The sequence below is a fragment of the Carettochelys insculpta genome, chromosome 29 (genome assembly GCF_033958435.1).
Source record: "Carettochelys insculpta isolate YL-2023 chromosome 29, ASM3395843v1, whole genome shotgun sequence".
NCBI classification, from domain to species: Eukaryota; Metazoa; Chordata; order Testudines; family Carettochelyidae; genus Carettochelys; species Carettochelys insculpta.
This window is the reverse complement of record NC_134165.1, coordinates 15,801,483-15,940,677: the sequence shown is the minus strand read 5'-3', so window position 1 is coordinate 15,940,677 and position 139,195 is coordinate 15,801,483. Positions and strand designations below refer to the sequence as shown.

The 139,195-nt window shown below is 55.0% G+C and overlaps 4 protein-coding genes across 10 annotated transcripts; all 4 read left to right on the top strand.

The window, feature by feature from the left end:
- The first annotated feature begins 38,714 nt into the window (after positions 1-38,714).
- On the top strand, positions 38,715-41,777 carry ANKRD33 (ankyrin repeat domain 33). Its single transcript, XM_074980416.1, has 4 exons — positions 38,715-39,011; positions 39,391-39,520; positions 39,975-40,115; positions 40,996-41,777. The coding sequence occupies exons 1-4, from the start codon at positions 38,715-38,717 to the stop codon at positions 41,775-41,777; spliced, it is 1,350 nt and encodes a 449-aa protein (XP_074836517.1).
- A 9,764-nt stretch (positions 41,778-51,541) lies between these two features.
- ACVRL1 (activin A receptor like type 1) lies at positions 51,542-100,596 on the top strand. 5 transcript variants are annotated; one of them, XM_074980129.1, is made up of 10 exons: positions 51,542-51,873; positions 60,674-60,745; positions 65,081-65,302; positions 66,381-66,592; positions 67,408-67,507; positions 68,125-68,271; positions 68,361-68,636; positions 69,232-69,429; positions 73,145-73,275; positions 77,656-80,875. In XM_074980129.1, the coding sequence occupies exons 2-10, from the start codon at positions 60,679-60,681 to the stop codon at positions 77,788-77,790; spliced, it is 1,488 nt and encodes a 495-aa protein (XP_074836230.1). In that variant the 5' UTR covers positions 51,542-51,873; positions 60,674-60,678; the 3' UTR covers positions 77,791-80,875. The 5 variants fall into 5 exon arrangements, with proteins under 5 accessions (XP_074836230.1, XP_074836233.1, XP_074836231.1 ...); XM_074980130.1 differs by lacking the exons at positions 51,542-51,873; positions 77,656-80,875 and adding exons at positions 58,728-58,809; positions 100,461-100,596; XM_074980128.1 differs by lacking the exon at positions 51,542-51,873 and adding an exon at positions 58,728-58,809.
- Positions 73,176-111,455, top strand: ACVR1B (activin A receptor type 1B). Of its 3 annotated transcripts, none has more exons than XM_074980134.1 (9): positions 73,176-73,275; positions 100,461-100,700; positions 102,941-103,189; positions 105,192-105,422; positions 106,332-106,499; positions 107,149-107,305; positions 107,955-108,079; positions 108,724-108,854; positions 110,078-111,455. In XM_074980134.1, exons 2-9 carry the CDS (start codon positions 100,526-100,528, stop codon positions 110,201-110,203), a joined length of 1,362 nt encoding a protein of 453 aa, XP_074836235.1. In that variant the 5' UTR covers positions 73,176-73,275; positions 100,461-100,525; the 3' UTR covers positions 110,204-111,455. The 3 variants fall into 3 exon arrangements, with proteins under 3 accessions (XP_074836235.1, XP_074836234.1, XP_074836237.1); XM_074980133.1 differs by lacking the exon at positions 73,176-73,275 and adding an exon at positions 85,980-86,090; XM_074980136.1 differs by lacking the exon at positions 73,176-73,275 and adding an exon at positions 93,469-93,487.
- Positions 111,456-123,494: 12,039 nt separating this feature from the next.
- Positions 123,495-137,201, top strand: TAMALIN (trafficking regulator and scaffold protein tamalin). Its single transcript, XM_074979666.1, has 8 exons — positions 123,495-123,716; positions 131,292-131,341; positions 133,232-133,286; positions 134,060-134,162; positions 134,701-134,794; positions 135,308-135,374; positions 135,461-135,527; positions 135,683-137,201. The coding sequence occupies exons 1-8, from the start codon at positions 123,537-123,539 to the stop codon at positions 136,144-136,146; spliced, it is 1,080 nt and encodes a 359-aa protein (XP_074835767.1). The 5' UTR covers positions 123,495-123,536; the 3' UTR covers positions 136,147-137,201.
- Positions 137,202-139,195: the final 1,994 nt, after the last annotated feature.

The window sequence follows — 139,195 nt, the reverse complement described above, 5'->3', positions numbered from 1 at the left end:
AGAATGAAGGAAAACACTGTTTGGAGACCAAGAATGGACAGGGGCGGGGGAGGCTGTGGCCATACAACCCCCGCGCGGCCTCTGCGGAGAGCACAAAAGGGGTTTAACAGCTTCACCTCCCACATCTGGTTGTGCTTAAATTGTGTGGAGCTAACAGGGCTGCTGGGCGGGGAGGGGTTGTTTTCTAAGCTGAGTCCGTGGAGCAGGCAGAGCACTGAAGCTGGAGGCCCTGCAGCTGCAGCGCCGGGGAGGGGATCCCTGAGCCAGGGCCTGCACCTTGCTGGACACAGTTAAAGAGCTCTGAGCACCCATGCGCAATAAGAACTGGGACCTTCCCCCTCTGGCCCACAATGGAAGAGTGAGAAGGTGCCTCGGGGCCCTTCCTTCCTACCCACTCACTGCCCTAAAATGGGAAGAGACTAGCCTCCATTGGTGGGGGGATTAGCCATCCCCATATTGCAGAAGGGAAGCTGAGGCCCAGCATGAGTGCAAAGGCCACATTGAATATGGCTTTGTCTTAAAGCGGGAGCTCTCCATTGTTCTGGATTGGATAAATGGACTGTAAAGTGGATAGGAAGCTGGCTTGACGGACAGGTCCAAGGGGTGGCGATCAATGGCTCAATGTCTGGTTGGCAGCTGGTTTCAAGTGGTGTGCCTGAAGGATCAGTTTGAGTGCCGGTATTGTTCAATATCTTGAATTTGTGGATGGCACTAAGATGGGGGACAGGTAGATATATTGGAGGGGAGGGACAGGGTTCAGAGTGGCCTAGACAAATAGGAGGATTGCGCCAAAAGAAATTTGATGCAGTTCAACAAGGAGAAGTGCAGAGTCCTGCACTTGGAATGGAAGAATCCCAAGTGTTGTTACAGGCTGGGGACCGACTGGCTAAGTAGCAGTGCAGCAGGAAAGGACCTGGGGATTACAGTGGATGAGAGGCTGGATGTGAGTCAACAGCGTGCCCTTGTAGCCAAGAAGGCCAATGGCTTATTGGGGTGCATTGGGAGGAGCATTTCCAGCAACGCTAGAGAAGTTGTTATTCCCCTCTACTCGGCACTGGTGAGGCCACATCTGGAGTCTTGTGTCCAGTTCTGGGCCCCCCAGTGTAGAAAGGATGTGGCTGCATTGGAGAGGGTTCAGTGAAGGGCAACTAAAATTATTTTGGAGAGGCTGAGGGATTTGGGCTTATTTAGTTTGCAGAAGAGAAGACTGAGGAGCAATTTGATAGCAGCCTTCAACTTCCTGAAAGGAGGATCTAGAGAGGATGGAGAGAGACTGTTCCCAGTGGTGACAGATGGCAGAACAAGGAGCAATGGTCTGAAGTTACAGAGGGAGAGATGTAGGTTGGCTATTAGGAAAAACTACCTCACCAGGAGGGAGGTGAAGCATTGGAATGTGTTACTGAGAGCAGTGGTGGAATCTCCATCCCTAGAGGTTTTAAGTCCCAGCTTGACATGGTCCTAGCTGGGATGATTTCGTTAGGGGGGCTGGACTAGATGATGTCCTGAGGTCCCCTCCAACCCTAGAATTCTAGGAAAGTCTGTAAGTCAATGGGAGCTGGAGGGTTTTGCAGCCCTGCCCCATCACCGTCTTGCCACTGCCCAGAAATCAGAGCTGCGGCAGGATCAGAAACTGAACCCACATCCTCATTGCGCATCTTTGCCTTAAGGCAAGAATTGGTAGCAAGTTGCTCCTAACAGGGACGATGCAGCTGTGCTCCTTGTGATCACTGAGCTCATGAGGTTACCAGAACTGCAAGCTCAACTGTGGAAAGAGCAATCATAGAAACACAGGACTGGCAGAGACCTCAAGAAATTATCGAGTCCAGTCCCCTGCCCTCATGGTAGGACCCAGCACCATCTAGAGCATCCCTGACAGGTGTCTATCGAACCTGCTCTTAAACATCTTCAGCGATGGAGATTCCACAACCTCCCAGGGCAGTTTATTCTGGCAGTTAACCACCCTGACATGAAGCTCTTCCTGAGGTCCAACCTAATCCTCCCATGTGGCAAGTTAAGCCCATTACTCCTTGTCCCATCCTCAGGAGTTGAGAAGAATAATTTTTCTCCCTCCTCCTTGCAAGCACCTTTTAGATCCTTGGCAGCTGTGATCATGTCCCCTCTCAGTCTTTTCTTTTCCAAGCTAATCAAACCCCCTTCCTTCAATCTCCCCTCTTAGCTCATGTTCTCTAGACCGCTCCTCATTGTTGTTGCTCTTCTCTGGACCTTCTCCAATTTCTCCACATCTTTCGGGACATCTGGCTTCCAGAACTGGTCACAAGACTGTAGCTGAGAGCTAGTTAGCGCCGAGTACAGCAGAAGAATTCCTTCTCATGGCTTCTTTACAACACTCCTGGTCGTACATCCCAGAACAAAGTCCCGTTTTTTTGGCAACGGTGTGACACTGTCATCTCCTTTGAAAACTCCACCCCCTGCTGTGAAGTAGCTGCCCCCAGAGGGAGAGTAACACCAATGATGGGGGAACCCCTCTGTCACTGGGAGGTGCATCAACACTGAGGTGTGACAGCAGCATTGGAAGGATCGGAGAACACAACAGCGGCAGAGTGAGGGATTTAAATGTAGCCATATACAAAAAGGGCTGCGGATGTCTTTGGGTGTAGCCTTGGGTGAGTTACAAGGGCAGAACCGAGCCCTTCTGCATCATCACCCTGAACACTATTAGTCTATTTCTTATTTTAAAATCACTCCTGTTAATTAAAAAAAGTGTGTTGGGATTGCACAGAAAATGAGGGACAAATTAACCCCAATGAAAGCAATGGGGTCACAGCTGGACCAGTTCGTCGATGGGGGTAAATCTTGTGGGTTGGCAGATTGCAGTGGGGTTGTGCTGCTTCCTTGTACCTAAGGACAGAGCCCTTCGTGTTTAATCCCCTTGAATCTTGCCCAATTTAGCAGCAGTAGCAGCAGCGCTAAAGCAGCGTTCTTAACACACAAAGGAAAAGATTTATCTAGAGCGGCTAAATCCACTTAGCTTTAGGGGCCATAAATTGATTGCATGGGGCACACTGCCATGGGAACAGGAAACAGCTCCTCATTCGCGGAGCTCTGACTCCTGACTGGCGTAAACGGAGTAGGCTAGACATTCCAGTCTAGTGTGGGGGGATTTGCGTATAAAATCCAGATGAGAAATTAAACTATTCTTCAAGAGAGGATCTGAACTGGGCAGTGCCCCTCAGCCCCAGGCTCCTGCATCTTTCCAGCATCTTTGAGAACCCTGTCTCAGCTGCCCTTGTTACCTTCAGAGCATGCAAACAGAGGAGTCAGCCTGCAGATATAAAGTGCTCTTCCAGGCAGGTTGCAAGATAACACTAAATTATTTCTTACAATCCAGCATGTGAACCAAAACCAGAGAGAGACAAAGCAGGCTCATCCATAATGCAGAGAGGCCCAATGCACCCCCTTGTAGGCTGGTGCATCACGCTTTCCCACAGAGCCCCACGCGGCAAGCAGGACCAGAAAAACCTTCACAAACGAAGGTGCCAAAGTCTTTATTTCCAACACAGAGAATACGCTGAGGTGCACTCAGGGACCAGTTCTGCAGCTGCGCTGCTCTCAGGTCTCCCGTGTGGCTGCGCTAGGCTGTCCCCAAGAAACAGCGGGAGAACTGATGCTCAATTTGGGGGGTCTGTGCGCACTGAACAAACTCCAGCAGGTTTTACTAGGGGTCAAATGGCCTTAGGCAGGCCACACAGCTGACATCCCTGCTGGACCCTGAGGCACTTACCAAGCAGAGTCAGCACCCTGAAGAGGCTGGGACTGGCTAATTCCACCCTTACTGCTGGAGCTGCAACACTCTGAGCTGGGTGCTGACAACTCCAAGGTCAGAGGTAGTCAGACCAGGGCATTGGCTTGGCCTGTTACCCATGTTCCCTGTAAGCTGAGTGCTTGGGTGGTCTATGGATGGTGCACATCTGCATATGCCTTGCTCCACATAACCAAATTTATTCTGCCCATGGAACCAGGGCGCAAAGTAGCTCATGGGTTGTGCCCAGGGCTGGGCCAGCAGATCTGAGTTCTGCTTTTCTCCAGCTTCTTGGAGAAGCCTGCTGTGGAGCCAGCAAGCCACAAATGCTGTAATCAGGTGGTAATCGGAACAGAGGAGCTAACGGCTTATCAGTTCAAAGGGCAACCTGAAAGATCCACCCAAGATTAGGTTTCCTTAGAACCCAAACAGACTTTTCTCCTTTTCCTGCCAGAATGAAATGCTGAAAGGCCTCGGTTGGCTTATGCAGACATTGGGAATAGTTCTGACATGTCCCCCCACATTTTTTCTGGCTGAAACCTTTTGCCAAACTTGACCCAAAGTCGCAAGGTTTCGGTGCCTTGAAAATGAATTTGCCATTTGCCAGGAAAAACAATTCCCAGCCCTGGAATGACTAACAACCCAGAAGGATGAGGTGGTTTATGTTGTCCGTGTGCTTAAAGCACTTCTGCAGCCTCTAGATGCTGTAGCATAGTAACGTGGGCAAAGGAGGGTGAAACCCCACCTAAAATCTACTCCTAGGGAAAATTCTACACACACATGCATGTGTGCACCAGGCCCCAAACACTTCACTGCAAAATCTGGTGGCTCTCAGCATCTTCAGAGCACAGTACCGATGCTTTGCATCTTGCCAAGTGCTCCAGAGTCCAGAAGCTGCATAGTCAAGAGGTTTCAATTAAAGAAGTGTATCAAAATTTTGCAATTAAAGGCCAGCTTGCCCCTTGCATTTAACCCGAGCGGTTTCTAAACACTAACAGCCCCCGTCTCTGTATCAGGCCGAAACCCCAAAGGGAGCACAATGGAGTCTTGTTTCTGGTAACCTGAGAGGCCTTATTCCCAGCACTTTAATTTTAGACTCCAACACGCTTGCATTCCTCAGCCTTACAATGGCAGACATTTATCCTCTGGAATGCAGGACCCAGCGCTAATTTAACAGGGCTGGCTAACCCGAAGCCTCGCTCCAAGCTGGACTCCAGTGGATCAGGAGGAGCTGGAGGGGATTCCCTGGCTCTCTCGCTGCCCCAATAAAGACAAATCAATGCGCTCAATAACACGCTGGCTAGCTAACGGCCTGGATGGACGAACCAGCTGCTGGCAAGAACTGGCAGCAGAGCAAAGCTTCCTCCAGCAGGAGGCATGAGAGACCGAGATCCACAATGGGATTGGACGTTTCCAAGACTCTCCACGGTTATCACAGCCCCTCTGCGTGCTTCTTCCCGAAGGGCCATTGAACCTCCTGCTTCAAGGTTTCACTAACTCACTGAGACCAGGGAGAGGCCAGGTGTGAGGCCAGATTGTCTTGCATCCACTGCTGCAGGGCTCCCAAGCCCTTGGCCAAAATGCCTTACCTTGGTCCAGATGGATTTAGGTCTGACCCGATCTGGTAATGCCCATGCACCAGTTTTCCCTCTCATCAGTTCCATCCCTGTGCAGAATAATTTTTGTTACATGCATCAAGGCATGTGCGGATGTGCATTGCCAACAGGCTGCTGGCGGCAGACACTCTGCTAATCAGCTGAGCGGCACCTGACTCTCCTGGGCGACCGCCCGTGCACTCAGCTGACAGGAAACACTGCTCTGCGCCTCAGGTTAAAACAATGCTCCCACCCTGACATGAGACTTACGAGGTTCTCATAAACCGGGGGAAGCAGTGGTTTTTGTCTTCTGGTTTTTGGGCCTTTAAGGGGCTCCAGTTTTCAAACATCACCCAGGAAGGCTGGAACTGGCTTTATTGTAAAACAAAACTTCAGATTCTCATGTGGTCCCACAACTCCAGGAGCAGGGGCTGCAAGAAAAATACCAGATATTGAGAGTCTCCATGGGTCCATGAGAGTTGGCTCCCCTCTAGCAATGAACACAAGGGGCCTGTGTCTTCAGAGGCAGATGGAGAGACCTGCACTTACAGCACTGGCATCCAGACCAGGGCCGATAAATTTTACATGCACCGAGGCATGTGTGGATGTACACTACCAGTAGAAACACAGGCTGCTGGCTGTGGCACTCTGCTAATCAGCTCGTGCATATCTAAATCTTTCCTGGGTGGCTGCATAGGCACTCAGCTTACAGAAAGCACGGATCTCAACTCCGTATAGGTATACTCCCTTCTCTATATTTTCATTGCAAAAGCCCGGAGAGTGCTAGGTGCTGTATAAATCACATAGCCAAACTGCAAAACCAGGATTTTCTGAAAGCTTTTGTGCTTGCAGGCAAGAAGGGGTTTGTCTGTTTCTGCCAAGACATCAGAACAGGAGCTCTCTCTGGGACTGGCCCCATTTGAACAGGACAGGCTAGAGAAAGAGAGAGTTTGCTGTACACACATTGCTAGTTTCACCCAGCTTCTTTAGAAGATCTTGCTGGTCAAGTGATGAAATTCTCCAAGTGTTCAGATCCCTGTTCAGTCTCTAATCAACAGTACTGGTGCAGTGGCGGTGCTGTCCCAGGTGAGCTCAGCGCTTTCCCAAGGACTGCTCTTGCTAGACGGTCACAATTCTGATGAAACATGTCGGGCAGCTTTGGCCATCTCCTCTTGCTGGCTCTGAAAAGAATTTTATTTTCAGCCCACGCCCCTGGGGTAAGGAGCAGATCGGCTGTGTAGCTGGGTAAACTCCACAGATGCCCAATTTCCCTCCTCTGGGGCAGGAATGAAAATGGCAGATGTTGATGAAAAAATTTCAAACCAAAATGTTGTGGACCCTCCCCCACCCCTGGTTCTCTCCCACTGAACGTGACCGAATGAACCATACCGACACTATTCCCCTGCACACTTTCCTCTCGCCCCTTTGGACTCTGTCATTTTTCAAAACTTCTCCAACTTTGGAGGCATCTCAGAATGGGCAAAGTGGGCGCTGGGGCAACACCAGCACATGGTCCTCAATGGCCAACGGGGGGGCGGAGGTCAAACATGTGGACTCGTAACGCTGGCTCACTTCGGAGGACCATAGCCAGCATTCCAGTCGGACATAAAATGGCACTTGGGAGCTCAGTCAAGCTCCCTGTGCAGAAGAAACCTCACCAAACCCAACGCTCCTCAGCGGGAAAGCTTTCCTTTTGCTATGTCCCATTGCTCAGCAGTCCAAGTTCCCTCTCAGCCCTCCCAGTCCTGGCTGCTCATCACCCAGGGGATGAGCCAGGCCCAGCATGCATCAGGAGGAGCCTGTGGAAGACGCTCTGGGTTGGAAGTCTTGCCCTTGGGATGACTGGCTGGGTGCCCAATTCCCACCAACCTGCACCTGGAGCAGTTACTTAGCCGTGCATGCCATGCGGGGGTTGATGTCTCTTGGCTGGCACAGCTGTGAACAGCAGCACACACTTCAAAGCCCAGGTTGAATTTGTTGCTCAGGCAGTGTAAATCTGCACAGTTCCACTGATGCCTGCATCCATTTGGCCCAGTCTCTGGCTCTCCGTTCCCACATCAGTTGCCCTCCTTGTTTCTGGCCTTGGTGAGACTCATGAGGTTTTCCCCTCTGAGGTCGTGAAATGAACTTTGTGGCAATCCCCCGAAGTTCGGGTCAGCCTATTATAAAGAGGATTTTGCTGACTTTAACTTGGGTCTGGTTTAAGGTTTCAGGAGCCCTTCCCCACCCCAGGTCATAGAATATATGGACTCCTGGGTCGGGATAGACGTCTGAGCAAACCTCACTCTGAACTCAGCTAGGGAACAGGCCAAGCAGCGAGCGTCTGATGGCCCAGTACTCGTGCACACAGATGGCAAAGTGTGTCCTCGCTCCATCTAGCTCCCAGATGCTAGAAATTTGTTCCCTGCCGTGGCAGCGTAAGCCCAGAGGCATGGGCTGTCCTCGGAAGGACAGGCGGGGGGCTGACAGGGCAGGAGGAAGAATTCCTGCTCATTTTTCTAGGACAGATACTGTCACATCAGATTAGCTTCACTCCTGTTTGCTTCAGCCTTGTCCTGCTGCTCCAACCTGCCACAGCAAGACAAGCCTCGTGTTATCTCCTGGGTGAGGTGCACAGGCCGAAAGGAGAAGGTCAGAAATGGAGCAAGTGGAGGGTGCCAGTTCTAATCTAGCCCAGTTGTGTGGCGAGCTGTTATGTTCCCTGCCATACAAACAGGGCCAGCTGTAGCGTTTATGGAGCGCTATGCAATTCTGTTAAAATGGTGCCCCCGTGACTTACCGGGAGGGGGATGATATTTTTACAGATGTGATTTCATAATATTCATCAGAACACCAAGGCCATGTTTTTAAAACAAATTTTATGCTAAGGTCCTGTTAACGAACACGGTACATTCGGAAACCGACAGGGACGGGCAAATGCCTGTTAAATGGCTCCATTACCACCTGAATGACTTTCACCTGGTTCTGCTAACAGTTCCAGCAGCTTTTCACTTTAACATTAACTCGATCCTCTGGGGCGGAAGCAGTGCCCCAGGACAGGACAGGAAGAAGTGGATAGGTGGACATTAAAACCCAGCAGAGCCCCAAATTTCCTGGTCCCCTACACAGCTGCATTGTCTGCAGCTGGGTAGGGGAGGCTCTGCATACAAACAGACATGTTAGGTAAAGAAATTAGCTCTTCTTGCTAAAAAGTCATAATATAACAAGCTTTTATTTCTTAAAATTCAGAACCACTAGAACCCCAAAGAGTGCGAGAAATCAGGCTGCTCCCTGTGCCAGAACAGCCCAGCCCACCTTGCCTTGCTCGGCACTGGCTGCTCTCTGCGGGCTAGATGCTCTCCAGCTTCCCCGGAAAGTTCCCTGCCTGCAGGCAGACTTGGGAAAACCTGGCTGGGAGTGCAGTTTTAACACAGTTTTCAACATGCCGCATGAGCAAGTGTCACTAGCGTCTAATAGCAGCTCAGAGCCATAACAGGAGTGAGCTGGTCTTAGCGCTCGGTGGACACCTGTCTTATTCTCCTTCCCAGGAACCCCTCCCTCCCTTGGACTCTGCTCCCTAGTCCGACGTTAGACTTTATCTTTCGCTTCCCTTGCTCCTTCTAGCCTCTTCTCCCCATTACGGGCATCTCCCAACCATCTTGTCTCCTGCTTCCGGTGCAGGGACCTGCCATCAGCACACATTGTGCTGGGAATGAAAGCTAATTTGGCCACGTGACTCAGCAATGTGCTTGGGGTCCCTCCCCTCGCCCCCTTTGGCAGAGTTCAGACTAATCTAATTCTCCCCATATGCTTCCAAATGCCTTGGCTCTGACCTCGGCCCTAATCTCTAGTAATTGGGCTGCCTGGCTGCCAGACCCATCCAGAGATAATTGGATGTGCCGGGGTTTTGCATGGAAGATGCTATGGGCAGCCATTCCTAGGCGCTGAGATTCAGACAGTCACTCAGTGGGCTGAAACACAGGCAACACAGCTAGCTGTCAATTGTACCCGCAGAGGCAGTTTGGTGGATCTTGGCATACAGTGTCCTTTTGAACCAGCTAAAGCCAATGCCAAGGGTAGCACCCACCAACCCTGGCCATCAGGTCCTGCTGCACAAGCTGCTCCATGCAGCCCCTAACATGACACCTGCTCCCTCCCCTAGAGCAGGCATGGGGGCAGCACCATCTCCACCGGACCCTGACTGGCAGGGCAGGGCCTGGCTCCCAGCAAGGTGGCCTCAGGGAAGGCCTGCTGCTTGTGGGGACTGAGGCAGGCATGCGTCCTGCATAATGGGATCTAAGACCCTGGAGTGCCTGGTGATTGGCCAAAAGGCCTGCCCTGCTCCGCCTCTCAGTTTGCTCCTCTGTACAATGGGGAGAGTGATACTCAGGGGGATGCCAACACAGCAAGCGATATCACTGCCTGGACCCTGTCCGAGAACGAGGGCCTGTCCCTCACCCAGGGCCATCGCAGATTCTCACCACACCCAGTGCAACAGGGTCCACCGACGCTTCAGGGGATAGCGTGATAGAGTCACTAAGAAATTATCTCCTAGAGCCACATGACCCCCGGCCCACACCTCTGACCCCTCCGCCTGGTGGGTGGGGAGCAGCAGCCTGCAGCCGACAGCACCCGACTGAGCACTGCAGCACCAGGCGGCTCGTGCGAGCGACACCGTCCAGAGCATCAGTTATCTCCACGTCAGAGGCCTGATCACAGGTGCCGCTGTCCACTCCCCACGCGCACAGAAGAGGAAGCCGCGGACGCCTGCTAAGTGTCCCGGGCTTGCCAAGCCCAGGGGCCGGCCGCTGCCTGGGAGAGGAGCAGTGTTAGCAGATAAGGGAAAAGGTCAGAGCTGCCCAGCTAAATCCTTGACCTGTTATTTAAAGGGTCAGGCAGAGTTCAATAGACTACTCCAGGTCAATTCACGCCATTAAAATATTAAACGTTCACCCCAGGAGCAGCAAGATGGGGGCTACACCCCTCTCCCCCTGCCCAGGAGAGCGCTCCTGGCTTCGCCAGGGTTCCCTGGCAGGTGGGGATGCGGCTGGGCTCGGCTGCAGGGAACAGGGTGAGCGATGTGGGGAGGTGCAATTTGCTTTTTTTCAGATTGAGCTGTTTGAAAGCCAAGTTCCAGCAGTGGTTTCTTGCTGGCGCAAGGCTGGAAGGGAGAAGCCGGAGCCTGGGGCAGAGTTTGCAGTACTGATGGGAAGGGGAATCCTCTGGGGACTGCCAGCAATAAAGGGCCATCCTGCTTCGGCCCTGGGACAGACAGCTGCGGCCTGGGAGAAGGGGGCCTGTGTTCCCTTCTGTGGCCACTGGGCTGCGGGAAGTGGGCAGCGCAGGGACAGCCACCAAGTCTCCAGCACTGACTGTATGGAGACGTGCACGAGCCAATGAGAGCACTTCCCCTGACCTCAGAGCCCACAGGGTCTGACCCTGCAGGGGGCCCCTGCTCCGGGCTCTCTTAAGAACCCAGGAGCAGCCACACTGGGTCAGACCAATGGCCCAGCCAGCCTCGTGTCCTGTCTTCTGAGCGTGGCCAGTATCAGATGCTGCAGTGGGAACAAACAGCACAGGGCAATTATCGCATGACCGAGCCCATTGCCCAGTCCCAGCACGAGGGACATGAGGTTCATCCCTGGTCACGTTGACGGAGAGCCAGTGACGAATCTGTCCTCCAAGATGGTTCAACATTTCTGAGAGAGGCACGCATGCCACGCGCCCCAAGCAGCTCTGGGCACCAAATGGTTACATGAAAATCCTCCCAGACAGCATAGCCTGGTGGATAGTGCACAAGGCTGGGACTCTAAAGGCTCAGGCTGTTAGCAGCTCTGCTGCAGCTTTGTGATCAGCCGTGGTACATGAGGCAAGGCGTTATTTTACATGGCAATGGGCGCACATTCTAATTGGCACAGAGAGAAAATGTCGAGATAATGAGGAATACAGGAAAGTAACCACCAGGTGGGAGAGCCTGAAGCCGCCGAGGCATCAGAGGAGCTGGATTCACTGAAGCAGGGAAGTTTCATTTAAGAGCATCACTGCTGTGGCTCAGGTTATTACCACCACCCAGATGAAAAGAGCTCATTCCAGGGCACGCTCAGTAAAGCTGGCGATATTGTCTTGCATTTGACCTAGTCACATTTCATCTCTAACGGAGCAAGGCGGGGGGAGAGATGCTGAGCAGAGGCCTGTGCCTTCACGCTGGAGCTTTTTACTTCCCTCTGATAACTCTTTCGCTGCCTCCATCAAATGAAGGATTGTTCAGTCTCTGCAAATCACAGGGAAGGGCTTCTCAGACTTGCCCTTCAGCCATCTGCAGAACACCAGAGAAGGGAGTAGAGTCCATTCTCTCACTGACAGGAGCCCAGGAGTCACACATGGGCTCTGCATGTTCAGGGTGCACATAGAGAAGTGAGATAAAGCATGAAATGGTTTTGCTGGAAGGCTTGCCATGTAACAGGATTTATTTCTGAGACTGCAGAACCCTAATACACACAAGAACCAAAACCAGGGAGAGACAAAGCAGGCTGCTCTCTAAGGCATGGCTCACCCTACCTGGCTCTAAGTTGGTGCTGTGCAGACTGGAGGATGGAAAACCAGGTCACATGCTTCCCTATAGAGCCTTTTACTTTGCACGCAGGGCCAGTAAACCCCTTATTCTGACCAAGCTTGCCTGTAAAGTTAACACCGGTTCTCAACGTACCACAGACCCCTGCTGTATGTGGCCATGAAACTGCTCGCCCAGCGATTGAGCCACTTGCTCTTTGACCCACATGAACCAATGTAGGTTTCAGCTAGATTGGCATGAGGGCAAGACTGGCTGGTTAAGGCAAAAGACAGGGACTCAGAAACCTGGGTTTGATCCCTGTTCTTGCTGGGGGCCCCGCATTTATAGCTGTGTAGCCAGCAGAGAGAGGAACATGTGGAATGGGCAGCAGCTCAGTGCATGTAAATGGGTGCAGGAGCACCACTGACTTCAGCTAGGCTCCTACAGGGATTTATATTGGCAGGAGCACTGGGCTCGGACATCTACGGAGGAGCTCAGTTTGAAGGACTCCATTTCTCTTGGATTATGCTGCTCTCTGGACTTCTGGCCTTGGTGGATCCTTTAACGATAAGGCAGCCAACGCATCTGATTCCCTCACTGCACAGGCAGTCTGGTCTGGAGCCCAGGGCTTATACTCTGCTGAGCCCAGGCTAAGGAGCATTAAATAACTCATGCACCCACCCGTACCTCCACCGTTCGCACCCTGGCAGCGCCTCCACCTACAACAGGTCCAATTGGTTTCTGTCTTTGGGTAGTGCAAGGGAGAGGGGACATGGAAATGCAGAGGTGTCAGCAATGAATCAAGCTCAGCTCATGGGAAGAAGACCAGGATGGGGGGATTCTGCCATGAGGAAAAAAGATCTCAGCCCCAGCAGGCATGACGGAGCACCCCGGGCTGGCACCAGCATGACACCTTCACCCATCCGTCTGAGGGTCCCGGTAACCTACTAACACCTGAGAGGCGGAGCCCGGACGGACCTCAGAGCTCCAGGCAGCAGAGGCACCGGCCATCCAATCAGGAGCCTTCCCTGTTTGCCCCTCCCTGCTCCAAGACAGGTCAGCCTCCTGCTCACTGTGAGGTCTTGAGAAAAGCTCCCACCACTGGAGTCCTGTTGCTGAATTGCTCGTGGGACTGTCATGACAGTCTGCAGCTGCAGGCACAGCGGGAAAGCTCTGCTCGGCCTTCCAGGTGCGATCACGGCTCAACCAGGAGGTTTTACTCTGACAGCTGATCCCCAGCGCAGGTGCTCCACTGAGCTGGGTACAAGGGCAATAAATGCTCTGCATGCCAGCCTTCTGGAGTGCTGGGGCTAGAGGCACTGGGGTGGAGGTGGGGGGCAGCTGTCACACCCCCTGGCTTGCAGAGCCTTCTGTCACAGGCAGAGCAGGCAGCTGGGTCCAGTGGCTCTCAGCACCCCGCAGCGCAGTTTCTCCACCCTCCCTGCCAGGGCTCCGAGTCTTTCAGGTTCAGCATCAGCCTGTAGCAAGAGTTCTACAAGACACATTAGGCCTGTGGCTGCGCCTCTTCACCCCTGTTCTGTTACTGGTAAGCCCACGACGCCAATGGCTTCTCCTGGGGGGCGAAGGGGACAGAACTGTGGGCCCCTGGGCAAGGTGGGGGACAGGGCCTTGGGCAGACGGGGCAGGACTGGGGCAGCCAGCCCTGAGTGTCACCCAGGGCGCCCCATGTGGCACTCCAGCAGTGAGTTAGGGGCCCACAGCTCCAGCCACCACTGCTACTGCAGCAGCGGAGAGGGGAGCTGGAACCCTGTTGAGCTGCCAAGCTCCAGGCCAAGTGCCTGACCCACCCCCCATTGGCAGATCTGGCTTTGCACAAGTGTAGCTCAGCAGACCCCTCTGTCGCCAGTGCACTGGTAGGAAGGAGTCACTTTCAGAGCAGGGCAGCTCTGTGGCACCACCAGGGGTTACGTGCAGCCCAAAGGCACTTTGGTTAGCAGGTCCGATTCTGACACAGGCGGAGCAGAGAGCGACGGTGTTGGACAGCGCCATTTGCATGTTACTCTTCCGCCTGCTGCTTTCGGGGCTGGGGGCAGTTTTGTGAGGGACGCTTCTGCAGCAGGGTGGGGAACCTTTCTTCTGGCCAGGGCAGTGACCCACATCAGAATCAGCTGGGGGCCCACACACATGAGACACAAACCCACCAAAACTCACTGACCTGGCTACCAAGAAGCAGGGGAAACCCCAGAACCTCACTGATATGGCTCCCAACTGTACCACAAAAAGGAGAGAGAGAGAGAGACTCATGTTCACCTGGGGGGACCAGTCATGCAGCAGCCTGCAGTGGAGGTCAGGGCTGCCAAGGGCCTGGCACTCCCCCCCATGGCACAGAGACTTACCACAAGCTGAATCAAAGCAAGCCAGGGGCCAGTGCCAACCTGCAGGCAGTAGGTTCCCCACCCCTGTGCTACAGCCCTGCTTGAGCCTCACCTGAGGAACTGTGTAAACCACCTTTATTTGTGAGGTGGGGCCTTCCCCATCCCATTCAATACATAACAATGGGAGGGAAGACTCCATCCCCACAGGTATGAGCATCAGCCCCAATCACTGTCCTCCACTGCATGGCTGATGCACGCTAGCCCCTCCCCACTCACCCCAGGTTACTTACCTGAGTGGGTGGGGTCCAAGGAGCTGGGAAAGGCCATGGTGCTTTGAGAGCTCCGCTGAGGCAAGAGCAGGTTCAGCTGCAGGATAGGGAAGCCTCCAGGACAGCCTCCAAGCCAGACACCAGCTCTGTCTGACAGCCAGATGTCAGCTGAACACGGCCTGTCTGACCTCACCTGCCGTCCCCCTACGCAACATCCCAAACTCTCCCCTCCTGCTTTTCTTTGGGGCTTGCCGGGGCGGGGGCAGGTGCTGGGCATCCTGAGCCAACGGTGCGTGACTGTGTTCCCGCTCAGGGTGACTCCAGGCACGTTCGGTGTTGATCTCGTATCCCGAAATGTCCCAACGGGATGAAGAGATTTTCCTGCTCCCAAACCCCAAACTTCCCTGTACCTAAACCAACCATCTCCCCCAAATTGTCCCCCAGCTGAAATGCAAATGAGATCTGGGCCCTTCGGCCAATTCCCAGTGCCCTCCAGCAGAGGTCAGCCCAGAGCTCCTTCCCAAAAGGTGCCCCTGTCCCTCTGGGGGTCCCCAGCAGCCCTGGGTCCCGCTTCTCTCTGCTCACCAGCAGGTATCACTAGCGAGCGCCCTCCGCTCAAAGGCTTGCGTGTGTGCTGCTAGCACACTTTTTGTGCCAAGGTCCTGGCTCCAATTCAACCCCAGCTGGAAGCGACCAGACGTCATTACCAGGCAGTGGCTTCTCAGCAGCCCACAGGAGAGAATCTTTCATCCCAGGTCCTAGCAAACAAGCAACTGCCCCCCACAAACTGCCCCAGGAGATGTGCTAAACGTGGCCATCTCTGGCCAGCCCTGAGAGGGACCAAGTGGGCTATGGAGACAGATCTCCCATGTTCCCTCAAGAACAGGGGTCCCTCTAGTTCATGTCTGAGGTACAGAGGAGGCCGTGCCTTGGCCATGGGGCATAAACAAAGAACGCCCTTCTCCAAGTCTGTCGGTCACCTGCCCTCAGTTCACATTAGAAGAATATACAAAAGCTCTCAGCAAAATTAGCAACAGAGGGAATAGATAAACACTAAGCATATATTGACTTCTCTTGAGGTGAATGTCAAGATTTATTGACCTGGGGAGGTAAATATTGACCAAGGCAAAGCTAAGGTCAATAATTAACTCAAGGGACGATAAATCAACACACAACGAAACATGAACTCGGTTTCCGTATTGTTACGTGCATTTGGAATGTCTCCATTTGGGAAACACTCCACTGGGGGAAACGACGCTTACAATGTCTTTTTCAGTAACAGACACTTTTAAAATGCCCCACAGTTGCTTCTAACCCACTGTTCCCTGTACGCTGCTGCCCAGGAGAGAGTCAGGTGTGGCCCCACTGAATAGCAGAGTGCCCCCAGCCACCCCCAGCCGGCAGCCCATCCTTCTCCATGCACGTTACCAGATGGGAGGGAATGCTGCTCTAAGGCCACTTGTTCCATTAAGTATTAAATTATACAGCTTCTAAATCTGAGGGATCTGCATCTCAGGGTCACAAAATGATCCAGTTTTGGAAGAAGAACATGGGCCAGAGATTCTTTGCAGAGGTTTGAAAGTCCCTTGAAGTCAGTGGATTTACATCAGCAGAGAATTTTCACACAGAGTTCCTCTAGATTTGCACCCATGTCAATAAATCCAAATCTGTCTCTAACTCCAGTGGAGTCAGGGAGTTATTCCAGGACTGCACAGTCTGAGTAGCTGAGATCAAAACCTGTCCTGAACACCACTGAAATCAGGGAGTTACTCCAGATTTCCATTGGTTTAGTGCAAATCAAAATCCATCTCCCTCTGTCGCTAGTTTACCTCTTTGCAGTCCCCAGTAAAAAAGGCAGCTGCCCCCAGAGGACTGTTACCTGTTATGTCAGGTGTTGAGAGCTCCGGCCGCACAGCGCCAGACACCCCAGTACAGACCCCAGAAGAAGGTTTATGGGCTGATTTCCGTGAATGCCCTTCGCAAAGTGCAGCAGGAGGAGGTGGCAGGGCCTCGGTGAGGGCACCCAGACTCCAGGTCAGTCTGTGCACTTGACGGCTGAGCGCCATTAGTATCCCTGGTCTCAGCAAGTCTCACAAGGCTCATGTGTCCCACTACCGTGAAATCACATCAGAGCCAGGGGCCTGAAGCAAAATCCCCAAAATCTAACGAGGCCCAGATGGGGTTGTTGACTGGGATTATCCCATGAGCTCCAGAGCACTGGCCTCTACAACGTGAGTGTGGCCAGCCGGTTACTGTCCTCTGCTGAGACCCAGCCACTCTATGGGGGACAAAGGCCAGCCTGGCCAGGCCTGCAGGACTTGGTGTCCCAGCAGGTCCCTTCCAGCCCTAGGCCCTATCTTTCATGGGCTGTATGTTTCATGAAGCCACGAGAAAACAGATGCTCATGTGTAATGTCGTGTTTCCCCTCCAATTAATGGGGCAGGTAATCTGGGGCACTTACTGACAAAGTCACACAGCAAGCTGGGAACAGAACAGGGGAGCAAAGGCCAGGAGTCCTGCCTCTCAGCTCCTGCTCCCGCCGCGCCAGTACAAGCGCCGCCAGAAGGCCAGTCTACAAAGGTCTGTAAAAGAAATGAACTCCCACCACAACAGGCAAACAGGGGAATAATTAGAACCACCTGGATAAAGCCTTCAGCCTCCCAGCTTGCTCTTCGCAGCATTGATTATACAGAGTTCAGGCAACCAGATGCTCAGCTGCTGTGAGCCAAGTCTCTGCTCTTACACACCCAGAACAGGGGCACTGGTGATCCAGCACTGGAGTTATCAATAGCTGGCAATAGTGGACCCCATAGAGGGCCCTGCTTTGGCAAAAGCTTCTGTTATCAGCCACTGGCACCAGCAAAGCCTCCTGCCCCCAGGAAGGGAATGGAATTCTCCAGGCCCAACACAAGTGCCTATACTAGGCAGTTCCTGCAGGGTCATTGATAACAGAGGCAGAGCAGAATCTGCGGGGGGAGATGTATTCACTTGCTGCATGAACTGAACTTTACTGAGGGTGACAAAGTTCCGGCTGCGGCCAAGTGCCCGATTCAGGAGCCAGTTGGAGGCAGGAGACCCTGTTCCCGTGCCTTCCTGCTGGGCTGCTAGAGAAGTCCTGCCGCAGGTGCACAAGGGTGTCTCTACCCTGCCTTGGAGGCCAGGAGGTGGACCCGCTCTCTGGGCCTGGCTCTGCTAGGCAGAGCCTTGGTTCTGATGACAGTGGAAGGTATGCGCAAGTCACACAACACTGCTACCCCAGCTGGGGACCTCTGCTGCCAGTTTTTAATCAGTTCCTGTCTCCCCTGAGCAGCCTTTGCCCTGACGTGGCCCTGGGGCTGGGGGTGGCAGTGCCAGTTTTCAGGGTGATGTGCATCACGGAGGGCTGGTCACACTTGTTTCTGGAGATCTAGTGTCCCTTGTCCTAGTCTGTCTCCCGTGTAAACGGCTGGAGTCCTGCACTTGGACAAGCTCCTCTTTGCTTCCATTGCCAACAGACCGCCAGGCCAGGCCAGGCCAGGCCAGGCCAGGCCATGCAATGCATGCTGCCACCCCGCCCAGGGCCGGCTCTATGCCAACCTGGAGAGCTCATCACTGGCTGTGCTGTTAGGCTGACAGTCAGATCCTTCAGGCTGAGAGGTGCCAAAACACGCAATTAGTTATTCCTCTGGCTACTTCTGGAGCATCCACCACCATGGTATCGCTGCACCGGCTGTATGCTGAAAAGATGCATTGGGTCCTGCTGACGAGGGGCCACTTCCTCAGCTTCTCTTTGGGCAGGGAGGGGATTCTCTGAGCCAAGGGGGTGGCTGGGGAAGGGCACCACAAGCTGCTGTTGTCTCCGTGGAGGGAGGCCCTTGAGCTGAGCTCAGAGGCAGCAGGTACAAAGCTCCTGCAGTGATGGTGAGTCATGCAGTGGCTCCCCCAAGGTGCAGGGACAAGGCACGGTGAAGAGTTCACAGGCAGCTGTGAGCAGTCGAGAGTAGCCCCTATGGCAGTAGCCAGCTGCCAGGCCTGGTTCTGCCTTCACCTGCACAGTCTCTGCGGAGGCAGCTTGCTGCCCCCGGTCTGGCCTGCACAGGGCTGGGAGAGAAAGGGGTTCCCAGGCTGCAGTGTACAGAAGGATGTCTCTGAATAACTCTTCGGAGTGCTGACCAGGAGCTTGAGCCAGGTCTGTACACACCAGGGGCACCATTACTTCGGCTCTTGCAGCCTTTGATCTGCAGCTGTCACACCTCCAGGCTGGACATGAGAGCAGCCGGACACTGCCATGGAAGAGGGTGACAGTTTGTGCGCATCAACAGGAGAGGCCAGTGTGAGCAGGGGAGGGGCGAGAAACAGCACAGAGGAAGTGGGAGCTTAGGTTGGGGTCCATGGCTCCCAGGCAGAGCGGGAGACCCAACAGGATGGGGTACAAATGCCACGCAGGCAAGCAGCCGCACCAGGAGATTGCCAGCCAGGCGGCTGTGTGCGCTTACAGCGAATGGGCCTTGTCCTGCTGCTCCTGCACTGAGCAGTCAGGACATACAGCACTGGGTCTGCTCAGAGCTGCACCCAAAGGCACCCTTATGTCTCCCCATTCCTCCAGGGCTGCCAGAGGCCTAATCTGCAGTCCACAACAGACTCTGCACCAGTCCCCAGTTGAACGGACTTCCCGGTCAAACACTGGCCACCCGGCAGCCCTCAGGCCAGCACAGCCATTCAGGCCAGGGAGAATTACTGAGGCTGGCTGAGAGCTGAACCCCAGACTTCTGTGCAGCAGAGCTCAGACGCCCACCCCTGTCCTATGCCAGGCCCTTTGTCTCAGTTATGGGCCTGGAGCAGAACCCCAGAGTCACTCCACTGCCTCCAGGCTCCATGCAGGTGGCCAGTCCTGGTGGGGTGCACTCCTGGAGGTTCCCTCACCTGACATTTACAGATTCAGTTCCATGTCCTGAAGACTCCAGGACAGTGCTGGGGGCTCTGGCAACCTCAGTCAGACTGGCACTGGGACCAGCTGGCTTTCCCTGGGGCTCTCCAGCCAGGACCTGAGCATCCAAGCACCAGGAGCTGCCGTGGGGTTGGTGCAGACACTAGGAACAGGGCAAGAGGCAGTGCTGGGATCCAGAAGGAAATCAAGCTGAATCCAGTTCAAGTCTCAATGCTGCCAAAATCTCACCAGCTGGGCTTGCTGGATTCCACCCCTGCAGGGGCAGGAGCTGGTGAGACCAGCTAGTTTTGTGAACGTCCCACTGCAGCGCAGCTCTGCTCGCACAGGAAGGAGCGCTCCTGTGGGGCAGACGTCAGCACAGGCGGTGGGAGTCACAAAGCAGGGGCTGTTCTCTCGAAACTCTGGCCCCAGCTGGTCAGAAATCAGAGCCCGCACAGGCTGAGCCAGAGTTAAAATCTGCCCCAGGGTGGAGCTGGGAGGCGAGCCGGAGAACTGAGGTTGGCCTTGTTGGATCCCTGGGACAGCTGACTGGGGGGTGTTGGACACAGAAAGGGCCTGCTCTTCTCTCTGGCTCCCAGTCTGTGCTGGTTGGTGTCTCCCGACAGCCTGGTCTGCCCCATCACCAGTCGCCCTGCAGGTCTCAGCCGGGACACAGCTCCCTCTCAGAGGATGCACCTTCTCCCATTCCTGGTTTGCCCAGGAATCAAGCCACAAGAGCGGGGTGTCGCATCCTCCTGACAGCAGCTCAGCTCCGATGAGGCAGGGGAACGCCAGCAGCTCGAGAGGCTGGAGCTGATACGTGATGGAAAGCAGAACACACCTTCGGTTGTCAAGAGCTTTTCTCACTCCGGTTTCAGAGTGCTGCACCCTGCATGACCTCCGTGTGTTCCAAGGTAAATTAAGAAACCTGGTGCATGGGACGGAACCTGGGTGGGGTGAGGCCTGGCCAGCTGTGCTGGGCCAGGCACTCAGGCGAAAGCCAGTGGCACTCAGCAAATTGTGACAAATGAAGGCCAGATATGAGATGCCTGAATCCTCCCCTGTGCTGGGACGGTGAGAGAGGGCTGGGCTGGCGTGACCTGCTGTGCCAGCGCTTTGGTCAGCTGCAGCCACCTCTGCCACGTTTACCCTTTCACTTTAGGTGTTTTTTAAACAGAGATTTTAAACCAATAGTTGCATGAGATAAATAATTAAATGTCCCCCTTCCAAATGTGCCTCAAATGCCTGGCTCTCGAGTCTGCTGCCAGACAGCCTGAAATGGTGTGTCAGCTGCCAGTCATGTTTTAAAAAATAGATTGGATGTTAACTCTGGTCCCTACTGATGACATTTAGTTTCCAGCCCACATCAGTCATCCGCTCTTATGTGCACAAGCCACCAGTTTATCCAGGCCTGTGGATGGGATGTGTTGTTGTGGTCAGAGCATGAGCAGAGCTCCAGCATGTTCTGCTCATGCTACCCACTCAGGTGGCAGTGTGACAAAGGAGAGCAACCGACCCTGAACTCACCTCCACTGGGAGCAAAAGTGTCTGGGCTGCGGCTGATTAGCCCCTTGTCACAGGGGCTGTGCACACAATCCCCATGTGCATTGAGACCTCTGCAGATACAAGATTTGTACCCTGAGGGCGGATCTCTGCCAACGTCACCCTCGTACCTGCACACGCACCCTGGCAGAGCTGGTGTAACCCACACACTTACTGGGTCTGGTCACTGTCCCACATAGTGGCAGTTAGACCATGTCACAGAGAACAATTGTCTCCTCTCCAGCTCAAGCTGAGCAGCTGCTGGCTCTTAGCTCAGACTCTAGCAGTGCCTGCACTACGCTCCAGAGGTCCTGGGTTTGAGCCCCCCCACTCTGGGCAGTTACACTGGGCATTTGTGAGCTATCTGGGGCTGCCCAGGGCCAGCTGGGCCTTAAATTGCTCTCAGACAAAGGAGGCTCAGTGCTGAGTTTGTAACCCAAGCCCTTTGAGTTCAGAAATAGCCTGGAGCACCGAGAGCCCCCACCTAGCAGCAGTAAGCCCTTGCCCCCCCTTGGCTCCCAGCATTCAGGGATTGGGGCCTGGGGCTCAGTTCCAACATGTCTCTCTCACACCCGTTTTCAGAGCTCACATGCAAATCTTACCAGACTTCAGAGGGCGAAATGTCCCCTGAGTCCTGGTTTAGTGCTACGCAGGACTGTCCGGACCTGAGCTTCTGCCCTGCCATGCTCGCAGCCAGCCAGCTAAACCCGCCCCGCCTCTCCTACGGCCAGCTGCCCTGTGTGAGAGGCTCACCGGCTCCCTCCCCTCACCCCCAACTGCACACTGAAAGTTCCTCATTCCGCCCAGCCTGTGCGCTGAACACGCACAGCATTACCGTACCTCTTTCAGCCGACCCCTGGCTCTCTGCGGAGGGCCCAGGCATTGGAGAAGCGGGTCCCCCATGCTTTTCACAGAGCACGCAGCAGTGTCCCAGGAGAGCCGTGGGGAGCGGGGTTGGGGGGAAGGGGCTGAATCTGGCAGTAATTACCCAGGGAAAGTCAAAACCCTGCTGGGTAGCTTCAGCCATCAATGTGTCAAAACACAGCGCGAAGGCATTTCAAATCCCAAATTCAGATGTCATCAACAATAATGGGATAGACTTTCAAGGGGCCACAAGCCCCTGACGGCACTTTCTTCACCCCCACCTCCCTTCCCAGCCCTCATTTGGTTTCCATTAGTCCTAAAAATCCCACAAACAGAACTGCCTTCTGCTCTCCCAGCCCGGGCCTGCAGCCTCTTTACTCACATGAGTAGTCCCTCTGGCTTGTGCAAGTAAAGCACACACCCCCCTGGTGCTGGGCCCAGGTCAGTGCACAGCCAGTTCCTGGCCCAGAGAGGTCAAGCTAGGAAGGGATGGGAAACAAGAGGGGAAGGGGAGTTCTGCACAAGGTCATAGAACAGGACGGGGGATAGAACCCACAACAGCTCACTCCCAGGTCAGGACACTGGCCTTCGCCCTCCACCCCCAGCAGGGCATGGCGCCTGTGCAATGAGATGCAGTTCCAGGCGTGCACGCACACACACGCCTGTGCCCGCATGCAGACACATCAACTTACTACAGGGTGAACCTCTCTCGTCTGGCACCCTCGGGACCTGCCCAGTGCCGAGCGAGAGAAGTTGCTGGACCAAGGGAGACCAGTGTTGTCTAGCACATTAGCAATGCTCCCACTGCTTCCTGGGCTCTCAGAAGACATTGAGGGGTAAATTAGAGCTAAACACCAGCGTAGAACATGTAGCACCAGGGCTGGTGGCTGCGGGACACTTGACCTCAGGCGTGATAAGTGGTGGTCCAGCTAGCCAGCATCCTGCCGGGTTACGGATGTTGCCAGAACAGAGCGTGTGGGGCTGGAGAGGTTCAACCTGTACCAAGTTTAGGTGTCAAGTCTGGAGCCCACCTCTGCCAAGAGCGCCAGCATCCAGTTGTCATTAGAAGAGCAACCCCTGAGGACTGCAACGGCTGTAGGTGATCAGACGTGGGCCAGGATCCCCACCGCTGCCCCAGGTGAAGCAATGACAGGTCCTTGCTGCCACCTGCATGAGCCGGGGGCCCCGACACTACCGGCGAACAAATGAATGCTGAGGACATGCACACTGAAACACAACTGCCAGCACCGCAGAGTGGAGCGCCCGGGACATTGGCTGCTTGCGGGTATTGAACACAGCGTCTCTGTGGTGACGGCCCTGACAGTGAACATGGCCTGCAGCCAGGTTGCCCGTTTTGCTGCAGGGCCACGCGGGCGGTGGGCAAAGAGCAATGCCAGCCCCTTCTCCATGTAAAGGCTGCGCCGGAGCAGGTGCCTGCTGGGCTGTTTACACCAGAGGTGTTCCTGGGCCCGGGTCAGACAGCCTGCGCCCGCCCAGCCAGGGGAAGCCTCGTGCCTCGCCGCCCTGGGGTCACAGTGCTAGCAGCTCACAGGACCCCCCTCTCCCCCTGTCAGGGACACTGAGCAACGTGGAGGAGCCCAAGAGCTACGCCACAAAGATGTGCCCACAGCGTGGAGCCAGCGAGGGCAGCGGTCCCCCCAGCCCGGTGGCGGCAGGTACGGGGCCTTTTCAAGGACAGTGGCTGGCGGGTGAGCTGCCAATCGGTGGGAAGGCAGACTGCCCCCCCCACCCCCTGCCACTCTTCGGAGGCTGCCTTGCAAGAGAGCTAATCCCCCCGGTGGGGGCAGCAAGCGACACGCCCACCCCCCAGCACATTGGGGTTCTCAGGGCTGGCAGGTGGCACGCCTGACGCTGTGAAAGGGGAAGCCAAGGGTGCCCAGTTCTGCACTGGCTCTGCGGCCAACAAGGGTAAAGCCTGAATCAGGCTCGGCTCTGCCCCAGTGCCAGTGCTGCCACCCGCCTCCCCCTTGCTGGGCCACCAGGCCCCCTCAATACCAGCGAAAGACACGGGCTCAGGGCACGCACGGGAATCACCCCGCAGGGGCCAGCCCAGCTGGCTGCTAGGTGCTCTGTCCACAGGGTGGGCCCTGGTGCCGAAGGCCGTGGGCTTCCTTCCTTCTAAGCAGTGCTGTTTGCCTTCATGCCACCATGGCTTGTAACCACAGCCCACCGCTGGGCCGGAGAGCTGTGCCCACGGCAGTGAACACGGAGGAGCACCATTTGAAGTGGAACACAGGCTTGTGTTTCAGAGCTATGCACAATAAGACACCCACCCGCAGCAGAGGGGACCCTCGAGCAGGACGCAGCGCAGCTGAGGCAGGTTCTTCACCACACCCCACAAAGCAGTGACGTGACCCATTTAACGGATTTACGGACGGACTCTTCTGCTCCAGGGGTGCCCCGTTCCAGAGAACGTTGGTTTGGCTGGTAAAGCTCAGTAGCCCCTGCCAAACTCCCAGTCTCATAACCCGAACAGGACACAGAGATGATGCCTGCATTTCCCAGCTCCATAGTCTGCTCCAGAACCAGCCCTCGGTTTAGAGCTACCGTGAACTTCTTGGGAAGAATGTGAGGTTATCAGGAGAGAACCCCCAGCGAGCAGAGCCAGGGGGAACCAGTCGGACACAGTTCTGTCTTTAACAGCTCCGGTGGTACACATGCTGGGTTATTGGAAACACATGGAACATTTCTAGGTGACATCAAAGCAGGAAGGAGGCTCACACAACAACAGGCTGGATTAAACAGAAGGCATTTGCTCTCTCAGCAGCCGTGGGGCTCTCGTTAGTCACAGTGCCGCCAGGGCAGGCTGGCACAATTCATCCCCATCTCTGGAGGAAACACAGCAGCAAAAGAAAATGTAAACAAAACAAAACAAAGCCTAGGCCGCGTGCAACACCCCATGAGAGGCGGCTGCATTTCGGAGCTGGACGGGCTGTCCTGATTAAATGGCTGTACGCTACAAACCACACGCGCAGGCCAATGTTCCTCCCAGTCTTGGCAGCCAGGTGCAGGCTCCGTCCAACCATACGCGGAGCAAATTTTTCCACATGCACCGCGGCAGCTGCGAGTGCACACCACCACCAGGAACAAAATCTAGCCACAGGTGCTGTGCTAATCAGCTGGATGGCAAAGGGTTCTCCCCCGAGTGCTGCCCACGTGCCCGGCTCACAGGGACGCTGGTGCCCAGCAGGAAGGGGCTTCAGAAACACGCCCAGGCAGGGACAGGCCTGCTGGCCTCAGTGTTCACCTGTCCCAGCTCCTGCTGCCTTGTAATGGGCCTGATGGATATTGCCCCTAATGAAAGCGACGGAGCAGCTCCGGCGCCCTGTTCCAATCGCCTCCCTCTACGCCCCGTGATCCATCTTCTTTATAGCCAGTGTCCAGAGCTGGCCCCATCTGCGCCACCAGCAATGCAATTATCGCAGGGGAGCTGTCTTCCCAGCCTCTTGCTCAGAGGCCTTGCACGGCTTCCCGAAATTACTCCCCCCACACAGGGGACCTGCACCGGCCCCACTACTCATCACCTAGAACCATGGCTCAGGAATTAGCAAGTCTAATTACATGCCCCCCAAGAGAAATTGAAATTGATCTCTGCGCTTGGTTGCTGGCCATCTGTAATTTAATCAGAAAAGTCCCTCTCGGCGGCTCCCTCTTCTTCGAGCCCTGTACTGGGAAATGGAACAGGACAGTGGGGAGATGGACACGGTGGTGGTTAAAAAACACCCTCTGTGCCTGCCTTCCAGTTATTCACATCAGGGGAGAATTGACAGAAACCTCCCCAGCTCTGGGCCGGCTGCTAGTTTGGGGTTTGCGCAGCAGTGACAGGGGCCCAACAGGGAGCCAGACTGTCTACTGTGCAAACTGGCTGAGATGTTTGACTATCTGGCCCCCAGGTCCCAATCCTGCAAACCACTCACTGTGGGCAATCCCTGGGCTCAGTGGATTTCCATTGTCCTGCTGCCTTCTCCAGCTCCTATTTCTATTGGGCTAATCAAATAAAATGTAACAAAAACCAAAAAACACCACAAACCTGAAACCTGTTTGGGAAACCGTGGGGCCTTAGTGTGCCCTTACACTTGTGTGCAGCAGGAAACAGGCTCTGCTAGTGAACATGGTTGTTGGGATTTTAACGTGAGTGTCCAGACAAGGTGGCTGCATATATACTTGGAAGCTTATTCCACTTTCTGTTCCCACCCTGCCTTGCCCAACCCTTAATTGCACATGCAGGAGGATGCTGTCAGGAGTGCTCTCATGTGCTTTCCAGAAGGGGTCCTATTGTCATTGATGGGCCAGCGGGTAAAAGAAGAACAGCTGCGTGTTCTGTTCCCTATGCGGCCTGCAATGAAGAGACTCACGTAAAGAAATGAGCGCTTTGGCCAGTGCTTTTGACCAGGAAGACCCCTGGTCTGTCCTGACCCTCGCCCAGGAGTTCTGAGTGCACCGTGCAACAAGAACACCGTTCCTGCCCCAGCCGTGGCTGTGCCCCTGCAGAAACGTCAGTGGCTGCTCCTGGCATAAAGCCCCTTCCTAGCTACCCCTGCTTCTGCTCTGCTGCTGTGTTCTGGGTCTTCCTTCCCCCAGGCGGGCAGCTGCCCAGCCAATGGCGGCTGTAATCCCAACGCAAGGCTAACGGCCCCACCAGCCTTTGTCAAATCAGTATTGCTCCGTGGCACTTGTCACCACGTCACCCACGACCGTCACAGCCGCACAAACGCCGCTAAACCCGGACACCCCCACATTCGCCCCGTAACCTGAGGGAGGCTGGAATAACTCAGTCCCACGAGTGGCCAACTTATGAACCATTGTGCCGAAAAGTTCGTTTGTAAGTTGGCTGCTGGGAACTCGGAAGGCACGTTCCTGTAGAAACTGGCCCACAAAAGCCGTCTCGCCCATAAAGCAGCTGCAATGCTGTTTTTGCAATGCAGACGAGCAGAGACAGGTTTTTTATATTCATTTTATTAGAGGTGGAGGAGGAGGAGGTAGGTGGAGATTCTGAAGGGGACTTCTGGGCGCAGGCTCTATGTCAGCTCCTGTGGCCAGCCCCATCCATCTCTAGGGCCACTTCACTCTGGCAGGGAGACAGGACTGCCCCACGCTCACTGGAGGCAGAATGGAGCTGGCGGACAAGGGTGGGGCAGGGCAGGGCAGGGCAGGGGTGGGGTGGAACAGGGAGGGGCTTGGGGCAGAGCAGGGCTGCAAGGGGCATGTAGCCGGTGACCCCCCCCCAGAGCCTCTGTCACCTCTGGGGCCAAGTGACACAAGCACAGGCCAGAGGACTCCAGAGGTGCAGGGAATGGACGTGCCACTGGTGGCTGCAGGGAAGCGGTGGCCTCGCCTTCAAAGTGCTTCTTCTCTCCAGCTGCCGGCTGTGCAGCTGCCCCTGCTCCTCCAGAGACCCCGGCCACCACCTGTGCTCCGGAGGCGGCAGGTGAGCTGGCGTTTGTGAGTGTGGATGTTTGTGAGCTGGACGGTGGTAACTTGGGGAGCACCGGTAGCCAAGGGGGCAGATCTGCCAGGGAAGTATTACCCCGGAAATGCACTGAGCCCCAGGGACACGTGCCAGTGAACAGGCTGCTGGGTGGCACCTGGTGAGGTGGGTTCTGGTCCTGACTCTTCCATGCTGTGCCTCCGTTTCCACACCCACCTTCTGCCCAGCTGAGCTCCGGCATCAGGAGCTCTCCCTGTGTGGCTTTTCCAAGCCTGCCCTCATGGGCCCTGGTGGCGCACAGGCACGACGCTCCCACAAATAAACTTGCTGCAACACATCGTGGAGGAGTCCTGAGAGCAGCCGCTGGGGGCCTGTTCACAATGCCAGAGAAGAAAAGGTAACACGCAAGGTCCTCTGTGCTCCCAGCACCCCTTTAGTGCTCTGGGCTTCCCCCAGCCGTCAGCGCCAGCACAGAATCCCCTCCCGTCCCCAGATTCCCTCCCGAGGCCTCCCCCACCCCTGCCCCTGCCCCAGCCCTGAGCCTGCTGGGCAGAGCAGCGCTCTCTGTACCGGACATCTCAGGGCGGCCAAGCCAGGTTCGGAGGGAGGACGCACCCCCAAGGGGCCCCAGGGGGCCTGACACTACACAGCTAAGGGGGCTATTGTCCTGGGGGAAGGCAGTGTCCCCCCCCCAGCTCTTCAAGTCAGGAGGGTGACTCTGACTCCATTATCCTGCCTGCCTCTTGTCTTTTCCTCCACTCAACCCTTGTTCAGGGTCTGGGGAGCTCCTGTCCACCAGCTGGGAGAGGCCCCCAGTTCCATAGGGCTCGCAGGGAGAAGGAGCCATTCCCCCGTCAGCAATGGGCCCTGCAAACCACAGCTGCCGGCTCTGGCCAGCGAGCGGCTGCTAGCAGGGAGACACTTTCAAAGCCACGAGCAGGACCAGGAAGACACGAGGATTCATCTACACTGGTGTGTGCCCCAGTAGCCAGCCAGCCAGCCACTGCTGCAGACGTGCAAACAGCTAGTGCTGACAGGCGCAGCCTCAACGCACCACTCCGGCAGCTGGGCATCCTGCGTTCCTTGAAAGCAGGGCTGAGCTGCACCAGTGCAAATCACCATGCAGCCTGCTTGCACTAGGGGCTTGCACCAGCCACTACACCAGTGCAAATTATAGCTCAGTCTGACTGCACTAGTGCCTTGCACCAGTCACCATGCCAGTGCAAAGTACAGCTCAGTCTGCCTGCACTAGTGCCTTGCACCGGTCACCATGCCAGTGCAAAGTACAGCTCAGTCTGCCTGCACTAGGGCCTCGCACCAGTCACCACGCCGGTGCAAAGTACGGCTCAGTCTGTCTGCACTAGGGCCTTGCACCAGCCACCACGCCAGTGCAAAGTACGGCTCAGTCTGCCTGCACTAGTGCCTCGAACCAGCCACCACACCAGTACAAAGTACAGCTCAGTCTGCCTGCACTAGTGCCTCACACCAGCACCACACCAGTGCAAAGTACGGCTCAGTTTGAATGCACTAAGGCCTTGCACCAGCCACCATGCTAGTGCAAAGTACACCTAGGTCTGTCTACACTCAGACCTTGCACCAGCTGTCCTGGGCCCCTTGTGTCTGAAAGCCCCATGCAGGACCGGACTTGTCCTCATCTCCAGCGTGACATGCAAAGGTGCCGAGTGCTGCACCGCTGGCGTCTCTCTGTGTCGGGCTCTTGCAAGCACCAAAGCAGGAATTTCTTGTGGGCACAGCCTCTGGTGCTGCTGCTTTTGGGCTTGCACCGACAGGGAGGCTGGTCTCCTGCAGAGCAGTCTGGGGCCCAGGCCGCTCTCCCTCGCTGAATGGGGTGGAGAGGGAGTGCCCCCAGAACACCTCAGATGTGGCAGGCTGGTCCGGTCCGGTCCGGTCCTGGGGGTGTCTGCCCTCAGAGCCAGCGCATGGGCTGCCCAGGCAAAGGAGACGTTCCTGCAGCTCATTGTCCAAAGTGGGAGGAGGCCACATCTGGGCTGGTGGAGGGTTGCGACACCCGCTCAGCTCCTGGTCTCTCAGGCACTGGGGCCATTGCCGGGGACTGGTCCCTTCTCGGCTGGGTTCCCTACCCAAGTTCCGGGACAACCCCGGTCACACCAGCAGCTGGTGTCTGAGGCCTGTCGCCGGCGGGTGCAGCAGGTCGGGGCCCTGCAGGGGAGGGCCATGTGTGAGGGGTTCACTCAGCAGCCATGGGTGGGTAGCTGGTGCCCAGGCGGCCTGGCCTCGGTCGTGGGCTTGGTAGGACCTGCTGGGCTGCCCCTGACAAATGGGCTCCAGGCTTCTGCTGCCACTCGGTGCCCACAAAAGCTCATGCTCCAAAATATTGGTTAGTCTGTAAGGTGCCCCAGGACTTCCTGTTGGTTTTGAAGATACAGACTAGCTTGGTGAGCCCTCTGATGCTGGTCAATGAGGAGGACACCCAGTGGCTGCTGCAGCCCAGGTCTAACAGTCACCCCCCATGAGACCCGGCACAGGGGCGCCCACGATGAGCTGAGCCAGGGATGGACCCCAGCCACCTGGGCCTGGGCCTCCTTGCTCGTGCCCCTGGGGACAAGGGGGCAGAGGTGACCTGGGAGCTGCTCCACGCAGGGGGTTACAGGCCAGGCCAGTCATAAGCCCCCAGCCACTTGCACCCCAAGCTATTAATCAGCCCCAGCCACACATAGGCTTGTCCGCCCCGGGGCGCCTGGCCTTTCTCCTGCCACTCGCCGTGAGGTTGGGGAGCGCCCCTCGAATGTCCCCTCCACAAATTACGCTGTGCACCACCTGTCGGGAGAGCAGGTGACCTTAGCACCAGGCCTGCCAGGAGACAGCCAGGTCGCTGGGGGCCCGGGCCCACCCCAGCTGGTCTCCCAGTGACATGGGGAGGTGAGCAGAGGCTGGGGGCAGGGGAGGGACAATGGGCTTTGGAGCAGCGGGTGCTGGGCTGAGTCTCCCCACCCTGGGAGCCGCTCCACAAAGAACGATTTGTCTGGGGCCACAGGGGGATTGTCCAAAGCTGAGACCTCCGTGCTCCAGTCCCCACCCCCATAAATCTGTCAGTCACACTGGGCGCTCCTCCGCCTGTGGGTCAGCCCTGGCCCTGGCCCTGCCTTGCCTCTCCCCTATCCCCTATCCCCACCCAGACCAGAGCGACTGGCTGACTCCTAGCTGGAGGTGTGCCCAGCCACCCCAGCCTCCGGGGCAGCTGGTGCCAGGACAAGGCAGGTACAGGGGGAGCTGCCCTAGGAGCTGAAGACAGGCGACTCTTGGTGGGACAAGGGCACTGTCAGCTGGCAGCTCTGGGGAGCCCCAGGTCTGCAGAGCAGAGCGACAGCCCGGGGCTCCGGTACCAAATCAGGTGGCTCTGCAGGGGTCGGGATTTGGATGGGTCTGAGCCGTAGAGCTCTGCCTAACCCTGCAAAGCTCGGGGGGGGCTGTGCTCAGGGCCCCTTGGCCTCTGAGACGCTCCGTTTGTGCCTCTACTTCCCAAGCGTCCAGGCCCACAGGGCTCGTCAGGGGAACAGCTCTCAGGCAACACTTCCTGCGGCTCCCGTCTCTGTGCACCAGGGGTCCGGGCCCCTCCTGTACCAGCGCGGCAGTGAACGAGCCGTGCACCAACATTCACGTGTGTGAGACCTCCCGCGGGAGCCGTGCACAGGGTCGATGGCGCCGAGCCAGACACAACGTTTCCATTTTGACCATTTGAAAACGCGTCTGGTCGTTTTCAAACGAAAGGAAAAGAAATGGGGCAGCGCGAGCTGTGGCTCTGAACCCAAAGGCCAGGCTCACCAGTGCGCCGGAGCGGTGGGGGGTGCCCAGGCAGCATCCCATGTAGACCCGCACAAGTTGTGGCTCTCTCCAGGCTGCCCAGGAAAAAGGCCAACTCCTGCAGTGAGCAGGCCAGTGCTCAGCCTCCCTCAAGTCTGGAAAGGTCTGCAGGCTCAGCTAGTGCCAGGCAAAAGTCAGAGCCCCTCGCCCACCTGCTGCTGGAGCTGGCAGGAGGCCATCTGTCCTTGTGGCTCTTCAGCCGGGAGCCCACCTTCTGCAGCTGCAGATGGGGCAAGGAGGACCCTGGCTGTGCTCAGCCACTGACCCAGCCCTGACCTGGCACAAGCAGGCTGGGGTTAGAGGAGCCCATCCTGGGATCTAAATCAATGCCCCCTACCTCCCCCGGGGCTGAGTTATTGGGCCTGGTTTTGTGATGGAGATTACTGGGCAGCCAGGGCCACCTGACCTGGGCAAGACCACCGGACTCGGGCTTCCAGCCGGGCGCGGGGCGGGAGGTGAAAGATCAGGGTTTATGCAGCCCCCGCCCCACTTCTCACAGCTGCTGATGGATCGTCAGGCCAGATTTAGTGCCCAGGGGGTCCGGCTGGGAGCAAATGCTGCTCCACACAGCCAGGCTCCTGCTGACCAAAACAGCCCCAGGAAAGTGGGAGCAGCACAGCCCAGTGACCAGCACAGGTGCCTGGGGAGCCAGGACACCACAGCTCCACTGTGCCCTCAGTGCAGCACCTTGTGTGAGGGGTTTACCCTGCTCCGTGCCTCAGTTTCCCTTTCTATCACACAGGCTCCTATCCGGGTCCCGAAGGAGCCTGCTCGTGGTGACTGCTTCAGAAGAAGGGGCAACTCACTGGGCAGCAGGGCAGTTCTGGGCCCAGCTGTCTGGCTGGGCATGGCAGAAGGGTTCATGGTGAGGTGAGCTGGCTGGGACGGCTCTCACCCTGCCCCACTCTAAGCTGCTCAAGACCTGTGGGCACAGCGGACGCTTCCCTGCTTAGCAGGAATCACCCCAGTGATGGCAGGTGCCTGTTTCCTGGGCAGGGTCCCGCTAACGTTTCCACCCATCGGCGGAACACATGGCTTTCTGTTCACCAAGGCATGTGCGGACTTGCACCCCCCTTAGAAACACACACTGCCGGCTGGGGGCCACTGCTAATCCTCTGGGCAGCCCCGAACCTCTCCTGGGTGGCTGCCCAAGTGCTCAGCTTACAGGGAACACCATCCTGCACTTCCCAAGGTGTGGGCAGACGAAACACCTCCAATGACCGCATGCTCTGGTGACAAAGGCCACATGCCCCTTGCATTTTCAGTGTCACTAGAAGGCACACGTGGGGTTTGCACCATCGGGCTGGGTCTTGGGCTGTACTGAGTCCTGGGCTTTCACTGCTCAGCACAATGAAACCATGCCTGTTGGGCTCAATTCTACTTCTGCATCGGCAGGTGGGTGCAGGGCCCCGTTGCAGCAGGAGGCAGGGAGACAGAACTGCTAAGAACCCGAGAAAGCAAAGGGAAAACTTCCCACTGCCCATTCCTGCTGGATGTAGCCCTGGACCCATTGCAGCCGGAGCTGGGCAGACCGGGAGGAACCTGCAGCCTAGCTCGAAAACACTTGAGCTCTGAAATGCAGCCGGAGACCTCCCGATACTGCACCCTGTCACAGAACAAGAAGGGTGTTGGGGAATGTCCCCCACTACGTCCTTGCAGGTCCACCCTCCCCCTCCATGCGGCTGGCCCCACACTCAGAGGACGTGCAAAGGGAGCTGCCATGCTGGGCGCATGCAGCAGTGCCGTAAGGTGCCTCCAGGTGCAGGGGCCACGCTGCCGGGCAAGGCCCCGGATGCTGGATCGCGGCTGCCTGGTCAGTCACGCTCAGTTAGGGGATTAGAACATGAGTTCCGCCAGGCTGCCTCCTTGCACCCGGGCTGTCCTGGCTCCACCCCAGCCCAGCGAGGGGATCTGCCGCCGGCTGCCCTTGTGCGTGCAGGCCACCCGTCTGCGGAAGTGATGTGCCACTGGCTGGCGGGGGATTGACCCCCAGCGCTGCTCTTTAAGGGGGAGCTGGGAGTGGAACAAGCTGCTCCCCTTGTGGCATGTGTGAGGGGTAAGAGGAGAGGCTGGGGCTGCTGGCTGGGAGGTGCAGCTCCCCCTCACTGCCCCAAGGCAGAGGCGGCTGCATGTGGCGGCTGCCTGGGAGCAGCCAGGTCTTACCCCTGCGTGTGTGGAACCCCAGGGGCTGCTGTGCAGTGCAGAGCCGGAGCGGCCAGAGCACAGGCCTGGGGGGCAGGAGCCACTGCCTCGGGCTGTGTGTCTGCAGGAGGGGTGATCCCCTCCCGCGCCTCAGGCCCTGTGGGGGTCAGTGCTGAGCTTTGTTTCAAACACCCAGGGTCAGACAAAACTGTCCCTGAGACCTGTTCCTTCTCCCCCCACAGCCAGTGCCAGCCGCCAGCCAGAGGAATTGTCCTGGCCAAGACGTTTCCAAGGCCGAGTCGCGCCCGCTGCACGCCCGTCGGCGGCTTGCATAGTGCAGCTCACTGGGACAGTACAGGGGGAAGTCAGGTTCCGCTGAGCAGCCGCAGTCAGGGAGCGACGCTGGCGCAAGCCCCTGCTGAGGTTCGTCAGTCTTGGACTTTGACACCAGCCTCCTCTTTTGGCCTCCCTGTCGGCTCCTGGGGGCACAGTCCGTCTGCTGCTTCTGTGTTCGTACAGCGCCCGATACCAGGGGCTGGGCCAGGGTCCCTAGCGCTAGACTACAACCAATGATGCTCTCCCATGTGGCAGGTGACCGGCATTCCCTAGCGGCTGCTGCGAGCACTGTCACTGCCCCCACTGGTGCTGGGCTTTGCCTGCCCAACAAAGGCCCCACACCCGCCCCCATCGTGCAGCCTTAGGCCCCAGCCCAGCGTGCCGAGGGGCGCCATGCTGGGGGCTGACCAGTGCACACCACCGGGGCCCCGGGGGCTAGTCCCGGCTCTCTGCGGGTTCCCTCACACTCTGGTCATCGTGCCCCACACGCGCCCTGAGACCTGCTAGGGACGGGAGCCCAGCCCTGGCCTGGCCCTGGCTCCTCCCCGCATGGCCACAGGGAGACTCATGCCAAGCCTGGACTGGACAGGGAATAACAACGAGCTGCTTGGCCCTGCCGGGACTGTGCCTTGACTTCTCCCTGCACCGAGCTGATGGGACGCTCCCCAGGGCAGTGCCCACCCTTCGCCCGAATTACAGCACCTGGGGGCACAGAGGGCCCTCACCTCGCCTCACAGCACAGCCCAACAACAGCCACCGTCTTTGTGTGGGGCAGCAGGGGGGCCAGGAGAGTGACCGCCTCACGGCCCAGCACCAACAAGAGGCACAAGCCTTGGCACCTCCACCCCCTCCTGGCAGGGACGGTGGGCGGGGGGCAGTCAGACATTTCCAGTCAGAGGCCCCTTCGGAGCTTCCCGGTGGGGGGAGAGTCCCCAACACCTGGGCTCCTCCAAATGGCATCCGGCCACCTCTGCTCTCGACTGACCCACGGCTTCACCCTTTGCGTTCAGCTCCCCAGTGCTGCGTGGGGAACACGCCCGGGAGTAGCTGAGGAGCCAGCTACAGCTGTATAGCAAGGCTGCACGGTCGTATCTGTGGTAAGCCATCAGCTGAGCGCTGGGGAGGGCGCCCGGGAGAGAGTTGGGTGTCAGCAGCTGATCAGCCGAGGCCCACGACCGGCAGCATGTTTCTGTGGGCGGTGCACACCCGCACATGCCTTGGCGCCCACAACAAAATGTGTTCCGCACATGGATGGAAAAGGTTAGGGAGCGCCCTGGCGGGGAGGGAGGAGATGGAGCAGGGACCAGCACTGGAGGCCCAGCCCGCCCGCCTAGGGCCTCTCGTCAAGCGCTTGCACATCGAGCAGCGGGAAGGATGGACAAGTCACAGGACAATGAGACGCTGGCTGCCTATTATTCAGCCCATATCTATTAATAATCATGAGGCTAACGGGCTCTCCGGCCTTGTCCTGGAGTGCCCCTTTGTGGCCACTCTGGGCATCACACCATGCTGCCCAAAGAGGGAAGGGCCGGCTTCTCTTTGGGATGGGTGGCGCCTTTTATCCTTCTCAGGGCCCAGCCCTGGTGCGGAGCTGCCAGCCCGGTGGGTGCAGGTCAGACCCATGGGCTTGCAACCCCAACAGAAGGGACAGTGGCTGGATGTGTGATCCCCACCCAGGTACCGACGCGGGAGCTGAGGTGTGAGAGGGACACAGCAAGCCGGGGCAGTGCTGAGATGTGAACCTGCCACCTGTGTTCCCTGTAGGCTGTGTGTTGGGGCGACCGCCCCATCAGGGGCTGCTCAGCAGATTAGCAGAGGCCCACAGCTGGCAGCCTGGGTCTCTGTGGTGGTGCACGTCCATACACACACCTGGATGGAAACAGTTAGAGACAACCCAGCCCACAACACCTCCCAAGACACTGCCTGGTGCTACTGCAGGGTCCAGACTGCAGCTGTGGCTCATTGGCGGCACAGCTCATAAGCCCTGCAGGTGCCCTGGCCTCTCTCCCTGGGTCCCGAGCCTGCGGGGCACCCAGCAAAGTGGGGCAGAGAGCGAGTGCTGGAGTAGTAGTAGGAGTAGTAGGCATCCTTCAGTCTGCATAGACTATGGATCGCGCCCTTTATAGTTTCAACTGAGGGCTTCATTTACAGCGTCTACTGTGACTATGAAGACCCACACGAGAGTGACAGTCCTTGCTGCATCTCTTGCAGATGTGGTGGGTGTCTGTCAAGTCCTTCGTGTGCTTTCTGTGCACTCACTTCTCCTCTGCTAGCTGTCTGATCCTCATCTCACCCTTCTGAAGGCCCTTGTGTAACCCCGCCTCCAACTGCTGCGGTTGTCTGCTAGTTCTTCCCAGTTGTCCAGCTCGATGTCTACCTCTCTGAGGTCTCTCTTGCAGAGATCTTTGTAGCGCAGCTGGGGGCGCCCGGGAGGTCTTTTGCCAGAGGCTAGCTCACCATACAGGATGTCTTTTGGAATCCTTCCATCCTTCATCCTGTGGACGTGGCCAAGCCAGCGGAGCCGACACTGCCTGAGGAGGGTGTGCATGGTTGGGATTCCAGCTTGCTCGAGGACGGCGGTGTTGGTCACTCTGTCCTTCCATGATATTCCAAGGATGCGCCTGAGGCAGCGCAAGTGGAAGACGTTCAGCCTCTTTTCCTGGCGGGCATACAGGGTCCAAGTCTCGCTGCCATAAAGGAGGGTGCTGAGGATGCAGGCTCTGTAGACTTGCATTTTGGTGTGAGTGTACAGCTTGTTGTTATTCCACACTCTCTTGCTGAGTCAAGTAAGTAAATGCCCCTGTGGGCTGCGGCCAGGCCGGGCATCCCAAGGTCTCTGCTGTGACATAACCTGCTCAGAGGTGCCTGCCTGCAGCCAGGACAGATTATAACACACGGCTCCCTGTGATAACCCCAGTAAGCCCTAAAGCCGCTCCAGGCCTGCTCTTGTGTTAAGAGGGCCAGGTCAGGTTAGCACACGGCAGGCAGGACAGGGCCTGTGTCACCGGGGACCAGGTTCCTGCACTGGGCAGCTGGGATTCTGGCCACCACACTTAAAGGCAGCCGGGGTTTACAGGAGCCTGGGCAGCTCAGGGATGTCAGTTTCTTGTCTCCTCAGCCCCCTTGAGCCATTGCCAGCGGAGGTGTACCCCCAGTCCCAGGGGCGTGAAGCAGGGATGGGGGCTCCCTCTCCTCTTCCAGCCAGGATGGGGCCTGTTGTCCAGGGGTCATGGTGCATGGAGGGGTACGGCTTTGCCATGTGTGGCTAGGGGACCCCGGGTCTCCTTTGGCGAGCCCAAGACTCAGCTCCATTCTCTTTTCACGGAGACACACCCATCAGAGCGTGTTGGGAGGGGAAGCAGTCCCCAAGATGTCAGCCCTCTGCCTGTAGCAGCAAGAATAGCCCCCTGCCCCAGCCTGCCCTCAGCAGTCTCACCTCCTAGGCCTGCTCACCCTTCAGCATCTGCCCCCCAGCATGGACCCAATGGGACTGCAGCTTGACCAGTGGAGACACCTGTCTGCTACGGTCTGGACTGAGACCCATCCAACTTGTGTCACGCATGAGGCTCACGTGGCCACGAGAGGGTCACAGCTTCCAGTCTGAGCCAAGCTGAGTTTGAACTAGCTGCTGCCAGCGGGACCCCTGCATCTGCTGTGTCCCCACAAGCCACCCTGGCCCCTTGGCTTGGCAAACAGAACCTTTTACACAGCCCAGTGATAGAGGAGCTGCTGGCATCCTGGGGGGCGGGGCCTGGCCTGGCCTCAGGAGTCCCAGCAGGTGTGGCACACCTGTGTCAGTCCAGCGCAAAGTTGGGGAGCTGGGGCCAGGAGTGCACCCCAGGTGTTTCCTTTGCACACACAGTTGTGCAGTTCTAACACATCCCTGTGCAAACGACCTATTGTGCAGCCTCTCAGCTGTTTGAACGGCCCGTGCAAAGAAGGTTCCAAGTTGCATGCCCAAGGCACGCACTCCTTCAGCCCCACAAAGGGCTGAGCGGGCTGGCTGCATCCTGCTGTGGGTGCAAGGTGAGTGTAAAAATACCCTGCACCTCCTTCTCCTTCTAAGGGCATCAAATCCCGCACACACCCACTGATCCTGCTAAGGCTGTCAGAGCCGGTTTAAGCCACAGTTAAATTAAGATGCCTTGGCTGGCTAAGCCTCCAGCAACATGTCACCTGTCGCAGCTTGGCAGTCCTGGGGCAGCCCCCACTCTCCCAGGGGTGGGAGGGAAGCGAGAACTTCCCCCAGTGTCACCAGGAGCCCGTTCGCCCGCTGGAGCAGCACGCACACCCCCAGGGCCAGCGCCAGGGCCAGGGCCAGCCCCGGGTGGGAGAAAAGAGCCCACACCAGCTCAGCCTTCCCAGGGAGTGCCCAGGCTGCGCGGGACCAGAGCTGCGCACTCCCAGCCAGCAGGGACCACTGGCAGGGGCTGCAGGCCCTGAACTGTCAGGTAGGCAGGAGGCTTCTTCTATCTCCCTGCTAATTCCAGCGCCCACTCAGGGCCTTGTGGCAGGGAGTCCTGGAGGCAGTGGGCAGCAGCATGCAAGATGTGGGCCAGCAAGGGGCCTGTCCCACTGCCATGCAGGACTTTGGGGTGCAGAGAGCAGCACCGGCTGGTCAGGCCTGCGCCCTGTGGGGACCTGAGCAAGCTGCACTCCCTGGCCAGCCCAGGCAGTGGAGGGATCAGTGTTACAAGGCTGAGGAGAGGGGCAGCTTGGGAGAGGCACATGAGTTCCCCTCTGGCGCTGGCCGTATTGCCCCATCCCCTGTAGCGCACATGCAACTCACTGCCTGGTTCACATGGCCCAGAGGCTGGGGCGCTGCTTTGCACCCCCAAAGCCTCCAAGCTGCCCCAGCCCCCGGGTGAGGGGGCTCAAGGAATCATGTGCCCAAATCAGCTTTCTGTGCCCAGCAGTCCCCACTGCCCCTGGGAGCGGCCTGGAGCAGCAAGGGCTCCCCCAGCCTCAGTGCACAGTGACTGGTCCCTGGGCCGCCCCACTGACCTGGGCTTGCATTGCACAGGCAGTGCCTGTGGGCCGGGTGCCCTGTGGGGCTGGCAGCCGGCAGGAAGAAGGCTCCTGGACAGGGTGGGCACGTGGCGCCACGCCAGGCCCTGCTGCCTCTGAATGGGCTGAATGACAGATGACATCCGTGGAGGACAGCGTTCTGCAGACCTGGAAGACCAGTGCAGATGCCGAGGACCCAGAGCTGCACTATGAGGAGGAGGAGGAGGGGGAGGAGGCAGAGCTCTCCGACACCAGCAGCATCTTCTCCGATGACTCCGTCTACCCCTGCTATGAGCCCGCCTCGGGTGCAGAGAGCGGGCAGGAGCTCAGCTTCTACCAGCACTGCGCCAGGAACAAGGCCCCGCTGCTGCAGGACAGGCTGGCCTGCGGGGTGAGCCCAGAGGAGGTCACGGAGCTGGATATCAACGGAAGGGTAAGCTGTCCCACGAGGGTTCCTAGTGGGGCTGCTGGATAGACTCTGTGCTTCCCAGCTCTCTGGCCCCCAGCCCAAACGTCACACGGTTTCCCAACTAAAGACGGAGCCAAGCCCATGTCCTGAGCAGGTGTCTGGTGGGAGGGGCAGGAAGGTGGGAGAGCAGCCCTGGCTGAAGATGGCATATGGGCACAAGACACACCAGTCTGGCACTGCCTCGGGGCAGGAGCGGCTGACTGGATGGCCCCTTGGAACTCTTCGGCAGCACGGGTGAGGGTAGGATAGGCCCTGCAAGCAGGCAGGGGCCACAGGGGCACAGGGCAGGGTGTGGTGGGGAAGCCACGAGCATTTTCTGACAACTCTGACTGCTCCTTCCCAGAATGGGCTCATGGTGGCCTGCTTCAAGGGCTTCGTGGACATTGTGACCCTGCTGAGCAAATGCCCCTACTTAGATGTCAATCACCAGGATAACGACGGGAACACTGCGCTCATGATTGCTGCCCAAGCAGGTAGGAGCAGCTGTGTGCCAGAGCGGTTCCACCCAGGAGCTTCCCAGAACGCTCACTGAACCTCAGGGCAGCCACAGAGCCACTGTCCAGTTATCCTGCAGCAGAGAGTTCCACAGGTTATTACACAAGCCTGTTCTTGGCTGCCCCAGCAGTGGGAGCACTAACAGTCACGTCTCAGTTCACACCTGCTGCAGGCAGGCCTCCCTTGGATTCTTTCCTGGTTTACCTGAATTAACAACGTGTTTTGCATTTTATTCCCTAAGCTTTTAGAGAGCAAAAGCCACCCCCAATCACTCCGGTCCCCTCCCTCTAACCCCTGCACTGGTGCCCCCATAAACCCCCACCCCAGCCATCCCCTTAACGCATGTGGCCTTCAAGGAGCGGGCCTTAAATAGTCATTTCTGCTTATGTTTTGAAACACTAATGCAGCTTCTCTCTCTCTTTGACTGCCCAGGACACATCACGATCGTGAACTATCTCCTGAACTATTACCCCGCACTGGAGCTTGAAAAGAGGGACGTGCGGGGCCTGACAGCGCTGATGAAGGCAGCGGTGCAGGGGCGGAAGGAGTGCGTCACGGCGCTGCTCATGGCAGGTGTGTCCCAGGGGCAGGAGGGAGGTGCCAGGGCCTCACTTAGGGGAAAAAAGGTTTGTGGCCCATTTGAGAGTCCCCGTAAAGAGAAGCTCATTGTGAGGGTAACGTTAGCTCAGCCCCGTCTTTTTAAACCTGGCAGCTGCCGCACCAGGATTTCCACCAGAGCACGTGCACTTTTTTCCTACGTCTTTGTGGCTAGATGGCATTTTCACGTGGCTCACTCCAGCCACATAAGGGCTGGTCGTTCCCTGGATGGCGCCAGGACAGACTCTGCTAGCTAGTCGGGTTACTGCCCTGCTGCAAAACCCCCTGCAGCAGCAGAGACAGTCGTGACCCGTCTGGAGGCCCGGCTCTGAAACCTGCTGCATGGGACGGGGCTCAGAGCCCATGTCTACAGGGCTTGTTGAGAGGTATCCCCCTGAGCAAGTTTTAACATAGATTGCTGGGGCCACGGTTGTGCAGCTCCAGGACGACTGGGATCTGCTCTGGCTCGTTTACAGCCACATTTGCTACAATTGCACCTGTGAGGGCAGTGCAGCCAGGCCTGTGACCTGGCCAGTCAGAGCCCTGGTCTTGGGCAGCGCCTGGCTCTGTGTTCGCACCTGCCATCTCGCACTGCTCCGCTGCTCATTCGAGGGGTGGGGACCCCAGGGCACAGCGGCGCCACAACTCGCCAGCGGTCAGGGGCCAAGCCAGGAGCACAGCCCAGGTCCCCTGAGTCACTGGTTTGTGCACAATGTGCTCACTCACACGGCCTCCCTGCAACAAAGCGAGGGGGTCTCGCTTCCCACCCCTAGGGCCTGCGAGGAGGCGGCTTTCCCAGTCGTGCACCCAGCAGCTTCATTGGCCTAATGACCCTTTCTTTGCCCTGTGCTCTCAGGAGCTGACCTGACGGCGGTGGACCCTGTGCGGCAGAAGACAGCCCGGGAGTGGGCAGGGCTGACAGGACGCTTTGAGACCATCATGCAGATTCACAGCCTCCTGCAGCGGCCACGAGCTGACCAGTTCAGTGCGCAGTACCGGCCCGAGTGGCCGGCGCTGCCTGAGCTGGTAGCCAAGGCTCTGGCTGTTAAATCCCGACGGGAGCGGCTGCTGGAGAAGATCTACTCCACCTTCAGCATCAGTTTCCCCCACGACCCTGAGGCAGGTGGGGTGATGGACCACATGGTCCGGATGACTACATGCCTGGCCAGCCCCTTTGTGGCCACCACCTGTCAAACCATCTGCCCCGGGAGCCCCCCGGCGGTGGGCAAGCACAGGCTGTCCGTGCCAGAGATCCTCAACGACTATGAGGCAGAGCCTGAGGCCAAGCCGGAGCCTGGCTCCTCTGCCTGCAACAGCCTGGCCACGCCGCAGAGCCGCCCCCTGGTCCCCTACCAGAGCGCCAGTGGCCTGTCGAGCTTCTTCCCCCTCCGGCTGCTACGCAGGAACAGCGTCTTCCCTGGGGCCCACATCCCCAAAATCAAACTGGTCAAGGCCACCTCGTCCCCGGCCTGCGGGAGGCAGAGGCCATGGCGGGCGCGCAAGAGCAAGAACACCCTGGAGCTGCCCCAGTGGCGGTACAAGGAGCTGAAGGAGGAGAAGAAGAGAGCGGAAGAGGCAGAGGCCGAGGCGAAGCAGAAGGAGGCGATGCTGAGGAAGAGCAAAGGGAAGACGTTGTAGGGCCGGGGCGGTCTTGGCGCGGCAGCTGGCCAGGCCTGGTGGTCGGGCTGGGAGGCAGGGCCCTGGGACAGCACGCGGTCAGGCGCGGTCCGTCTGTGTTCAGGGGCTGCCCTGCGTGGAAAGGGCCTTTCGCTGACGGGCGGATTAGCATGTGGGAGCTGGTTTCAAACTGCCTGTGAGAGATCAGCTAAACCCTGCCAAGAACGCCAGGCTGCTACGCCACCCTCCCCGCCCCAGCCCACTCCCCCGGTGAGGTGTCCACTGGGGGGTTTGCCTCCTCCGGGGCAGTGAAGGCCACAGCACCTCCCAAGGGTCAAGGAGCCGCCCAGTTCTGAGCGGGCAACAGTTCCTGCAGGTCTCTGTTCCCCTTTAACCGGGCTGGTCCTGCAAGTACCCTCTTCGGGGCCAGCCCTGGGCCAGGCGGGGCAGCAGTCGCCATAGGCTCAGTGCCTTGGCGCAGGGCTGAGCGCCCAGTCGTACGGAAGCCCCGGGCCAGCAGTCAGTTGTCAGGTTCAGCCCCTTTTGCAGGGCTGAGCACCCACCCAGTAGGTAAGCAGTTTGCCCTGGAGCAGGTAGAGCAGCCGGCACACCACCAAGGTGATGTGGGTGTGGAGAGGCGAGGGGCTACCTCTCCAGGGAGAGGGGCAGGGCACAGGTCCTGCCACTCCACTCCAAGCCCGCCAGCTGCCGGTCAGTGGAGATCCAGGCTGCAACACACTGACGTGGGCTCTCACAGGGCATCCCCTGGGCTAACTCCTCCCTCCAGTTCCAACAGCACAGGGACCACTCAGAGCCATGCAGGAGGTCAGGCAGGTCCAGGTCTTTGGGGTAAGGGGCAGAGCCAGAGATGCTGTCGGGGTACCCGGCTGTCGGCAGGTTCGCAGACGCAGGCAGGGCTGGGTCCCCTAGTCAGCAATCCCACAGCACGTGAGTGGGCCTGGGTAGATCAGGGAACGCAGGGTACAGGCCAGCGGCAGGTCAGGGGGCTCGGGTAGGTCCGGGCCCTCCGGGTTGCAGCTCAGTGGCACGCACAGACACTCCTCTGTGGTCTAGTCAGAGCAGAGGGCCTGGCTGACCAACCATGGCCAGTCTGGTGCTCTGGCAGGGGCTCCTTGGTACCTGCTCCCAGGAGCCCAGCCAGGGACCTCTGCTCAGCTCCAAGGCTGCCCTTTTAATGAGCCCTGGACCCCACCCCTGGCTCTTCCTGCCTCACCTGTCATCTCTGGGGGCGGGGCACAGGTATACTGGCTGTCCCCACCAAAGTCTCCAGGAGACTTCCTCTGCCTCAGGGGGACGCAGGGCCACACACCTTGTTACATGTCCCCGGGCCCTGCTGGCTACCGCCTGTTACCCCCCACCTGGTCCTGCCGGCTACCGCCTGTTACCCCCCACCTGGGCCTGCCAGCTACCGCCTGTTACCCACCTGGGCCTGCCTGCTACCGCCTGTTACCCGCCACCTGGTCCTGCCGGCTACCGCCTGTTACCCACCTGGTCCTGCTGGCTACTGCCTGTTACCCCCCACCTGGTCCTGCCCGCTACCGCCTGTTACCCGCCACCTGGTCCTGCCGGCTACTGCCTGTTACCCCCCCACCTGGTCCTGCCGGCTACCGCCTGTTACCCACCTGGGCCTGCCTGCTACCGCCTGCTACCCACCTGGGCCTGCCTGCTACCGCCTGTTACCCCCCACCTGGTCCTGCCGGCTACCGCCTGTTACCCCCCACCTGGTCCTGCCTGCTACCGCCTGTTACCCACCTGGGCCTGCCTGCTACCGCCTGTTACCCCCCACCTGGTCCTGCCGGCTACCGCCTGTTACCCCCCACCTGGGCCTGCCAGCTACCGCCTGTTACCCACCTGGTCCTGCCGGCTACCGCCTGTTACCCCCCACCTGGTCCTGCCTGCTACCGCCAGTTACCCACCTGGGCCTGCCTGCTACCGCCTGTTACCCCCCACCTGGTCCTGCCGGCTACCGCCTGTTACCCCCCACCTGGGCCTGCCAGCTACCGCCTGTTACCCACCTGGGCCTGCCGGCTACCGCCTGTTACCCACCTGGGCCCTGCCGGCTACTGCCTGTTACCCCCCACCTGGTCCTGCCTGCTACTGCCTGTTATCCCCCCACCTGGTCCTGCCTGCTACCGCCTGTTACCCACCTGGGCCCTACCTGCTACTGCCTGTTACCCCCCACCTGGTCCTGCCGGCTACCGCCTGTTACCCCCCACCTGGTCCTGCCTGCTACCGCCTGTTACCCCCCACCTGGTCCTGCCGGCTACCGCCTGTTACCCCCCACCTGGTCCTGCCGGCTACCACCTTTTACCCCCCCACCTGGTCCTGCCGGCTACCGCCTGTTACCCACCTGGGCCCTGCCTGCTACCGCCTGTTACCCCCCACCTGGTCCTGCCGGCTACCGCCTGTTACCCCCCACCTGGGCCTGCCGGCTACCACCTGTTACCCACCTGGGCCCTGCCTGCTACCGCCTGTTACCCACCTGGGCCCTGCCTGCTACTGCCTGTTATCCCCCCACCTGGTCCTGCCGGCTACCGCCAGTTACCCACCTGGGCCCTGCCTGCTACCGCCTGTTACCCCCCACCTGGTCCTGCCGGCTACTGCCTGTTACCCCCCACCTGGTCCTGCCGGCTACTGCCTGTTACCCCCCACCTGGGCCCTGCCTGCTACTGCCTGTTACTATCCACTTGGGCCCTGCCTGCTACCGCCTGTTACCCCCCAGGCCCTGTCCTGCCCCAGTTACCCAGAATCCCTTGGGGCCTCCACCCCCCCATTCTCTGTCCCCACCCTGAAGTACTAGGGCTGATGCCCAGAACTCGCACTTTATGAACAGCCTGGACTCTAGTCCCTGGTCAGGCCCAGCTGGTGGCCACTTTCCAGCACTGAAAGTAGCCCTGCACCGGCTCGTGTGCAATGCTCTGCTGCCCCAGGGCTGGAAATAACTGGGTGCAACAACAGGGGGAACCCCAAAGACTTGTCCCCATGTGGAATGTGATGCTGGGCCAGAGAAGGCAACTGTACTGGGCTGGATGGGTGGACGGGAGTCCAGGCACATTCGCTGGGTCTATAACTTCAGCATCAGAGACAATTTACTTCCCACAACACACAAAACGTGGGGACGTGGCTGCTGGGGGCACCACCGAGTGGTGGATCTGGCAGCATAACATACGTGGCCTTTCCACCAGCCCTGAACGCTGGGCGTCACAGCCATGTGCTGAGCCTCCCTGGTGCCCATGAGTGGCGGGCATGTGAAGTCGGCAACTTTCAGCAAGGACAGTGATTGTTGCCCCTCTGCCCTGTGATTTAGGTCCTCACCTGGCAGGGATTTCATGGAACATGATTGTTTAAATTAAACAGAAACCGACTGCCAAAAGATCAGCAGTTATGATTGTACCAAAGCCCAGGGCTGAGGCCATCGGCTCTTTTCACTGTCTTCTGGCCAGCGTGAACTGAGCGCTCGGCCTTGTAGGTATTAAACTCCATAACTCCAGCACCTGTCCCTCACCCCCATCACTCAGGCAGCCACGGAGAAGCCAAATGAGCTCCCCGAGATCCTACCACCGGTGGCAGAGCTGATACAATCCAGGAGCTCCATGTCCCCTTGTGTAACCGTGGCACCCCACTCCCAGCTGGAGTGACAGCCCTGGAGTCCTGACTCCCCAGCCCCAGCCCCAATCACTAGATCCCTCTCTCTTCCCAGAAAGTGCTGCCCACCTTGCCGTAGCCCCTAGACCAACGCTGCTGTCCTTCCTTCATCTGAGAACAGCGCCTGGGGTCAGGCTACAATTCCCATTTGCTGCCTTGGTGAGTTAGACATCCCCTAAGCAGTAGGGGGAGAAAACACAGCAACGAAGCTGGAGGGCGCACTGCAGCCAGACCTGCACAGCTCCTGGTGGCAGCAGCAAGAAAAGTCACCTGCTCATCTCACCTGTTTAAGGTGTACCCAACAGACATCAGCTAACATACAGGACCCCTACAGAGCCTCGTCCCCAGAGTCACACATCTCTATGATGGAAAAGCAGCCACCTCTGGGGAGTAGCACAAAGCAACAGCTCAAGGAATCATACCCAGTTCAAATTGCAGACAGCAGATAAAGAGACAGACAGGGCACCAGAGATGCAGTCAGGGCAGCCCACAGCTCCAAGGTGCGGTGGCTGGCAGGGGGTGTTTTCTTACCGAACCCAGTTACGGACACAGAGATGACGCAGTGGGATAACAGGACATGGGGTTCTCTACCTTTATCTTTTTCAGTCTCCCCACCTGCTATAAAATCTCCCCAGCCCACCTGTGCCACAGCAATTATTTCTCTGCATATATGGGAAATTAAAAGCCAGGGCCAGCAGGAGAGGGTAACGAGCAAGGCCATTGCCCAGGGCCCCAGGCGGGTGGGGTGTCTGGAAAGCTAAGTCACATAGCCCCCTGGAGCAGTGGGGATCAGGCTTTGGCTTTCTGCCCTGGGCCCCGCCAGTCTGCACCCAGTGCTGCTCCCTCCTGTATTTGGCAGGGCCCCTGGAACCTGCTCCCGGTCCTCCAGCAGGCTGCAGGACCCTGGCTGAGAACCACAGCTCTGCTAGATCAGCATAGCGTGTACCTGGGAGCTCCCCTTTCCCAGTGTGACCCAGGCCTGCTCCTGCCCACAGTAAGGCAGTCAGGGCTTCCCTGCTCCAGCAGCTGAGGGGCAGCCCACTGGTGGTTCACAGTACTGCCACATCAGCTCCCTCTGAACAGCCAAGGAGAGGGGCCCACAGGGATCCCTGCTCCCCACACCCAGCGCTACCCACCTGGGCTGGGCGTGGTGCATCGTCCCCACATACAGCGCCTGGCATCATGGTGAGATGGGCACGCACCACCTGCACCTGGGCCAGGCCTGGCCTGAGGACAGAGGTGCCCGCCAGGGGTCCCAGCTCGGATCAGATTTTGGGTAGTTACCCCCTCCCTGACTCTTCCCCCAGTGAGCCAACAACCAGAGCCTGAGCCATACACAGGAGAGAGGGCGGTGCGGCCCCCAAACCAGGCACCTTCTGGAGCACTGCTCAGAGCCCTCCGCCCCACCCAGGAGTGGGCAATGCCTCCCTGGAAGATCCCTGCCACTCCCTCAAACTGGCTTTGCCCCGGCAAGTCAGATTTCTGGGGTGGGATTACATTTCCTCCCCTCCTGCAGTCCGGATTTAGCTGGCGTAATCCCTCTGAGCTGCGGCTGAAGCTTAGATCCCAGCTGTGGGGAAACCCAGGGGCTGGAGCTGCCCTGGCTGGCCCTGAGGAGCTTGGCCTTTTGGGGTCTGAAACAGAAGGAACTGGAGGTTTCCCTGCAGACACCCGTATGACTCATAGCCCCAGCCAGCAGCTCCGGGCCCCCTACAACGCTACCCAGGGGCAGGTCTGGTCCTCTTTGCACCTCCGTAGACACAGGGGACAAGAACCCAGGAGGCCTGGGCTCTCAGCTCCCTGCTGTGACCATTAGTCCTCACTCCCTTCCCAGCAGGGCTGCAACCAGAACCCAGGAGGCCTGGCTGCCGTGTGGCTGTGCCACAACTGTTGTGTCCCTCCCCAGGGGAGGCTGCATCTGAGTGATGGGAACAGGGGTGTCATGAGGCTCTAACTGACCTTTGGTGGAGGGACAGGCTCACTGACCTGGGGAGAGTAGCTGGTATGGCTTCCCCTCCCCCCTTGGCTAATCTGCAGGTTCCTCCCAGGGCTGGCTCCTGCCTTTGCCAGCTTGCTGTTTCCGCACACATATGGGCTGGGGGCGGACGGCACATGGAGCAGGGGAGTGACTGCTCCCCACGTGCCGCTCGCCTTGTTCTGAGAGCAGGCTGGGGATGGGAGCGGGACCAGGAACGCTGGGAGGATGCTGGGATTTCTGCTGCACGTATTGTGAGAGCCAGCAGGGGGATTTACCCAGTGCAGGGGACGACAGTAGCCAGCAACGGGCGAGCACGTGTGCAGCTCTGCTCTCCTCCGCCCCAGGGACTCCTGGAGGCCCTGTGCACTGACCAGCAGAAAGGGCTCCCACAGAGAGCCTGGTTTCGGAGGCAGAGGGTTGCAGAGATCTCGCACCAAGACCCAGTCCTGCTGCAGTCCCAAGTCCCAGCGCGCCCTCGAAGGAGCACTCGTCATAGTTGGTCTTTGCGAGAGTTTGTGGACATCTCCATTCACAGATCCCCATGTGGTCACTAATCACCTCCACAGTACAAACGGGGAAACTGAGGCGGGGGGGTCGCTCATTTCAGTGGTCACCAACATTAGCAGAGACTGGGCACAGGACAGCAGGGTTCTGTCAACATCACCTGCGCCCAATCTCTGCTGATGCTGGCGACCACTGAAATGAGTAGCCCATGTGCCTCAGGTTCCCCATCTTGCACTGTAAAGATGCTTGCCAGCAGCACTGGGGATTGTGAGGAGTAGCTGCAGGGTGTCTTTGAAGTGCTTTGGCATCTGCAGTGGCGAGGTGTTTTGCCACCCGGTCTTTTGTCACTCCTGCCTTTGGAACCGGCTGTCTCTGTCCCCATGTTCCAAGCACCTGTTCCACTAAGCTCAGCCACCTGCACCCAGCAGACGCACCTCCAAGGCCTCCCTAGTCTGGCACTCACTTATCTCTGAGGGCTCCTTCAGAGGAAACCTAAATCCCATCTCTGTGCAACACGACACCAGCAGTGTGTCGTGGGCTCTGGGTGGCTAATGCTCCGCAGAGATTCTCCCTTAGCTCAGGTGGCAGAGGCCTGTGATTGCTGTACAGGGTGGTCTGAGCTCCTGTCTCGGTGCCGCAGTGTCTGAGTGGCCATTTCTGCAGCGTGACAGCGGGCAGGTTGAGAGGCTCCCAGGTGTCTGGTTCCACCCAGGCCTCCCATTGTGGTGTTGGTTGCATTCTGGATTGTCTGTCCTGTCTGGCTGTGGGCAGGCTGGGCTGATGCCTTTGGAGAGGGTTTTCATACATATTCCTTCAGCAAACAAGGAGTTAAAGAGCCCATCCCCGAACTCAGCCTTTCTAAAGACTAAACCAGCAGAGCTAATACCAGAGGCAACACCCTCTCTCCCGGGGGCTGGCACATTGGATGGGGAGAGTTCCCGCGTTTGGCTGGTTAGAACTGGAGTCAAGAATTTCTGCCGAAAGACGTCCAGACTGTGCTGTCCTTTCTCACTGCCTGAACCATCCTGCCCCATTCCCTTCAGGCCTGTGAGCCAGAGGCCCTCAGCCTGGCAGCCACCGGCGCATGAGCTGCCGTTCGCCAGGGAGCCAGCCCAGGGACTCAGTTAGACTGCCTGGGCACTCCAAGCTGAGCAGAGGTGTGGCACAAAGCCCCTGCAGACAGGGACAGGAGTGCACCAGGAATAACCCTGGGAGGCCCCCAGTTCTCATCTGTTTGCTGGGGTGTCAGAGCAGGAACAAAGCGAGTGTGTGTGATGAGGGGAATGGGGCAGCCTGCCTCTCCCCTCCACGCAGCAACTGTCCCTGCCAAACCAGCCCAGAACTCTTTATTTCACATGTTCCAGGGGCAATGAGGCCACAAAATCCACCTCACCCCGACCTGCAATGGGGCTGAAAGCCTCCCAGGGTGACAAAATGAAAGACTCTTTCACGAGCCCGGTTTAAAATTTGGAGCATTTGCCTGGGACCAGAACAGCAGGTTTTAGAACCTGGAATGAAATGCAGATCTCCACAATTAGGGGGCAGGGACCAAAGAAGTCTTTCATGCATCCAGGTTTTAGTTATGTGGGCATAAGTGCAGCGTGAGAGAGTCGGCCCCCTGGATTCTGCTCCTAGCTCTGGGAGCAAGTGAGGGCTAGTGGTTACAGCAAGGCACAGGGTGGCAGGATGCCTGGGTTCTGTGCCTGGCCCTGGGAGGGCTGTAGGATGGACCTGGCCTGTAGGTTGCAAATAAGCATCATTGAGATTAAAGGGTGTGAGTCCCCTGTGCTGCAGGAGAGGCCATGTCTCCGCTCTGCACCTGGCATTGTGTCTACAGAGGGACCTAGCACAGTTCTCTCCGCAGGGGTGTGCTGTGCCACTCCAGGGGCCACACGATCCTGGGACTTTATGACCAGACAGGAGGTGAGGCCAGGCCAGGTGTAACCACCCCTGTTCCTGCCCAAAGGGCTGCATTTGGAGACCAGAAAGAAGCAGCTGGGGAAGGGCCCACGGGAGGAAAGCTCCCTGAATGGGAGAGAGGAAGAGGGCGAGTCAGCTGACTCTGAGAATGACCCTGAAGAGTGAACTAAAACAGGCGAAAGGGGAAGTGGTGTTTCCATCCCTGCCAACTGCGCCAGCTACCCACACAAGCCCGGGGCTGCACAGCAACTCCACAGACATTTGTGGTTAGGCCAGAGGTAACCTTCTCCCCTCCCCCCGTGGGAACTGAAATGGCAGGGGCAACACCCAACACGTGCCAAAAGAGCTCCGGGGTCTGCGGCACAAGGCTACGGCATCCCCTGTAAATGGCAGCCCCCCGCAGCCAGAACAGCCTCGGCCGGCGTCCTGCTGACACACTGGGAGCAGCCACCTCTGCAAGGGCAGAGCGCCTGCACCTCGCCTCCAGCACAGCACCACTCTGGGGTCCCGGGGGCTCCCAAGAACCTTCATGTAGCACAGCGCCCCCTAGAGATCACAGGGGTCAGTGCTGACCATGGGGACAGAGACCCGTGGGGTTACAGGGGTCAGTGCTGACCGTGGGGACAGCGCCCCCTAGAGATCACAGGGGTCAGCACTGACCGTGGGGACAGAGCCCCCTAGGGGTCATGGGGGTCAGCAGTGACCGTGGGGACAGCGCCCCCTAGAGATCACAGGGGTCAGCACTGACCGTGGGGACAGAGCCCCCTAGGGGTCATGGGGGTCAGCAGTGACCGTGGGGACAGCGCCCCCTAGAGATCACAGGGGTCAGCACTGACCATGGGGTCAGAGCCCCCTAGGGGTCATGGGGGTCAGCAGTGACCGTGGGGACAGCGCCCCCTAGAGATCAAAGGGGTCAGCACTGACCGTGGGGTCAGAGCCCCCTAGGGGTCATGGGGGTCAGCAGTGACTGTGGGGACAGAGACCCCTGGGGTTACAGGGGTGAGGGCTGACCATAGGGACAGCGCCCCCTAGAGATCACAGGGGTCAGCACTGACTGTGGGGACAGCACCTCCTAGGGGTCATGGGGGTCAGCAGTGACCGTGGCCACAGAGCCCCCTAGGGATCACTGTGGGGCAGAGCGCCCCCTACTGAGTCACTTGCAACACAGCGCCCCCAGCCCCGCCCCGGGGCACCAGGCTCAGGGCAGACTGAGAGGAGCACAGCCCCTTACCACTGAGCCATTACTAACGAGTTCCCCTATTGCCTCACAGCCCCCACCTAAGCGCCCAGCGTCACTCCCAGAATGCCCCTGCCTGCTCCCGCTTCAGCCGAGTAAACTATGTTGGCTCCGTTGCTGCCAGACCCATAGGCCCCTGGCTGCACCATGAGGAGATTCCAGAGATGGGCCCTGGGGCTGGTTCTGGTGTGAGCCCGAGGCAGAGGCAGCAGCACAGCCGACCCGCAGTCCCTTGCGTGGGGGGTTGTTCGGACAAGGCCTGCCCAGGGCAGAACAATGGGTCTGGAGCAGCCAGAGGCCTGGTGTGTGCAGGAGGAAGGGACCCGGCTGAGGCTGTAGGCTCAGCAATAGGAAATGCTTTATTAGCTGGGAGTGGTGGAGAACAGCCAGGCAGGAAGAGGCTGTAATAAGAAACATTTTTTGACTTCTCCCACATCCAGAGCACGGAGATCTTGCCAAACTTCTGCGTTTGGCCAACAGGGAGAGAGAAGCCAGCCCCTGGGAGTGGGGAGGGAGCCTAGATGCACACACCCCCCTCTCCAGCTGGGACTGGCGCCGGGGGCTGGAAATAACCCCGAAGCCAAAGCTCTGCCATGCCAGTGTCCCTGCGCAAGCCTGCGAAGGTTGGTGTGTGGAGAGGGAAGGACGGAGGCTGACCCTGAATCTGCTTTGAGCCACAGCTTGCAGCACAGCAAGGAACTGGGAAAACATCTGTTCACGCCTGCGATCCAGACTGTTGGAACCAAAGGAGGATTGCCTCTGGCCCTGGGAACTGGTCACCACAGCCCTGCTGGCAGCAGACGGACAGCCAGGTAGGACGCCCAGACTTGGGTTCCCACCCACCCACGAGCAGCCTCCTCGCTGGGCTGGTGCTGTCAACGAGGGGGAAGGAGCTGTAGGTGAGTTGGAATGAACAGCTCTTGGGGTGTTCTTAGGTGGCTGCCCAAAGCAGAAAGTGGCTACCAAAGAGCTGATCTCATGGCAATGCTGCCGGCTCCCAGCAGCTGCCCCATTTTCCGAACAACTTGCCCCATTTTCTGGTTGTGATTGCTCCCCACTCCCCTGTTACACATGGGAGCAGAGTGTTCTTGGGCTGCTCCTGACGCTACATGGGCTGTCCCTTGCCTCTTGAGGCTCAGAGCTGTATTCAGGCACTACTTGTTACTGAGAACCTCTTTAAACAGCGCTGAAACCAGCAGAATGTGCTCCTGATTTATACTTGCGCAGCTGAGGTTAGAACCTGGCCTTATCTCAGCTGCAGTCAGTGGGATGGCTCTGAATTACACCACAGTTACTGAAGTCAGACTCTGGCCTATGTCCCCTTTCAGCTGATGAAACAATATGTAAATGATAATTATGCGATAGGCAATGGATCAAGGGCGGGACAAGCAGTGCTATACAATCGGCCAAAAGCCGTTCTGAGGATGGGAGAGTAGTAAATGTTTTGCAGATAGTTCAAAAAGGCGCTTGGAGAAATCCAGTGAAGGACAGACCAGAGACGGGGCCATGAGCTGGAAGGGTGGAATTACAAAGAACTTAGAAATCAATGAGGCCACAGGGTCGGAGGAGGGCAGCTTTCAAAAAGGAAAACAGCTCCCCACTGGATTCCAATTCTCTACCATTTTCTAATAAGGGCAGGCGGAGGAGAACAAACTGACACAATTCACTGGACTTCCCAAACAGCCTTTTACCCAGTTCCTTGGGAGAGGTTAGTGAGGCAGCAAAGTAATCAGATACCAGAGTCAAAGGGTCAGAAACTGGGTAAGAGATGGAAAACGACAATTAGGAAGAAGTAGTTGATTTCATCCCCACAGAAAATTAACGACAGAGGCTGTCCTAGAGCTGATGTTATTTAATATGCTAATTAATGATCTGGGAAAGAAGGAGCCCAGGGAGGAAGCAATATGTGCAGATAACACAACAGGATTAGGTTAGCCAAGACAGTGTGGAACCTTAGAGAGAGCTAATGAAATGAAGGGGATGAGCGACCTGATGACAAATGAAATTCACCTGGGAGGGAACACTGGGAACTGCTCCGAGGCCACTCTGAATTACTGACCGGCTCAGGAAAGGGAGCCAGGTGGTTTGGCCTTAGAATAATGTGCTGCCCCAGCGGAGAAGGCAAATGAAAGGTGGCTGGGCGTGCAAGAGAGGGGCTGGGACCTGGGAAAGACTCTGCTTGCATGCGGGCGCTCAGGCGACTGTTTGGGGCTGGAATGGGGCACTCAGTTCTCACACACATGCTGCAAGAGGGGGTCAGAGATGCTTTGCAGGATTTGTTTGTTCCAATTTTCAGAAAGCTTCCAGGCTGGGGGGGAAATGTCCTGGTCGTTCTTGGCACAAACAAACAGAAAATCAGCTGTGCCCGCCTGTCTCACTAACGCAGCATCCACAAGAAAACAACCACGTGGGTGGGAAGGGGGCGTCTGGGCTGATTTGTTTTAAAGAACAAAACCTGTTCCTCTGATTTCTAACGTAGCAACTGACTGGCTGTCAGGATGGCATGAAGCCCTGCTGTGCAGTGCGGCTGCTCAAGGCATCTGCCGGTTCTGGGTACCTTGTGCCAGGCATGCTGATGGCCTGGAGCAAATGAAGGGGCAGCCTTTGACAGGCTCTGGGCTGTTTGGCTCTGATAGGTGCCTGATCTGGACCCTCAAGCCAAGCAAACTTGATCTCTGGCTCCCAGCTTCTTCAGCCCTAGAAAAGCCGCATGTGCCCTGGATCATGTCTTTGATCAGCACCTGAAAGCTTCAGTGGCAGCTGTTACAGCTCCATGATTATGGGCCGGAGAGAGGAGGGGAATCTCTGCAGGTCTCTGGATTTTGGTTCAAAGCCCATTGAAGTAAACAAAAAAAAAGCCTCCCTCTGAGTCCAATAGACTTTTGCTCTAGTAAGCCAGGGCCTGAGTTTGTCGTATCACAGAACGATGCATGGGAAGAGACCTCAAGAGGCCATCGAATCCAGTCCCCTGCCCTCATGGCAGGACCCAGCCCCATGAACCATCCCTGAGGGATGTTTATCGCACCTGCTCTTAAAGTGATACTTGTAGAGGATGGAGCATCCACTGCCACTCCTTCCCTCCAGGGGACCCAAGTCGTCCACCTCTGACAACCAGCCAAGAGTGTCAACAGCCTGGAAACTGCCTGGACAGCTGCCTGCCCCATGCAGGAATAAAGCTGGCGGATGGCCAGGTGCTCAAGTGCCCTGCGAGGGGCTGGAGGCCTCTGCACAGCTGCTGGTTCTCAGGGAACAAAAATAAGGAACCAGGTCATGAGCTGCTCCTGGCCCTCGGAAAACAAAAGAGACTTTTCTGCACAGGGCGTGTGGGGCATGGAGCCCAGCTAACGCCCCTGCAAGTACCAGGCTGCATGGACCAAGCAGATCGTTTGATTGGTGGCAGGGCGGGGCTGGGGGAAAAGGTGATCGTTCTGTTGAGGAGTCTCTTTCCTGGTTTGGTTTTGTGCCAGTTGCTTAAACAGTTCCCCAGTGTAACCCAAGCAGTGCAAAGGGAGTCGGGGACCGCAGGCGGGACTGGGTGTTGAGAAGGGGAGAAGTGTAGAGGGCTCAGAAGGTACCCTCTGGGTCTGGCTCTCAGAGATGCTGCATGCCTGCAGCTTCCCATGACTTCATTTGGAGTGATGATGCTCACATCTCCGAAACGCTGGCCCAAAACCAGGGTCCCAGAAATAGAGGCCACCTTGGAAACCATTTGTCTTGCTTTGTGTCCACATTGTGCTCAGAAGCCTGCGGTACAGCCAGGGTGAGCCAGGTCACAGCAGCACTGGTTTCCAGGTGCCTGCTCTACACAGCTCTGGTAGCCTGGCAGCTCACCCCCAAGAGTCTGAGCCAACGGAGCTGCTCTGGAGTTCAGCATGGTGGGACTTTTATCATGGTGCAGCCCTGTCTGTTTGGGACAATCCTGGGCTGCTCTGGGTGGTCTGTTAATTACACAATGCCCAGTGCTGCCTAGCTGACATTTGGAGACCTGCTTTGCATGGACCTGGCCTGCTGCTGGAAGAGCCAGGCATGTGAGTCTCAAGGCCAAGGCCAAGGCCAAGGCTCTGGTGGAATCTAGCCCTGCTGGATGGGAACAGGATGGTGTCAGTGCTTGGGGGGTCTTAGCACTTGGAGTTCAGATGCTCCTGCCAAGGCACAAGTAGGGCGCATTGGTGGTGGGACCATGGAGGAGGGAAGCCAGCAAGGTGGTCCTGTGCAGGGAGGGTCTCCAGGCTTCTCTCTGAGGCCTTTGTCCAGCACTAACCACACTCCAGGCTTTTTACAAACCAGCCCTGTACTAAGTACAGAGTGGAACTGGCCTTGTAGCTGCACCAAGACACTGGGCTGTCCCGCAGCTGCAGGAGAAGGGAGGGGGCCAAGGAGAAACAGCGAGTTCTTGGCCAAATACCACAGCCCAGCTTCCTTGTGTGCCCTGAGCCAAAGTGGCCCATGGGGAAGGACCATTCCAAGTGCACTTCCAACTCCCAAAGAAATTGTAATGTTGTGTTCTCCACTCATGGTCTTAACAGGAGCATCTTTGATAGGTCGCTACTGGGGCCCTACCAAACTCACAGTCCATTTCGGTCATTGTCATGGTCATGGGAGTTTAAAAATCATAAACCTTCTGATTTCAGGTATTTAAATCTTTAAATTTCATGATCAAAGAGCACTTGTAATGGGGAAGGGGGGGCTGAAGGATACTGTGGTGGGGAGGGGGTGTTGCTACCCCTATTTCTGTGCTGCTGCTGGCAGTGGCTCTGCCTTTGGAGCTGGGCAGCTGGAAAGTGGCAGCTGCTGCTGGCCGGAAGCCCAGCTCTGGGGATAGAGCCGCTGCCACAAGCAGGGCAGAAGAATGACCTGGTCCTGTAGAGTATTGCTACTCTTACTTCTGTGCTGCTGCCTGCAGAGCTGAGCCCTCTGTCAGCAGCCATCACCTGCCAGCCACCCGGCTCTAAAGGAAGCAATGCAGAAGTAAAGGGGCAATACCACGACACCCTAAAGTAACCTGGGGAACCCTGTGCAGCCCCTGTCTGGGTCAGGGCCTGCAGCTGGAGAAATGGTGGGTGGTCTCCCCACTACAGCTGGTACAGTATAAGTTAAAAACGCACACAAGGCCAGATTTCACAGGGAGAGACAAGATTCACGATCCGGGACACCTTTCTCACGGCCATGAACTCAGTAGGGCCTGAGTCATTATGTTGGCCTGCTTTCTACTGTGATTGTATAGGACACTGGGGAATAACATCTTACACGTGTGCCAGGCCGGTCAGTCTTTGGGGCAGAGCTGGTGCAGAGGCTGTGGTGCAGGGACCTACTGAGGTCAGAGTGCAACAGAGAACATGTGAACAGTGAGTTACCAGTGCAGCGGGTGCAGGAAATTCAAGTCTCTGTTTCTGGAGCAGAAGCTTCCTTCTAGAAGCAGCTGCTTGGAAAACAGCAGAACAAAGTGCATTCTCAGCTGTTCTCAGGACCCCCTGCTTCCCCTGCCTCCCATGACGAGAACCAGAGAGCTCAGGCTGAAGTCACGGTGCTGCTGTGACACAGACACTCTGGGTCTCGGGAGTGAGGATACAGCAAGGTCCAAGATGGGGGCGTAAAGAGCCCATGAGCCATCTGTGTTACCAGGAGGGGGAGGGGAAAGGCAGAAGAATGGGGAGACCGAGATGGGGGAAGGGATCCCAGAACGTGGGGGAGGAGAGAAGGGAGGAAAAGGAGATCAGATGCCTTGTGGGCAGTGAGTGAACAGCCTCTGGCTGGGGGGTGCTGGCCCCAGCCCTGCCCCTTCTGCGACCCTGGAGCCGAGAGCTCCCCTGCACCCTGTGGCTGCTGGCCCCCGGGTGCCCTCTGCCCCTCCAGCCCCAGCCCCCCGAGGTGGGGGAATGTGTGGTGCTACAGCAGCCCCCCAGCCCGGGGAAGGTGGGTAGTGTGGCCCCAGCCCCAGGAGCCCAGCACCACAGCTGAAGTGGGGGCTGGGGCCAGTGGCAGATTAATATAAGGGCAAAAGGGGCCATTGCCCCAAGGCCCCCGCACAGGAGGGGCCCCAAGGCTCCATGACACCATTTGTTTTAAACAATTCACTGCAATGGAACAAAAGCAACACGTCATGTCACTGCTATTTTAAAGTCAATTGAAGTGGAATTGTATTAGGCATTGGGAGGCAGTTACAGGGGCCGGGATAGGTCAGTGGTTAGCGCTTTGGCCTGGTGCACCCCAGGGCTGTGAGCTCAGTCCTTGCAGGACCTGTCAAGGCTCTGGGCTGGTCAGATTATTACAAAGATGTGTCAGGGATGGTGCCAGGTCCTGCGATGAGGGCAGGGGGCTGGACCTGATGACCTCTCAAGGTCCCTTCAGCTCTGCGAGATAGGTGTATCCCCATGTTCACCAACAATACGCAGGAATCAATTTTAAAGCATAAATACCAATGTTACATGAACATTGTACTATACTGGGGGAGGGGACTTGTGACTGGTGTCCCAGGGCCCCTCCTGCTCTCCATCCAGGCCTGCCCAGGCCCAGAGGGCGGGCAGAGCCATGCTTGGCTGGCGAGAGGCCCAGCTGTGCCTGCCAATAGCCAATACCTCCGGCAGCTGGCACAGGACATTGCCCAGGTGCTCTGAGCTGACAGAGAGCCCCCCTTTCCCAGCTATCGCCCAGGGGCTGATGGATCGCCAGATCTGGGGCTGCCTGGCGGTGACCCCGGGGGGGGGTCTCGCGCTGCTCTGAGCGAGGGTATGTGCTGGTCTCTCAGCGTTCGGTGGACTCAGCCCAAGGTCACCGGGGGTGGCGAGAGCCTGTGGCCGGCGACCGGCAGCAGGTCTGACTGTGGTGACCAGGATGGTCCCTTGTGGCCGCAGAGTCCGTGGGAGCAGGGGCAGAGAAAGGAAATGGATGGGGCCAAACAGAACCGGGCCCAGATCCTTCGAGGTGCCTCGAGACCCAGTGCCCACATCCCAGAAGCCCCCTTTGTCTCCAGGCAGGAGTCGTAGGCAGGGGCCCGGCTCCAGATGGGGCCTACGCTGCCAGGCCAGCAGCGGTCCAAGCTTGTGCACCGTGGGGTTTGCACTGCTGGTCCAGGGGCCTGAGGGGAAGGGCCAGGTGCCGGCTGGAGTTAGCAAGCACTCTGGCTCCATCAGGGCCGGCTTCTGCTCGCAGTGGCACTGAATCCGAGCCTGGGTGTCTGACCAGGGTCCGGGCTGCATGGCAGGTGAGACTGGGGGTGTAGCCCAGTGACTGTCCCTGATTCAGGATGCAGGTGCAGGGGAGAAACTGCCCCCCCAGGACTGCTGCCCTGTCTGTGCCAACATTTGGGGGTACAGGGCTTAGAGAACCCCCTCACTCAGCCTGCAGAGGAATCCAACCACTTTGAAAGGGTCTTTGCTTTACCCACAAAAGCTACAGCTCTCCTGGGCCAGAGGCAGCTCCTGCCCCCCCCGTCTCCCCGGCTGCATCCCACTAGGACTGAGACTCTGTGTCACCTCTGGGAGCCACAACAGAGCAAGTTATTTCAGGAGGAAAGGTCCCCGTGGGGGCTGCCCTGTGGCTGGAGCCATGGAGCCGCCGTCTGGGCGGATCTGTTTGTGCGGCTCGGCGCTTTGAGTGTCTGCGTCACTCCCCTTTCCCATCTAGGACAGAATCTAAACAATCTTGATTCCTGTCCAGGCTGCAGCAGGCGATGGGCAGGGCTCCGTGAATGGCAGGAAGCGGGGCCATCGGGCTGTTTACGTGGAAATCGCAGCAGACCGGGAATGGAGGTGGGTGGGGAGCCCTGGGCTCTCAGGGCTCCAGAAGCCAAGGAGGCAGCTGCCCTGGAGGAGGAGTGGGGGCTCTGGAAGGCTTGGGGACAGGGGTGAGGTCAAGTCTTCATCGCGTTTAGTTTGGCCACAGTTTCCTTTCAGCAAGGAAGGGTTTAAAAAACAAAGGAGCTCTGGGCTTCCTGCTCCTCCTCTGTGTGCATCGCTAGCGAGAAGCCTGACACCAAAGCCCAACCCCAACCCCAAAGCACGGCTGGCCCAGGGAGCTCTGTGTCTCCCCGTTCTGTTCCCAGCCATGGCCAGGACATCGGTGCATCGTGGGTCCTCATGTTTCTCCGCCTGGGGTGTGGTACCCTTTAGTCTCCTTTGCTGTGCACTCCTGGGCTGGGGCAGAGGTAACTTGGGGAGCGGGGTTAGTGGCCCGGATACACAGGAGGGCAGCCTCGCTGGTCTGGTGCTCCGCACTGGCTTTCGGAGCTCTGACTGTGATGCCCAGCTGCAATCCAGCGTAGCTGAGCCCACCTTCACGAAGCCTTTCAGAGCCATTGCTCTTTGATCCCCTCAAATCTGTTGCTTAGACACCTTGAAATCCTGCCGGCTGCACTGCTCCGCCCTGGCCCGGCTGCATCACATCACATCTGCTAGGACCTTGCAGCCCCTTCGACTGTCCCCCGAGAGTCCCTGCCACGACACGGCCCCCGCATGGTTAGTGATCATGTCAGGTGGCACCTCTTGGCTCCCTCTCTCAAAACTGTAGCTTGTCTGGTGCAAATAAGGCGGTGCACTTCGCCCCAGTGACAGCTGCATTTCAGGAGTGGGGAGGCTTGCGCAGCCTGTGAAATGTTTGGTGTGGCTTTTCCTGGGAGGATAGGAAGTGCAGCTGTAACCGCCCACAGGAGGACTTGAGCCTGGGGCTGCTGGAGCTTAGTGCAGGAACCTCTACAGTGTGAGCTAAAAGCCAGCTGGCTCTCAGCTGAGGCTGGAGCGGAGCGCCAGTCTTTCTCTCTGCAAGCGGGCCAAGTGCCATGATGTGGGAGAGTGACCCACACCTGTAGGTACAGAGGGATAGCCGTGCTAGTGTGGGGGACATGCAGCAACACAGTTTGTTGCAGTGAAAAGAGGCTGGTGTGTCTGTTGCTTTACCCATCGCACTACAGCACGAAGGCCTGGCAGGGGCACGTCTGGGTCGCTCGTGAGGAACCAGGCTTGCTGTGCACATGGGAAACCTCGTTTTACACACACACTGATGCTCTGGCTGATTTCTGGGGCTTCTCCAGCCCTGAACACAGGAAGTGCCACCAGCTGGCTCACTAGCCACGGAAAGATACACTGCCCCTTCCTTGTCTGCTGCCTTGGGTATTAAAATGGACAGTGTCAATCAAGGCAGATTTTGTGCCTTGTCTGTATACACACTTTACCAGTGCCGGCTGCTCTGCTGGAGACTGAGTTTAGCTACAATGGGTTTTCATGCAGTTGTGTGTCACAATGATCCCCTGGAATGGCCCTCAGGAAGATGTAATGGCTATGATGTCCTGGCCAAGTTCCACTCTGCATAATTCTCTCCTACCTCCATCCCATCCTATCCCACCCCCCTGCCTGGCTTTGCAATCCCAGTTGAACACAAAACCCTTTAGTTCCTCTCCAAGAGCACTGTGTAGCTTTGCTGAGCTACTGTTAACAGCTGGCCTGTGCCAACCCAGGTCGGATGCAGCTGCATTTCAGGGATACATGAAGGGAACCCCCTAGATAATGAGTTTACGCCATAACAGTACCAGTTTGCAGTTTCAAAGTGCTTTGGGGCCCTGCCAGGGAAGAGGCTGCAGTACTGTGCAACTGTGTGATTAATTCATTCTCCTTCCAACAGGCAAAATGCTGCACGGAGCTATTGGGAGCCTTCTTCTGGCCATGCTGACTGTTCCAAGGAGCGTTCCAGCTGGTACGTATCAGAACAGCCAGAGTGACTAACAAGAGTGCAGCGTTCCCAGAGGACGGCTGTTTCTTTCTGGAGCACATAGGAAGCTGAAGTAGCTGGCTGGAGATTTGTAGATTTATTTATATACCTGCCTCTCAAAATAACTCATCCTCCCAGATAATTTATTCAAGCCCTCATGTGTCTGCCTGGTGGCAGGTTCAGGGAGTCAGGGTTCCTGGTGGCCATGGGAGACTTGCTTCACTGCACATGCACATGCCACCGACCTCCCTTCTGGGTGAGTTCGCTGTGGTCCTTAATGTGCTTTGAGCTTGTTGGTGGAAAGGGCTGGAGACGTGCAGCTTGGAGACAGGATTCCGGGAATATGCTGAGTGACAGCAGGCCTTTCCCAGAGGTGAGCTCCTCTTGGGTCAGCTCACCCACTCTACTGAGTTCAGTCTGCCAGGGAGAGCGCCCTGCTCTGACCCTGGCCTGGGCTCCTCTCCATCACCTGCTCCCAGTGCTGAATCAAGGAGGACCTGTGCGAAGCCCTGTGGCTGGGGCCTGCGCTGGTTTGCTTTAAGGATGGGCCCAGGCTGTGACAGAGGCCAGATCGATACCATAGTGCAGGTTTCTCAACCAGGAGTATGTGTACCCTGGGGAGACACCGAGGTCTTCCAGGGGAACATCAGCTCATCTAGATATTTGTCTAGTTTTACAGCAGGCTCCATAAAACACATGAGTAAAGTCAGTACAGTCTAAAAGTTCATTCAGACAATGACTTCTTGTGACTGCTTCATATGCCTTATGCTGAAATGTAAGTACGATATTGCTATTCCAATTCATTTATTTGCTAATAAGACGGTAGAAAGTCAGCAGGTTTTCAGTAGTTGTCTGCTGTGATATTTTGGATGTTTTTGTAAGTAGTTTTTCAGTGAGATGTAACTTGGTGGGATGGAAAACAAATCTGACTCCTGCAAAGGGGACAGTCACCTGGCCAGATTAAATGGCACTTGGTTCAAAACCTCAGATTGCTTCAGGATCATGTTTCTTAACCAGTGGAAAGTACGCCAGAGAAGTCTGGAGGTACTTACGCTGTTTTTAAAGGGGCACTTTGAGAAACACTGCTCCAGTGTACCTAGGGCCAGGTGTGAAAGTAACTTACATTTCTTACAGGCACTGTTGTGTGGCAACCGCCCAGGGGGCGGCCTCAGGGAATGGGGCTGAGGCCATTGTGATGTGACAGCACCTGTGAGAAATTTGAGGGTGGGCTGGAGTGCGGGGGGCTCAGGGCAGGGGAAGGGACGTGTGTGAGTGCGGGGGAATTGGTGTGGGGGCTCAGGGCAGGGGAAGGCACGTGTGTGAGTGCAGGGGAGTTGGTGTGGGGGCTCAGGGCAGGGGAAGGGACGTGTGTGAGTGCGGGGGAATTGGTGTGGGGGCTCAGGGCAGGGGAAGGGACGTGTGTGAGTGCGGGGGAATTGGTGTGGGGGCTCAGGGCAGGGGAAGGGACATGTGTGAGTGCGGGGGAATTGGTGCGGGGGCTCAGGGCAGGGGAAGGGACGTGTGTGAGTGCGGGGGAATTGGTGCGGGGGCTCAGGGCAGGGGAAGGGACGTGTGTGAGTGCGGGGGAATTGGTGCGGGGGCTCAGGGCAGGGGAAGGGACGTGTGTGAGTGCGGGGGAATTGGTGCGGGGGCTCAGGGCAGGGGAAGGGAAGTGTGTGAGTGCGGGGGAATTGGTGTGGGGGCTCAGGGCAGGGGAAGGGACGTGTGTGAGTGCGGGGGAATTGGTGTGGGGGCTCAGGGCAGGGGAAGGGACGTGTGTGAGTGCGGGGGAATTGGTGCGGGGGCTCAGGGCAGGGGAAGGGAAGTGTGTGAGTGTGGGGGAATTGGTGTGGGGGCTCAGGGCAGGGGAAGGGACGTGTGTGAGTGCGGGGGAATTGGTGTGGGGGCTCAGGGCAGGGGAAGGGACGTGTGTGAGTGCGGGGGAATTGGTGTGGGGGCTCAGGGCAGGGGAAGGGAAGTGTGTGAGTGTGGGGGAATTGGTGTGGGGGCTCAGGGCAGGGGAAGGGACGTGCGTGAGTGCGGGGGAATTGGTGTGGGGGCTCAGGGCAGGGGAAGGGACGTGTGTGAGTGCGGGGGAATTGGTGTGGGGGCTCAGGGCAGGGGAAGGGAAGTGTGTGAGTGAGGGGGAATTGGTGTGGGGGCTCAGGGCAGGGGAAGGGACGTGTGTGAGTGCGGGGGAATTGGTGTGGGGGCTCAGGGCAGGGGAAGGGACGTGTGTGAGTGCGGGGGAATTGGTGCGGGGGCTCAGGGCAGGGGAAGGGAAGTGTGTGAGTGTGGGGGAATTGGTGTGGGGGCTCAGGGCAGGGGAAGGGACGTGTGTGAGTGTGGGGGAATTGGTGCGGGGGCTCAGGGCAGGGGAAGGGACGTGTGTGAGTGCAGGGGAATTGGTGTGGGGGCTCAGGGCAGGGGAAGGGACGTGTGTGAGTGAGGGGGAATTGGTGCGGGGGCTCAGGGCAGGGGAAGGGACGTGTGTGAGTGAGGGGGAATTGGTGCGGGGGCTCAGGGCAGGGGAAGGGAAGTGTGTGAGTGTGGGGGAATTGGTGTGGGGGCTCAGGGCAGGGGAAGGGACGTGTGTGAGTGCGGGGGAATTGGTGTGGGGGCTCAGGGCAGGGGAAGGGAAGTGTGTGAGTGTGGGGGAATTGGTGTGGGGGCTCAGGGCAGGGGAAGGGACGTGTGTGAGTGTGGGGGAATTGGTGCGGGGGCTCAGGGCAGGGGAAGGGACGTGTGTGAGTGCAGGGGAATTGGTGTGGGGGCTCAGGGCAGGGGAAGGGACGTGTGTGAGTGCGGGGGAATTGGTGTGGGGGCTCAGGGCAGGGGAAGGGACGTGTGTGAGTGCGGGGGAATTGGTGTGGGGGCTCAGGGCAGGGGAAGGGACGTGTGTGAGTGCGGGGGAATTGGTGTGGGGGCTCAGGGCAGGGGAAGGGACGTGTGTGAGTGCGGGGGAATTGGTGTGGGGGCTCAGGGCAGGGGAAGGGACGTGTGTGAGTGCAGGGGAGTTGGTGTGGGGGCTCAGGGCAGGGGAAGGGACGTGTGTGAGTGCGGGGGAATTGGTGTGGGGGCTCAGGGCAGGGGAAGGGACGTGTGTGAGTGCGGGGGAATTGGTGTGGGGGCTCAGGGCAGGGGAAGGGACGTGCGTGAGTGCGGGGGAATTGGTGCGGGGGCTCAGGGCAGGGGAAGGGACGTGTGTGAGTGCGGGGGAATTGGTGTGGGGGCTCAGGGCAGGGAGTCAGGGTGTCGCAGGTTGCAGGAGTCGAGGAGCAGGTTGAGGGTGCTCACACAGGGCTGTGGGGGTGCAGGAGTCAGGACAAGGACTGTGGGGTGACTCAGGGCTGGGGACTGGGGAGGTGGCCACCACACGGCCTGGCCACCATATCCCTGGGGCTGGTTGGGGCTGTACTACCTGGCCGGTGCATGTCCCGTGCACCAGGGTCCTGGCTTCTGCTGCTGCACACCCCGCTCAGCTGCAGGCCCCACTTGCTGCACCTGCTCTTGCAGCAGCGTGCTCAGCAGCAGACAGCTCCTTCTTACTCCTGAACTTTCACCCCTGCCTGGGCACTGGGCTTCAAACCTGAAACTTTTCCCCAGTCTGCTTGTAGCTCCGCCTGGCTCTGACAGACCAAACACCCCAAAAGGCCAAGGTCGCATTCAGGGTGTGACTTGCCCCCTCACTGGGGGTACCTGGACAATGAGGACTGGCCCCAGCCTGCACCCTGGGGTGGAGGTTTCAGGCACAACCTTAGGGCCTGGGCTTAGAGACCTAAACTCCAGATCCAAACGCCCGTGGGTAGGGCTCCGAGTTCTAATCTGAATGCGAAATTGCCACGGGACGAACAGAAATGGCTGGATCAAATCCCACTTGCCTTCCTGAGACAGACATACTGGTGGGAGCCCATCCCCAAGGCCTTCCTCATCCAGGCAGCACAGGTATCTCTCTAAGTCTCTCCCCGCCTGAGCCTCATTCTCAGGCCATCTCAGGGGCAGATTTTCCACTGATCAACCCTGACAACTGCAGCCACATTTAAGAGGTGCCCAGCGCCCCATCTGCGCCCAGTGTGCTGGCTCCATTGAAAAGCCGACCCATACGGCCTGGCCTGGCCTGCCCCGGCCTGGCCTAGCCTAGCTAACCCTTGGCCACTGGAGACTTGCTGATTTGTGTCCCTGGGCCCAGTCAGAGTCCTCCCAGGACATCTGGACAGCAGTGGCTTTAACATGCCCCAGCTGGGATGTGGGCCGGATCCGGCAGGCCCAGCCCAGCTCGGCTCCCTCCATGGCTCAGGCTGTCTGGTTTGTGTCCCACAGCGAAGGTGAGGTGCGCCTGTGACGTTCCACCGTGTACAAATGCCACCTGCTTGGGGCAGGTGTGTTTTGTGAGCAGAAGTTTACAGGATGGGGAGCACACCCAGAGCAAGGGCTGCCTGAGCAATTACTTGGAGAACTGCAAGGGGTATCCCATGGAAGAATATGCCATACGCTGCTGCCTGTCCGACATGTGCAATTGGAACTTGAGCTTCCCTGTGAAAGGTACAGCCCCCCCCCGTCCCCCTGGGGCCCCTGGTGGCTGGGGTGGGGGGCTCCCTCTCTGGCGGTTTGACCAGGCTCCCACACCTGGGCTGCTGCCTGCCTGCACCATGTGCTCCTTCAGCGGGCGGAGAGCAGTCAGCAGGTGATGGGGTGATGTTTGCTGTCAGCTCTTCTCCAGCTAGCCGGCGCTCTGGGACTCCCTGCCTGCTGCCCCTTGATCGTTCAGGGCTCCTAGGGAGTAGGACTGGCCCTTTCACACACCCCAAGAGGGCTCAGCATGGCTCAAGGTCAGCCAGGGCTCAGCATGGCTCCAGAACAGTGGTGGGCAACCCACACCCAGGGCTGCGTGCGGCCCATGGGGGTTCTAAGTGTGGCCCATGACACATTTTGGTGACCTTTGTCCGTATGCAGGGTCGCCAGATTCTGTTGGTTTCTGGCTGTGATGTCCCCTCCCTCCCAGGCATTGCTAAAGCAACACACCTGTAAAGCAGGAGCGCGTGAGGTCCGGTGCCTGCTGGTAGCACACAACATGGCCTGTGGAAGCTGTGCCCTCCGTCTGCACCCAATCGAAGCTCTGCTGTGGTTCAGTCTGCACACCCCACCCACTCTAGCTACATCAGAGCATTCAGCAACCTACCCTGCGCCGGGAGAGGGAAGGCACTCACGCAGCCCACTCACTGGCCTTGGTTGCAGGACGAAGGCAGAAGGAGGGCCCTGGCTGGTTTGAATTGGAACTGGGCTGTTGAGAGGGAGGAAGGAAGGCCAGGGCCCCGGCTCGGAGTCCCCCTCTGGGCTCCTCTCCCCAGTATGGATTGGACTGATGACTTCTTGGTTTCTGGGCTGACAACTCTGTTCTGCACTGTGTCCCTGTTGCCTAACGGCCCTTCTGTTCTCCCTGCGCAGTGACAGTCACGCTGACTGCGGATGGAGGACCAGGGCCTGGGCACCCCCACACCCCGTGACACCAGCTCCAGCCAGTCCCAGCCGTGCTCTGACGCCATGCCCCAGGGCAGGGCAGAGGCATCCCTGTGGCATCTGCCAGGGACTCTATCACAGCTCATCCTCTCCCTCCCCTCAGGGAAGCAGATCCAAAATTCATTCTCTCTGAAGAACCTGCTCCTGATGATCCTGGTTCCCCTGCTGGCCTTACTCGTCCTCGGGGGGCTGCTCATGCTCTCCTTATGGAAGCTGGTTCGGCGCTGCAAGAGGCAGCTCCCCTTCAGACACAGTGACTTGGGTGACTCAGACATGATGCTGAAGGCCTCTGTGGTGGGAGACAGCACCTTACAGGTGAGTGCGTCTTAGGCAGCCGGCATGGGACTGACCAGAAACAGAGATGGCTGCAGACAGGCCCCCTGCAAACTACCCCAGACCTGAACTGCACAGCCAGAGCCCATCTCTGGGTCACAGAGAAGGTCTCTCCCTAACTAAGGGGATGACTGGCAGGTTTGTTCACTCCCTCTGGGGCATCGGGCATTGCCCATGGTTGGAAGACAAGACACTGTGCTGGATGGATCGTTGGTCTGACCCAATCTGGCTGTTCTTATGTACTCTATGGATTTATAACCTGGCAATTGCAGCCTGGTAAGTCTACCATCAGTACCAGGCAAATTAGCTTAAACTATAGTAAAGAATAAAATTGTCAGATACTGGGATGAAAATCATGTATTGGGCAAAAGTTTCTGTAAAGGGAACTCATGCCTCACAAATCTACTAGAGTTCTTGGAGGGGGGTCAATACACATGTGGACAAGGGGGATCCAGGGGATAGAGCGTATTCAGATTTCCAGAAACACAGGGTAGAAATAAATGGCACGTTTTCAGGATGGGGAGAGGTAACTAGTGGTGTCCCCCAAAAGCCAGCCCTTCCCTCCCTCTGCCCCCATCATCCTGCCCACGACATACCCCATCTCCAGTCCCAGATCGACACCAGGCAGTCTCAGCACCCTACCTACGGGCTCCCTGCCCCTGATTGCCATGGTAACTGAAGAGAGGGACAGATCAGTGGGAGGCATTTGATGTTGTTTAACGGGTTAGTGTGCTGCCAGCAGTTTGCAAGGTTATCTAGCTGCAAGCTCTCTTCTGACTTCCGATGCCCGCCCCCAGGATTTGCTGAACGAGGACTGCACCACAGGCAGCGGCTCTGGGCTGCCCTTTCTTGTCCAGAGAACTATGGCTCGACAGATCACGCTGGTGGAATGTGTAGGTAAGACAATGACCAGCCCCACATTTAGCCCTGTGGTTGTCTAAACCCCTGCAGCACATGGCGAAGGAAGGTTCCCCCAGGTGGGTGTCACCTAATTCCTTCAGCCAGTCAGCCAGGCCTGTCCCAGGCACCCAGGTGTAGGAGTGTTCAGTTTTGTGTGCGTAGAAAGCTGGCAACCCTATCCAGGGTTCCCTCTAATTTTTTTCCATGCATGTGTGGAATGAATTTTGTCATGTGCACTGAGGCATGTGCACCACCAGTAGAAACCCAGCCCATGAGTGCTTTGAGCAGTCTACTAGTCAGCTGGGCAGCATTTGACTGTCACATGGATGGCCAACCAAGCATTCCGCTTACAGGGAACACTGACCCTATACAAAGACCAGGCCTGGTACTGAGAGAAGGGCCTTTCCCTTAGCACAGGGGCCTGGACTCTGAGGTCCCAAATTGTTCCCCTGACCTCATGGACCCACAAAGAATGAACAGCCTTATCCTCAGGTTGGCTGAGCTCACAAAACCTCCAGCGGTCACCCCAGGGGCAGATGGGCCTCCAGTCAGCTGGTCCCCTGGCACACTGAGCATCGGTAGGGTGGCATGACACCATGTCGATGTCGTGGCAGGCAAAGGGCGCTATGGGGAGGTGTGGCGTGGCGTGTGGCATGGGGAGAACGTGGCCGTGAAGATCTTCTCCTCCCGAGATGAGCAGTCGTGGTTCCGCGAGACAGAGATCTACAACACGGTGCTACTCAGGCATGACAATATCCTCGGTGAGTAGCAGCCCTGGCGGGGGCTTGCACCACACCCGGCCTGCTGGGACACCCTGTTCCATGAGCCCTTCTGTTTTGTCCCCCACTAGGCTACATTGCCTCTGACATGACATCCAGGAATTCCAGCACCCAGCTCTGGCTCATCACTCACTACCATGAGAACGGCTCACTCTACGACTATCTGCAGAGGACTGTGCTGGACACAGAGGCCTGCCTGAGCCTGGCCTGCTCCATCATCTGCGGTCTGGTCCATCTGCACGTGGAGATGTTCGGGACCCAGGGGAAACCAGCCATTGCTCACCGGGACCTGAAGAGCAGGAACATCCTGGTGAAGAACAACAGGGAGTGCTGCATCGCAGACCTGGGTGAGAGTCCCTGGCCAGAGCCAGAGCCGTAACCCCTCTCAGCACGCCATCTTGCCTGGGGAGCAGAGGGCCTGGCCTTGACAGACCTTTTTCCTGTCTGCACCTAACCGGCATCTGGATTCCCTGGTGCCTGTGTACCTTGTGGGGCAAGGGCAGATGCATCTCTGGAGGGACGCAAGCGAAGTTTGTTTCATTTGCCAGTGGAGGGGCTCGTCTTCTCAGGGGGCTTAAATATTTAACTCCTTGGCGTCATAGGGTCAAATCCCCTTGGGGGTCAGTTCGGGAGTATTTTTTTCTTGCACAGAACAAAATGGCAGTGTTTCGGGAGGCTTCAGTGTCCCTAGGACAATAAATATCTGCCCCCGCCCTTTGCAGCCCCACTGGTCTGCAGAAAGGAGGCAAGTGGGACAAGCCAGGGAAGGAAAGAAAAAACAAATTGCCATGGGCAACAATGGCACATATCGGCTCTCCCTGGGCTGTAAGCAGAAAACTCTGCCCAGTCCAAAGTCACAAGCACTTTCCCTCCGAGAGCAAGGAGAGAAAACCAGCCCCTCCTGGGCTCTGACTCAGCCTGCCTGACGTTGCTTCCTTCCAGGACTGGCGGTCATGCATTCTCAGGACGGTGACTACCTGGACATCGGCAACAACCCACGGGTCGGCACCAAACGCTACATGGCCCCCGAGGTCCTGGATGAACAAATCCGGACCGACTGCTTCGAATCCTACAAGCAGACTGATATCTGGGCATATGGCCTGGTGCTCTGGGAAATCACCAGGAGGACAGTTGTCAATGGTAAGGGGGCTTTGGGCAGGGAGAGGCAGCACTCCCACTTCTCCAGTCCCATGCATGGGCACACAAATGGGGATGTCATGCCTGGGCCATTGTCTGTAGGTAAGCACACCGTGGAGGGTCCAGTCTGCTCTGCTAACAGTCCGTACTCCCCAGCTCACAGTGGGAGCTCTTTAGGGCACAGACAGCTTCCTTCTTCAGTCTATACAACACCCACCCCAACAGGGCCTCAGCGTGAGTAACATGCCCCCCTTTCACAGGAAGAAGTGGGGCTCCAACCTGATTGGGCTGAGGCTGGGACGGGCTCTTTTACCAGGAAGTCAGCAGCACCACAGGCCCTGAGTTTGTCTAGCAACAGATGGCAGTGGAGTAAATCGGCCTGTTTCTGTAGCATCACAGAACTGGAGAGGTCATCAGGTCCACACCATCTGCATCCTCCCTTTCCCTGGGCACATGAGCGCTGCGAGGAAACACACCTGAGGTCCCAACAAGGAGCAAACTCACAGCCCCTGCTTTACAAGGCCAGTGCACTAACCACTGAGCTATTCTGCCTCCCAGGGTGTTTAGGGCAGGGCGGGGCCAAATATATCCCACCAAGCCACTCATTCCAGCCCAGAGACACAGCCGGGACTCAGAAAAGCAGCTTCAGGGCCATGATTGTCTTTCCACAGCTGTGAGCCCAGGGGTAGAGGCTTCACCTGCTGCCCAAGCCCTCAGCACAACCCCGCTGGCTGATTTCAAGCCAATGGGAGCTGCCTGTCTGAAGCAGTGCCAGTGCGGGAAGCTCTCCCTGCCTCCCCTCAGGCTTGGGGCTGGCTGCAGAGGCACGTGGCCACTGCCAGGGCCGTGTGGGTAGGGAGCCTGCCTGAGAAGCCTGCTGGGCTGCTGGCCAGGAGCCACCCAGGTAAAGCTCCTGCCTTTGGTACCCCAGCCCCTGCTTCCCTCCAGGCCTTCCACCCCAACCCCTACCTCTGGCCACTACCCGCTTCTGCCCTAGTCACAGCCCAAACCCCTGCACCTCAGGTCACAACCAGGGCTCCCTCTACCTTTTCCCACCTGGGGCAGAATAAATTTTGCCGTGTGCCCCAAGACATGTGAAGAAGTGCACCACCAATAGACACACAGGCCGTCAGCTGTGGCTGGCTGTGGACACTCTGCTAATCAGCTGAATGGCATTTAAATCTCTCCTGGGCGGCCGTCCAAGCACTCATCTTACAGGGAACCCTGGTCACAACCCAGATCCCTGCACTCCTGTCCTCCACCCCAGGATACAACCACCTCCGTCACCCTATCTCCTTCCCAGACCCCCTTGTGCCCCTCACTCCCTTACGCCAAGCTCCCTTCTGATCCCTCTCCTCCTTTAATAGCAGGGAAGAGTGCGGCCCCTGGCCACCTTCCAAACCCTGGAGGTGCCCCCCATCCAAAATGATTGCTGGCCCTGGGCTTGGGGCATGGCTCAGCAGAGCGGCTGAGCAAGCTGCAGGCTGGCCCGAGGTCCGTGTACTCCCCTGAGTCCGCCAGGCTCCCAGCGCAGAAACCATCACAGCTCAGGGCTGTGCCTGCGAAGGTTGTCAGCGGCTGGGAGTGTTTCTTGCCCAAAGATTAGCTGTAAATTATAAACACTGTAATCTAGTGTCAGCGCCCGGCTCCCTGATTAAAGGGCCCATTAGACTCAATCAGGGCTTTGTTTGTTCAGCACTGATTAGAAAACAAGCAGCACCAGGGAACGCTTGGAGCCTGGCCATGTGCACAGGACTTCCGGCTCCTCTGGAGCAGGCACTGCTAACCTAGCGTGCTTCCCCCATGGCCTGCCGCAGGGCTGGGTCAGGGACTCCCTTGGGCGGGGACCACTGGTGTGGGCTGAGGAGGAGGCAGAGAACTGGGGCAGAAATCAAGCAGTGGCCCAGGAGCCAGATGCAGACGCCTTCTCGGTCGGGTGGCAGAACGCGGGGTGGTCAGAGCAGTGTCAGGATCGGGAGCGGGGGCTTTGCAGGTCAGATGCCCCCTGGGCACAGAGCCGGCCCCAGATGTGGTTTTGGAGTCCATGTCCCAGTGTCCCTGGCAAGGGAACACTCCCATCCTCCTTGTGCCCAGGCCTGAATGAGCACCCCAGCGCCCCATTTCCCCCTCCCCCCCGGGCAGAGCTAAGGGACACAGCAGTCGGGGAAGGACACACAGAGCCCTGCGGTCTCCAGCTGGCCCCTTTCCCCAGCAGGAAAGTTCATTCAAAGCCATTAATTCAATGGTGGCATTGGTGGCAGGTGGCAGCACCCCAAGGTGCAGTCTGGCCGGGCTAATCTCATCCACGGGTCCTGGACGCTTTCCTATGAAGCACTGCAGTTAACTAACCCAAGAAAGGCTCTGGACGCCCATTAACCCTTGCCAGGCTATTGGCCTCTCTCCTACAGGACGCCAGGGCTGGGGAAACTCCCCATCGTGCACTGCACTAGGGGGCAGGGTGACAGGGAGCTTGCACTCTCTGCCCCAAGGCTTCCGGCCCCCCATGCAGAGCCAGATAGGACGCTGCTGGGACGCTGGAAGGGCTTCGGTTAATCCCTGGCACAAAGATCCCAGGGCGGGGGTTACTAAATGCAGATTAGCCAGGCCGAGCAGCTGCCTGGCCTCCAGTTCACCGCTAGGTGGCAGTTTGGGCTGCATCTAAGACAAGGTTCCCAGATGGCCTGACTTGGCCCCTGGTTTCCTGCAGTGCACCCAGTTCCCAAGGGAGATGGGGTGGGGAGGTCCCTCCTGCGAGCAGCGCGGAGGTGCTCGTTACAGGCTTGGTGCATCTTCCTGTGCAGCGTTTGGTATCCGGGCAGGACTGCACACTGGCTCGGATTAGGCAACGCAGGCAGCGCAGGCTGCACCCGAGCTGAGCTACCCTGGTGTGAATCCAGAGTAACTCCGGATTCAGGGCAGGGCCGTTGGTGGTCCCTCTCCCACAAGGTGCTAGCGTTCTGCCCGGTGTGCGAATGCCCCTGTGTCACGTCTCTTCATGCTGCGTCTCAGCACCCACGTGCCAGGGGGCTCACAGACTTGCTGGGCCCCTGCCAAGGTGGGGGGTGGCTCCATGCTCCTGAAGGGGTGTGGCCTTGCATGGAAGGGGTGGGATCAGCTGTACAGCAGCTATTCAAAGGGCCCAGGGCTCCAGCCACCTCTGCTCCTGTGATAGTGGCAGCCAGGAGCTCCTGGCCCTTTTGAATTGCTGGGTCCCACCCAGAGCAACTACCCCCTTTACCACTCTCCCCACTACCCTGGTCAGTAGCAGTGTTCCCTGTAAGCTGTTCTTCTGCTCCTCCAGAGACCCAACCTTGACGTTCCGTACAGCACCTAGCACAAAGGGGCCCAGGCTTGACGGGGCCTCAGGCACTGCCATAGTACACATGGTTGATTATCGCCTGTGGTGTGACACTCGAGCAACTGCTGATGTGTGGGGGGGGCGTGTATCCTCATGTGCCTAGTACAGTGTTGGGAACAGGGGTGAGCTCCCTATAAACATGCACAGAGTGGACCCTGGTCCATCCAGCAAAGGGCAGTGCTGCAAATTCACATGTGCACGCCCACACAGGCCCCTGGGACGCACACACACACACCTGCCATGTGTCCCATGGCTGCGGGTGACTTGGGGGGGGGGACTGGTGCCTGCTCTTGGCAGCTTGTGCACCACACCTCTGCAGCCACGCCAGCTTTTCTCACCTGCTAACACTCCTCCCCACAGGGATAGTGGAGGACTACCGGCCTCCCTTCTTCGACATGGTCCCCAGCGACCCCAGCTTTGAGGAGATGAAAAAGGTGGTTTGCACTGACCAGCAGACGCCCACTGTCCCAAATCGCTTGTACTCCGACTCGGTAAGTGTGGCGCAGGGCTCAGGCCAGCGCCTGAGGGGCTGTTCCCAGCAGAGTTCTCCCAGCCCCTACCCCTGGCCCTGTTGGGCTCCTGCCTGGTACCTGGCAGTGGCTCTAGAGTTCCTGCTCTCCTGCAGCACATTGTCCTCCCACCACTCCTGGCACACCACGAGACTGACTGAGGCTACGTCTACACGTGAAGCCTACATCGAAGTAGCCTATTTCGATGTGGCGACATCAAAATAGGCTATTTCGATGAATAACGTCTACATGTCCTCCAGGGCTGGCAACGTCGATGTTCAACATCGACGTTGCGCAGCACCACATCGAAATAGGCGCAGCGAGGGAACGTCTACATGCCACAGTAGCACACATCGAAATAAGGGTGCGAGGCACAGCTGCAGACAGGGTCACAGGGCGGACTCAACAGCCAGCCGCTCCCTTAAAGGGCCCCTCCCAGACACACTTGCACTAAACAGCACAAGGTACACAGAGCCGACAACGAGTTGCAGACCCTGTGCATGCAGCATGAATCCCCCGCTGCAGCAGCAGCAGCCAGAAGCCCTGGGCTAAGGGCTGCTGCACACGGTGACCATAGAGCCCCGCACGGGCTGGAGAGACAGCGTCTCTCAACCCCCCAGCTGATGGCTGCCATGGAGGACCCCACAATTTCGACGTTGCGGGACGCGGATCGTCTACACGGTCCCTACTTCGACGTTGAACGTCGAAGTAGGGCGCTATTCCGATCCCCTCATGAGGTTAGCAACTTCGACGTCTCGCCGCCTAACGTCGAAGTTAACTTCGAAATAGCGCCCGACGCGTGTAGCCGCGACGGGCGCTATTTCGAAGTTAGTGCCGCTACTTCGAAGTAGCGTGCACGTGTAGACACAGCTTGAATGTGGGGCTCTTCACCACTTCCAGCCAGTCCTTGATTGACTCATGAGTCCCAGTCAAACCCGGCGGTCTCAACTGGTTTAGTAGATTCTACGTTGCCTCCGGGTGTCTTAATTAACCTGAGGTAGGCCTTGTTTGGTTATCAGGGAAACAGGGACTTGTTTAACCCGGGGCTAATATAGCTGCTTTCTGCTACCTTCTTGGAGCCATCTGGCTTGACCACATCATACTTTGCATTTATCGCCATTGAATTTCATTTGTCATTTTGTTGCTCGGTCATTCAGTTTTGTGAGCTTCATCCTTTTGTAACTTTTACCTGTCGGTTTTGGACTTAATTATCTTGGGTAATTAAGCATTGTCTGCACCCTTGGACACCTGTCTATCCCAGAAATTCAACGTTTTGCCTTTGTACACTGTGTGACATAAGAACATAAGAACATAAGAATGGCCATACTGGGTCAGACCAAAGGTCCATCAAGCCCAGCATCCCATCTGCCGACGGTGGCCAATGCCAGGTGCCCCAGAGAAGGAGAACAGAAGACAATGATCAAGTGATTTATCTCCTGCCATCCATCTCCTGCCCTTGTTATGAAGGCTAGGGCACCATACTTTATCCCTGGCTAATAGCCATTTATGGACCTAACCTGCAAAAATTTATCAAGCTCTTTTTTAAACCCTAATAGAGTCCTGGCCTTCACAGCCTCCTCAGGCAAGGAGTTCCACAGGTTGACTGTGCGCTGTGTGAAGAAAAATTTCCTTTTATTAGTTTTGAACCTACTACCCATCAATTTCATTTGGTGTCCCCTAGTTCTTGTATTAGGGGAAAAGGTAAATAATTTTTCTATATTCACTTTCTCCACACCATTCATGATTTTATATACCTCTATCATATCGCCCCTCAATCGCCTTTTTTCCAAACTGAAAAGTCCCAGTCTCTCTAGCCTCTCCCCATATGGGACCCTTTCCAAGCCCCTAATCATCTTAGTCACCCTTTTCTGAACCTTTTCTAATGCCAATATATCTTTTTTGAGGTGAGGAGACCACATCTGCACGCAGTACTCGAGATGTGGGCGTACCATAGTTTTATATAGGGGAAGTATGATATCTTTTGTCTTATTATCGATCCCTTTTTTAATAATTCCTAACATCCTATTTGCCTTACTAACTGCCGCTGCACACTGCGCGGATGTCTTCAGAGAACTATCCACTATAACTCCAAGATCCCTTTCCTGATCTGTCGTAGCTAAATTTGACCCCATCATGTCGTACGTGTAATTTGGGTTATTTTTTCCAACATGCATTACCTTACACTTACCCACATTAAATTTCATTTGCCATTTTGCTGCCCAATCACTCAGTTTGCTGAGATCTTTTTGTAGTTCTTCACAATCCCTTTTGCTTTTGACTGTCCTGAACAACTTGGTGTCATCTGCAAACTTTGCCACCTCACTGTCATCTGCAAACTTTGCCACCTCAGTGTAAACTGGCCATTTATTCCTACTCTTTGTTTTCTATCTTTTAACTAGTTCCTGACCCATGAGAACACCTTCTCTCTTATCCCATGAAAGTTTACTTTGCTTAAAAGCCTTTGGTGAAGGATCTTATCAATGGTTTTCTGAAAATCGAAGTACACAATACCTACTGGATCACCTTTGTTTATGTGGGCTTTTTTGGCCTTCTCAAAGAATTCTAATAGATTGGTGAGGCATGATTTCCCTTTAAAAACCCATGTTGACTGTTCCTCAACATGTTGGCTACATCTACACTATAGTGATCTGTCAACAGACCTCACTATCAGAAGATATCTTCCAACAGAACTTCTGTCAATGGATTGTGGCCAGGCATGAGCTGGTCCTCTCTCAACAAAACAGCCAGCCAGAAGTACAGTAGATAGGGCTACCCGGTGTCCCAGAAGCCCTCTTTGTCGACAGAGGGCCCCACGGAGCATCCACACTGGTTTCCTGTTGACAATTTCTGTCAAGAAAGATATTCTGCCTTCTGGGGGAAGAGCAGAATGCTGCGGACAGAATTACAGCATTCTGCTGACTTACTCTCGACAGAACGCATTTGTAATGTGGATGCTCCATGAACTCTCTAGTGTGGGCATAGCCATTGTGTTCATCTATGCATCTGATCATTCTGTTCTTTACTACAGTTTCCACCAATTTGCCCAGTACTGAAGTTAGGCTCACTGACCAGTAATTACCAGGATTGCCTCAGGAGGCTTTTTAACAAACCATCATTACAGTATCCTTCAGTCAGCTGGTGCAGAGGCTGAGTTAAGCATTAAGTTACATCTAAAAGTGAGCAGTTCTGCAATTTCATATGTGGGTTCTTTCAGAACCCTTCATGAATCTCATCCCATTGGGTGACTTACTGTTTCCTGTATCAATATGTTCCAGAACCTCCCCTACTGATACCTCATTCTGGGACAGTGCCTCAGATTTGCCACCTAAAAAGAATGGCTCAGGATGGCAATTTCCTGCATATCTTCTACAGCGAAGATGGATGCGAAGACTTAATCTAGTTGTTTTGCAACGACCTTGTCTTCCGTGAGAGCTCCTGTAGAACCTCGACTGTCCAGTGGCCCCACCGGTTCTTTGCAGGCTCCCTGCTTCCGATGGACTTAACACCTGTGCCCTTAGCTTTTGTATCGTCTACTAGGTGCACGTCAGACCCCTGTGTGGCCTGACTCTTTTACTCCAGGCAGTCGGGGATCTAGCTCAGCATTCAGTGTGCTCAGAAATATTTGCCATTCAAGGGGCCTGCTGCAGAGAGACCTAAACCTTTCCTACAAGGCACCTGCATCTCCTCATTCCCGCTTCACACCTAGGGAGACGGGAGGCCACAGAAGTTGTCCGGATATGACAGGTTTTGAAGGGCTGGCTTCGAGGACAAGCTCTTACCTCACTCACCTTGCAGCCATCCCTTGGTCAGCTGCTATTGCTCGTGACTTAACTGTGTGGGACCTGCCAGTAGATAGAGAAAATGCAGGTGGGGTTCTGCTTCCTGCTGGAGGGGTGGAGATCGGGGCGTGTCATTGGTTAATAAAATCAGGGAGCCAGATCTGTTGCTACAGGCTGAACCTCTCTGGTCCAGCACTCTCTTGTCCGGCAACATCTGTAATCCGGCAGGATTTCGGTTAGCCAGACGGCCGCTTATCCTGGGCGTGGCCAACTTTCTGCAGTAACCAGCCCTGGCTCTCACTGTTCTGTGCTGTTCTTTGGCTCTAATTTACCCCTAAATGTCTTCTAAGGGCCCAGGAAGCAGTGGGAGTATTGGTAATGCTGCAGGACAATACTGACCTCCCTCCCCTGGTTTGGCACTGGTCAGGTCCTGAGGGGCCGTACTAGAGAGGGCCAACCTGGAGTCTAATTGGATGTAGCTTCACCAAAGTCAATGACACTCTGCTGATTTACGCCAGTGAAGAATCTGGCCCTGAAGCATTTGACAGTAATTTCTCTCTCTCTCTCTCCCGGCCCCACCCAGATTTTGTCCACGCTGGCTAAGATCATGAAGGAATGCTGGTACCAGAGCCCCTCCGCTCGGCTCACAGCCCTGAGGATTAAAAAGACACTGAAGAAGCTGGGCAGTTCCCTAGAAAAACCCAAAGCAGACTATTGACTGCGGCCAGCCAGCCCCATTGCTCTGGCATCAGGTTTCTGACTCTCTTGCTCAGACTCGGAAGCAGCAGACAAGCCAAAGAGGTTCAAGGTCACTGAGTTTATGCTCCGAGCAGGGAGGGGCTGGCACTCTTGGATGCCTGACCATGCACCAAACCGGTTTTTCCCTCTAGGTTCAACCTCTTTGTGGGAGGCAGATTTTACTTGGCTGCTCCCCAGGGACCCTTCCAACCTGCTGCAGAAAAGCCCCCAGAGCAGCTGCCAGTTGCCCCGGCGCGTCTTTCGCAGTTGCTCTCCAGCGACCTCGGAGTTGTTTTTAGGAGGTTTTTTTAATTAAAATTCTCCCAGCTCCTTTATAAAAATATCCACAGGGCGCGGCAGCTGCCGCCAGCCTGGCGTGTGTGCCAGACAGGAACACGAGCTGCAGCACAGAGTGCAACCGCCCACCTGTGCCCCGCCCTGCTCACAGGAGTGGGGTTTGACTCCAGAGCCACACCAGGACCACGTGAAAACCAAGAGCCTCCGCTGCGCCATTGGGATTCTCTTGCATGTCTGCCTGTGCACATGGCTGAGCAGGTGTGCACGCGTGTGTCAGATAAACCTCACATCCGCGGGAGTCGTGAAGAGCCAGGCAGCAGCTCAATGGCTGGAACTGGACTTTAGTGACTGCTCCGCGCCTGGGCAGAGGGTGCAGCCGGAGCCGCTGGGGGTCCCTGATTTTTAATTTCGTACACTAGAGAGAACTAAAGCTGCCCCTGTGCCAGCGGAGAGACCCAAGGGACCAGCCTGCAGCTGCCCCAGTGCTGGAACCCCTGGAAGCAGCAGATGCAACTTTCCCCCCTGCGGGGGGGAGCCAGCTTTCGAACACACCAACCTTTCCCCCGTCACCATCCTGAGCGAGGCTCCGCTCCACGCTGGAGGCAGGGCTGGGAGCTTTCCGATCCCCTTTCCTCAGTGCACACGTGGCCGCAGTTTGGTCCAAGCAGCCAGTCAGGGTCTGGCGCCAACTTGCCCTGTTCTGGGTTGTCCTGACCTATCCTCTTCCGCCACAGGAGTTGGCCCTGAGGACCAGCAACCAACCTGTTTTCAATGGAGTCTTCCCCAGTTCCCCAGCACCATCTGGGCAGCCAGCCCTGGCCAGCCTAATTTCTCTACTACTGTACTCCAGGCCTCAGAGGTGAGTTCCTGCCCCCTCCTCCATTGCTAGCACCAGGCCTGAGCTTCCATGGGAATTTGGCACCACGAGAGCTCCCAGCTCCCAAAGCAACAGTAGCCAGGAAGTCCCCTGCAGGGGGAACGTGCAGCATGCGTCTTGTAGCCCAACTTCTGTAATTTCTCCCACCCCACCTCCTTGTGCCAGAGCCCAGCTGCAGGGCTCGCTCAGAGACACTCCCTGATGGTACTTGGGCTGAATTCACTTTGGGGTGGGGCACAGGGCTCTCACACCATGGTATTTTGAGCAGACCTGCTAGAGATATTTCTGAGACGTTATGACCAGCCCTTGCCTTGTCTCCTGTGGAGGCTTTTGCATTTGTGCACATTAGCCATGCAACATGGCCTTTCTGATGAGTCTTTTCCCACACACTTGGCTCGGGAGGAAATGACAACACAAAGGGCAAAGCAGGGCAGAATAAGAACGCAGGTCTCCCTAAAAGCAGCTCGGACTTCCCAGCTGGAGGCAGGGACCACCTGACACTCCCTGGCCTGTTACAGACAAAGGAGCCTGGCCACACAATCCGGCTACGTGAGGGACAAGAGAGCCAGTCCCTTGTCTACGGTCTGAGCTCGCCCAGACTTTGGGGGGGCGTGTTCAGAAGCAACGTTTTGATGGTTTATCCACATCCTGATCTGTCTAGAGGTGGGGCACGCAGCCTGCTCTACGCCAGCCTGCCGCTGCCACCAGAGTGCCGGGACAGCACTGAGCAGCTGCCCTGGTCCGTGGCTGGTGGTTTCGCTATCAGAGAAGATACAAGCATGAGCAAAATATTGTGGCTGGCTGTGTGTGCTTGTTTTTGATTAACACTGCCAGGGCTCAGCCTGGAGATATGCCGAGTGCCTGCAGCTCCCCTTGACTTTGCCGGGAGCCAAGGGCGCTCAGTGACTCGCAGGTCCCTTGTGGAACAGCTATTGGCAAATCAACGGCCTGAGCAGGCTCCCACTGAGAACAATCCAGGGGCAGTTTTATGATCCCTTTCAAGGGGCTGCAGCAATACTAGGCCCTGCTGTGGCCTACAGTTTCTTGGCAGGTGTTTGTGCAATCTGGGGGGAACATCACAAGGTCTGGGCAACTCCAAGAGCCTTTCTTCCCCTCTTTGGGCATCTCAGTCCCTCCAGAGCTGGGGCAAATATTGCCCCAGTTCTGTGACTGACCCTTACTTCACTCAGTGGCTCATAGGCACATATCAACACGTCTGTCTTCCTGGATCTGAAAGAGCTGTGACTAGAATACAGCGATATCGCAATGTCACAGGCTAACAAGCCTTGGAGGAGCTCTGCCTTCTGTCTTAGGAGAAACTGGACAACTCACATACCTGAAGACAGGTATGTTCTGGGAGTGCCTTGTTGAGTGGGGGCTGCTTCTTGTGACCTCTCCTGGGCTGTTCACCTGGTAGTCATCACTATATTTAAGGCTGAAAAATAGTTCCTATTTATCCTGCCACAACCTTCTCCCTCCTTTCTGCCCTGTGGTGCAGCAGCACAGAGATCTTCCAGCTGCCATTCCCCAAAGTTTTGAGATGAATCCAAAAGTTTCCCCAAAGTTTATAACGGTTCACTTCTTGGGAATGAGGCGGGCCTCCTCCTCATCACATCAGTTTAAATGATGCCCAGAAAGAGCAGTCTGGGGCCCTTGTCTATCATTATTTATTTCTCAAAGTTTAGTAAATTCAGTAAAACCAAAAAGCTACTTTCTAAACATTGCAAAATCTCTCCCTTTTGCCTAAAGTGAGATGTCAGGAAACAGGAAAAGTCCCGCTGTTCTGAGCTCATGCCTGGCCTTTATTTACGCTCAAAGTATTAAACTCCTGTGAATAGCGTCATATGTCTTGTTTGCATCCAGATTGTACAATAAACCTTGCTTCCACCCATTTACAATCTTCTTTGCTGGCTGGGAGGTGGAGAGGGTGGGCTGGGGCTGCAGCACATGACCACAAAAATGAACCCCTAGGGGATTTGCCAGACCAGTTTGGAATGATTTGAAGGTGTCAGAATGTAACTAGTAAGGGAGGATTTGGACAGGCTAATGGAATGACTCTTCCAAAAAATCTGTTGTAATATCTTCAATGAGCGATCATTGGCTTTACATCTAGTCAAAGCACAGCACCATGAAGGCTGCACTGGGCCAGGGCCCAGCTACCCAGGAATAATGCTACTTAGCCCTCGTGTCGCACTTTTCATCCCACGTGCCACACCAGTGTTACTCCCATTTTACAAACAGAGGTGAAATGATTTGCCAAAGGTCACAAAGGGAGCTAGTGGCAGAGCAGGAAATGGAGCCTGGCTTTCCCAAGTCACATGGCTGCGCTCTGCTGTCTCCCAAGGCCATTTATGGCACGCCTTTCTTAGACAAGTTTCTCAGGTCTTCCATTAGATAAGTTAATGGCTCCTTAATTTAGAGCAGAATCACAGCAAATGATGGCGATGGATGTGGGTGTGGTGTTTTTTATATAAACCTGCTGTGCCTGATTCTGCTTTCACCGCTGCCTGTTTTACGCCAGTGTCGCTGCCCTGCACCTGAGGTACCAGCATGAAGTGACTGTATATGGCCTTGGGTGCAAGGCAATGGAGAATCAGGCCAATGAAGTTACCCCTGCTTTACACCAGCTTGCATGTAAGATGAGATCTAGCCACTCTGCCTGGGTGAAAATCTCCTTTACAAAGAGCAGAATCTGGCCTCTGGAATCAGAGCCGCTGCATGTGGTACCGTTCCTGGGAATTGACACCAAAAATGGACAAAAAATGCACTGCCGAAGTCCAGGCTTTGTTGGCGATCACTGGAAATGGCTATAATAACATTAATTAAACAGGATATGAGGGGCTCACTGAACCTGCTTCACCCAGCTCCTTATCAGCAGATCCACATCATCAAGCGGCAGGAGTTTCCTGCTGATAGCAACACCGCATCAGTCAAAAACTCCAGAGGCAGATGAAAGAGGAACTGGCTCAGGAGGGTTTGTTGCAATCTCTTTTTTTTTTCTCCCCCTTCCGCTCCCTGATAAAAATGTGCCGGGTGTGTTCGCTTTTCCTGGAATTTCTTTTTGGTTTTTACGGGTAGCCTTGCGAAACAGGCACCAAGCAACCGGCTGGTCTCTCTGGCCTGAAGTTATGATGCGCTCCTAAGCTCCACCCACAAGTCCTGGCCCACACACTCGGGACTGACATTACTAGTTAGTGCTGAGCTGTGCAACAGAGTCAGCTCACTCTTTTCTTGGGTTCAGACACACAGGGAGCAAAGCCGTTGTTGAACTTCCTCTCCTCCCTTTCTCCCCTGTACCAGAGTTCCTCAGGGTCTGTCTGTGGCCCCAGCGTAAGGGCTTCTGTCTGTCCTGCCCTTAGAATCATAGACTCCAAGGGCTAGAAGAGACCTCAGGGGGTCATCAAATCCAACCCCCTGCTCAAAGCAGGACCAACCCTAACCAAATCATCCAGGCCAGGGCTTTATCAAGTGGGACTTAAAAGCCTCTAGGGATGGAGATTCTACCACCTCTCTAGGTAACATGTTCCAGGGCTTCACCACCCGCCTGCTGGGATAGTTCTTCCCTAATTTCCAAGCTCTAACTCCCCCTCTGTAAATTGAGACCATTGTTCCTTATAATTTGAGATACACACCTCCTGGAGCTGGAAGGGACCTTGGGATGTCGTCTAGTCCAGTCCCCTGCCCCCTTGGCAGGACCAGGCACCATCCCAGACATCTATTTTCCCCAATCCCTAAACAGCCTCCTCAAGGATCGAGCTTAGAATCCTGGGTTTAGCAGGTCAATGCTCAAGCTACTGAGCTAGCCCTCCCTGCTCCTTGTTGTGCCCTCCGTCACTACTGAGAGTGGTTTCTCTCCATCCGCTTTAGCTCCCCGCTTCAGGAAGCTGAAGGCTGCTATCAAATCGCCCTTCACTCTTCTCTTTTGTAGACTAGATAAGCCCAAGTCCCTCAGCCTCTCCTCATACATCATGTGGACCAGTCCCTGAATTATTTTCGTTGCCCTCCGCTGAACCCATTGCAACGTGTCCACATCCTTTCTATACTGGGGGGCCCAGAACTGGACACAGTTCTCCACATGGGGCCTCACCCAAGTTCCCTGTCCTTGCACACTTTCCTCACCACAACAGGAGCCCTGTGTGTTCCTCCCTCCCCTCTTGCCACGTCAGTTTCACTCATTCTCCTCCCCATGCCACAGACTCCATGTGGCTCCCCCAACTCCCCACTACATTGTGATCTATAGACCAGTGTAAGTTGCTTGAAGCTGTGGTGCTGCTGAGCAGATGGCAGGAGCTCCATGTCTCCCCTCCAAGGGAAAATCGTTAGGGTTCTGGCTACTGATGCTTAAAATCATCTCTTAACTTTTGGACTCTATCGGATGCAGCCTTCAAAAGCTATAATGTTTCAGCTAAAGAGAGAGATGGGCAAAGCCGTCACACTGGGCCTTGCAAATCTCAGCCAATAAATTGCCAGTTTATTTCCCTATCCACTTCTCTGTCTAGTCTGCGAGCTCCTTGGGCTGGGGCTGGCCTGGAACATTCAGATAGACTTGATATGCACGGGGGCCTTACTGCAAATAAATAAATAATTACAACTGCACTGTTGCTCACAGTCAGCCACCAGCCAGGTACTCTGCGAACACTCTCAAAGCCCCGAAATGTCACACGTTCTAGGCTGACTGATGATGGTCTGACAAGGTGCTGGAAATGTTCTGTTGTTTGGCATTCACCACTCACCTGTTTATAAACCTTCTGTCCCCCCAAAAGCACTTAAGTGCATGCTTGAATCCATCCCCCTCTGGCCAGCAAGTATGTGCTTTCCTGAGTGACAGGAAGTTTTGTGACTTGAGGTCTCCAGGGAGGGGCAGCAGCAATATAATGCAATGGAGGTGCTAAACCAGATTCCCGTTATCGAATGTTTGAAAAGTGACCAATGGACTGGAAATAGGTCCTTGCAATTTGGCAGCAGAGATTTAGGACCAACCACTATTCACAGCCACCCAGATTAGTTCACAAGCAATTCGCTGACCAGAAAAGAAGGTAGGGCCCAGATCTTCAAAGATATTTCGGCATCTTACTCCTATGGGAGTTAGATGCCTAATGACCTTTGAAGAACAGGTCCAAGGGCTGTACAACTCTGGGCCTAGCTAACTGCAGCCACCATATTCCTTTATAATTTCCTCACTTCCGCTTCTCTTTTACCTCATATCAGGAAGATCCACACTTTCAAAGTGCTCAGGTTTCCTTTGCCCCGGCACCAAAGGCTCAGATATTCAAGTGCTCAGACCTCACAGCCCTGTGTGTCCTGAAGGAGCTCCATGAAGCAGCAGCAGGAGCAGATCAGCTAGCGAACTCAACGGTAAAGTCAGCCATAGGGAATGACTTAAGGGAAACTCACTGCAGGCTGTACACATTCACTTTATAGCACCCCCAGCCAGCAAATGACTTTGCCCCGTATCCTCACGTACACATTTTTCCTATGGTTTGTAAGATCTTTCTGCTTATGGGCTTGACCCTGCAGCATGTGGCTATCTCAGTCCCTTACACAGAACCAGAGTTTTGTATTACTGTTGCTTTGGGATCTGCGGGCGTCTGCACACACGTACACACATGCCTTAGGAATTCAGCAAATTAATCTTTGGCTCAACCTCCAGCAAGAATTTAGGATGGATTTTTTTTTTTCTGGAATGCAACAATTGGTAGAATAAACCCAGCACACCAGCTCCCAACGGACCAATAGATCCAGGCATGTGCACTATATAGAAGGGAGGAAAGTGAGCCCAGCAGTTTGCAACGAAAGTGTTTTAATTGGAATGCTAGAAACTCCACTGGTGCCTCTCTGGGTGGCAGTGAAATGGTCTGGTGTGTCCAGCCAGCCAGCCTAAGGCTCACATTGCTCAGTCTGCCTGCATTTATCATGTTCCCCTGCCAGGTTTTCTGCATGCTGGGGTCTGAAAATAGCCCTTCTGGCGACGGCAGGGGGTGGATCCTGTATCACTGTGTCTGCAGTGCAACATTGGAGGGTGGGGGGCTTAGATTATTTCTGTGCCCATAGTGCTAGGCTTCAGGTACAACCACGGTCGCGTCCTCTCTAACCGTACTGCCAATGGCGACACTGACTCCCTCCAAGGACAAGGGATAGTCAGACTTATTCCATGTGCCCCCTGTGTATCACCCACGTTGCAAACAGCCTTCCCTATGAGCCTGGCATGTCTGCCTGTGCTCCTGTCCATCTGTGTACACATGGCACTAGATCCTCTTTGTCAGTCCACAACACCAGTATGCATGACACAAGCTCCGTGCTCTGTGCCCCAGGCACGGCACACAGAATGGTGTTGGCTTCCCTTGCACAACACTGCACATGCATCCCACATCTCCATGCTCCTGGCACTCTTCCCGCTGGCACGTCTAAGGACAGTGGCTCGCCACTGGGCACACTGCCCGCACTTGGCACACATCGCACCAGTGTGCCTTTGCTCGCCATTTGCATTCACGCACACACGGCCCCCCAAGCATCTCACACCCACTACACATGCATTCCGTGCCATTTGCACACCAGGGCCCACATACTCAGCGCTATCACGGTGCACGTATGAGCACACGGCCTCATCGCCCTTTGCACACCCCGCTCCTCAACATCCCTCCGCACGCCCACCGCCCCGTGTCCACTTGCTCACGCTGTTCACCCACTGTCGCCCCTCGTGCGTTGGCACGCATTGCACACCCGCTGGCACCATTTGCACACCCACTCCTGCACTCGTTTGCACGCCCGCTGCCCCACGCGCGTCTGCACACGCTCGCCCCGCCCTAAGGACTCTGCCCTAAGCGTGCTCTGTTTGCTGTCGGCGGACAGATGCTCTCCCCGCCCTCCCCTTTAAGGACGGCCCCCTCCCCTTTAAGGCCCGGCGGCCCCGGCGGCGCTGCTCGCTCGCTCGCTCGCTCGCGCTGGTGTCTCGCGCTGGCCGGGCCCGGACGGGAGCGAGGCTGCGGCGGTTGCTATGGCGGAGTCGGCTCGCGCGGCCGGCCCCTCTCCTCGCTCCCCGCTGCCGGCGGCCGCGCTCGCGCTGCTCCTGCTGCCGCTGCTGCCGGGCGGGCCCGGGGGAGCCCGCGGTGAGTGCGGGACCGGGCGCGGCCCAGCGGCGGCCTCCCGGGGGGACCCGGCCGGGGGCGGGGGCGGGGGCCCGTGCTCGGGTGCCCCCCCCCCGTAATGAGGGCGGCGGGGGTGGGGCCGCCTGGTGTGGGGCAGTCTGGGAGCTCGGGGTGCCTGCTGCGATGGGGTGGGGGGTGGGGGGCTCGCCCTCGTTTTGGGGCAGCAGAGGATTAGTGGAAGGGGCCCTAGTGGTCTCGGGGTGTGCGAGTTGAGGGGGGGCTGAGGGGCCCCCATGCTCTGGCGGTGCTGGGGGTGGGGAGATCTGCTGCTGAGGGTTGGGGTCCTGCCTGCCCGGCACCCAAGGGCTGCCTGTCTGGGGTGCAGGGATTGGTGTGACCTTCCCAGTGGGTGTCGTGGCTGTGGCTGGTTGGGGGTGTCTCCTTCCACAGGGCATGTGTGGGAGCTGCAGGGTCTTGTTTCTCTGAAGGGGTGCTGGGTTGTGGGGTGTGACATGAAGAGGGTCTCTGGGGGGAAGGGGTGGGGGCATCACCCGGGGTCTTGTGTTATAGACTGGTGGGGGAAAGGGATGGTGGTGCATGTCTGGAGGGAGAAGGTGTTTGGGATCTTGGCTTAAGTGCCATGAGTGGGATGTGGGGAGGGGACAAAGAGGGTGGCTGGTGGCTGCATACAGGTTTTAGCGGAAGGAGCCTAATTCATTTGGAGGTGGGGGTGAAAGAGACTACTCAGGAAGGAGCCCACTGTTTCAGAGGCTGGCAGGAATTTGATGGGCCGTGGAGACTGAGGGTATTTTGCAAGGGGCATTTGGTGAGCCCCATTGCCTAGGCAAGTGATAGGAGAAATGGGCATGTTATGGGGAAGGGAGGGTATCTTGTGGGACTTTCCAGGAACATGTAGGTTCTCATTTGGGGAAGGGAGTGATGGTTTGGAATGCTGCATTTGTGTTTCAGGAAGCAGAGCGGAGAAGTTAAGTCTAGTCACAGGAGACTGGAGGGGCTATCTTCATTCAGGGAATGAGAAAATGCTTTGCCAGATGGATTACCTTTTCCTGGAGAATAAGGGAATGTGGGGATCTCTGCAGGGAATGGGGTCTCTTGTTCTCAGAGGGCAGGTGTTTGTGAGTAGAAAACTCCATCTACCTCACGTTGTAGGCTAGAGGCATCTCAGAATTGCCTGTCACTAATTTATGGATTTTTCTAGTGCTTCAGTTTGGTGACCCACCAGGTTTTACATGTGACTAGAGATGGGGTGCAAGTATCTGCCAGTACCCACCATGTTCCTCTAGAGTGTGTGGGGTGTTCTGATTGTTATGCAAATTAAGGTGCAAAGCCTTTTTATTTTATTGGGATTTTAAATCAGAGGTTTTCATATTATTGCTCTTGAATATCTCCTCTCTAAGCCCTCTAACTCGTCGGGGCCATCCCCAGTAATTGTGGGAGGAGTGCTACCTTTGTAAATAAGGCCAGAAGCTTCCAAACTACTTGCAGTATTGCAGCATTTGTAAATGTCCACTCCGGGGATGGAGGAAAGAAGTGTATTCTCAATTGTTTTTGTGCAGTTTTATCTGTTACTGCTTCTTTTAACCTATGGGAATTCTTTTACATAGGGCCAAGTGCTGCTGGTTTGATTTAACAAATATACTGAACCTTGTGCTGGTGAAAGGCATTAGCTTGACTGTTGCCTTTATTTATTCACTGATATAGTATAGAACAGGTGCATCCAACCTTTTTTCATCACGAGCCACATAGCAGTTTTTTACATGTTCCGGGGGGCTGAACACAAAATAGCCCCAAACCCCCACCCCCGGCTTAAACCACTTGCAGCATCAAACCACCCCCCTGCCGACCCCAGGCTTAGACCTCCCCCAGCCTTAAACCCCCGCAACCCCAAACTGTTGCCAGCCCACCCTCAGGCACTACCCCTCCAAACTGCCCCCAGCCTTAAACCTCTTGCAGCCCTAAACTGTCCCCTGCCCCCGCCACCCGCAGTCCCAAACTGTCGCCTGCCCACCCCCAGGCTTTACCCCCCCCACAGTCCCAGACTGTCCCGTGCCCACCCCCAGGCTTTACCCCCTCACAGCCCCACACTACTCTGCTACGAGCCCTGTGTCCCAGCTGGCGCTCTGCCCCCCAGGGTGGCAGCAACTTGCTGCTCCAGCCACCAGGGCTCTACTGCCAGAGCCTAGCCCCAGCTGAGGCTCTGCTCCTGGGGCTGGCAGCAGCTTTATGCCCAGAAGCTGAGGCCCTACAAGCATCCTGTTGGACACCCTTGGTATAGAACTAGCTGTCTTGCCAATCTGCCTCAGCCCTGACTGCCTCTAAGATGGGGGCGGAGTGTGGTTTCATCCATGTGGCCTATTGAGTCCTGGGCCTTCGGAAAATTGCTTACAAGAATGTTAATAGGGATAGGAGCTTGTGTAATGTCAACAGATAGATGTCCAATAAGAATTGAGAGCCACCGCTCATTTTGCATGTCAGACGGTAAAACTTTGCGTCTTTACTGGCCAGGATTTTGTGTTGCTACCCGGTGAGGCGGCAGATGATGATGTAGACATTCCTGATAAAATTGCTGTTAATACAGATGCACCTCAATAGAGGATAGATAACGATTTTAAGACATCAGAATGATATATAGGCTTAGAAATTTGCGTCAGCTATCCTCTTTGAAATTCATCAAAGGTCTAGGTGAGGGTTCTCTCTTTGTTCTGAAATCTTCATCTTGGATCTTCCATAAAGTTTGTGTGTATATAAAAATAACCAGGAATTGGAAGATTCACTTATGTTTTGTGAAAATTAAAGCTGATTATCTGTAGCTTTTATATTGTACTTTGTATAGCTGGCTAATGTTTCCAGTAAACGTTTTTTGTGTTTTGTTCACACTGTGTGACAGAGGTGTCAGTGCAGTATGGTCTTGTGAACAGGGAAGAAGGTGTGAAGGTCCGTGTGTGTGTGTGTAAGGATATAACTAAATGAACAAGCAACTAAATCTTTAGAACAGCATGAAAAGATAGTAGGAGACAGTCTTTCTGGGTAGAATAAGAAATGGCATGGAAGGTAGAATCTAGGGCTGATTGCTGCTCAAGAAGCCAGTGTGTAAATTCCAGGTGCCTTAGTAAACAAGGTCTTCAGAGCTTTCTGTTACACCCTATATGTTTTACTGAGCAAGCATAACAGCTTTCTCTCTCATTGTGCATTGTAAAAGATCCTATTTCACACAGCATGTTGAAGATGTAAAGTTCTATATGTGTTAGTAAATAAGACTTAACCAGGGGAGGAGGCAGTTTTTTTTATCTCTGTAGTGTAGTTTGTGTGTTGGGGTGGGGGCTTTTGCTTCCTTTCAATAAAGCACTAAGTTGCACAGCAATGAACCATCTTCCACTGGTAGATTCCGTGACTAGCACTAGCTTAAAATGTGTATTTACCCAGTTAAATCAGACTAGTTCCAAATTGTGCTTAATTGATATTTCATAACTCTCTCCGAAAGGTGCTTTTTACTGGAAATTAAAAATGTTGTCCAGCAGACATTCATGAACTCAATTTTTGGTCGGACAACTCAAACTTTGTTTCCCTGGGCACGTAATCTGTTGCCAGCAATGGATGCACCGGAAACCAGGGTTGCGAAAGGAGTAAAGTGAAACGTCAAGCTTGTAACAGCAAACAAAGTTCACAGGGTGTCAGGGAGTATGTGTGTGTGTCTCTCTCTCTCTCTCCAGGGAGTAATAATCTGATGAATGAAAGGAGAGAAGGTCTTTTGTTTGTGCACTCCAGTAAAGGAAGCTATGATGGGGGAATTTCTCTGTCAAAACCCCACTAACTAAAAAAAAAAGGCTCTAGAGGACACCCTGGCAATTATAGACCGATAAGTCTAACATCAGTACCAGGCAAATTAGTAGAAACAATAGTAAAGAATAAAATTGCAAGGCACATAGAAGAGCACGAATTGTTGGGCAAAAGTCAGCATGGTTTCTGCAGAGGGAAGTCGTATCTAACTAATCTATTAGAATTCTTTGAAGGGGTTGATAAACATGCAGACAAGGGGCACCCAGTGGACATAATATACCTAGATTTCCAGAAAGCCTGTGACACGGTCCCACACCAAAGGCTTTTATGTAAATTAGGCGGTCATGGGATAGGAGGAAAGATCCTTTCATGGATCGGGAATTGGTTAAAAGACAGAAAATAAAGGGTTGGAATAAATGGTAAATTTTCACAATGGAGGGGGGTAACTAGTGGTGTTCCCCAGGGGTCAGTCCTGGGACCGATCCTGTTCAACTTGTTCATTAATGATCTAGAACATGAGGGAAGCAGTGAGGTGGAAAAGTTTGCAGATGACACCAAGTTGTTCAGGACAGTCAAAACCAAAAGGGATTGTGAAGAACTACAAAAAGATCTCGGCAAACTGAGTGATTGGGCAGCAAAATGGCAAATGAAATTTAATGTGGGTAAGTGTAAGGTAATGCACATTGGAAAAAATAAACCAAATTACACGTACAACATGATGGGGTCAAATTTAGCTACGACAGATCAGGTAAGGGATCTTGAAGTTATAGTGGATAGTTCTCTGAAGACATCCACGCAGTGTGCAGCGGCAGTTAGTAAAGCAAATAGGATGTTAGGAATTATTAAAAAAGGGATAGATAATAAGACAAAAGATATCATACTTCCCCTATATAAAACTATGGTACGCCCACATCTTGAGTACTGTGTGCAGATGTGGTCTCCTCACCTCAAAAAAGATATATTGGTATTAGAAAAGGTTCAGAAAAGGGTGAGTAAGATGATAAGAGGTTTGGAACGGGTCCCCTATGGGGAGAGGCTAGAGAGACTGGGACTTTTCAGTCTGGAAAAGAGGCGATTGAGGGGCGATATGATAGAGGTATATAAAATCATGAATGGTGTGGAGAAAGTGAATATAGAAAAATTATTTACCTTTTCCCCTAATACAAGAACTAGGGGACACCAAATGAAATTGATGGGTAGTAGGTTCAAAACTAATAAAAGGAAATTTTTCTTCACACAGCGCACAGTCAACCTGTGGAACTCCTTGCTGGAAGAGGCTGTGAAGGCCAGGACTCTATTAGGGTTTAAAAAAGAGCTTGATAAATTTTTGCAGGTTAGGTCCATAAATGGCTGTTAGCCAGGGGTAAAGTATGGTGCCCTAGCCTTCATAACAAGGGCAGGAGATGGATGGCAGGAGATAAATCACTTGATCATTGTCTTCTGTTCTCCTTCTCTGGGGCACCTGGCATTGGTCACTGTCAGCAGACGGGATGCTGGGCTGGATGGACCTTTGGTCTGACCCAGTATGGCCGTTCTTATGTTCTTAACGGCAAATATTGTAAGTCAGGTCAGGAAGCATGCATGGTTAAGCAGTGTTAGAATGGCTTGCTGGACTTACCTCTTTTACCAATAACTTTTATTTAGAATCTCAAAAGACACATACCTATTGACTAAGTTGCTGGACCTTGCAACAGAAACATTTTTCATATATCCCATTGACCAATGCCAAAGTTTGGGTTCCCAGAACTTTGTGTCAGTAACTGATCTATGTCTTTGCTTTACTACAGAACTGACTTTCAGAAGATTCTTTCTTAATATTGAGGCACAGATTTGGATTCATTAAACTTAACTGCTTTCATAACAAATTTTAAAAATGCAAAATGAGTTAAACACGTGTTAAGGTTATAACAAGCGGTGGAACACAGATCCAGCATTCATTTGCTGACAGACTTGCAGAGCAGCAGTGGTGGAGAAATCAAGCCTTATTTTAATTAACGTTACATTTATTCAAATAACAATGAATTTTAAAGGGGAGAATTGAAATAAGTCAGTTCCACTCAGAAGCTGTCACTTTTTGTAAAAGAGGTTGGTACTGCACAGAGACAGCTGCTCACTGTAATGGAGAAGGAGTGTTGACTGCATTTTTCCCCTGTATGTCTTCCATTCAGTAATATTGCTTTAGTATTTGATTTAGCCTGTGTTCAAGAACTGTAACTACCTTTTGGAGGGATATGCACTCGGTTATCCATTGTCCCTTTTTATTTTGAACTTTGATTCTAATGTAACTTAGTTTGTATGTTTCATATTGTGCAGAACATTATTTCAACATTAAGTAGTGGGTACAAAATAAAAATGAAATTAATAGCAATAGAAAAGCAGATTTAAGGAGGAATGCCAAGGGACAACAGATCTTTGCAGATAAGGTTTGGAAGTAGTTGGAGAGTTGATGAGGCGCCAAGATGTGGGAAAGCTGTTCCAGATAGTGGCAGCTACAGAAGAGATGGTTCATGCAGCAGTCCTGTCATGATTATGTGGTAGAATAAAGGAGTAAAGAGACAAGGTCTCTGACGTAGGCTGGAATGGATACACATGTTTAAAAAGTCTGTTTCCGAATTGAGCTCTAATGTGGAACAAGTGCGGTGGTTTGGGAATCGGCAGCAATGTGCCACTGTTCCTTGACATGTGGTGGGGGGGCAGCGGCATTCTGCACCAACCAGAAACTCTAGACCTTGAACATGGATGGGCTGCTGTGAGCAAAGAGTTTGTTGTCAGGGTGAAAGAAGTAGGAGGTATCAGGAACTAGCACAGACACAAGCTTGATTTTTAGACTGATTTTCTTTATTAAATTTTTAAAACAACAATAACGTCTTCTGTCTGATTGTTGTTTAATGAGATCTGGCCAACTCTGTAACAAACCAACAGACCAAAAATTTGATCTGGAATAATCGTTTATTGATTCGGACACTGGGTTTTAGCAATGTGTATTCAATTTCACAGTCTGTTAAGTTAGTCTTGAGTATTCCTTGTCCTTATGTTTTGAGAACAAAGCCTTGATTTTTGTCCTTGAACAACCCTATTCTTGAGGCCAGTGTCATTCTGTCATTGGTATGACACAGTTGGGTGTCTTGCAATTCAAGTATGGCACTGACAGATAGGACAGATGAATTATGTTCCTCAACCTGCTGTGGACTTGCTTTCTGACCTCAGCTAGTCTTTTACAGGTGACACATTGGCTTTGTGTCCCATTTTTGTTTCATTGTAGTGTTTAGTGAAAGCCTGAAAGGCACTTATTTCTTTCACATGTTTGCCTGCACATAGGTTTCTCTCCATCGTCTACTAGATATTTTAGCAAGTTAGATCTAGAATTCCTAAATAATAAGAGCTTGGCCCACCAAATTTGGTATACAACTTCCTCTTATAACCTAAACAGGGTTTGGTTTTGCCAGGGAAATAGGATGTGCCTGGAATGAGAGCGCTTCTCATAAAATCAAACAGAAAAAAGACAGAATCACTACATCAAAAACTGACATAACTAAGTGACTGTTGAAAGAGGCTGAACCAAGATGAGCCAGAAAAATAGAGTGAACCTGGAACAGGATTGCTTCTGGAACATAAATGAGGTAAAATGGAGAAATTTGGAGTAGTGCTCTGTTTTGGCACAGCTAAATAAATGCTTATGGTTTGAAAGCTAGAAGAAAATGTTGTTGGAAACCAAACTGACTGTAGTCCTTTTTTGTTGAAACATAGTGAATAACTTAGAGTTTATAGTGATGAAGTGTGGAAAAAATACACTAGATGGAATTTCCATTTAAAAAATCTTACTTAAAAATAAAATTTTAACAATCCCCTTTTTTAAGAAATCCAAGATAAAAATTAACCTCATAAAAATGTCTGTATTAAAAAGAATCAGTTAAATAAAGCATGTGCCTGGTCCTTTCATTTTTCAAAAGTGAAGGACCTGGGGAATGCCAGGTACATCTGCTAACAGCTTCTTCGGGTCCTGTGGAAGGTGTGTGGGGAGGGGAGCAGCTATGTGGCCTTGGAATGCACAGAGCCTTGGTCAGAAGGGGTGTGGGCAGAGCATCCAGCTCTCAGAGCTGCAGGAAGTGGGGCCGCAGTTGTGATTTAAAGGGCCCAAGGCTCCAGCTGCTGCCAGGCCTTTGAATTGCCAGGGCCCAGGGCAGTTGCCCCCTTTGCCCCTCCCTCCCCCATCAGCAGGCCTGTATCTGCTGGTGAGATGTAAAGCAGTGTCAGCGCTCACAAACTTCTCAGTGTTTCAGTTTGCTAGTCAGAGGGAGAAACATGGATCGTTAGTGCCTGCTTACCTCATACACATTGTGAGGCTTAATTCTTTAAGCAGGCACACTAGAGAAGATGAGATGCCAGTAGTTGCTGGTGTTAGCCCTCGTTGTGCAGGTCTGATCTGAGAGGAGTTCAATGATGTGCTTATTAAAATGCTGCAAGAGCCTTGTCTATACCAGCCATCTCCCTGTTGGAACTATATTGGTAAAAAAAGAGAGGAGACCAGTTTGCAGGATTACTAAAACAATCCTGCCAAATCCATGAATGGCGCTACTGCTGCCCATTGAGTCCTACACTTTGTGAATCTGAGGGACCTCTGTAGGTCATCTAGTTCAGTCCCTTTACCAAGGCAGGACTGTGTGTTATCTACACCCTCCCTGGCAGGTGTTTGTCTAACGCACCGATGGGCAACTGCGAAAGGTGAGTGGGCCTCACTCAGCAGACTATGGACCTGTGAGGTGCCATCTGCAGCCCCGTGTGCCTCTTGTGCATCAGGGCAGATTCCTACACTTACCTGCTCCTCCCCCTCTCTTTCAGCACTTTCGTGATTTGCACTCTGTCCCGCTACCTCCCCCCTCCCTCCCAGAACTGGAATGCTAGAAGGGAGATTAGTAGGTAAGTGTGGGGCTCTCCCCCAGTGCAGGAGAGGCAGATGAGGGAGTGGGTGGGGCACAGTTTGCAGGTTGTCCATCGCTGGTGTAGCCTGTTGTTTAAAGCCTCCTGTGACTGAGATTCTACAGCCTCCCTAGGTATTTTATTCTAGTGCTGAAGTAGTTTTATTGTCATCGAGTTATTCCTAATGACTAACCCAAATCTGCATTGCTGCAGTTTAAGCCAGTTACTGTGTCCTGTCTTTAGTGGCAAAGAACAACTTATCACCCTTATGTTTATAACAACTCTTAATGTACTTGAAGACTGTTAGTGTGTCCCCCTTTTTCTTCTCCAGACTAAACAAGCGTAGTTTTTTCACTCTTTCCTTGTAAGTCTTGTTTTCTAGACTTTTAAACATTGTTCTTGCTCTCCTTTGGACTTTCTCCAGTTTGTCCACATCTTTCCTGAAGTGTGGTACCCTGCGCTGCACTCAGCGTGCCAGTTGAGGCCTTATCGGTGTTGAATAGAATGGAAGGATTCTTGTCTTCATTACAACTTCCTGCTGACACATCCCAGACTGATTTTTTTTTTTTAACAATGTTATGCTGTTGATTCACATTTAGTTTCTGTTCTCTCTAACCCTCAGATCCTTTTCTGCTGTACTCTTACCTTGGTAATCAATTCCCATTTTGCAAATGATTGTTTCTGCCTAATGGTAGTATTTTTGCATTTGTCCGTATTAGATTTCATCCTGTTTCATTTCAGACCATTTCTCTAGTTTAAGATCACTTTGAATTCTAATCCTGCCCTCCAAGGTCCTTGCGGCCTCTCCCAGCCTGCTATCATCAGCCATCTTTATATCTCAGGAATGGTTTCTGCCTATAGCTTTGTCTTCTTGAGAAATGAGCACTGTAGTGCTGAGCCAATTGCTCTTGACTAAAATTCCTTTAATAAACGAAGGGATACAGAGGGAAGATTCCTTTTAAAAAGAAAAGAAAAAAAGTACTGAGAAATGGAACTGGAGGAGCTCCCTGATTTCCGCCAACAGATGTCATGACCACCAGCATGCAGTCTCGGATTAAATCACAGTGACAGTTCACTTCAGCATAAATACAGAGCTGCTCTATCTTTTAGAGTGAGAACAAAGCTTCCATTCTGAGGATCTGCAGCTTGATGTTCAACTTGTTTAAACAGCTTCTTTAGGGTTGGGTTTGTCTTTGAACCATCATGTCAAAGACAGTGTATTGAACAGATATAACAGAATCTACCACTAACTTTTGTAGCACCTTTCAGGCAAACTCATCCCTAGGCACTTTAGTGGAACTAAAGACACCAATTGTGTGAAATGTCATTTTATTTTCTTTTGTCCAGTCAATCATCTGTAGCTTAGTTAATTCTTCCCTGAAGTATATTGTGTTTTTTGCTCATTAAGAGCTTTTTCTTCAGTGAAAGAAAGCTGTTAGTGTGACAATTTCTTCTATTCAGTCGTTTCTCCTTTTTACATGCCCAGACATCCCCAGCTGCTCTCAGAATCCTTCTATGAAAGGAACATGTGTTCAGTTTTCAAGTACCTGTTGGGTTTTAAACGCGACCCCAGGTGAAAGAATTGCAGTTTTTCTTTTAGAAATACTGGATTTGGCTTCTGATTTTATTGATGTAAGAAGAGCTTTCCCTTCTGGTTGATCAGAACTTGGAATGCTAGAACTGCCTTGTGATTCTGTTTTTGCTGGCATCCCTGAATTCCCCCATTTCCCTCCAGGCATCAATGCAAAGAAGTTGCCAATTGCCCAGGCCTTGGAAAAAGGTATCTGAGCTGTTACTACTTCAATTCAAAGTGTGTTCTTCTGCAAATGCCCCAGTGTTTTAACTGGCCATTTTGCTTTATGGTAGCCGTGTGTGTCTGTATATGTGAGTTCTGGACTTTCTCATAAAAGAGAAGGGAGCCATTCAGACATTTTAGGAAGGGGAGAGTAGAGTAATGCTTGGAATGGAAGAGTAGGGCTTGAACTTTAGTCTGTCCCCAATTCTAGCACTAATTTTGCTGTGTGTTGTGGGGCCCTCTGCTTCCATTTACTTTTCTATAAAATAGCATTCAAGGTCAGTTGCGCCATTGGGATTGTGAAGCAGAATATTTGCAAAATCCGAGGTCTTCTAATGAAAGATGCAATAGAAGTATTGTATGTACCCTTGTTTACTGAGAAATAACATCTCTTACTCTCATGGTGCCCCTTTTATTTTAAGGGTTCCCAGGATGCAAATACAGGAATCCTTCACATGTCATTAAAATAAACAGGTGTTGCTGGTGAGGAGAAACCTAGCTGGACAATCCATGCGCAACAGGACAAATCTTCTACAAGTGAAATGCCACAGGATCTCTTGTTTCCCCAGCAGTGGAGGGAAATACTTAAGTAGGTCCTCTTTGTGTGGAAGCTGTCATCAGAGCCTTGTGCTTGAGAACCAGGGAACAAAACTTATTAGAAATAGAGCAAATCTGGCAGCCTAGTTTTGTATCCACTCTGAGTTACATGTGGAAAAGAAACAGCATGGATGATGACAGTGTTTAAATTGTGTTCTTTACTAATCAGTCACTTATTGGTAAGAGTGAAGGAAGCATTTCCAGAAGATCATATTTGTCACTTTAGAGATAGCTGATGGATGGAATGTGCCACTTCTGCTTTCTCCTCCCTACAACTAACAAACAGTCCTTTAGCACCTTAGAGACTAACGAATTTATTAGGTCATGAGCTTTCCTGGGTAATTTCCGCGTCAGACAAATAGAATCTAAATTTTTTTCTATTCCATTTTCATCTGAAGAGATGGGTCTTACCCATGAAAGCTTGTGACCTAATAAATTTGTAGTCTCTAAGGTGCCACAGGACTGCAGGTTTGGTGTTTGCAAAGCTACAGACTAACACAGCTACCCCTCTGAGACTATCCTCCCTACAATGTTTTTGTAACAACCTGGTGATAACAAATCTTTGCATGAGTATGGTCTCGAAAGTGAATCACCGACAGTGTTTTAATGAGCAGTGGAAAATAAAGATCAGGAACTCGTCTGTTTTGTCAAGATAAACCAAAGCAATACTTTTGCCTTTGTAAATAATAAAGTTGAGCCCCCTTTCAGAAGTTGTGCAAATTCTAGAAATGGCACAGCTGGCCCATCGCGTAACAGTAAGTTTTCAATTTCTCTTCCCTACCCTCAAAATAGAAATGAAGTCGTGGATATCTGTCAGTTCTTGATCTGGAACAGTAACACTTGATATGTTTACCACTTATGATTTGTTTTTTGGAAGCAATCTCACCTTTATCACCTGTTTTTAGGTATTTAACAGGTCTTCCACGTATTGTATTTTCATTGTATAGCTCTTGGATCGCACAAAGTCATATCCAGTTTTATCTAACTGAATTGTTACATCTGCCTCTTAGGTGGAATATGACAGCTGTTTAACAGCTCACAGAAACAGTTTTGAAAGAGGAAAACTAACACAGTGCATCTTTTAGATGCTTTAGGACTCCCTCTGTTGTTTCTGTTTTTCCTTATGTAATTATGGAATCCAGGATTTAGTCAGGACACTGGTTAAATGTGTCATGAAATTATCATGACCACAAGTGAGCTGGAACTGTTTTACGTTCTTGTTCCCTACATTAGAGCTTTGGATTCAATGTAGGGGTGTTAATGTTTAACCAATAAGCCTTACGCCAAAGGGATGAGGTGTTATGATTAACAAGTGGGGGCTGGAGCATCCTCCTGCCTGCCAGCCACAGGAGGGGGGTTGTTCCAGTCCTGAATGGCCCACCGCAGCTGGGGGATGCTTCAGGCCAGCCAGAGTAACCTCTGTCTGCAGCGGACCTGGCTTGGGAGCACCCCGTGCACGAGGGTGCTGCAGCCTAGCCCAGCTGGACTGAAGCAGGCCTCTCCGCCTCCATTTCATTGGTTAACCAATTAAATTTCACATTTAACCAGTTAATTAAACAAGATTTTACATGCCTAGTTCAGTGCTGATTCAGATGGAGGGAATCCTTCTTGCAGCACCTTTGATTTCTTAGATGTCTTTTCATCCAAACGCTGACCTGCTCTTGACCTGCTTAGCTTGTTAAATCTGCTCTCCCCTCCCTGCAAGATTGCATGGCTGAAGGCGTAGAGTTCCGATGACACCTCAGGAAGGTGACTACCACTGGAGTGTTCGAAAGTGAACTGTAGTCCAGTGTGGTGACTTTTCACAATATTTGTAGGGTGAGGGAGAAGATAAACAGGCTGGTAGGACTTTGCTGTTGGAATAGGAGCTGCTCTCATTTATATACTTACAAAGTTTGAAGTAACATGGAACCTTAAAATACATCTCTGCGGCGGGTACAGACATGCATTTTGAATCCCTCCAGGGAGACAGAACCTGGTGAAAGAGGAAAAAAGTTTGACATGCTTCTAAATAGTTCCCACCCTTCTCCCAAATGTTAAATTCCCTTTGTTTCCTAGCAAGGCAATGGCTAGGGACTTGGCTGCAGATTTTAAGGCAGCTTGTGAGAGAAATGATGACAGCTGGGCGGCTGAGATGTGTGAATCTGTCTTTGGAGTTTGTTTGGAAAAGAGTGAAGAGGATCTTTATCGATAACAAGAAACCAGAAGCTTATTTAACCCAAGATAGTTTGTCAAATCTGAAAGCAGTTACTGAAGAATTGACTGGCCCAGGGGAGCACTGATGGGATGCAAAGTTTTTTTTGCCTATTAACACCAGTTAGAACCCCTTCTTTAGTAGGAACAACCATGTGTTGTGTCAATTAACTGTTGTCTGGTACATGAATTGAGGTGGTGAGTTTGATTCGTAGTAGATGGATGTTCATGTTACACCAGAACACTAGCTTGTAATCTCAATGGAGGTTCAAGAACGAAGGGCATGGAACTCCTTGGCTCTAGTGTAATTTCTCATCCAACGCCCCCCTCCCCCACCGCCCCAATCATCCCTCACCAGGGCTGGCTTTGGGACAGATTGGTAAGTAAGTATGCTGTGATGCAGAACCTATTCTAAGGCTTGACAAGTTTTGAAATTCCAGTACTGTATATAACAAATCATAAATTCAATTACAACTATTTCTGAACCTGAACCAGGAAAATGGCTTAACCAGATGCTCCCTGACAAACACAAACACAATGTTTCAGTCCCCTCGTTAGCCATTAAGACAAAGGTGAAGGCATTATGAATATACTTGTCAGGAAATTAGAATTGGTAAGAGCTGCACTCCAAGACCCTCACCTTTCAGATTTTACACACTGATTATTATTTCTTAGCTTCGTGGTTTTTTTTTTTTTTTAGTGCCAAATTAGGGGCTGGGAGCTGGACTGGCTTAATTCAGCTTAGCAGCCTCCAGCATCGTTCAGTGGCAGCTGTACTTGAATGCATGTTATCTGTTGTGCTGCCTGGAAGTTGACCAAATTATCATGGATTGCTCTTTGTGTTGTGGACATAGAGATGGAAGGGGAACCTCTAATCTGCTTAGCCTCCCCTCAGAAAAACTAAAACAACCCTCTGTTCCCCACCTCTTTATTCTGTGTGGCTGAATATTTCAGCAAATATTGTTGGTCATTTTTAGAGCCAGTTCTGTCTCATCCTAAGCTTTGCTGATCAGTGTCTTACCCCAAAGAGATGCATTTCCCTCCTCACAGCTCTGGTTAGTTTCAAGTTTTCCTTGTCCTGATTTCTGCAGCTTTGATCTGTTCATGCTCCAACTGCAATCAAGCAAACTCCACATGCAAAACAGATGGGGCTTGCATGGTCTCCATCTCTAACCTGGATGGAATTGAGCACCACATCCGGACCTGCATCCACAAAGCAGAGCTAGTTCCTGCTGGAAGACCCTTCTACTGCCTGGGTTCAGAAGATCTGCGTAACACACATTGCTGCTACTTTGATTACTGCAATGAAATTGACCTAACGGTACCCAGTGGTGAGTAAAGAAGTCCTCTGTCTTTCATTGAAGAGAAACACTAATACTTAGAGCATGACTGAGAACCAGGACTCCTAAATCCCTTTTCCAGTTCTGAAACTCATTTGCCATGTGAACATGGACAATTCCTTCACATTTGCCTCCATTTCCTCCTCTGTAAAATGGGGGTAGTGATGACCTACCTCACAACGGGTTGTGAAGAAATTTTAAGATCCTCTCATTACAGGCAAAAACATGAAATCGCGCCATTGTAGGGTGGGAAGAGGTGTTTAGTTTGGAATTTTTTCTGATCTTTCCTTTGTTTCACCAGCCTTCAAATATTTGATGTGTTCAAGGCACAGTATGTCTCCCATCTCATCAGTACTGCCCCTACTGCTCCCAGCAGAGTCCTTTGAAAATTAAGTTCTTTCTCTTTGCTTCCACTAAGGCATGGATGTCTTGCCATTGCATAAACAAGAGTCCCGTGGTGCCTTATAGACTTACAGATATTTTGGAGCATAAGCTTTCATAGGCAAAGACCTGCTTCATCAGATGCATGAGTGCCTTTGCATAGCACTCTAAGCCCAACACAGCCTCAGGACGAGGAGCAGTCCCTGGGACTAGATTAAGGGTATGTCTTTGCTACAGGTTGGATCGATGGGCAGCAGCTGATCCAGCAGGGGATCAATTTAGATGCAATAAATGGACTGTTGAGTGCCCTCCTGTTGACTCCAGTACTACACCAAAACGAGATGAGTAAAGCAGAGTTGACAGGAGAGCATTATCTGTCGACTTACCATGGTGAAGACATGCTGTTCATATAGCTGAAGTTGTGTAACTTAGATCGATGGCCTGCAGTAATTTAGACGAGGCCTGGGATCCCCCTTGTGGCACTGAGCTGTTCTGCAGTCTGCTCTTTATCCAACAGAATTGCTCCCCATGGGACTGAAACTCCTCTTTCAGTCACGAGCTCTGAGTGTGGTTTTTCGTTTGAGTGAAATGAGAAAGCTACGTGAACTCTGAGGGAGTAGAACAGAAAAGATCTGTCATTGAATGAGGGTGCTGGAAGAAATCTGATTCTTACCAGAGTTTAAGGCTAGAGGGTACCACCATATTGTCTAAACCTGAGGGGTGGGTGCAGAGAATGAGCAGGCCAGGCCACTGCTTACCACAGCTCCCATTGGCCAGATACAGCAAACCCCAGCCAACAGGAGCCTGCTGATGCACAGGTAAGTAAAGCATCTGGCTTCTTGCCCCGGGGCTAACCTTGGCAAACAGTGTCCAGCCCATAGGCCACTTACTGCCCACCCCAGTCTAAACTGACAGTCTGTAATGCTCAGCAACTGCACACTAGTCAGCACGCTTGTGGCAGAGGAGGCAAGTGCTGTTTATCTTCCCCTATTCTGCGCATGCTCCTGAACAGCAGGATGCAACCATTTTCCTGCAAGGTTGAAGGGGATTCTGTTTTGTTTCTTTAATTAACAGCAGTGAAGCGGTTTGAACTGAAGACTCGCTGTCTGTTGTATGGGGGATAATTCCTCCTTACTTCACTATAATTTTTATTAGGAAGGTTAGCTTTGATGGTAGCCAACTTTAATGTGGTAGCTGTAGTGCTAGGGCGAAAGCAATGACCAGTTTATTTTGAGGGGAAGGTGGGATGGGGTGCTTTGTGTTAGGCTCCCATGATCATCTGGCTGACTCGGCAATAGTAGCACTCACTCCCAACACAGTCGCTTGCAAACTTAGGGCAGAAAGCTACGATAATCTGACATTACTCCTGGGCAAGAAGAAAAGGGAAAATAAGGAACGCAGCCCCCTGATAAATGAAGCTGCTGTTTCTCATGTGAGGTGTATTCTGTGCTTTCGATGGAAGATGTGTTGCAGACTGGTCTTCTGAAACTGTTTGGGGACAGTTTTGGGCTCCAAGATGGTGTATTTTAGGTCCTGAAATGAGGCTGTGTTGTGAACCCTAAACTGGGTGTTCAGCTGGGGACACAAACTGCTTCTTGTACGTGAGTTAATAGTGAGGTGACCTTGCTAATCAGTTATTCCTACGCAGCCTGTTTACTTCTCTGGCTTTGCAATAGCTAGTAAAGTAGTGCTGTTGCTTGGAGAGTCCTTTACAAAACCCTGAGGCACAGGTAAAGTGGTTTGGGCTTGAAGAGGAGAACTCAGGAATTCTTCAGGCCAGGGTTTAGAGAACGTGTATAAAGGGATCAGGTTGTGCTTAAAATGTTTTGTTTTTCTTGCTCCTGCTATAGGTCATGTGAAAGAGAATGAATCTCAGTCTGTTTGGGGCCCTGTGGAGTTGGTAGCAGTGATTGCAGGGCCTGTCTTCCTTGTGTTTGTCATCTTGATCGTAGTGGTTTTCGTCTTTCATCACCAACAACGAGTTTATCACAATCGTCAGCGGCTGGACATGGAAGATCCCTCTTGCGAAATGTGTCTGTCCAAGGATAAGACTCTACAAGATCTAGTTTATGATCTTTCCACTTCTGGCTCTGGTTCAGGTACTAAGCTGCTGTTACTTTGGAAATAATAGACATGATTGTAATGGAATCCTGTATTGCAAAGTGCTCATCACCATGGTATCTAAGCGAATGGCCCAATAGTAGAGCTATCTTTTCTTATCTGCAGTCTGAGGTCACTGGTGTTTTCAAAATCCAATTGTAGATCAGACAGTGAAGCCAGTGGCCCAGGATCGTCTCTTGGATGTTTTGGTGATTAGGAACTGTAGGATGCATGAGAGATGCTGCACTCTACCGCAATTGAGTCATTTGGCATTTAGTTTCCTTTGAACTTAAGTATATAAAATTTAGATCCTATCCAGAAATAATTCCACATTTCTGTAAATGCAGTATCAGGTACAGCATTCCCTTCTGTCTGTTGTGAACTTGATACCTTACCATGACTCAGCAAACAATGCATCTGGTTCATGTGGGATTTGGGGTTTAGTTCTGGAACCAGTTTTGAATTTGAAACAAACTTTGCTGCATATCTACAGGTAACCAGCTTTCCAAGGAAGCTGTCTCCACCAAAGCTGATGGAGACATGGCAGAATCTCTCTGTATAGACGCTGCATCAGAGTTAAGAAACTAGTATGCAGATTCTACATTTCTGGAGTACCTTTCATCCCAAAGAATCCCCAGTGAATTACCCACATTGATTCACATAAGATTCACTTCCCCTGCACTTGTGTGAATCCTCTCGGAAGTGACATAGCCCTAAGCAACAGACAAGAGATGTACTGTATATGCACTCAACATGCTGCCTCCATAGATTACTCCTGCAATGTAAATTATCCAAGCAGGCATCTGGCCAGATCATAAGTATTAAATGCTGCATTTCATCTGCAAAGTGCTGTGGGATATTTAATGACTAACGCTAGTCAGGACTAGCTTTGTGTCTTACCTGACAGCCTGCACCTATGCCAGCTTAATAGCACCTTCACACATGCTGGGGTGTTGCTCATTTTAGTGCTGTCTTAGTCTTCAGCCAACTCCATTTCTGATATATAGCCTCTATATGTTTTTTAGAGCAGGGGTGAGCAATCTTTTTATGCTGGGCCCCACTTTTCGTCCCTGCAATTAGCAGGCCCCCCCATCCCCCAACATGTCTAATGTAATCCAAACCAACGAAAAGTTTTGGTTACAATCATGTTAAAAAAAGCCCTGTCAGCACATGTAAGAAAATTAGTATGTAGAATGTAAAAACTTCATTGATCAGTTTATAAATGAAAATACAGAGATATAAAAACAGTAACATTTCAACATTTTTAATGAGATGGGTGAGCCTAAGACCCCGCAACTGTTCATGCTGTGCCCTCCTTATGACATTTAGTGCCCCCTGGGGGCCCACTCCCCTCTTTGCACACCTCTGCCTTAGAGAACCCTTCCCCTGCAAACAATGACTCTGCTCTAAGCATACAAGATGTGGTGGGGTCACAGCACAAGGTGCTGTGCCAGGCTTTGGCCCAAAGTGTTTTGGAACAGCTGACAAATTGCAGGACCCTTGTGGTGTAAATTTCATAAGATGTTTTAGGTCCGAATAAGTGTGTGGTGTTGTACTGATCTCCTTGTAGAGCAAAAGCAAGCTCTTTGATTTTGTTACTTTTGTGATTCTGGGTGATCTGCTGCTGTTGATGAAAGACCTTCCATGTTGGTCGTGTTGTAACAGATTTAGGGTAACTTTGATTAGAAATGACACTGAATGAGTGGTGAGGGAGGAGAACCATAACAATCGGATTCATATATTGAAATAAAGGCCAAAGGTGAGAATATATTTTTTTCCAATCACTGTTTCAAAGTCAGCTCTGGAAGGAGGGAGTTTTCAAGTTGTGAAGACTTGTACTTGAGCACTTCCATCCCTGCAGAATGAGATACAGATCTTGGGTTTTTATTTGGATAATCAAATAAACCACAGACAGCCCTTTAAATGTTCTGTTCTAAACCCTGGAGCTTCTCTCAGGTGTTCCTCATCTGAACTCCTCTTCTTTCAATCTCTTGTCCACAGGTTTGCCGCTCTTTGTCCAGCGAACTGTGGCTCGAACCATTGTCCTGCAGGAGATCATTGGCAAAGGTCGCTTTGGGGAGGTGTGGCGTGGCAGGTGGCGTGGAGGTGATGTGGCTGTGAAAATCTTCTCTTCCCGGGAAGAGCGCTCCTGGTTTAGGGAAGCAGAAATATACCAGACTGTGATGTTGCGACATGAGAACATCCTGGGATTTATTGCTGCAGATAACAAAGGTAAAAATGCTGTCTCAACCTTCAGAATCAAAGCACCAGTGGCCATAGGTTAGTCAGATTTCCCACTTTCTAGTATAGAATCTCATTTCTTTAACTGAAACAGATAAAGAAAACCATCAATATATTTGTAAAACATTATCATCCTTTCTTAAAATTATAAAAATAGACTCCTCTAATTGAAAACTGTTAAAGCTATCAGTGTGCCGTAGTTGGTTACAAAGGACACTTGCATAGCAGTTGAGTGTATGAGAGCATTCAGGAGACTTCCTGTTCTAATGCAAGTTCAGTTATTTATTAAAAGGTTCTTAACGTGGTCAGTTTTTGTCACGTGTCTTGTCAGTACATAGGAGCGTTTGCCAGATTAAAATAATTCTAGTAATTTAATTTAGTTAAAACAAAGGAGGCACCTTAAAGACTAACAATTTTATTTGTTAGCTTTTGTGAGTAAGACCCACAAAAACTCATTACCTAATAAATAAAATTTAGTATTTAAGGTGCTTATAGCACTGCTTGCTTTGCTTTGCAAAGATAGACTAACACAGCTCCCCCTCTTGGTTAAAACAGACTACAGCCTGACCTAGGCACTGAAATGCTGAGCAGCACTTCCTTAATCAAGCAGGGCTCATGCAAAACTCACCACCTTACTGAGAAGAATCCATAAAATTGCTCTTGTCACTAACAGAGACATTGCATCATTGCTTCAGTAGTCTTGTACTATGAATAACAGGTAAAAAGCTTCATGGGAAATGTGCAACCCATATAAATACTATGGGGGCTAGAAGTAATCTTTGTACATGGTCTGCTCAGACTTGGCCTGCAGCCTAAACTGGCAGCTCATACTGCATTGGTTCAAAAACAAAATACACTGTAAATGCTGATGTCTTGCTTCTCTCTCCCCTTTTGCTACAGATAATGGAACATGGACTCAGCTGTGGCTTGTCTCTGATTACCATGAGCATGGCTCTCTGTTTGATTACCTCAACAGATACACAGTGACCATCGAGGGAATGATTAAACTAGCCCTGTCTGCTGCCAGTGGATTGGCACATCTACACATGGAGATTGTGGGGACCCAGGGTAAGAGCATGCCAGCAAAGTGTCCTAAACATGAGCTTGTCAGTCTTTGGAAGAGGAGGAAGCAGGAAATGTGAAGACCAAAATATGGGGCTTGTGTGACACACATGTGCATTGTGCTGAGAGAGCTGGAATTTAATCCAAAATTGAAAGTGGAAAGGTGCCTTAAAGATCTAGAAGTGGGACTGAATCTAGGCTAGTTTGGTATTGAGCAAAAGTCAAGTCCATCTTCTTTTAGACAGATGTCTACATCACACATGCCAATAATAAACTAGCACTGGTTGAGAGTGGGGCGCACAGAAGGTGTTAGTGTAGATGATAGTGGGGCAAAACAGGCTGAACCTCTTCAGAGCAGGGGCACCTGGCACAGCAAGTCTAGTGCAGGTTAAATAGTAGCACTTGAAGGGTGAATGGATGCTCTTCAGTCCGTTCAGCATCTTTCCTTGGTACGGAGGTTAGTCTGACCCTGAAGGAAGAATAAAGCTGCAGATCTCGCTCTGCATACAGAGGGTGCATTCAGATCTGTTCTGAGTTTGATGACCACCTCACCTCAGTCCCTCCATTTTGTGCGTGCAGCTCATCTATACTGATCAGACCCAGTAAGGTGAGAGGAAGAGAAATCTCCTTTTGTCTTCTTATCTTGCTACACTAGGAAAACCAGGCATTGCACACAGGGACTTGAAATCGAAGAACATCCTGGTGAAGAAGAACGGCATGTGCGCTATTGCTGACCTGGGGCTGGCAGTCCGGCATGATTCTGTTACTGATACCATTGATATTGCACCCAATCAAAGGGTTGGAACCAAACGGTAGGGAGAGTGCTCCACTGTTCTCCTGGTCCTGGTTCAGTGCTAACAAAAAATGAGGGTACAGAGAGGGGCTGAGCCTCACTGGGCAGCAGTAGAGTTTAGTCGGCAGCTTTTCCAGAGTGGTGAAGGAGGAGGGTTAGTGGCTTTTTTATATATGAATAAGGAATCCAGGTTTGAGGACTTGAGCAGTCACAGCCTACTGCCTTCTCCCTCTGCTTATGTCCTTCCAAGGCTGAGTTTGGTGAGATGGCCTTTGCTTCATGGAACTCGCCTGTGAGGTTTCCTTACCTCCATCCTGGCCTCTGAGTCTTTCTGTCTTTGCCTCAGTGCACCTCTGGCTGTTCTTGCCCCGCTTAGTTTTCGTTTGTTTGCTTTTTTGTTTTGTGGTGTTCTCTTTTCTTAATGCAGTGACTGCGTCTATCTGGATCATTGGGCTCAGCATTAGTCTCATTGCTTAGTTTCTGTATAGCATCCATTGTATTGGTAACTTTGAATAAATGAATAAATCATTTTGTGAGTCTTTAAAGTGCTACATTTCTGCTGCTTTGTTTTGTTGGTAACATGTTATACACAAAACGTGGCAAAGTCACCACTGATGGTCCGCTAGAGACAAGGGCATTGTGGGTTTGTTTGTTTTCCTTTGTTGCAGGTACATGGCTCCAGAGGTTTTGGATGAAACCATTAACATGAAGCATTTTGATTCATTTAAATGTGCTGATATCTATGCGCTGGGCCTTGTCTATTGGGAGATTGCTCGTAGATGCAGTTCTGGAGGTAATATGCTTTCCACTTCTCCCCCTTGCCACCCCCTCTGCCAACTTCAACTACCCAAACTTGTCTTTGACTTAACTGAGGCCTAGAATTTGGTGAGAACAACCTGTACTTCAGGCAGTTGGTCCCAGGACTATGGGGGTACATGTAATCTCACCCCGGAGTAGGTCCAGGCAGATGGTGGCAGAGTGGGGAAGAGGAGACTCAACACTGCTACAGGACCAGGCGTGTGAGAGAGACCACGGGAGCAATGCTGTTGGTGACACAACATTTTAAGCTAAACAAATAGGTGGTGCTGCTGATTTAATCTGTAAGCGGCTTTCCTATGGATCAGCATTGAACCAGTCCCCTAGTATACAGCAGTGGGTGGAGGCAGGGCTGGGGACTCTATTGTTGGAAGTGCCCCTTTTTTTGTATCCCTGAAGTCCTGAGCAAGTGTGGTCATTAAATATTCCCTTCCCCTTTTCCTGGGAGAGCTGGGGTGTTAACTCCATTCCCCTGGCCTAATCCCAGTTCAGTTAACTGCCTTCTGCTTCCCTGAATTGCTGATGCCTCACTTTTAGCCAGGCCAGAGGTGTTGTGGCTCTGATGAAAGTGGTAGCGATATTCTATTCTCTGTGAGTAACATTTTCCCTTCCCATGTTTAGGTATCCATGAGGAGTATCAGCTCCCATACTATGACCTTGTGCCCTCTGATCCCTCCATCGAGGAAATGCGTAAGGTTGTGTGTGATCAGAAGCTGCGCCCCAACATCCCTAACTGGTGGCAGAGTTACGAGGTTGGATTTGTTGTAGTCGCCTTTGAACCTAAAGGAAAAGCACTGTCTGCTGACTGGGTAGATTAGATTCAGTCCTGGGCATGGAGTTCCAAATCCAGTAAGGAAGGAGGCTGCATTTTCCTGCTCCAGCCAGGAGTGACTGGTCCCTCCTGGGCGGGTGTGGGATCCCTAGACAGAATCACTATGGGGAGGTCTGGTGGGAAAGTGACCGTGGAGACCTGAGGGTCCCATCTGAGGCTAGGAGTAGGCAGTCACTCTGTTGGAGAAAGTTGCAGATCTTGGATGGCACATCTGGTTTTGAGTCCATTGTGCTCCTTCTGTGGTGTGTATTGTGGAAATTCAATGTGTGGTTAATAATTCCACAGGACTCAATAGTGAGTGAACTTCGTTACCTGTTCGGGCTGTGAGACATCTCCCTGTTATTGCTTGACTTTAGCAGAGCAGCGTACAAACTCGCTCTAATACTCGGAACAATTTGCTGTCACCATTATGCAGATGGGGTGAAACATTTGGGTCTTAGTGCAGGTCCTCTTGGTCCATGTGCGTACAAAAATCCACAGTAATGCATTCCCTTGCGGGTGGAGCAGCCAAGAATCAGACAGCCCATGAAGAGACTGAGTTATCCCCTTCGTAGAGGGTATGGCCCATCTGTAGAAGGTTACAGTTGAAGTATGCTGGCAGGGTAACATGGGCAGCTTGCATTGCTGCTGCCCATGCTGGGTATAAGCAGATGGCTTCAGTCTTGGCACAGTTATGCCAGCACCTTCCATGGGCATTGGATTCACTTTAAAGCAGTGATGAGTAACCCAGGTTAGTCGTGCGAGTGGTCCTCCTTCATCCCAGGGGGCTGCAAGTTTGTACCCAAGACTGTCGCCTGGGTTGTCCTAGTTTTGCTAACTGCGCTGGCGTACCTAGAATTGTGAGATGCGCCTGTTGAACTGTAGCAGTGCTTTGACTGGGAGTGCCCAGCTCTCGGTCATTGTTGCATGTGCCTCACTTCACGTGCCCTTGCTTCTCATGTGTCACATGAGTAATACCAGCAGGGGAAAAAAGAGACAGATGGAAACCAGCAGAATCTGGCAACCCAGTGCAACAAAATGTCTTGTGGGCATGTAGAAGCCTAACAGGTTGCCCCACGCTGCTTTAAGCTGCTGAGTGGTCACAGAAGGAACGAAGCTCTCTGAAAGGGAAGGAACTGATGTGTATCTCTGTTTCCTGGCCAGGCATTACGAGTGATGGGTAAGATGATGCGTGAGTGCTGGTATGCCAACGGTGCAGCTCGGCTAACTGCTCTCCGCATTAAGAAAACACTCTCGCAGCTCAGCATCCAGGAAGATGTGAAGATGTAGCCTGCGAATTGCAGCAGGAGGAAGCTGCACAAAAGCTGCCATGCTACAGTAGACATGATTGAGGCCTACCTCGCGTTTCTACCCAACCTACTGCTACCGACCAGACCGCATGATCCAGGGGCTGCTAGCCAGGGAGGACATAGCCCATGAAAAGAAATGTTCTCTTCCTGGTTTGGGTGTGAAACAAGCAGAAACCTTTTGAAACCATCTCCTGACAGCATGGAAACTTGAGAGGGGTTTGTGTGGGTGGATCTCGCCACGACTATAATTTTTGTTTCTTTGATGGAGATCCCTGTGTAGTCCAGTGAATAGGGCACATTTGCTGGAAAGGGTTCCATGCCTGGGCGCCGGAAGGTTGCATTGCCATACCTGCAGGTTTTTCAGGGACTGGCACGTACACACAGAAGAGGCATTAGGTTCATAAAACCATTTCTCCTTTTTTTTTTGAGCTTGAAAATTTCCAAAAGCCAGACTGGCTGAGAGAGAGAGAGCGAGAGAGAGAGAGTGTGTGCGCGTGCGCATGTGCCAACCCATGTGTGCCCTGAGCCTGTCCTGCCCCCTCTTAGATGTGCAGAGTAGCTGCTCGTAGGCTTGCACATTCCTAGTCATGTTGTTCTGTGCATGTCCTACTCTAGTGTCTTCTTCTGAGCTACGTGTGCTGGTGCCTTTCCTGTCAGTAGTGAGCATTATCTTCATTGAACAGGCTATTTTCTGCCAGAGCAGGGCTCTATCCTGCCAGTCGTACCCCAGCTGCAGGAACTTTTCCTCAAGTTGCCTCACTGCCATCCATCTCCTTTTTAAAACAGGGTGCTGACTTTTGTCCCTGGCAATTAAGCTTTTGTTTTGAACACTCTTGGTTTGTAATGTGTGTAGTATGGAAGGATTGTCCTGCTAGGGGAGCTGTCTGCAGGAGGGATGCGAAGGAGACATGAAACGAGTCTGTGAAAGATGGGAGACAGCGCTCCCTCTGGGTAGAGGGACCGGGCAGGACATCTGCCTCTTTGAAACAGAACCCTGGGAGATCTCAAAGTGCTTTGTCAGGAGCACATCAGAACTTGGAGCCACACATTCACAGTCTGATCTGTGAAGAGCTCCGTGCCTGTGGAAACAGCAGTACTCAAGGAGCACACTGCAGGGTCTGACCGTTGGTGTCTGGGACTGGAAATACGTGTCCGTCTTTTAAATATACATCTATAAATAGCCGATTCTGGAAGCAGCTGTGTATAACTCTTTGGGTGGGTGGGGAGGGAGGGGTAACTGCATGAATCTTTCTGTAATTGAATAACCAATCAGGGTGAAGTAGAATTGATTTGACTTGCCTAGTGAATGTTAGAAATAGCCCAGGGCTGAGTCCTGTCTGAACTGAACGCAGCAGTGAAGGCAACATTACAGGGGTGTTTTATGTGAGGATTCGGGTATTGTCTGCGCTTTGTAACTCTGAAGCCATAACTTTTAACTGGAGTGCATTCGATTGTTTTTTATTTGATTGGGAGGGTCTGGATTTTAACTTTTTTTAATATTGTTAATTTTTATAAGAGAAGAGAAACAATCTATAGTTACCTCTCAGCCTCTTTGTTTGTAAAGAAATCACTGCAAAAAAGGAGAAAAATCCAAATGCACATGGCTGAATTTACACTGGAACTTTCTACTCGAACTTTGAGCCTGTTCTGTAAGGTGAGCTTTCATCTCTTCTCTGGCTCACAGGTGGTGGTTGGTTTTTAATGGACTTTCTGTTCTCACTGTCTGTGTCTTTCCCAGGCCTCCTATCCCATCTGTGACTATATCCCTCAAATGAGGAGTCTTTTATTGCTTTGTCTTTGGAGCCATCTTGCATTCTCACTGTTTTTAAGTGACAGGCAGGACAGAACTGCCTCCCTGTCTGCATCTGGGTTCTTGGAACAGCATATGTAGTTGGTGAATGTACAGCTTCTCCTGATTTGTTCTGATTATGTCTCAGCCAGAAATTACTGCCCCTCCAATGTAACTTGTCACTTACTAAGCCCTTGCATCGAGAAACCAAGGTGGGATGTGCCTTAAATGCTTACCAGACTCTTCAGCTCCTGTAGTGGGACCTTTAGGATGAGGCTTGTGCAGGAGCTGCTGAGGAAATCTGAGTGACTGACACAAACTGCCATAGGCCCATCACGCTAGTAAGTAAGGCTTATCGTCTGGGGCCCAGGAGTGCTGAGGAAACTCTCCCATCAGAACACAAGCTCTCCTCTTCTGTTAGCTGTCCAAAGACTCCTTAGGACACTAATTCAGCAATTGAATTCCTTGTGTTGATCCATGCTGCCCCTCGCCACCCCTGACAGCAACCACACATGTACCTGCCTCAGTATCATACCAAACAGCACATGCCTGAGCTGTACTGGCCCGAAACGTCTGGACGGAAGGGAGCATCCCCTTAGTGAAAGGGTTTGGAAACACTTTGTTTATGGGTACAGATCAGAGTGGTCAAACCCTGGCTGGCCCCTCTGAGATGGGAATAACCATGTAGCATATACACAGCACTTTTTTTCCATGCACACCTGCCAGAGAGGGCTGCAGACCTTACTTAGCTGCCTTGTAGCAAACCTAGGGATCACTTTGCCTGGCACTGACATGCAGTCTTGCCTGAAGTGAAACACACCAGCTGTCTTAACAGCAAACAGTGACTAAACAGTTTGGGACAGGTGATGAGCGTATCAATTTGAAATGTGCGGCGTGGGGGTGGGGTTAGGCATTTGGCTCAATCAGGGAAGGAGTTTCAGTTTGATCAATGGGATCAAATTGCGGAGGAGTTCAGATTACAGCTTGTGCCTCTAGTCTCTGATACAAGATGAATGGATGGTACTCTGGCTTCAGAACAGATCTTTCTGGGTACTTATCTGCGCCCTTTATTTGTATGTCTTATTAGAAAAGGACTGTAAAATAGCCACTTAGACACTTTACCTCTTCAGTATGCAAATGTAAATACATTGTAATATAGGAAATCTTGGGTTTAATATAAGAACAAGCTGTCCAATTTCTGCTGTACAGTATTAAAGTTGGTTTTATTCAAACAAGCTGTTGGGTTCTTTATCTCAAAGCCAGCTCGCCTGGGGTATCCTGCAAAGGGTTAGCCCTGGCCACTGAGAGTAGCAGTCTCCAGATGAGGAGCTGGAAGGTAGTGGAATAATAGGATGATACTTTGGAGAAACCAACCAGAACAGGAGAGGAGGGCGATGGTCAGTGTGAAGCAGCCTCCGAGGGCAAAGAGGAAATCACCAATGCTGGGGGACACTTAAAACAGCCCAGATCCTAGAATCTGCTGGGTGCAGTGATGGCCCTGCCTTGGCCCTGGGAGCTTGCCTGGAATGACCCTGGGCACTTCCTACTGTCAGCTCTAAGAGGTGAGTCTGGTCATGCTTATTGTACCTGGCTGGTCAGCAGTGGGACTAAAGGCAGATCTTCTCTCCTGAAGCCAGTGACACACAAGCCTCGTCCTGCTAGAGGCTGTCTCAGCACTGTTACGCATAGGTAATGCACCTGGCTTGGGGTTTTCCAACCAGTGGTTTGCAACCACGTGCTGCTGAGGGGGGTCCCAGAGAGGGCCATTTCCTCGCACCATAGGCCTAATGCACAGGGGGATGGTGGTACTCAGGTTTGGATTCCCTTTGTCATGCATGGGCGCTGCTGTGACCTCATGCACTAGGTCACAACTCCTGGAGTGGAGCGTCAGGCCCAGCTTGCAGGATAAGGGTGAGTGCAGAGCAGGCTTGCTCTCCAGTCCCCTCTCCTTCCCAACCAGGGCATGCTGCTCCTCTGCACCAGGCTGGGATGAAGGATGTGGGAGGGAAAGGTGCTGGCCTGTGGTTTTGCGCTCACCCTCTCACCAGGGGGACCCTGGTGGATCTCTCACAAGACAATGCAGTGAGTGGGTCACTTTTTACTAAAAGTTTGGGAACCGCTAACCTGACCTGGCTGTGGTGCTGTGAAGGTGGCGTGTCTTGGCTTCTGTGACTTTAGTGGCAACAGAACTTTATAATAGTTGTCATCACTTTTTCTCTTTTCCAGGGAAGATGGTTCCCTGGGACCACTAACGGGTTAACGGGCTGCCTTCACGGGAGTTGTTTCTCACTAGTGAAGCCACGGCTGTAGTGAACTTTGGCTCCCAGGCTTTAAGGAATACCTCTCAGGTTGCCCCAAGCAGGCACAGTGGGTGCCAATACTGGGACCACAAGCCTTCAGTCCCAGCCCTTTACCCCATCTGCTGGATTAGTACAGGCGTACGTTAAAAGTGGCGACAGATGTATCTGGTGTGGCCCCGTGGGTTGCTTATAAGAACCCCGCTCCCAGGAAGGCTTATGAGCCTGTCCTTCCTGGCTGACAGATCCATGGTGGAATAAACTTGAGGCCCAAATTGTATTTGCTGTTCCAAGTACCTGAACTAATTCCTGACCAGCCCCCCTTCGGGCTGAGCTTGTTGTGAAAGAACATCGTGGGGCCTTGAGTAGCCCTTGCACCAGGCTAATGGCCTCAGCCCTGGGGAAGCTGCCACAGGGGCTTGGCCCTGGTTATTAAATTGTAATAGCCTTTCTCTAGCACCCCTACCCCATACTCAGGGTGCTGCTCTGAGTCGCAGTGCAAGCCCAGGTGGTGATTTGGTTACAGGGGGATGGGGAGGGGAAGATGTTCACCCTGGGTAGTGCCACATCATAGCTCCACAGCCTAGTGCCCCCAAGAGTAGGTGGGGGAGGCTCCCCAGCTCTGATGCCTGCCAGGCTGCAACTCTACCACTGAGCAGGGGCTGATGCAGCCTACGGCCCCATAAGCCTGAAGGGACGTGGAGGCTCCTTAGCGCTGGAGAAATGGCTCGGGTTGTAGTACATTTAGGCCATCTCAGGATGGCAGATTCCTCCTCATCTGGTTCTCCAAAGCTGCTGTGATTTCTCTCGATGTCAATGCTCTGCACTGACCTCATCACAGTTTTTCTGCACCAGCAACGCACATTTACAGGGCAAGCTTCCCCTGGGGATTGAATGGCCCCTTTTGCTTAGGGCTTCTTCTGCCTCCTGTTGGTAGACCTGCACATTGAATTACAACTAAACCCTGCCTCTGAGATGCATTTCTGTCCTAGTCCTGCCAGCCAGGGGCTCACGCTGGCTCAGCCTGCTGTAGCTTATCCGAGGTCACAGCACAAGTCTGTTATGGACGCAGGTACATAGGATCCAGGAGTCCTGGCCTAGATTCTTCAATTTTAATCCACACCACCATCCGTTCTTTACAAGATGCCTATCCTTGGCAGCCATGCTCTCTGCGGTGCTTTTATCCACTTCATCCACCGATTTCAACAATTCCTGACACTGAAATGATGCAGGATCTTTTTTTAAAAACTTAAGGTAATAATCAAGACCAGATCTTGGCTGTGCCCTGTGCTGTTATCACAGGCTGCTAAGCCTCATCTTCTAACAGCGAGATCAACTCCTGAGCTTTTTATAAGCCTCTTACCAGCCTCTGGGTGGTGTATTCTTGACAGCAACAGAGTTCACTTCTGGTTGATTTTTGTCACTCCAATCGCAGCCTGCTTCAGTGCGGTATGAAGGATCCTGCAGCACGGCTGTAACCGCAGGGAACGCCAACAATGCCTGTGGGTAGCAGATGAATGTCTTAAAACCCCAGTTCCCCTCTCGCTCGATGCAGGAGGCCTTGGCTACACCCTCATAGAAACAATCTCTGCAGCCCCCTTACGAAGACATGTCTCATCTCTGCCCTCTGCCGGCACAGGACACTGTGCACAGAGTCCTGCAAATCCACAGGCAGCCACTTTATATCCATTGGTATCTGCATGGGGGTGTGGATGGCTGCAGCTCACTGCTATGGATGTGGGTGCAGAGAGACATTTTGTGCCTAGAACCCTGTAAATTTGCAGAGACTGTATCCGCGTTACATCCACGGCTGTCGGTGTGGCTGTCTGTGGTTACTTCATGCTGAGCTGGCTGCAAGTACAAATTTTGTACCCACCCAGAGTTCTAGCTGTGCATGCAGGTGCTATCTGCTTAGTACAATCCCACATTGTGCGGGCACCAGTATAGCAGGCGTTTTGTGTTAACAGGGCTATCCTACCGTGCAGGGTGCCTGTGTATTGACATCCCTTGATTCCACCCTGGCGTGGGGGTTGTAACAGTCCAGTTACAATGATAACGCTCTGTCTAAAGGTGGCCTTTGTTACCTTGTTAGAAGTGCTTAGCGATCCTGTGCTAGAAGATGCTCTGGGAGCTCCAGGAGTTGGCAGCCTGAGCTGGTGATGTAACGACCTCTTCTCTGGGGCAGGGAGCGTTTAACGCCTCCTGCTCGGAGCTGGGTCGAGCCTGCCCTGAAGTCCAGGTGCTGCCGTGTCAACAAGAACCCAGCTGGTCTCTCCCCAGATTCCAAAGCCGGGGGGGGGGACTTTTTATGTTTACCACCCCCAACTGATGAGGGGCTTGACCCTCTCTGGGAGCCACTCTTTCTGTTTGGTACCAGCAGGTTGAGAAGCAGCCCCTGCCCCCCAACCCCCCAAAAGGGCAATTCCAGCAAGGGAGCCTTCCAGAACATGCACCATTCCAAAAGCAGCTTCTGCCATGCTGGACTCAAGCTGTTGTGAAATCTGCCTCAGCTGCCAGCCAGCTGTCCCAGGCTACGTGGCTTTTGTGCACATTGCCATGGAGAAATGTTCTGCAGCTCACGCTGCCGTCCCTTCGTTCCTTGCTAAAAATTAAAGCCAGCTGCTGCAGCCAACCCACATACGTGGAGGGTGTGCTCCCCAAGGTGTGTCAGGCCAGGCCCCACCGCCAAAGAGCAGCTGGTCTTAGTCCTGTCCACACAACTGTCAAAATCAGGGCTGCGGCAGCTGAACTGGAGGCCTAGACTCAGAGTCATGGAAACCTCAGGCTCTTTAGATGTCAGTAATCCAGCCCTGTGCACTGCAGAAGGACCAGCCCCGGCAGGTGTTTGTCCAACCCGCTCTTACAAAGCGCCAAGGGTGAGGATTCCCAGCCCTCCCTTGGACACCTGTGCCAGACCTCAGCTACCCCATGACAAGGTAAAACGTCTTCCCGAGTATCTGACCTAGACCTCCCTTGCTGCAGATTAAGCCCATTCCTTCTTGTCCTGCCCCGGCGGGCTTGGCCACACTGGGTCCGTCTTTGTCACAGACCTGAATGCGTTTGCGGCTTACAAGGAGTTGTGTGGTGCCTTAGAGGCTGGTAAAGTAATGGCTCAGGCCAGTGGTCCCTATAGCCCAGCATGTACTGACACTGTTCAGTGCCAGAGACCAGGGGTACTGGACAGACCAGAGCAGTTGGTGGGTGAGCCCTCCCATGGGCTCCAGTCCCACCTTCTGGTTAGAGACTGGGGCTGTGGCCCTGACCATCTTGCCCAATAGCTATTGGAGGACCTGGCCTCGAGGGCATCACAAGATCCCCTGGCAGTGAGTTCCACAGGTTCCCCATGTGGTGTGCAAGATGAACTTCCTTATGGTTGAATAGTAACAGAGAGGGAGCCATGCTAGTCTACATACTATCAAAACAAAGCAGTCAAGCAGCACTTTAAAGACTAGCAAAATAATTTATTGGATGAGCTTTCGTGGGACAGACCCACTTCCTCAGACCAGAGCCAAACCAGAACAGCTCTGGTCTGAGGAAGTGGGTCTGTCCCACGAAAGCTCATCCAATAAATTATTTTGCTAGTCTTTAAAGTGCTGCTTGACTGCTTTTTCCTTATGGTTGTTTTTAACCAGCTGCCAATTGATGGCATTGGGTGATCTCTGGGTTGGGTAATGTGTGATGGGGTATGGACCACTTCCTGATGTGCTTCACCCCACTGTCATGATTTGCAGCTTTCTGTCATGCCCCCCGGTAACTGCCTCTAGCCCAAGTTCCTTCTAAAGCATTGTTGACTCATTTGCGTTGTGAGCCACTACCCATAGGACGAGGTGGGGTGGCTGCCCTAAGGCCTGTGCTTTTGGGGGCCCTGTAGCAGCTGCCCCAGCCATCCTCTGCATAGGAGGGAGGAGGATTACCTGGAGCAGGGTGCAGGCAGTGGTAGAAGTAGGGGGTTCTCTGCCTGCTCCCCCCCACAGTGTGAGCACCAGCCTGCTTCATCGCACTTGCCCCGCTTGCTGAGCCCTGCTCCTCCGCAGGCAGCAGGTTGACCTCCTAGCTGCCTCTGGAGAAGTGGGGCTCAGCAGGCTGCCACTCATGCTGCAGTGGGAGGAAAGGTAGGGGGAGGCGACCCCCTGCTGCTGTCCACCACCCAAGTCCTCCCCAAGTAATCCCTGGACAGGCTGGTCAGGGTGTGGGCAGGGCAGGACCCCCAGCACAGGGGGTGACCCCCAGCACAGGGGGTAACCCCAGGCTCCTGCACATAGGCTACTAGGGGTGGGGACTTGGGCCCTGCCCCAGCTGCTTTCTAGCAGCGCTTCTGCCTCGCATGTCCTCCCCCCAGGCTGCAGCTGCACATTTGGCTTTCCCTTCCCAGGCGACGTACTTTGCATTTGTCTTTATGGATGTCCAGATGGGGGGGTGCGGTTCCTAGAGGGAGGCTGTGTTCATCTGTGTTGGCAGAGCCGGCAAGGCGGTGCCTTAAACCCTAACAACTTTAAAGCACCTGAATAAGTAGCTCTGCCATATGCTCGTCCGTAAGCTGCCACAGGACTCTGGCGTGTTCTCCCGGCATCGACTCGTCAGCCCGGGGAGGGCCAGGTTTGGGTAAGTCCTTCGGAGGGAACCCCCTGCCTTCTGGCCTCCCTGCTCCCACGGCTTCAGGCTGGAGACCTTTGTAAGGCTGCTAGGGCAGGGCACCTGAGCTCCCGCTTGTACAGCTCCTAGAGTGCAGGGGCCAAAACGGGAAACAACCGCCACCGAGCTCCAGACCCGCATCCCCAGTGTCCTCCCCAGCCACGCAGCTCCCCATTCATTCGGCAAGGTGGGAGGTGCTAACCAAGCCATCATCAGCTGTGCAAAGCCCATGAAAGCCTCTGTGCTCGGGGCTCAGCACTGGGGGAACAGGAAGTTGGGGAATTTAGGGGCTGTATCAGCTTCCCGCTTTCTCCTTCACATCCTGCGGCAAGGCTCAGCTCTGGTCCCCTTTGGGGGCCCCCAGAACACAAACCAGGGCCAGTGGGCAGGAAGCAGCTTTTGCAGTTGTGCAAGGAGGACACAAGAGGGCGGCGCACGCCTGCGGCCGAGCTTCCCCCACACCAGGGGCCAGGACAGAGGAGACTGCTCTGTATTTATTTACATGCACGATGTAAGTTGTGCGTGGTCCAGTCACACTGCAGCCCTGAACGAGGGTATCTGAGTGTGCCAGGACACACCCATTCAATGTGAGCACACTGCTCACACCCGTCTCCACGTGTGCATCCCTGTCAGACTGCAGCCCTGAACGAGGGTATCTGAGTGTGCCAGGACACACCCATTCAATGTGAACATGCAGCTCACACCCATCTCCACATGCATGTCACCATCAGACTGCAGCCCTGAACGAGGGTATCTGAGTGTGCCAGTACACACCCATTCAATGTGAACATGCAGCTCACACCCGTCTCCATGTGCGCGTCCCCATCAGACTGCAGCCCTGCACGAGGGTATCTGAGTGTGCCAGGACACACCCATTCAATGTGAGCACACTGCTCACACCCGTCTCCACATGCATGTCAACATCAGACTGCAACCCTGAACGAGGGTATCTGAGTGTGCCAGTACACACCCATTCAATGTGAACATGCAGCTCACACCCGTCTCCATGTGCGCGTCCCCATCAGACTGCAGCCCTGCACGAGGGTATCTGAGTGTGCCAGGACACACCCATTCAATGTGAGCACACTGCTCACACCCGTCTCCACGTGTGCGTCCCCATCAGACTGCAACCCTGAACGAGGGTGTCTGAGTATGCCAGGACACACCCATTCGAAGTGAGCACACTGCTCACACCCGTCTCCACGTGTGCGTCCCTGTCAGACTGCAGCCCTGAACGAGGGTATCTGAGTGTGCCAGTACACACCCATTCAATGTGAACATGCAGCTCACACCCATCTCCACATGCATGTCACCATCAGACTGCAGCCCTGAACGAGGGTATCTGAGTGTGCCAGGACACACCCATTCAATGTGAGCACACTGCTCACACCCGTCTCCACGTGTGCATCCCTGTCAGACTGCAGCCCTGAACGAGGGTATCTGAGTGTGCCAGGACACACCCATTCAATGTGAGCACACTGCTCACACCCGTCTCCACGTGTGCATCCCTGTCAGACTGCAGCCCTGAACGAGGGTATCTGAGTGTGCCAGGACACACCCATTCAATGTGAACATGCAGCTCACACCCATCTCCACATGCATGTCACCATCAGACTGCAGCCCTGAACGAGGGTATCTGAGTGTGCCAGTACACACCCATTCAATGTGAACATGCAGCTCACACCCGTCTCCATGTGCGCGTCCCCATCAGACTGCAGCCCTGCACGAGGGTATCTGAGTGTGCCAGGACACACCCATTCAATGTGAGCACACTGCTCACACCCGTCTCCACATGCATGTCAACATCAGACTGCAACCCTGAACGAGGGTATCTGAGTGTGCCAGTACACACCCATTCAATGTGAACATGCAGCTCACACCCGTCTCCATGTGCGCGTCCCCATCAGACTGCAGCCCTGCACGAGGGTATCTGAGTGTGCCAGGACACACCCATTCAATGTGAGCACACTGCTCACACCCGTCTCCACGTGTGCGTCCCCATCAGACTGCAACCCTGAACGAGGGTGTCTGAGTATGCCAGGACACACCCATTCGAAGTGAGCACACTGCTCACACCCGTCTCCACGTGTGCGTCCCTGTCAGACTGCAGCCCTGAACGAGGGTATCTGAGTGTGCCAGTACACACCCATTCAATGTGAACATGCAGCTCACACCCATCTCCACATGCATGTCACCATCAGACTGCAGCCCTGAACGAGGGTATCTGAGTGTGCCAGTACACACCCATTCAATGTGAACATGCAGCTCACACCCGTCTCCACATGTGCATCCCTGTCAGACTGCAGCCCTGAACGAGGGTATCTGAGTGTGCCAGTACACACCCAATCAATGTGAGCACACTGCTCACACCCATGTCCACATGCATGTCACCATCAGACTGCAACCCTGAACAAGAGTATCTGAGTATGCCAGGACACACCCATTCAATGTGAGCACACTGCTCACACCCATCTCCACGTGCGCGTCACCATCAAACTGCAGCCCTGAACGAGGGTATCTGAGTGTGCTAGTACACACCCATTCAATGTGAGCACACTGCTCACACCCGTCTCCACATGCATGTCACCATCAGACTGCAGCCCTGAACGAGGGTATCTGAGTGTGCCAGTACACACCCAATCAATGTGAACATGCAGCTCACACCCATCTCCACGTGCGCGTCACCATCAGACTGCAACCCTGAACGAGGGTATCTGAGTATGCCAGGACACACCCATTCAATGTGAGCACACTGCTCACACCCATCTCCACGTGCGCGTCACCATCAGACTGCAACCCTGAACGAGGGTATCTGAGTATGCCAGGACACACCCATTCAATGTGAACACGCAGCTCACGCCCATCTCCACGTGCGCGTCACCATCAGACTGCAGCCCTGAACGAGGGTATCTGAGTGTGCCAGGACACACTCATTTAATGTGAGCACGCAGCTCACACCCATCTCCACGTGCATGTCCCCAGGACCACGGGGCTCTGCGCTTCTCTGTTTCGCTTCTCCTTTCCGAGGCTGCTCTGAGGAAGCCAGCTCAGAGCTGCCCTGTTAGCAGAAGGCTTATGGCCTGCGCCCAGCACAAAGTGGGCACCCGCCGAATCTGCTTGCAGTGTTTGTGGAACATGGCTGTCAGGTAAGGCGCTCTGCTGCGCAGGGGCACCTGGCTCCACTCTGGCCACCGGTGCCGCCTGCAGCCGGGTACCTCATCTCTGCCAGCCTCCTTTCCCCAGCTCTTTCCAGGAATGAGAACCCTTCCCGGGGGCGCTTGGCTACGGAGATGTGAAACAATTTGGGGCAGGAGACACCACCCATTGTGGATTTGTGCAGCCCCCCAGCCCAATGGGGCCCTGAGCTTGGCCGGGCCCTTTTACATCCTGTGCATGACAAGAAAAATTGTTCATTGGTGGCACCAAACCGAACACCCTTTTTGTAGGCCCTGGCGGGAACAGAAGTGAGTTAGTCTTTGTGTTCAATGGGTTAACTGGAAGGCTCCCTTGCAGCATTTGCTACCAAAACAGAGCCCAAGCCTCTTACACCCTGATCCTGCAACAAGCTCTGTGCCTGTGGGCCCCACTCCAGGATCCGGGCCTGAGTCCATGCATGACAAACAAATCATGCAAGTGACAAGCCCCAAGCCCGTCTCCAGGCTGAGAGAAGTGCACAGAGCAAAAGGAGATACCTGGTGAAAATACAGCAAGGGCAGAGGCTGGAAAGGAGTTTCAGGGCTGTTGATCAGCTGTCGTTACTAGCACAGCTGCACCAATGGACTTACAACTTTTCTAGCACAACCGTGCTCCTTTGGGTGTGACTTTATCACCCAGTGTGCCTAGAAGTACACCAGCCAGGATTCTCCCAGGCGTCTGGTACATCACCACGCCACGGGTTTGGGGTATCTGAGTGAGTCACTTGAAAAGGGACCCGGCTGAAAACCATCCCCTGGTCGGGGTTATCCAGGTGGGCACCCAAACTCTCTGATGATATTTAATGATGATAATAATAATACTTAAAATATTAACCCCTCTCTCTCTTAGGCGTAGGCCAGAGGCTGACCTCAGGATCCAGGCAGTTAGGCGTTCCACACCCTCTGCCCTGGTTTCTGTGCCCTGGGGTGAAGTTTCTCTAGGAGAGATGGGGTTTCCTGGAAGCAGATGGGGTTTCTGTGCCAGGGGGAGGAGCTTCCTCAGGAGGGGTGGGGTTTCCCTGGGAAGGGGTGGGGTTTCTGTGCAGAGGGAGGAGTTTCCCTGGGAGAGGGTTGGGGTTTTTGTGAGGGGGTGGAGGGGACTTTCCCTGAGCGGGGTCTGGGCTCCAGACTCCCGCCGGTTGTCTCTGAGCTAATTAGGAAGAGGCGTGGTTTGTAAGATAAGGGGCGGGGTTTCCCTGGACGGGGGCGTGGCCTCCAGAGTTAGAGGCGCGGCCTCTCCACGCTTCTGGATCGCGGGTTGCCGCGAAGGGGCGGGGCCTCCCCGCGGGGCGGGGCCTGGTGGAGGGAGGCGTGTCTTCTCCCCGTGGGCGTGTCTTCCGGCGGCACCGCCCCCCCCGGGCCGATATAGCCGCGTGCGGCGGGGCAGCCCCACGCCCGGCCATGACCCTGCGGCGCTCGCGGCGGCTCCAGCCCAAGGAGGAGGATGGGGGGGCGGCCGCCCTGGACCGGCCGGACGCGCGGGACGGCCCCGGCCCCTTCCCGGCTCTGGGCGGCCGCCGGGCGGCAGAGATGTACCGGGCGCTGGCGACCTCTGGGGGCACCTTGCCCCGGGCCCGGAAGGTACGGACCGCGCCGGGACACCCCCCTCCCCTCCCCCCCGCCCCGCACCCGGCCGGGTACGGACCGCGCCGGGACACCCCCCTCCCCCCCCCCCCCCCGCCCCGCACCCGGCCGGGTACGGACCGCGCCGGGACACCCCCCTCCCCCCCCCCCCGCCCCGCACCCGGCCGGGTACGGACCGCGCCGGGACACCCCCCCCCCCGCCCCGCACCCGGCCGGGTACGGACCGCGCCGGGACACCCCCCTCCCCTCCCCTCCCCCCCGCCCCGCACCCGGCCGGGTACGGACCGCGCCGGGACACCCCCCTCCCCTCCCCCCCGCCCCGCACCCGGCCGGGTACGGACCGCGCCGGGACACCCCCCCCCCAGCCCCGCACCCGGCCGGGTACGGACCGCCGTGGGACTCCTCCCGCTGCGTACGGACCGAGCCCCCTCACCGATCCCCTGGATATGGACTGGGACCCCCCTCCCCGCCCGTACGGACCGCGCCGGGATTCCCCCGCTGCGTACGGACCTAGCAGCCCTCCACTGACCCGCGGGATATGGACTGAGACCCTCCCCACCCAGTGGATAACGACCGAGACACCCCTCCCCCAGCCCACCGTCTGGATGCAGACCAGATGGGGAGTGGGACCCTGCCCCACCCCACCAAACCAGATGCTCAGAACCAAGACTGAGCAACCCTCCTCCCAGGTCTGAACCCTCCCTGCCCCAACCCTCCCATCCCCCAAACCTGCTAGTGGGGACTGTACCTCCAGGGGTGCCCCTTGAGCCCCCTCCCTCTGGAACTGAGCCCCACCCCAGCGGCCCCCCTAGGACAGCTGGACTGTCCTACTGACAGTGAACCCCTTTGCCCCCAACACCCCTACCCAGTGGTGCTACAAGCTGTAGACCGCGCCCCCCCCCCCGCCTCCCCAGGACTCAGCTCTTCCCTGGGGTGCAGCCGCTGCCCAGTGTCACCTCCCCACCCACAGTGAGTGGGATGCAGGGAAAGGCCATGAGTTCCCCACTGCCTCCAGGAACCCACCAGCTCTAGGGCTTGTCCCTGTTCTGCTGTGAGGTCACCTCATCCTTGTGGGGCCCCCGGGGCCAGCTTCCCCATCTGCAGCTCAGCCCTCCAAGAGCCTCTGGACCAGGGGCTGCAGTATTGCAGGGAACTTAAGCCCTCCTGCTTTGGAGCTTGAATGCCCCCCAACAGGGTGGGGTGCTTGGGGGAAGCAGCCCCAGGACAGCTTCCCCTGTAGGCTTCCTGGTACCTCATGAAACTGCCCCTGCTGGAGGTGGGATGTGGGGCTGGAGGGGCCCCTGCTCTGAGTGGCAGCTCCTGGGCGCCATTCCAGTGCTGACAACTTGTCCCAAGGTTGGTCCTAAGCAATCTGTGGCTGGCGCGCCAGTCACTCGGAGCAGGCGGCGTTTGGGGGGGTAGCTTTTACATCTAAATCAGTAGTGTGTTCTGCTTCCTGCTTAAAGGGCCACCGGGAGTTAAACTCCCCTCCAAGAAGAGACCGTTGGCGGCGGTGGTGGTAAAGCAAAGGTTACAAAGCTCAGATGCTCTTCTGGCTCCGTGCTGGCTTCCTTCCTGTGTTCCTCTCACCAGTAACACAGCCAACAGGGGGGCTAGTTGGGTTTGCATTGTACGCTCATCTCCTAGGCAATTTCACTGCCAGCTTTGGGTGCCCTCGTGCGAAGCCCCAGGGCTCAGGTTATAAACAGCCTGGGAAAAGTTTGGTTTTAAACCCCACTTCTTGCTGGAATTTTGGGGGGGGTGGGGGGAGAGGAGTGTTTTCCGCTGACTTCTGTTGCAACGGATTCGACCTGGCATGTGACGTGTCCCAGTGGCTAGAGAGCACGGTGGGTTGTTACATGGCTCTGGTTGTTTATGCAGCGTGGAAGAAGATCACTTCTCTCCAGGTGCCCTGGGAGCAGTTCTGTCTGGGGTCCTTCGGGAGGCTTGTGGTGAAGCTCCCTAGCATTCTGTGGCAGAGGGCTGTTCCCAGAGTCGGGGCCTCTAGGTAACTGGCTTATCCTGCGAGGCAGAGTGGCAGACGGGGCTGTTAGGGTGCTGGAAGTGAGCGGTTTCTCATGCCTGGAGTCTGCTGTGACATGAACCAAGGGAGTCAAACTTTGCCCATAAAGAGTGGGGAAGAAAGGGCCGAGTCGGCAGAACTGGGCCTAGCCCGGAGGCCGTTCTCTTGCGAGACTCTCTCATGTCAGCACGTATTTGTTTTGAAAGCACTTACCCGGGCTCTGCGCAGGGGCACATCTGTAGCAGCTCTCCCTTCTGCACCCAAACAGACACACTTTCGCAGTAGAAATGACCCTGCTAACCAGCTTGCCACTGACAGCTGCCTTTGATAGTCCTCAACCTGTGCGGTTTGTCTCAGGGTACGTGAAACACCTGAAATCCCACCTGGAAAGGAACTGGGGGGCCAGTACCCCTGTTGGAGAAATCCCCTGTGGCCCATGCTTCAGGAGAAGCCATAAAACCCCAAAGTCAACCAGCTGTGCAGATTTCCAAGTGGCAAGCAGGGGAGGAGCCATTCCTTCCTGACCACAGATGGCAGCCATGCCCAGAAGCATGAGAGTTGATAACACTTAACTTTCACTTAGTTATGGGGCCAACAGCTGCTTTTTTTTTCCCCCCCAGTATCACACCTGCAGCACCCTCGATTCTCTCAGTGCGTTGCAGGCAAAACCAGGTCCTAAGAACGTTGCTGCCCAAGTTCTCTATAGTCCAGTAAGGGATGGATGGGGATTCGGATCAGACCACAGACTGCGCTTTTAGTAGGAACACTCCTGGTTGGCCCCAGTTGAATGGTCAGTCCTTTTCTGACCACTGTCTCAGCCACTTGCTCCCCCTAGTGATCTCATCTAGCAGAGAGCGGGCTGATTAGAGGGAGGAGTGGCCTTGCACTAGTGTGGTGTGTGTTGAGCCAGTAGTGGAGAAACAAGGGCTCCTTCCTGCCCCTCGCACGGTATCTTGCAGCAGCCTGAGACAAGAGCAGCTGATCCCCAGTCATGGTGAATGCAGAGCTCCTGCTGGAGCCAGTCCTCCCTCGGTGGCTGCACGTCCGTACGGGATCAGCCCTGAGGAGCGCCCGATTGCACCTCTGTGGGTGCCCTGTGAGCCGTGGGGTGGTTCCATGATGTCATGACCACGTCCGGACACGGGTGACGCAGCTGTCCAGGAAAAGGCTCCTGGGAGTCTCTTGCTGCGTCTGTGCAGGGAGGGTGGTTAGCGTGTGTGAAGTCAGGGATGGAGCTGCGGCGCCTCGTCGAGTTGCGTTTCTCGTCGCTGGCTCGGCTGTGGTCGCCCTGTAACTTGCTGGGGTGAGGGAGGTGGTTTCTCGGAACGCCTCTGGCCGCCCAGAGCGCAGGTCCGCTTTGCTCTTCTGCAGTTCCTCGGGCGTCGCCTGCCACGGCAAAGAGGTGTCCCCTCGGTGCAGGTTTTGGGGTGATCTACGTGTTGGGCTCTTTCTCCCCTGCTGTGCCCGTATAGCAGGTGGCGTCTGCAGCCCTGGCAGAGAGATCCCGCGTGGCGAGCAAACATGCACAAGACGGATGCACCAGCCTGTTCCCCTCACAGCATTTTCTGACTCTAGCCCCAGTGGTACGGCCTGCGTGTGGGTGCAGAACTGGGGGACAGGAGCCTGGGGACCTGTTCCCAGCACCGGCGCTGATCGGCTGTGACCCCTCGCGTCTGGCTCCTGCTTTCTGCACACACGCACACCCCCTCCCGGTTCCCCAGGTGACGAGTGCCAGGCAGTGGGTGTTCCTGGGTGCAGGCCGCCAGTGGCGGCTGGGGCCCTTGGCCAGGGCTGCCGAGTAGGGTGGCTCAGGCCGGGTGTGCTGGGAGGCAGGCAGGCGAGTTACAGGCATTGGCTTTTGACGCTGCTCCTGGGTTGACGGGGAGGGGAGTCCCACACAGCAATGAGTGTTGACTTGCCGGGGTGGAGCGGGCCCTTGGGGGCAGCCCTGAGGGTGGACTGAGCAGCAGATGGGTACTGAGGCTGCTAGTACTGGAGGGAAGTGGTGGGATGGGCCCTTTTGCTCCTGGCTGTTGCATGGGAGCTCTCGGCCTGATGCGCTCGCCCCTCCTTTCGGGGGCACAGGTGAGCCTGGCCCCCTTCATGTTCAGAGCTGGGGATGTGCCGGCACGGCACAGCTCGCCCTTTCCCGGCCAGCCCTCTCACACGTCACGTGTGCGTCAGTCACTGAGGGACATCCCGGAGCGGAAAGCGGCTTGGCCTGGTGTGAGGCATGAGAGGCCGGTGTTCTGCCAAGAACTGACTGGCAGGGCCTGGCTGTAGCTTCAGCAGTGTCTGATCCAGGCTCCTGAGTCTCCGGACGGGGCGTGGGCGGGATATTTTCCATGTCCGACATCTTGCATTTTGAAGGGCTTGGTGGTCACGGTTGGAGGGGGACAGCTGACCAGTCTGATCCTCCCCTTTGCCCTTCCTGCATCAGTGGCTCCAAGCCCAGGAGGGCGGCGCAGTGCAGAGCCCTGCCGGTGGCACCAGGAAGAGTCCAAACATTGACCAAGCATGCGGGGAGGGCGGGGGGGAAATAGGACCTAGGAGGCATTAGCCAGAGCAGGGCTTTGTCCCTGGGGCGCAGGGCATGCATCCAGGGTGCTGGCTGCACAGCCATTGGGGCTTGCCCCTCAGGCTCTCGGGGGGCCAGGCAGAGATGTGCATTCTGGGCAGGTTGTGGGGTGCAGCCCCTGCACATCTTTGCTTGGGCGTGAACGCTGAGTGCCTGCCTTCCCTGGAGCCATGACCGAAATCTCCCTGGTGTCCCTGTGCCACCTGAGGTGGCCCTTCACCCCCTCCGGGTTGCACGTGCCCATGGGAGCCTCTAGGTAACGACGTCGCTGGGCAGAAAGCGGGAGAGGCGAAGCTGGCCCTCCCGGTACACCCGGCCCAGCCCCAGGCAGGAAGCATGCAAGCAGCCAGCCTTGTTCACGCAGCCACCAGCTGCCGGGGAGCAGGACTGGCGCATTTCACTTTCAAATCCTGGATTTGCATAGGGGGTGCAGAGCCGCTGGCACAGGCTGTTTGCACAGGTGCGTGTCCTTGTCACACACCTGCCTCCCAGGCAGGAGGAACAAGGCCCCGCCTGTGTTCCACAGGCTCTCTCCAGGGTGCCTGGGGCTTCGTGTTGGAAGTGCGTGTTTGCACAAGAGCCTGCGTTTGATTACACGTGGCTACACCAGGGCCACAGCTGCTCGTGATTGGTTCTGCCAGAGACCGAATGGGGAGCGGGGTGGTGTGAGAGAAGCAGGGGCTCTTCTCTGGTTGCTGTTCGGAGCCGCCTGAGGATGCTCTGCTCAGGACAGGCCGTGCCTGGGCTGACGCACGATTGACTTATTCTCTGCATTCTGTCCTCGCACGGCACGGAGTGGAGACGTTCCCGGTGGCTGCAGCGGCTCGTTCAGCTTGGCCTGGCTGGCTGGCTCCTCTGCCCGTGTGCCTGCGGCCTGCGTGCTGGTTCTGTGGAATGGCTGCCGGGTGGCAGCGCTGCTAGTGGAGCCTGTGGGCTGGCCAGAGGAGCCTGGCTAAGGCAGAGGGGTCCCGGTTCAGGCTGCAGAGCCCCTGCCTACGTTGGGGGTTTGGGGCGCTCTGGGCCCAGGGTGCAGTCGAGCTTGGAGGGCAGGCGGTGGCTTTGGCCAGCAACGCAGGGCACGTGCAGCAACGTTCCCAGCGTCTTTGTCTTTTCAAAGGGAATTCTGGGGGCGGGGGGCGGCTGGCCCTTCAAAGGCTGCTGAATAAAGCCCTGCTGTCAGCCGCTTGGCTGCTGGGAGCAGGCACGGGGGTGAAGCAAAGAGCAGCCAAACGAGAGGCGCGGTGACAAAGGCCCTTCTGTATCAGCAGCTGCGGCGTGCGCCTCGGCAAGGTTGCCTGCGAAGTGGGCTCTGGGGCCCCACTCATGCTAATTCGGCCGCCTGGCCATGGGCCCCGCAGCCCCGTGTTGTAAAGGACCCACACTGAGGAGGATTGTTGTCAATACGAGGACCGGCCTTTGGGGAAAACAAAGGGGGCTTTCTGCCCACGGGGCTCATCTCCCCGCCCAGCCCAGCCCAGCCCAGCCCAGCCCAGCCGAGCGCCTGCTGCAGCACGCCGTGAACAGAGCGCCACAAATGCAGCCCCTCTGCTTGACCTCAGCCTGGGGGCGAGTGCTCCGGCCTCAATCCAGGCATGATTACGCCCTGGGGCGGCCCTGGCCTGGCGGGGCTGCGTGCGGCCAGAACGGGCCCTGCTTGTGTCCTGTCTCATTGCCAAGTGCTCTGTGAACACCGTCCAGGCGGCTCTGCCAGAATGCGGCTGCCTCTGGGGTGAAGTGCAGCGCCTGGGGGCGCGGCTCTGGAATGCGGTGTGCTGTTCTGCAGGGGGCAGTCGGGACAGGGCTCTTGGTAGATGGCTGGGGGCTGCTCCGCCAAGTGGGAAGCCAGCCGCTCATGGGGTCTGTTCAGGGTACATCCCCCACCCCTGCAGCGAAAGCCCTGGGGCTGAGCCCAGGTCAGCTGACTTAGGCTCTGGCACTGCAAATTTGGTGGGGGGGGTGGGGGTGCATTAAGGCTCTGGTCTTGGCTCTGATACCCTGTGCTCCAGCTCCCCCGATTCTGCTTCATCTGCCAGCCCCACAGCCTGAACCCCTTGGGCCTGGCCCCAGTTCAGGGGTGCAGCACTGCAGGGAGGGATTTCAGATGTCTCCTCTTGCAGCTGGAGTTCGGTGCTCCCAGCAGGGCTGCTGGGAGGCTCTGGATTATGGAGCAGGTGGTTGATGTCCCAGAGGTGGGGGCTCCGCATTGGGCAGCGGTCTTGCTGACCGGCTTCAGTGGGGTCTGTGTGTCTGGGCCCTGCCAGGGCAGAGCAGCTGGCCAGGGAATAGCTGCCTGACCCTCGTTCCAAAGGGGCAGGGCCCAGCCCCCTTCCCCACATCCCTCAAGCCCTCTCTGGGGGCTGTGGGGGACAGACGGTTCCTGCGACCGGAGGCTGGGTAAAAGGCGGGCTGAAAGGGGCTGTTGGGGCTCTGCTGGGGAGTGGTGAGCTCCGCTCAGGGCCTTGGAGTGTCTTTGGGGCAGCCCCCCAGGAAGGCAGTACCTGTAGCCCCTCCCCCCCCACCTACACGTGCCTTGCACTGCAGCCCAGGAGCGTAGCCTGGCAGTGACAGCTGCCCTGGTTGCCTGGAGCCTGGCCTGGCAGTGAATTTCCGTGGGATGGGCCCAGCTGCACCTGACCCCAGGGTCTCCCTCACACTGCGGCCTGGCTCCAGAAACTCTGCCCTCGTCTCTCCCGCCCGGCTGGCTGTCTATCCCTGCCCAGCAGTTCGCCGCCATTACTGGCTGAATTCCTTCCCTCCTGGGGCTGCTCCGGCTGGGCTGGATTGCCTGGAGCAGGGCAGGGCAAGGCAGGGGGGCTGTGGGTCTCAGGATCTCCCCTGAAGGGTGCTCTGGCCAGCCCATGTGCTCTGCACCAAGCACTCTGGAGGTCCGGGGGTGGGGGCTGGCATGTCGTGGGTTGGGCGGAAGCGAAGGGCCTGTCTAACGCTGGTCTCTTTCCTCCTCTGCTCCCAGGGCTCTGGATTCCTGTGGAGACCTCTGAGCCAGTCCCCAGAGCAGCACAGGTAACGGCCCTCGCCACGGCTGGGGCAGCAAAACCCTCTTCCGGTCTCTAGCTACCGCTGCCTCCCGCCCTGCCCCAGCAGCTGCTGGCTCAGACCATGCAGCCTCCACTCTGAGCAGATCTCACATGGCGGCTGTTAAGAGGCCAGACCGCTGTCCCTGGCTGGGCTGTGCACCGCCTCGCGGCCTGCAGGGCTGGGTGTGAGGGGACCGTGCTGCCTGGCCGGCCAACCGGCAAGAGAAGAGGCTGACTGGGCTTCTGACAGGAACTCACCCCCTCGCGGAAAAGGGACGTCTCAGGAGTTCCTAAGCGTCAGGGTGGTTTGCGTATTCACTCTGAGCCGCCTGGCACTGGGCTCCTGGGAAGGGGTGCTGAGCCCGGGCCGGTGACTGTGGGGCTGGGGAAGATGATGACTTGTCTCAGCCACGGGTGCGAAATTCTCCCAGACTAGCCCAGATCTGTTGTGAGCCTGGTGGGGCCAGGCGTGGCGTGTGGTGCCGGTGCCGGTGAGAAGAGCCCTGCCAGGCTCAGCCAGCAGAGCCGGGAGCGATCCCGTTGATCGACTGTGTGCTGGTGGCAGCACCTCACCCGCGGCCCTGGCTTCCAAGCAGGTGTGTAGTGAGGGCTGCCCCCGAGGTGGCTGGTCCTGCCTGTGCAGGGGCTGGGGTCCCACCCTGGGGCGCTCTCCTCTCCAGCCTCCGGGGCACAGACGTTCAGAGTCAACTTCCATGACCCCAGTGCCGGAAGGGCCCAGCTGGTGGACAAGTGACCCCCCGCCCCGATGCAGAGACCTGCCATCAATTGGGCAGCGCACAGGGGTGAGGGGGAGGCTCATGAGCCAGCCCATGCCAGCTTCTGCATGGACCAGAACACACCCCATTGCAGCACGGGTACATGTATCCCTGAGAGGTTAGGGGATGCTCCCAAGTTTGCAGCACCAAGTGGTGGCAGAGCTGGGGCGAGCTGACTGCTGTTACCTGACAGCAGTGATTCTGCCGGGTGCGCCTTCAGCTCAGTGCCTCCTGCCACCCTTGGAGGCCAGTGATTCACACCGACGCTGGGAAGAGGCATTCTGCAAAGGCTTCGTCCAGGGAAGGCACTGAGCCATGGCCTGGCCAAGGCGCATGAGGCACTCTCCCACTGCCACCTGCATGGTGCGGGAGCCGGAGGAAGAACCGTTTGCAGAATAGCTGTTAAATCCCATGCTTGGGGGAGCGTCTGAGGGTCGTGCTGCAAGGAGGGGTGTAAGGCAGAGCTGGGGAGGCCTGATGCCTGGGGGAGCAGTTGGGGTGGGAGCCGTTTAGCTGGGGTGTGTGGCAGGGCTGGGCCTGACGCTTGGCACCGGCAGGAGAGCCGGGGTGGCCAGGAGCTGGGCTGCAGGGAGGCCCCTTTCATGGTGGGAAAAGATGGTTCAGCTCTGGGTCAGGCCAACCCGAAGCTTCTCACCTTTGCACTGAGCGTTGCGCAGGCGTGTGGCTCTTGTCACGTGATCCTTGCTGCTTGAAGCCCAGGAGCTGGGGTTCCTGCAAGTCCGGTCCAGTGCCTGGAGCAGGGGGACCAAGAGCTCGGACTCAAGTCCTCCTATTGGCTCTGCTACCAACCTGCTGTCACCTTGGGCAAGTCACTTAACGCTCTTGGCAGGGGCTGGGGCTCCCGAGGAGGCAGTGCTGTGTGCCTGGCAGGTGGGGTCAGGAAAGTGACTGGCAGCCCTGGCTCAGGGCTGTGTAGCTAAGGTTAGCATTGAGCTGGGCTGATGGGGAAACCCTCCAGGTGCTGCAGTGGCCCTGCTGAGATGCTGCCTGGGGGCTGGAGCTCTGTTCTGGGCACACAGCCATGGGCAGGAGGGGATGGGGTGTGTCTGTCTGCTTGCCAATGAGCTTTTCTCCCCCAGGAAGGTGCTTACGCTGGAGAAGGGGGCAGAGGAGACATTTGGCTTTGAGATCCAGGTGAGTGGTCGTCCCCCCCGCACCCCTGGAAGCAGAGAGCTCGGCTGGGGCTTGTTCTAAGCAAACTGACTTCAAGTGGGATTCAGTTCATGGCTCTGCCCCACTGTGCAGCCAGCTGGGGCCCTGGGGCCAAGGGCTGCTCCTCCCAACCCGGGGCAACTGGCCAGCCTGCGAGCTGCAGGGCCAGCATAGCTGTACCAGCCCCAGCGCCCAGGCCCGCGAGGAGGTGGCCCAGGGCCCTGTGCAGCTGTTGCAGGCTGTCCCCTTCCCCAGAGCCGTACAGGCGGAGACGCTGCCCTGGGTTCTTGGGGTGTCAGCCCGGCCCGTGCCCTGCTGGGTGGTATTTTTAAACTGCCTCTCAGCCCGGGTCTATTTTTAGCAGCGATGACGCTGGAGTTGCAGAAACCGCCCCGGCTCTGTCACGGTTCAGATGGTGGGAGGGGGCCGGCAGCTCACGCAGAGCAGCCATCTGGAGCAGGCTGGGTTGGGGGCTGGGGGGCTGTTGCTAAGCACTATGCAAATGTGGGTTAAATACGGCACGTTGGGTGTGATGGCTTCTGACACGCTGGAGGCTGATGGAGAACCACGTTCTGTGGGGGGGTGCAGCCTAGGCAGTCTCTGGAGCCACCGCTGCAGCACAGAGCTGGGGAGGCCGTGCGGCACCGCGTGGCAGCTGCGGGGGGGAGCCGGGGCTAACCTGGGTGCTGGAGGCTTCCTGTGTATCCAGCCATCACTCCTGCCTTCCCTCTAACCCTGCTGCCGGCTTCTTCCAGACCTATGGCCTCCACCACCAAGCCAAGAGCTGCGTGGAAATGTTCACCTTTGTGTGCCGGGTCCACCAGGGGAGCCCAGCCCAGTTAGCGGGGCTCAAACTCGGTAAGTGCATGGCAGCGGCTCCCTGGCTTGGGCCCCATCGCACAGGCTGGGAAAGGGGCCATGGGGGGGATGTTGAGTTGGGACAGGACCAGGGCTGTGGACCCAGGTTTCCTGGCTTCCAGGGACAGCCCTGTATTTCACTAACAATAGTGGTGACAACCCTGCGTTGTTAAATGGAACAGAGGTGAGCAGCCCTGGAGAAGGCAGCGCCCTTTGGCCTGGCACCGTTGGGACCCCAGGGCTCTGGGCTTCAGGGCTCTGCAGCCTCTGCTGGGGCACGAGGCTGTCGGGGCGGGGCAGGCTGGGGCTGAGCTCTGCCGTGGGCTGGTACTTGGCATTCTCTTTGGCTTCCTGGGTTCTAGTCCTGGTGTGGGAAAGGGGCGGGGGGGCAAGTGCTTAGAGCTGTGGCGACTGGGGAAGGTCTCTTTGCTGCCATGCTGTGGCTCGTGGGGGTTAGACTGGACTGAGGATCTCTGGGGCTGGCCTGAGGATCCTGCTGTCTGGTGCGGGAGACTCAATGTTCCATGCCTGCTCCCAGGAGACACCATCACAGCGGTGAACGGGCTGAACGTGGAGGGGATCCAACACCGCGAGATTGTGGATATCATCAAGGCCTCTGGGAACGTGCTCAGGTGAGGGGCTTGCAGGAAACAATCCCCCTGCTCTCTGGGGCAGAAAGCTGCTCCTGCTCGGCCCGTGTCTGCGTGGCCCCGCTGCCGGGGGACCAGGCCAGCCTTCCCGCAAGGCTCGAGAGCAGCTGCTGCTTGGCCCGTGTCTGCGTGGCCCCGCTGCCGGGGGACCAGGCCAGCCTTCCCGCAAGGCTCGAGAGCAGCTGCTGCTCGGCCCGTGTCTGCGTGGCCCTGCTGCCGGGGGACCAGGCCAGCCTTCCCGCACAGCTCTGCTACCCCCAGCTGTCAAGGCGTCCCTCCAGCTCCATCACTGCCCTGTGACCAGCCCCATCGCAGGTGTCTTCCTCTCTGCTGCAAGACAGGATCGGTCCCAGCTCAGGGCTTGGAAGTGGGTTGGGGGGAGGTCTGCAGAGGGCGTCCCCTTTGCTGGAGGGGGGAGGCCAGCTGGGAGACCCTTTTCTTGGGGGAGGGGCACTGCACTTTGGTCGGGCGCTGCCAGAGGCTGGTCTCTTGCAGGCTGGAGACGCTGTATGGGACGTCCATCCGGCGAGCAGAGCTGGAGGCCCGGCTGCAGTACCTGAAGGTGAGGCTGTGACCGGGAGCACCCGCCCTGCCCTGCTGTGGCCAGGTCCTTGCTGGGCGGCTCTGATGGGCCTGTCTGTCTTGCAGCAAACCCTGTATGAGAAGTGGAGTGAGTACCGCTCGCTGATGGTCCAGGAGCAGAGGCTGGTGCGTGGTGAGTGGGGCGTGGGCGGTGTGAATGGGGCTGGGAGCTCTCCCTTCGAGCTGGTTAAATGAGTGCAGCCGGCCGCCGAGGAGAGGCTCAGCCTGGGGCTGGCTCCTGGAGCCCTGCACGGTCCCGTGCTGACGCCCCTTGCGCCCCTCTCGCAGGGATCGTGGTGAAGGACCCCAGTATCTACGACACGCTGGAGTCAGTCCGCTCCTGCCTGCACAGCGCCGGGCTGGCGAGCGGCTCCCTTTCCCTCGGAAGGATGCTCTCGGGCGCAGGCAGCACCTCCAGCTGCGTCAGCACCGCCACCGAGGGGAGCGAGGACTCGGTCTACCAGACCTGCTTCTTTGACTCTGCCGACTCCCTGGAGGGGGCCCCCGGGCGGGAGGGAAGCAGCGCCCCCCCCACCATCTCCCAGCGCCGGCCCACCCTGACCCGCAGCGCCAGCGTCAAATGCACTAGCAGCAGCAACGGGCCCGTGGGCCATTTCTGGGACCGGCCGGGCGACCTCCCGCGCTGCCCAGGCACGCCCCGCAAGAGCAAGCGCTCCAGCTTCCGCAAGCGGCTGCTCAAGTTCATCCCCGGCCTGAACCGCTCTCTGGAGGAGGAGGAGAGCCATCTGTAGGGGTGCCTGGGGACCGCTGGTGGGGCGCTGCCCGTGCCTGACAAGCTGGGCTGGGTTTATTTATTTATTTATTAGCCCTGGCGGTGCGTGGGGCAGGGGCTCCCGGCTTTCAGGGCTGGGGCCCTGGCGGTGCGTGGGGCAGGGGCTCCCGGCTTTCAGGGCTGGGGCCCTGGCGGTGCGTGGGGCAGGGGCTCCCGGCTGGGGGGCTCTTCTGGAAAAGGCAGAGGGATTTTCCTTCCCCCAACAGGAGACATGGGTCAGGGAGTAGGGGGTAACTGGCTCTCAGTTCAGGGGCAGCTCATAGGGCTGTTGGAGGAGGGAGCTGGCCCCCCTGTGCAGCTGGGGATGAAGTTGGTGTCCTGGGGAATGGGCCATGGGGGGGGCCCCTTGGCTTCCAGGCGTCATACAGCTAAACCCCTCTGATAGCTCTGGGGGCACTGAAGGGCCGGTGCCTGTTTGGCCCTGTTAGTGAGCGGAGGAGGGGGGCCCTGGCGCTAGGGCAGAGCTCCAAGTAGCAGCACTGCCGGGGGATCTCCAAGCAGGCAGCCCCGTGCCTGGATGCAGGGTGAAGCGTCCAATCCTGAGCGTGGTGGGGCCCCCACGGAGTTCCCCAGGGTGGCTCCAGCCACAGAGCCGGTGCTCATGAGTCACCCCGGGTGGCAGCAGCTCATATGTCACACCCCACCCTGTGATGTGCTGTGGGGAGAGAGACATGCGCGTGACTCTGGGTGGGGCCCTGTCTCATGGTCAGCCAGTGCCTGCGCCTCGACCAGCTGCCATGTGGCCGGCAGAACTGCTGAGCGCCCTGCAGGATCAAACCTTGGAGGCAGCCGGACCCCAGGCAAAGCAGCATCTCAGCAGGGCACTGAGGCCAGGCTGGTGCTGCGTGACCAGGGCGCCTTGCTGGAACCGGTCTCTGCTGGCTGGCGGGGGAAGCTCCCAGCAGAGCTGGGTTCTTATCTCAGGAAATAGCTGCCGGAAGAGGGAGGCTCCGTGTGAGTCCCTTCTGTGTGTGTCTCTCTAATGAGCCCCCTCCTGCAGGCGGGGCTGTGGCAGGAGTTGGGGGTGGGGTGGGGAGGGGGTTCGTCCACACACGGACGTTGCTCTCCCAGGGCTTGACACAGGTTTGGGTCAATACAGAGCTGATTTCACACTTGTGTGTGGCTGTTGTTTCACCAGGGGCCGTGCGCTGCTGGGGGGCAAGGCGTGTCCGTGGCCCTGGGAGGAGCAGAGGCGAAAGTCCTCGGCCCGGAGGTCAACGGCAGAGCTAGCCGGACTCCTCAGCCCGTGTGCCTGCCAGCCTGGGCTGAGCAACCCGGGGCATCTGCTCATCCAGGTGGGCGGTGGGGGACCATTCTCTGCCCTGCTCTGGTCTCACCAGCATGGCCATCTGCCCACCGAGGCACTGGCCCTGGCAGCAGCCCTGGGCACGCTGTAATGGAATGAACTGGGGGGGAGGGTCCTGCTGTCGGGGGTGGGGGGGTCCTCCCCCAAATTTCCTTCCTTTGTCTCCCACGCTTCAGGGACGTGCACCTTTACCCAGTCCTGAGGGCTCAAGGCAGGCCCCTGCTGATTTAGCTTCCCACCCTTACGCACTCCCTAGGGCTCAGTGTGATTCCCTAGGTGGCTGCAGGACATGGGCTGCCAAAAAGCCTTATCAGGTGATGTTCTTCTGCCTTTGACAATGACAAAAACAAATCATGTCAAACCAGCCTGACGGCTTTTTTTGACACGATAACGAGACTCGTAGATAAGGGAGAAGCAGTGGATGTGGGATACCGAGACTTCAGTAAAGCATTTGATACGGTCTCGCGTAATAATCTTATCGACAAACTAGGCAAGTCCAACTTAAATGGGGCTGCAATAAGGTGGGTGCATAACTGGCTGGCTAATCGCACCCAGAGAGTAGTTGTTAATGGTGCTCAATCCTGCTGGAAAAGCATAACAAGTGGGGTTCCGCAGGGGTCTGTTTTGGGACCAGTTCTGTTCAATATCTTCATTAATGATTTGGATATTGGCATAGAAAATACGCTTATTAAGTTTGCAGATGATACCAAGCTGGGAGGGGTTGCAACTACCTTGGAGGATAGGGTCATAATTCAGAATGATCTAGATAAATTGGAGAAATGGTCTGAAGTAAACAGGATGAAGTTTAATAAAAATAAATGTAAGGTGCTGCACTTAGGAAGGAATAATCTGTTTCACACATACAGAATGGGAAAAGACTGTCTAGGAAGGAGTACAGCAGAAAGGGATCTAGGGGTTCTAGTAGATCACAAGTTAAATATGAGTCAACAGTGTGATGCTGTTGCAAAAAAAGCAAACGATTCTGGGATGCATTAGCAGGTGTGTTGTGAACAAGACACGAGAAATCATTCTACCGCTCTACTCTGTGCTGGTTAGGCCTCAGCTGGAGTATTGTGTCCAGTTCTGGGCACCCCAGTTCAAGAAAGATGTGGAGAAATTTAGAGAAGGTCCAGAGAAGAGCAACTAGAATGATAAAAGGTCTGGAGAACATGACTTATGAAGAAAGGTTGAAAGAACTGGGTTTGTTTAGCTTGGCAAAGAGAAGATTGAGGGGGGACATGATAGCGGTTTTCAGATATCTTAAAGGGAGTCATAAGGAAGAGGGAGAAAACTTGTTCTTCTTGGCCTCTGAGGAGAGAACAAGAGGCAATGGACTTAAGCTGCAGCAGGGGAGGTTTAGGTTGGACATTAGGGAAAAAGTTCCTAACTGTCAGGGTGGTCAAGTACTGGAATAAGTTGCCAAGAGAGGTTGTGGAATCTCCCTCGCTGGAGATATTTAAGAACAGATTAGATAGATGTCTGTCAGGGATGGTGTAGATAGTGGTCGGTCCTGCCGTCGGGGCAGGGGACTGGACTCGATGGCCTCTCAAGGTCCCTTCCAGTCCTAGTGTTCTATGATTCTATGACTCAGCAAGCTGAACCCATGCTGAGCACTCAGGGTCCTGCTCACCCATCCTGATACAGGCAGGCAGCCTTCTCTGCTGGGACAGACCAAGTCAGGCGCTGGGCACTAGAGCTTGGG

What these genes read in the sequence shown, in the direction of transcription:
- ACVR1B (XM_074980134.1), top strand. Translation starts at nt 100,526, where the DNA reads ATGGTCTCCATCTCTAACCTGGATGGAATTGAGCACCACATCCGGACC. An exon ending in GGAGATTGTGGGGACCCAGG is followed by an intron (nt 106,500 to 107,148) that starts GTAAGAGCATGC and finishes TTGCTACACTAG; the next exon opens with GAAAACCAGGCATTGCACAC. An exon ending in TCGTAGATGCAGTTCTGGAG is followed by an intron (nt 108,080 to 108,723) that starts GTAATATGCTTT and finishes TCCCATGTTTAG; the next exon opens with GTATCCATGAGGAGTATCAG.
- TAMALIN (XM_074979666.1), top strand. Translation starts at nt 123,537, where the DNA reads ATGACCCTGCGGCGCTCGCGGCGGCTCCAGCCCAAGGAGGAGGATGGG. An exon ending in CCTTGCCCCGGGCCCGGAAG is followed by an intron (nt 123,717 to 131,291) that starts GTACGGACCGCG and finishes CTCTGCTCCCAG; the next exon opens with GGCTCTGGATTCCTGTGGAG. An exon ending in CCCGGCTGCAGTACCTGAAG is followed by an intron (nt 135,375 to 135,460) that starts GTGAGGCTGTGA and finishes TCTGTCTTGCAG; the next exon opens with CAAACCCTGTATGAGAAGTG.
- ANKRD33 (XM_074980416.1), top strand. Translation starts at nt 38,715, where the DNA reads ATGACATCCGTGGAGGACAGCGTTCTGCAGACCTGGAAGACCAGTGCA. An exon ending in CATGATTGCTGCCCAAGCAG is followed by an intron (nt 39,521 to 39,974) that starts GTAGGAGCAGCT and finishes TTGACTGCCCAG; the next exon opens with GACACATCACGATCGTGAAC. An exon ending in CACGGCGCTGCTCATGGCAG is followed by an intron (nt 40,116 to 40,995) that starts GTGTGTCCCAGG and finishes CTGTGCTCTCAG; the next exon opens with GAGCTGACCTGACGGCGGTG.
- ACVRL1 (XM_074980128.1), top strand. Translation starts at nt 58,749, where the DNA reads ATGGCAGGAAGCGGGGCCATCGGGCTGTTTACGTGGAAATCGCAGCAG. An exon ending in CACGCTGGTGGAATGTGTAG is followed by an intron (nt 67,508 to 68,124) that starts GTAAGACAATGA and finishes ATGTCGTGGCAG; the next exon opens with GCAAAGGGCGCTATGGGGAG. An exon ending in GTGCTGCATCGCAGACCTGG is followed by an intron (nt 68,637 to 69,231) that starts GTGAGAGTCCCT and finishes GCTTCCTTCCAG; the next exon opens with GACTGGCGGTCATGCATTCT.